General features: G+C 40.3%; 2 protein-coding genes and 1 pseudogene across 2 annotated transcripts in view; 2 read left to right on the forward strand and 1 right to left on the reverse strand.

The window, feature by feature from the left end:
- Positions 1-11,054: 11,054 nt before the first annotated feature.
- Positions 11,055-98,517, forward strand: NVL (nuclear VCP like). Its single transcript, XM_070385451.1, has 24 exons — positions 11,055-11,210; positions 17,658-17,731; positions 20,235-20,287; positions 20,370-20,469; positions 23,837-23,891; positions 24,450-24,722; positions 27,609-27,741; positions 27,962-28,038; positions 28,598-28,732; positions 30,187-30,288; positions 32,416-32,533; positions 39,093-39,235; positions 39,745-39,746; positions 43,684-43,948; positions 45,199-45,417; positions 48,226-48,330; positions 53,427-53,489; positions 56,125-56,244; positions 57,842-57,941; positions 69,390-69,496; positions 77,265-77,341; positions 80,342-80,430; positions 89,274-89,344; positions 98,198-98,517. Exons 1-24 carry the CDS (start codon positions 11,154-11,156, stop codon positions 98,240-98,242), a joined length of 2,583 nt encoding a protein of 860 aa, XP_070241552.1. The 5' UTR covers positions 11,055-11,153; the 3' UTR covers positions 98,243-98,517.
- A 26,491-nt stretch (positions 98,518-125,008) lies between these two features.
- Positions 125,009-128,575, forward strand: LOC138991147 (large ribosomal subunit protein P1 pseudogene; annotated as a pseudogene).
- Positions 128,576-134,950: 6,375 nt separating this feature from the next.
- Positions 134,951-144,179, reverse strand: part of DEGS1 (delta 4-desaturase, sphingolipid 1) — a 10,262-nt gene continuing 1,033 nt past the window's right edge. Inside the window, exons 2-3 of the mRNA XM_070385452.1 lie at positions 138,291-139,033; positions 134,951-135,438 (exon numbers count right to left, since the gene is read on the reverse strand). Of these exons, the coding sequence (XP_070241553.1) occupies positions 135,292-135,438; positions 138,291-139,033 (890 nt within the window). The 3' untranslated portion in view covers positions 134,951-135,291. The remainder of the gene's footprint in view (positions 135,439-138,290; positions 139,034-144,179) is intronic.

Raw genomic sequence — 144,179 nt, forward strand, 5'->3', positions numbered from 1 at the left:
CCACCAGGCTCCTCTGACCATGGGATTCTCCAGGCAAGAACACTGGAGTGGGTTGCCATGCCCTCCTCCAGGGGATCTTCCCGACCCAGGGATTGAGCCCGTGTCACCTGCAGCTCCTGCATTGCAGGCAGATTCTTTACCTGCAGTGACCACTAGGGAAGCCCCTTCCCATTTTTACAAGAGTATAAGTTTTGACGTACTTCAAATACTTCGCTCTGTGCTTTGCCTTTGTTTCCTCTATTCTTTTCACCATTACTTTGTTTTGATCTGTAATTCACAGTGCAAGCAAGCTTTGATTCTTGACAGTCTTTTCATATGTTAAATTAAAAAAAAATAAACAATAAAAGGTAGTTGGAGAAATTCCCTGGCTCTTCAACGGTTGGAAGTCTACATTTTCACTGCCGATGGCCCAGATTCGATCCCTGGTCAGGGAACTAAGATCCCACAAGCCACACAGTATGGCCAAAAAAACAAAACAAAAGAAAAAAGAAGGTAGTGGGAAGCTCAGTGTGGATGAGCAGGACTGGTTGGTTAATGGTTTCATTGTGTGTTGCTCAGTGGTGACCCAGTTGATCAGTAGTTGACCCTCACCTCCTCAAATATGGATCTTTTCCAGAGGGCCCTTCAGTTACTCCAGAAAAAAGCCCAAGTTCTTACCTACGGGAGTACAAGCCAGGCTGCCAGTGTTCTGAAAAACAAATGGGGAAATGGAACTGTGGTTTCGTATTCAAAGACTTTCTCTTAATCTTGTTTTCAGTGTTGGCCCTTCTGTTCTCTGCTATGACTAGTCAGTACAAGAAGGGAAGAAAAAATACTTATGGGCTAAAAAGGAGGGTATTGATTTTGTCTATATCAATTGTCTTATTAACAAGATTGGAAGACACAAAGTCAATACACAAGAACCAATTGCATTTTTATATACTACTGGGGCTTCCCAGGTGGCACTAGTGGTAAAGAATCTGGCTGCCAATGCAGACGACAAAAAAGACGTTAAGATCCCTGGGTCAAGAAGATCCCCTGGAACATGGAAGCAACCTGGATGTCCATCAGCAGACGAATGGATAAGAAAGCTGTGATATATATACACAATGGAGTATTACTCAGCCATTAAAAAGAATACATTTGAATCAGTTCTAATGAGGTGGATGAAACTGGGGCCTATTATACAGAGTGAAGTAAGCCAGAAAGAAAAACACCAATACAGTATACTAACGCATATATATGGAATTTAGAAAGATGGTAACGATAACCCTGTATGTGAGACAGCAAAAGAGACACTGATGTATAGAACAGTCTTTTGGATTCTGTGGGAGAGGGAGAGAGTGGGGTGATTTGGGAGAATGGCATTGAAGCATATATAATATCATATATGAAATGAATCGCCAGTCTAATTTCGATGCAGGATACAGGATGCTTGGGTCTGGTGCACTGGGATGACCCAGAGGGATGGTATGGGGAGGGAAGTGGACTGGGGGGTTCAGGATGGGGAACACGTGTACACCTGTGGCAGATTCATGTTGTATGGCAAAACCAATACAATATTGTAAAGTAAAGAAAATAAATCCTAAAAAAAGAAAAGAAGATCCCCTGGAATCAGAATTGGCAACCATTTCATTATTCTTGCCTGGAAAACTCCATGGACAGAGGAGTCTAGTGGGCTATAGTCCATGGGACTGGAAAGAATTCGACACAATTAAGCACATACTACCAATTAACAGTTAGAAATGAAAATTTTAAAACAGTACCACTTACACTATCACCAAAAATGTGTGAGATATTAGGGATAAAGCTACTAAGTTATCTTCAGGACCTTTTTTTCAAAAAGATCATGAAATACATCAAACACTTAAATGAATAGAGAGAGAAACAATGTGGATGGATCAGAACATTCAAAATGCTTAAAATGTCAGTTCCTCCAAAAATGATCTATAGGTTCAATGCAATTCTAATCAAAACCATAGTAGGATTTCTTTTATAGAAATATCAAGCTTATTCTAAAATTTATGTAAAAAGGCAAAGGAAATATAATACTTTATATTATAATATAAATATCATTTCAAGATGATTTTGAAAAACAGAAACAAAGTTGAAGGATTCACATCAGCTGATTTCAAGATATACTAAATCTACAGCCATCAAGACATTGTGATATTAATGAGAGTTGAGACACAGTCAGCTTCCCAGGGGGCACAGTGGTAAAGAATCCACCTGTCAATGCAGGAGACTTGGGTTCGATCCTTGGGTTGGGATGATTCCCTGGAAGAGGAAATGGCAGCCCACTTCAGTGTTCTTGCCTGAAAAATTCCATGGACCAAGGGGCATGACAGGCTATACTCTACGGGGTTGCAAAGAGTCAATCATGACTGAGCTACTGAGTGTGCGCGCGCGCACACACACACACACACACACACACAGGTAAGTGGAACAAAATAGAACATTCATAAGAAGACACATATTTATATGGTCAATATATGAGGCTATGGAGAAACTGGAACCATTTTGTACTGATAATGAGAATGTAAAATTGTGCAACCACTATAAAAAAGTAGGATGGAAGTGTCTTTAAAATTTCAGAATAGAATTACCATATGATCCAGCAATCTCATTTCTGGGTATATATATACAAAAGAATTGAAAGCAAAATCTTAAAGAGAGATTTGCACACCCATGTTTATTGCAGTATTATTGAAAATAGCAAAGAGGTCCAAACAACCCAAATGTTCCTTGACAGATCAATGGATAAAGAAAATGTGATATATAAATGCAACAGAATATTATTCAGCCTTTCATGAATAATATTCATGTGACATGCTATGATGTGGATAAACCTTTAGGATATTATGCTACATTGAAATAAGCCAGCCACAAAAAGACAAATATTGAATGATTCCATTTATATAAGATACCCTAGTAGTAAATCTCACAGAAACAAAGCGTAGAATGGTGGTTTCCAGGGGCTGAGTTGAGGAGGAAATGTGGACTTTTTAGTCAATGCATACAGGGTTTCAGTTCTTCAAAATGAAAAAGTTGTGGAGATCTGTTGCCCAACAACGTTAATGTGGTTGACACTACTGAAATATACACTTAGAAATGGTTAAGATGGTGAACTGTTACATATTTTTGAAAATTTGCTTACATATTTTAAAATGTTTTTTTAGCTTTTTTGTGTGTGTTGGGGTATAGCCGTTTAACAATGTTGTGATAGTTTCAGGTGAACAGTGAAGGGACTCGGTCATACATAAACAAATATCCATTCTCCCCCCAACTCCCCTCCCCATCCAACCTGCCACAGAACATTGATCAGAGTTCCATGTGCTATACAGTAGGTCCTTGTTGGTTACCCACTTTAAATATAGCACTGTATCCATGTCCATCCCAAACTCCCTAATTATCCCTTTCCCATACTTTCCCCTCTAAAATGTTTTTAAATGAAGGAGAAATGAAAACATTCTCAGGTAAACAAAGACAGAGACCCACTACTAAAAAGATAAAGAGTATCAGTCCTCATGCGAAGAGTTGACTCATTGGAAAAGACTGATGCTGGGAGGGATTGGGGGCAGGAGGAGAAAGGGACGACAGAGGATGAGATGGCTGGATGGCATCACTGACTCGATGGACATGAGTCTCAGTGAACTCCGGCAGTTGGTGATGGACAGGGAGGCCTGGCGTGCTGCGATTCATGGGGTCACAAAGAGTAGGACACGACTGAGCGACTGATCTGATCTGATCTGATCAGTCCTTTAGGCTGAAATAAAGGACACTAATTTGAAACCATGTGAGGAAATAAAGAATTCTGGTAAAAGTAACAACTTAAGTAAATATAAAAGTTAATGTTAATTTAATTTTGGTTTGTAATTCTTTCTTTCCTATATGATTTAAAATACAATTACATAAAACTATAATTACAAATCTACTGATGGGCACACAATGTATAAATATGTAATGAGAATGACAAAGCTATATATATATATATGTGTGTGTGTGTGTGTGTGTGTGTGTGTGTGTGTGTATGCCAATAGGCCAGCTTTTTCACTCTCCTCTTTCACTTCCATCAAGAGGTTCTTTAACTCCTCTTCACTTTCTGCCATAAGGGTGGTGTCATCTGCATATCTGAGGTCACTGTATTTATCCCAGCAATCTTGATTTCAGCTAGTGCTTTATCCAGCCCGGCATTTCACATGATGTACTCTGCATAGAAGTTAAAAAAGCAGGGTGATAATATACAGCCTTGACCTACTCCTTTCCCAATTTGGAACCAGTCCATTGTTCCATGTCTGGTTCTGTTGCTTCTTGACCTGCATACCAGTTTCTCAGGAGGCAGGCAAATGAGTGAGTGAAAGTTGCTCAGTCATGTCTGACTCTTTGCAACCCCATGTATTATACAGTCCATGAATTCTCCAGGCCAGAATACTGGAGTGAGTAGCCTTTCCCTTCTCCAGGAGACCTTCCCGACCCAGGGATCAAACCCAGGTCTCCTGCACTGCAGGCAGATTCTTTACCAGCTAAGCCACAAGGAAAGCCCGGAGGCAGGTAAAGTGGTCTGGTATTCCCATCTCTGGAAGAATTTTCCAGTTTATTGTGATTCATAAGTCAAAGGCTATGGCGTAGTCAGTAAAGCAGAAGTAGGTGTTTTTCTGGAACTCTGTTGCTTTTTCTATGATCCAACAGATGTTGGCAATTTGATCTCTGGTTCCTCTGCCTTTTCTAAATCCAGCTTGAACATCTGGAAGTTCTTGGCTCACATACTGTTGAAGCCTGGCTTGGAGAATTTTGAGCGTTACTTTGCTATATATATGTGTGTGTATATATATATATATGTATATATATATATAGTAGTAGCAAAGTTTTCATATGCTGTTGAAATATATTAATTCAAAATAGATTGTTATAAATTAAGGTATTTAATTGTACATCCCAGGGCAACCATTAAGAAATAAACTTTAGGGAAATGCAAATCAAAAACAATGGGATATCATTTCACACTTATTAGGATAACTGAAATTAAAAAACAAAATGACAGAAAATAAGTCTTGGAGAGGATATGGAGAAATTGGAACCTTCATACGCTGCTGGTGGGAAGGTAAAATACTGCAGCTGCTGTGGACAGTGGTTTGGTTGTTCTTCAAAAAGATAAATATTGAATTCCCACATGACCTAGCAATCCCAATCTTAGCTGTATACCCAAGAGAACTGAAACCATGTATTCATAGAACAATTTGTATACAAATGTTCAAAGCAGCATTATTCTTATAAGCTGAAAAGATGAAATAATCCTAATGTCAAACAACTATGAACTGATAAGTAAAATGTGACATATCTATACAATGGAACACAACCACAAAATGAATGAAATGCCAATACATGCTACAACCTGGATAAATCTTGGAAACAAACTATGCTCAGTGAAAGAAGCCAGACACAAAAAGTCACATATTGTATGGTTTCATGCATATGAAATGTCCATAATAGGCAAATCCAAAGAGATAGACAGTAGAGAATCCACCTGCAATGCAGGAAACATGGATTCGATCCTTGGGTTGGGAAGATCCCCCTGCAGAAGGGAATGGCTAGCACTCCAGTATTCTTGCCTGGAGAATCCCATGGACAGAGGAGCCTGGAGGGCTATAGTCCACGAGGTTGCAAAGAGTGTGAAATGACTAAGTGACTAACACTTTCAGTTTCACTTTCATAGATCCAAAAAGTGGCTTAGAATGCTTTCCAGGGGCTGAGGAAAGGGAGGAATTGGGAGTGATTGCTTAAAGGGCACGGGCTTTCTTTTGGAACTGATGAAAATATTCTTGAACTACGTATTCATGACACTGGCCCAACACTGTAAATATACTAAAAGTCAAAATATCATCTGTATTATATTTAAAATGGTGAATTTTATGTTAATTTTACCTCAATTAAAAAAGTATTGAATTATACACTTAAGATGAATACATTTTATTATAGATACAAGATACATCAATAAAGTTTTTTAAAAAAGAGTATTGATATTTAAATTCTCATTCAACAATCTTTTGCTCTTCTTGGCCATTTGTTCTTTCACATTAATCTTAGGCTCAACTTTTGAAATTTGTCATTATTGCAATTATATGTTTGTTTATGTATTTATTTTGGCTGCATCAGGTCTTAGTTGCAGCATGCATGGCATGTGGGATCTTAGTTCTCCAATCAGGGATCAAACCCATGTCTCCTGCACTGCAAGGTGGATTCGTAACCACTGGACCACCAGGGAAGTTCCATGTGTTTATTATTTAGCCAGCCCACTGTTTGACCCTCTCACTAGAATATAAGTTCCAAGACCATATCTGTGATCATCACTGTGTCCTCTGACTTTAGCATAGCAACTGCCATATAGTAGACAATAAACATTTGTAGATATAATGAAAAAATGACAGCTCAGAATATTACTTGTATTCTCTTAGGATTAGGGACGTGAATACGGCATTCATTTCAAAGGAGGACAAACTTGATTAGAAATCAGAATTATTGGCCTTCACAAAATAAACCAAATCAAAGGTTTTTTTCCTCATCTCAGAAAACATGGATACAGCCTCAGCCTCAAGCTCACAGCAAGCAGGCAACCTCCCTTTTGAACCTTGGTAAGGAATCTCAGCTATGCACACTCTCACAGTTTTTCTCCATATTCCTATCATACATTGATGACTATATAATTCATTGTCTAAACTGGAACCCTTATGAGACATAAAGGTGAGAAACTGGGTATTCAAATGAACAATGGCCAGACGCTGTAAAACAAAACAGAAAAACTATGCTCTGATTTATAATCTGCAGCAACCAGCCCAGGAAACCAACCTGCTATCTACAAGTTAGACTTATAGGAAGTGAGAACAATATCTCTAGCAAACAGTCCCAGAAGCCAAACCATAAACCCTGTAGCATTGGTCCTGAATGTCTAGGACTCCACTGACAGGACTCACCAGAAAAATCAAATATGCTCCCCTAAGTAGTCACCTGGGCTTCCCAGGTGGCACAGTGGTAAAGAATCCGCCTGCCAATGCAGGAGACACAAGAGATGCAGATTAGATTTCTGGATCAGGAAGATCCCCGGGAGTAGGAAATGGCAACCCTTCTAGTATTATGGTGGGCTGTAGTCTATGGGGTCACAAAGAGTCAAACACAACCGAGGGACTGAGCACACACAACTAGTCACAGAGATGCCCTGCTCTTTAGTTAGCCCTTCCACAGCTTCTCCATGCCAACAGCCTTTAGTCAGCACACATCTGAAACCTTCCCTTCTCTCAGCTATGGCGCTTTCCCAGTCCTTTACCTGCCTTTGAGTCTCTGCCAAAATGCACGTGATTTTTGCAATCTTTGAATAGTCCTTGCCTATTCTCATTTGGGTGACTTTCACTCATTTCCATGAAAGGAATACTCTTAATAACTGTGCCAAGGACTTCCCTGGCAGTCCAGTGGTTAAGATGTCATCTTCCAGTGCAGGGGGTGCAAGTTTGATCCATATTTGGGGAACTAAAATCCCACATGCCACAGAGTGTGGCCAAAAACTAAAATAAAATAACTTGTGCTGGGACTTCCCTGGTGGTCCAGTGTTTAAGACTCCATGCTCCCATTGCAGGGGACAGGGGTCCAATCCCTGGTCAGGGACGATCCCACATGCTGCAAGGCATGGACAAAATAATGATTGTGATGGGTCAAGAGGCAAAAATTGGGACTATTTTGAGTAAATCAGAACACATATCACCTTAATTAAGAAGCACAATTAGACAAGAGGCTATTTACTAGTGAGGTACAAGGTTTGGGAGGGCAAAGATGTGAAAAATAGATAGTAAAATGTGTGACTACCACTAGGTGGGATTGTGCCATCAAAGAATGGAGGACAATTAACTTATAGGAAGTTCTTGAGATGTACATGCACTCAGGTTACTGTTCAGCAATCTTTTTGGTTTATCTGTATGGTACTGTAAAATCTGAATACTGGAATTGATGTAAAATTATCTTCAGGGCAATAATTAATGGAAATAACTCCAAAGGAAAATGTTATAGAATACCATTATTGATGCTGAGCATTAACTTACTTTGAATTATTGCCTACTGCACCTGATGCAATAAATGGGTGAAAAATACTCCTTGCCCTTAACAGGTTTGCATTCTAGAGTACTTAAGGTCCAAATAAGTTATATAATTTTCAGGGCCCTGTACAAAATTAAAATAAGGGGCCTCTTGTTCAAACTGTATTAAGAATTTCAGGATAGCAATTGTGGAGCATTAACCCGGTGTTGAGCCCTTTCTGAGCACAAAGCTCTTTGCAACTGCACAGGTCACACACCCATGAAGCTCACCCCAAATATAGGGTAGTACTCTCAAACAAATTATGGTCTAATCAACTATGCTGCTTGGTATATGTTGTAATGCTGCTGGGCCTGTTTTATTCTATGTAGTACATTTGGTACTCAGTCCCTCAGTTGAGTCCGACTCTTTGTGACCCATAGACTGTAGCCCGACAAGCTCCTCTGTCCATGGGATTTCCCAGGCAAGAATAATGAAGTGGGTTGCCATTTCCCCAGTTCATGGGTCTCAAAGAGTCTGACTTGACTGAGTGACTAACACTTAGTGGGCTTCCCAAGTGGCGATAGTGGTAAGAATCTGCCTGCTGATGCAGGAGACATAAAAGACATGGGTTCAATTCCTGGATCAAGTGGAGGATCTCCTCAAGCAGGAAATTGCAGCCTGCTCTAGTAGTCCTCTCAGGGTGCACCATTAGGGGCAGGATATGGCTGATGGCATTATGGCCACAACATTCTTTGTTTACTAAAATGGCAGGCAACATTCTTTATCCACACTGTCAACATTTCACCACCTTCTCTTAATTCCATCTCCTCTCCACACCTCAATGCACTACTTCAGTTCAGTTCAGTTCACTTGCTCCGTCTTTTCTGACGCTTTGCGACCCCATGAACTGCAGCACTCCAGGCCTCCCTGTCCATCACCAACCCCCTGAGCCTACCCAAATTCATGTCCATTGAGTCGGTGATGCCATCCAACCGTCTCATCCTCTGTCGTCCCCTTCTCCACCTGCCTTCAATCTTTCCCAGAATCAGGGTCTTTTCAAATAAGTCAGTTCTTTGCATCTGGTGGCCAAAGTATTGGAGTTTCAGCTTCAACATCAGTCCTTCCAATGAATACCCAGGACTCATCTCCTTTAGGATGGATTGGTTGGATCTCCTTGCAGTCCAAGGGACTCTCAAGAGTCTTCTCCAACACCACAATTCAAAAGCATCAATTCTTCAGTGCTCAGCTTTCTTTATAGTCCAACTCTCACATCCATACATGACTATTGGAAAAACCATAGCCTTGACTAGATGGACCTTTGTTGGCAAAGTAATGTCTCTGCTTTTTAATGTGCTGTCTAGGCTGGTCATAACTTTCCTTCCAAGGAGTAAGTGTCTTTTAATTTCACGGCTGCAGTCACCATCTGCAGTGATTTTGGAGCCCCCCAAAATAAAGTCAGCCACTGTTGCCACTGTTTCCCCATCTATTTGCCATGAAGTGATGGGACCAGATGCCATGATCTTAGTTTTTCTGAATGTTGAGCTTTAAGCCAATTTTTTCACTCTCCTTTTCCATTTTCATCAAGAGGCTCTTTAGTTCTTCTTCACTTTCTGCCATAAGGGTGGTGTCATCTGCATATCTGAGGTTATTGATATTTCTCCCAGAAAACTTGATTACAGCCTGTGCTTCATCCAGCCCACCGTTTCTCATGATGTACTCATGATGTTTCTCATATAAATTAAATAAGCAGGATGACAATATACAGCCTTGAGGTACTCCTTTTCCTATTTGGAACCAGTCTGTTGTTCCATGTCCAGTTCTAACTGTTGCTTCCTGACCTGCAGACAGGTTTCTCCAGAGGCAGGTCAGGTGGTCTGGTATTCCCATCTCTTTCAGAATTTTCCAGTTTATTGTGATCCACACAGTCAAAGGCTTTGGCATAGTCAGTAAAGCAGAAGTAGATGTTTTTCTGGAACTCTCTTGCTTTTTTGATGATCCAGTGGATGTTGGCAATTTGATCTCTGGTTCCTCTGCCTTTTCTAAAACCAGCTTGAACATCTGGAAGTTTACAGTTCATGTATTGCTGAAGCCTGGCTTGGAGAATTTTGAGCATTACTTTACTAGCATGTGAGATGAGTGCAATTGTGCGGTAGTTTGAGCATTTTTTGGCATTGCCTTTCTTTGGGATTGGAACGAAAACTGACCTTTTCCAGTCCTGTGGCCACTGCTGAGATTTCCAAATTTTCTGACATATAGGCTGCACTTAATAGTCTCATAAGCCAAGTAAGACCTCAAATAAGAATATTGAGAACACAATTGAAACAAACAAACAGGTAGAAACTAAAGACAGTAAATTTTTTGAAAATTGATTCTTTATTTGTATCTTCTGAGATGCAAGATAAACTTCTTTGCGGGCAAATACATAGTTAAGAAAATCCCGGGCAGTTTCTAGCCCAAGATGGAGTCTGCCAGTGGATGTGCTCAAGGAATTATCTGCCGAAAATACCGTAAGACCAAGCGATTCCCAAATGTAACAGATGGTTTAGTTTTCTGGTTAAGCTAATTTTTTTTTTTTTTGGACACCAAGCCCCTTTGTCGGGACTCACTAACGTGGGTCACTGTGTGCGAAAATAAGCAGGAGGGTGGCGGTGTGTTTTTACCCTGATCTAATCATCACAATTACCCAGCTTCGGTTTTAAGATTCCGGGTCAAGATTAACTAAATTCGCAAACTGTGCGCCTCGACAGGCTAGAAACCTGTTACAGAGGTGGGTGGCCACGCCCCCGCAGGAACCTCCCAGCTCCCGCCGCTGCGCGTGTCCGCAGAGTCGGGAACAATAAAGTTGAGCGTGTTCAAATGGGTCCTTGTATTCCAGGGCCTCTTGGACAAGCCTGTAAAATAAGACTCTGAAAAACTCCCTTCTCTCAAATCTTCATCTTGTTCTTGGTGATTTTTTCCCCGTTTACTCGCGGTACAAAAGTCTTGAAGGGAACGGCGTGGGCTAGGGCGGGTGGGGCGCATTTCCTTGGGCAGCTGGCTCGGCAATCGCCGTGGACAGCCTCGGGGAGGCCCCCGGTTCACGTGAAGTCCGTGCAGCAACAGTAGAGGCAGCTGCGATGAAGCCCAGGCCCGCGAGGTTCGTGGATAATAAACTGAAGCAGCGCGTTATCCAGGTGTGTATCCTGCACGGCCAGCTCTCAGAGTGGTCCGCGTTCGCTGCTCAGGAGCCCCAGAGGCCCTTTCTCGCCGCAGCTGGGAGAAGGGGGGAGGTTTCTAGATCGGACTGACTTGCCGCCAGCGCCAGTCTGGATTCCAGCGTGGGGCTGTTGACGACTCCACTTCTTCGCGGGTGGTTCAAGCCCCTTCCTCCTCATTTTGCGGCCGAGTTTCAAGGCGCAGCCCGAGACCCTGAGAGGCAGCAGCTTGATGAGGGCCTGCCCGGATCTGCCTGACCTCTGTGCAGATCCGTAAGGAGAGTGGAGATGGCGTTTGAGTTTAAAACTTCCTGTCTTGTGTAGTTGGGAAGGAAATGTTCCTCGAAACCTTGTAGGGAAGAATTGCTTTCGGGGTCATAAAGAATACGTTAACTTCCTTTCTTAGGAAACTTGGAGTCAGGTTCGGACACCAGTAAAGACAAGTACTCTGAATCTTACTTCATAACGGGCACTTTACCTGCCTTTTTTTTTTTTTTGTATTCATAATCGTCAGTGGAATGCATTGTGTGGTAAATGCCTTGGACATTTAGATTACTAAGCACTCAGTTAGAAGGAGGGAGGGACACTTTAAGAGCTATATTCTCACCTTGTTTTTCTTTTACCCTTCCAGCTCCTGTATCGTCAGTTTTTTGAATCTGTTTCTTCCTTTCACCTTTAAATGTTGGAAGTGCCTTGAGCACCTGTGCTCTTACCTTCTCTTTATATTCTATCTATCTGTGCATACTTCTAGGTGATCTCATCCAGTCTAGTACCTTTAAATATTATACATCCATTCATGACTTCAAAATTTATATTATAATCCAGTGCTGATTTTATCTTGAGTTCCAGATTGATATATCCAGCTGCATACTCAACATCTTCTCATGAGTATCTTATAGGATTTCAGCTTAGAGTATTGATCTCCAAACTGTTCTTTTCTTTGTGTTGTTTTATTTCAGTAAATGACATCGCACCATCTATCCATTTGTTAAGGCCCAGAACCTTAAGAATCATTCTGACTCTTGACTTCCTGTAACCAATTAATCAGTGACCTATTTGGCTTTACCTTCGAAATATACTTCAAACCTAATCACTTGGGCTTCCCTGATAACTCAGTTGGTAAAGAATCCAACTGCAATGCAGGAGACCCCGGTTTGATTCCTGGGTCGGGGAGATCCCCTGGAGAAGGGAGAGGCTACCCACTTCAGTATTCTGGCCTGGAGAATTCCGTGGACTACAGTCCATGGGATCGCAAAGAGTTGGACAGGACTTAGAGACTGTCACTTTCTTTCTAACATCCTAGTTCAAACCACACTCCCTTTAGACCGTTGAAATACCTCCTAACTGATCTCACTGTTACTGGTTTTACTTAGTCTGTTCTACACTAAGAGCACCCAGGGAGATCATTTTAAAGGGAAGATTGGAGTGTGCCAGGGTCCTACTCAAAACCCTTCTGTGGACTTTCAGACATCAAGAGTAATCCATCCTAAATAGCCCTTTGTATTTTGGCCCCATCTACCTTTTTGTCCATTGCTTTTTTCCCCTTTTGTAATCTCCCTTGATTGCACGGTCCTATCCACATGGACCTTCTTAAACTTCCTGGGCACAGGACTTCTGTTTTTGCAGTTTACTCACTTTATTGCTCTTTCTCTGAATGTTCGCACAATTTGCTGCTTCAGTTTATTCAGATCTCTGAGCAGTAACTCCTAATGGCTAAATCCAGTGGCCTCTTCTCAGTTTTTGCCACACTTGACTGCTCTGCAGCGTTTGACATTAGCAGTTTTCCTCTCTTTTTACTTTGGTTCATTATAAAAGTAATAGGGGGACTTCCCTGGTGGTCTGGTGGTTGAGACTCCATGCTCCCAATGCAGAAAACCTGGGTTTGAACACTGGTCAGGGAGCTGGAACCCACATGCCGCATCGAAAACCAGGAATACTGTATGTCACAACTAAGACCTGGCACAGTCAAATAAATAGTAATTTAAAAAATAAGAGTAATAGGTTCTTATGGTTTAAAATAAAGGGAAAGAAAGTGAAGTTGCTCAGTCATGTCCGACTCTTTGCGACCCCGTGGACTGTAGCCCTCCAGGCTCCTCTGTCCCTGGGATTCTCCAGGCAAGAATACTGGCATGGGTTGCCATTTTCTTCTCCAAAAAAAGGGAACTGGAGGGTATAAAATGAGAAGAAAGAATTCTTTTCATCTCCACTCCACTTCTGCATGAGTAATCATGGAGAGTTTCTGTTGTACTTGTCTTAAAATTTTGTATGCATATATGCACTTAGAGATTTTTTTTTTTAAATCACACAGGCTCATCTGCATTTCTTCTGCTGCTTGTTTGTTTCATGTAGCAATACGTTTTAGACATCTTTCAAGCAGTACACTTGCCTCCTTTTAACTAGCACATTAATCTATTGCTATATAACAGATTACTCTAAAACTTAGCAGGTTAAAGTGGTTGTAGTCCTGTTGTTTTTTGATTTGAAGTGGGTTTGAGATATATATGTGCAATTCAAGATTGACTGTGGTAAATGACAGCAATCTATAGGAGTCCAGAAAAGGGGACAATTAACTGAAACTGCAGCTTTGGACACCTAGTCTCTTGCCATTGGGGGCATTTATGCAGAGGCAGTTCTCATGTATTAGGGATCCTTGAGAAGAAATTGCTGTATAAAGTGGGGAACCTAAACTAGATAATTAGCAAACATTGAAACTTGTGAGTTGATCACTAAACATTCTAGGTTTGAAATCTGGCCCTGTAACCTACGGGCTGGTAAGCAAGTAAGTGATGCTTTCTAAGGCCCACTTGACTTCACATTCCAGAATGTCTGGCTCTAGGTCAGTGATCACACCATCGTGATTATCTGGGTCGTGAAGATCTTTTTTGTACAGTTCTTCTGTGTATTCTTGCCATCTCTTCTTAATATCTTCTGCTTCTGTTAAGTCCATACCATTTCTGTCCTTTATCGAGCCCATCTTTGCATGAAATGTTCCTTTGGTATCTCTGATTTTTTTGAAGAGATCTCTAGTCTTTCCCATTCTGTTGTTTTCCTCTATCTCTTTGCACTGATGGCTAAAGAAGGCTTTCTTATCTCTTCTTGCTATTCTTTGGAACTCTGCATTCAGATGTTTATATCTTTCCTTTTCTCCTTTGCTTTTCGCTTCTCTTCTTTTCACAGCTGTTTGTAAGGCCTCCCCAGACAGCCATTTTGCTTTTTTGCATTTCTTTTTCATGGGGATGGTCTTGATCCCTGTCTCCTGTACAATGTCACGAACCTCATTCCATAGTTCATCAGGCACTCTATCAGATCTAGGCCCTTAAATCTATTTCTCACTTCCACTGTATAATCGTAAAGCATCACTGTGAACAAAGCTAGTGGAGGTGATAGAATTCCAGTTGAGCTATTCCAAATCCTGAAAGATAATGCTGTGAAAGTGCTGCACTCAATATGCCAGAAAATTTGGAAAACTCAGCAGTGGCCACCGGACTGGGAAAGGTCAGTTTTCATTCCAATCCCAAAGAAAGGCAGTGCCAAAGAATGTTCAAACTACCGCACAATTGCACTCATCTCACACGCTAGTAAAGTAATGCTCAAAATTCTCCAAGCCAGGCTTCAGCAATATGTGAACCGTGAACTGCCTGATGTTCAAGCTGGTTTTAGAAAAGGCAGAGGAACCAGAGATCAAATTGCCAACATCCGCTGGATCATGGAAAAAAGCAAGAGAGTTCCAGAAAAACATCTATTTCTGCTTTATTGACTATAAAAAAATATTTGCTCTATTGACCAAAGCCTTGGACTTTGGTCAGTGTCACAGTCACAATCACAATCACAATCAACTGTGGAAAAATCTGAAAGAGATGGGAATACCAGACCACCTGATCTGCCTCTGGAGAAACCTGTCTGCAGGTCAGGAAGCAACAGTTAGAACTGGACATGGAACAACAGACTGGTTCCAAATAGGAAAAGGAGTATGTCAAGGCTGTATATTGTCACCCTGTTTATTTAACTTGTATGCAGAGTACATCATGAGAAACGCTGGGCTGGAAGAAGCACAAGCTGGAATCAAGATTGCCGGGAGAAATATCAATAACCTCAGATATGCAGATGACACCACCCTTATGGCAGAAAGTGAAGAGGAACTCAAAAGCCTCTTGATGAAAGTGAAAGTGGAGAGTGAAAAAGTTGGCTTAAAGCTCAGCATTCAGAAAACGAAGATCATGGCATCCGGTCCCATCACTTCATGGGAAATAGATGGGGAAACAGTGTCAGACTTTATTTTGGGGGGCTCCAAAATCACTGCAGATGGTGACTGCAGCCATGAAATTAAAAGACGCTTACTCCTTGGAAGGAAAGTTATGACCAACCTAGAAAAGGTTGAAAAATTGAAATATTGAAATATCAATATTGAAAAGCAGAGACATTACTTTGCCAACAAAGGTTTTTCTCGTCAAGGCTATGGTTTTTCCTGTGGTCATGTATGGATATGAGAGTTGGACTGTGGAGAAGGCTGAGCACCGAAGAATTGATGCTTTTGAACTGTGGTATTGGAGAAGACTCTTGAGAGTCCCTTGGACTGCAAGGGGATCTAACCAGTCCATTCTAAAGGAGATCAGCCCTGGGATTTCTTTGGAAGGATGATGCTAAAGCTGAAACTCCAGTACTTTGGCCACCTCATGCGAAGAGGTGGCTCATTGGAAAAGTCTCTGATGCTGGGAGGGATTGGGGGCAGGAGGAGAAGGGGACGACAGAGGATGAGATGGCTGGATGGCATCACTGACTCAATGGACGTGAGTCTGGGTGAACTCCGGGAGTTGGTGATGGACAGGGAGGCCTGGCGTGCTGTGATTCATGGGGTTGCAAAGAGTCGGACACGACTGAGCGAATGATCTGATCTGATCTGTTCTGAAGCAAGTAAGTAAGCTTTTAAAGCTTCAAATCAGAGCAGAGTGCTTCCCTTGTTACTCACTGGTAAAGAATCTGCCTGCCAATACAGGAGACATGGTTCCATCCCTGATCCTGGAAGAGCCTACATGCCCCAGAATAACTAAGCCCACGTACCACAACTACTGAGGCTGTGCTCTAGAGCCTGGAGCTGCGCATACTGAAGATTTTGCATCCTATAGCCCCTGTTCTGCAGCAAGAGAAGCCACTGCAGTGAGAAGCCTGTGCAGCAACGAAGACCTAGCACAGCCAATAAATAAATAATTTTTAAAAAATAAATAAAATAGGGGGAGAGTAACATCTACCTCATAGCATTGTGAGCACTAAAAGAGAATGTGTAAAAGGCCCCTAGAACAGCTTTACCAGGCAGCTTTACCAGGCTCTTGTTTCTAGGTCCCAAAGTCAGTCAGTGAAAGTCACTCAGTCGTGTCCGACTCTTTATGACCCTGTGGACTATACAGTCCATGAAATTCTCCAGGCCAGAATACTGGAGTGGGTAGCCTTTTCCTTCTCCAGGGGGTCTTCTCAACCCAGGGATCAAACCCAGGTCTCCCACATTGCAGGTGAATTCTTTTACCAGCTGAACCACCGGGGAAGCCCAGGCCCCAGTATGTTTGTATTGGGTTGGCCAAAAAGTCCATTCAGGTTTTTTACTTTGGCTGACCCAATATTTCATTCTTAAATAACCACAGTTATTTACTGGTGAAATTTGTATGCCTTTTGGGCACTGCACAACTTCTCATACTTTGAGATCAGATTGACACTGCTATTCATTTCCTGTTCCACCTTGATTTTTATTACAAGAAACGCTGGAAACCCAGTTTTGCAAAGATGTGACATCGTCAGAAGGTGCTTTAATATTGAAACCATGAATTGTCTCAGGCTAGTACAATTGACCCTTGAACAATATGAGGGTTGGGATGCCAACATCCCCTTCTCCCCCCAGCCCCATTCATTTGAAAATCTGTGTATAGCTACAGTTGGCTTTTTATATTTGTGGTTCTATATTGGCATATTCAACCAGCCCTGGATCATGTAGTACTGTAAAATGTATTTATCGAAAAAATCTGCTGTAAGTGGACTAGTGCAGTTCAAACCCATGTTGTTTGAGGGTCATATGTAGTTCCTGCAGATGGACAGATCAAATACTGTGTTCCTTCAAATTTAAAATATCCCTTAGTGCTCTTCCGAGTTCAGTGCTTTGTTGTGGTATGTCTGGGAATCTGGGATATAATAAGCTCTCACCTACTGCCTTATAGCCATTCTGGTTATTTTTATTGCATTTCATAGTGATTAATAATGTTAATTAAATTCTTTTATTCTGACTTGGCAATTGTCTGGTGATTTTTGTTTATGTTTCTAGCATGCTTTATTAATGAGTTTGCATTAAAGTATAACATGTTCGAATAGCTCAGTTGCTTAGTCGTTGATTACAGTCACTGAGTGTGAACTACTGTGCTGTATTTGTCATGTTTTCTGTTTCAGTACCTCACCAGTAACAGATGTGGCAAATATGTGGACACTGGAATCTTAGCATGTGATTTACAAAGAATGTACAGGTAAAGAAATGTAGTCTCCAAATTTTTGCTTTTCTTTCCTACCTTTCTTTAAAAACAGATTTATTTGTTTATTTATTTGTGTGACTGTGCTGGGTCTTCGTGCTGCGAGGGCTTTCCTCTAGTGGCCATCAGGAACTACTCTCCAGTTATGGTACTTGGGCTTCTCGTTGTGGAGGCTCCTCTTGTTGCAGAGCATATGCTGAAGAGCATTTGGGCTCAGTATTTGTGGCTCCTGGGCTCTAGAGCACAGGCTCAGCAGTTGAGGCGCATGGGCTTAGTTGTCCTGCAGCGTGTGGGATCTTCCTGGGCCAGGGTTCAAACCCATGTCACCTGCATTGGCAGGGGATTCTTTACCACTGCGCCACCATGGAAGTCCCTTTCCAACCATTTTTTAAATCTCCATCCTACCTAAATTTCCAGTTGGTATTTATAGCTGCATTTCCAGTTGATATTTATAGCTGCTAGCTTTAGTTCACCAATCCACAGGTTTAGAACTCAGTTCATTTATATAAGCATTTATCAAGCACCAGTTATATGGAAGGAGCTGCCCTTGTTATTAATGAAAATGGCTACTTCTTAGATTTCAGCATCTTACTCACTCGTCAGTAGTAGTATTCTCTTCACTAAAAAATGAAAACCATCAGGCATGATCTCCTTCAGCTTCCTGACTATCTAAAAATGTGTCATTCCTGCAGTCTTTGCACTACAAATTAAATCCTTCTTTTGTGCCTCGGTTCCAGGTCTTCTGATATCTTTCCTCATTAATTATCCCTGCTTTGTGTATTGGTGTCTCTGTTTTTTTCTCTCCCTTTGTCTGTATATTAATTTGCTAAGGCTGCCATCAAAAAGCATCATAGACTAGGTGGCTTAAACAACAGAAATTGTATTCCTTAATGTGGAGGCTACAGCTTCACGATCTAGGAGTTGTCAGGATTGCTTTCTTTTTGAGGTTTCTTCCTGACTTGCAGATGGCTACCTTCTCCCTGTGTCTCTACTTGCTCTTCCTTCTGTGTGCATCTGTATCCTGATCTCTTATTCTTAAGAAGACACTGGTCATATTAGATTAGGGCCCACCCATATGACTTCATTTTACCTTAGTTACCTCTTTTTATATTTTGGCCAATACTGCGTGCCATGTGGCATCTTATTCCCTGACCAGGGATCGAACCTATGCCCCCGGCATTGGCAGTGCAGGGTCTTAACCACTGGACCTCCAGGGAAGTCCCTTTAGTTACATCTTTTTTTTTTTAATGTGTCTATTTATTTAAATTAATTTTAATTGGAGGATAATTAGTTTACAATATTGTGATGGTTTTTTGCCATACATCAGCATGAATCCACCACAGGTATGCATGTATCCCTCCCATCCTGAACGCCTCTCCTCCCTCCCTCCCTTTAGTTGCCTCTTTAAAGCCATATCTCCAAAAACAGGTATATCCTGAGATACTGAGGATTAGGACTTAAACATTATGAATTTTAGAGGGACACAGTTAAGCTCCTAACACTGCCCTTTTGCCCCCCCAATTCATGCCTTCATTGTTTGCAAATATACTCTGTCCATCCCAGCCACCCCAGAAGTTCTTAACCAATTTCAGCATCAACTCTGAATCCAAAATCTCATCTGAATATCATTTAACTCAAGTACAAGTGTGACTTGGAGAAGGAGATGGCAACTCACTCCAGTATTCTTGCCTGGAGAATTCCATGGACAGAGGAACCTGGTGGGTTACAGTCCATGGGGTCACAAAGAGTTGGACATGACTGAGTGACTAACATGCATGCATGAGTGTGACCAGAGGTATAGTTCCTCCTGAGGTAGAATTCCTGTCCGGCTGTGAACTTGTGAAGTCAGACAACAACTTAACCTGTTTCCTAAATATGATGGGATAGGCATAGGATAAACATTCTCATTCCAAAAGGAGAAATTGGGAAGAGGAAAGGTGTCCTGGTCTTAAGCAAGTCCAAAACCTGGCAAGGCAGATTCACTAGACTTTAAGAGTAATTGTTTTTGGCTCAGTGCTCTGTCCTCTGGACTCAATAGAATGACTGCCCTGCTCTTTGGGACCAAGCGAGAGACAGTGCCTCTGTCTGGGCCTGTGCGCCCTGGGTGCATGGTGTGAGTGGCAGCCCTGCCAACTTGGAGCTTCCCTTGGAGCTGCCTTTCCTTTTTTTGAAAGGTAACATATGTTCACAGCTGCATTGTTCTTTTGGCTTGTCTTGTGGGATCCAAGAAATCCAGTAGCCTGCCTTCATTTCATCCCTCCTCTGTCTTCTTCAGTACAAGGTGGCAACTTTGCTGCGGCTATAACCCTATTTCTAGTCAAGGAAAATTAGAGTAGTAAAAATATAAACATAGAATTTGTTTGAAAATGGGCTTATGGTTAATGTAAGTATAGTGACATAATTATATATACATGTAAGGTTAAGTTCTCAATTTAGATTGAGCTTAATGGGAAAATATTGGTGGAGACCCTGGTACTAAACTTCTTGTTATGTTTTTCAGTATAGACTATGGTCGAAGGAAAAGAAATGCCTTTAGGATTCAGGTGGAAAAAGGTAAGTCTTTTAGTGTTAGAGCCGAATTATTAATGAAGTCATAGAATTGTTTCAGCTCATGGCATTTTTCTTTCTGTTTCAGTTTTTAGCATAATTAGTAGTGAGAAAGAACATAAGGATCTAGCAGAATTAGAAGATGAACATCTGGCCAAAAGAGCAAGACACGGTGAAGAGGATAATGAGTAAGGATTATGGAGTGGAGGGTTTTTCTAAAACATTAACCTGATCATGTTACATTCCTACTTGTAAAACTTCCAAACAGGATAACTTGGCTCTTCATTGCCGATAAGTTCCTGCAGAATACTTACCTAACCTCTCCAGACTTACTTCAGACATGCGGAATACTCGCTGTTTCTCAGAGAGGTTAGATTCTTTCTTTGTGCCTTTGTGTGGGTGGTTTTCTGTAGCTGGAGTGTTCATTTCCCCTTCATGAACTTTCACTCAGCCTTCAAGAGTCAGCCTTCAAAAGGTTATTTTCTTGCCTTTCAAGCCTTTTTGGACTCCTTTCTCAGCTTTTCCTTAACTCAAAGGTAATTTAGTATAGTGTTTCTGTCATCTGGTATATGAGATTATTTGTGTTACTTACAGAACTTTCTCGTTAGCTTTGTTTTTCTCTGTCCTAATACAATGCCAGGTATGTAAAAAGGTGTCAATTAATTTTTTGTTTAAGAAGTAATATTGTTGACACTTTTATGACTGTATTGCAGTATAATTGACGTACAATTAGTAGTACATTTTTTTAAATGTACAGTGTATTGATTTTTGACATATCTATATACTCATTAAACCATTACCCTAAGCAAGATACGAAGCATATCCATCAACTTCACAAATTTTCCTGCACCCATTTGCAGTTTATTTTTCCTTCCATTCCTATTCTGAGGTAGCCTTTGATTTACTTTCTGTCACTATATATTTATATTTTCTAGAATTTTGTATATATGGAATTGCAGAGTATGCATTAATACTTTAAAAATTTAGATTCTTTCATTCAGGATAATAAGTTTGAGATTTATCAGTGTTGTGTGTATCAAAATTCCATTGCTTTTTATTGCCCTGTATGTATGTATGTATGTATGTATATACCACTATTTTTTTTAATCTGCTTACATATTAGTTTTGGATTGTTTTCGTTTTTTGGTTTTTACAAATAAAGCTACTATGATCACTTATGTACTGGCATTTTTGTGGAGAGTGTTTTCATTTCTTAATACTGGAACCGGAATAGCTGAGTCATATGGTAACTGCATATTTAACTTTATAAGAGACTGCCAGACTCTTTTTCAGAATGTTTGTATCATTTTACCTTTGCATCAGCAGTATGTGAGACTTCCTCTGTTACCATGTGAGAGTTCTACATATTACCAACATTTGGTATGATCAGGCTTTAACTTTAGATAGCCTGTAAAGGAAATGGCAACCCACTCCAGTATTGTTGCCTGGGGAATCCCAAGGACAGAGGAGCCTGGTGGGCTACTGTCCACCGAGTCGCAAAGAGTTGAACACGACTTTGTGACTAAGTAACAAAATGTATGTTAGCTGTAGGTTTTTTTAAAAGGTGTTCTTTATCAGATTGAGAAAGCTTCCTAATATTCCTAGTTTGCTGAAAGTTTTCATCGTGAATAGGTATAACATTCGTCAAATGCTTTTTATGTGGATATTTAAGGGTTTTATTATTGGCTTTTTCCCTTTATTCTATGAATCTGGTGAATTTTATTGATTTTTGAGTGGTAAACCAATCTTGCATTCCTGCCACAAACCCTACTTGGTCCTAAAACATTATCTTTGTAATATATTTTAAAACTCTATTTGCTAATCTTTTTCTGGAGATGTTTACATCTGTTTTCACACTGATCTGAATTTTTTCTTTCTTTTTTTCCTCTTTGTCAGGTTTTGGTATGAGTTCTAGCAGAATACTTATCTAACCTCTTCAGACTTTTGTTATAGTGGTCTTATAATATTAGTTGGAAAGCGTGTGGGTTTTTTGGTCTCTAGTTTATGTTTGTATAATGTTACTGTTATTTTGTTCTGGAAAATTTCGTAGAATTCATCCAGGATTCATCTGGGCCTGGAGTCTTTTTTGTGGCTAGGAGTTTGATAACATTTAATTTTGGTAGACATAGGTCTCGTCCCCCTTTTTTTCCCTTACATCAACATTGGTAAATTGTACTTTTAAAAAAATTTGTTCATTTCACCTATTTTGGCATTTTGGCATTGAAAATTTGTGGCATTTATTGGCATAAAACTTTTCCAGATACTCTTTTGTTTTCCTTTTAATAACTGTAGGATCTATGGATGATAACTCCTTTTTGTTCTTTATAGCTGCTCTTTTTTTATTTGGCTTTACCATAGTTCTTATAATTAGTTTCACATTTGGGGGCTTATAATTGTTACCATTTTTGCACTATTGTATATGTAATAAATAATCCTTTAGTATATATATCTTTGTACAGATTTCTTTTTTATGTTGAAGTCCTGAAGCGGTATTTCTAGGATCAAAAAGATTTATATTTTTGAAATTTCTGGTACATATGCAGTTGCCATCCAAAAAAGTTGCCTTTGGTTTATATTCCCAACAGTTTTGTATAAAGAGTGCATTTCTCAACATGCTTGCAGTTCTAGTTATATTTGTTATTTAATCTTTGCCAGTTTTATAGGCAAAAAGTTGATTGTGTTATTTTCACTCGTAATATTTTGATAACTAATTTTGTGTTTCCTTTGTGAATTGCTTATTTATGGATTTTGTTTTTCATTTGAGATCTATTTGGACTTTCCTTATTGTCAGAGCTCTTTGTGTAAAATAATATCTCTTTTTATATGTGTTACAAATGCTTGTCACAGTTTGCCGTTTGCATTTTATTTTTGTTTATAGTGACTTTTAATTGAAAAATTATACGTCTTTACCTAGTCATATCTTTCAATCTGTTCTTTTATGATTTATGCTAATACACTTAGACCTCTGTCACAAGAGTATGTAGAATAATTACCTATACTTTTTTCTTATATCTGTGGTATTTCATTTAACTCTTGATAATTTTGTAGAGCATGAATTGTAGGGCAAAACAATTTTTTTAAAGCTTTTATTTAATCCTCTGATAAGCCAGTGTGTGCGTGCTCAGTCATGTCTGACTCTTTGCAACCCCATGGACTGTAGCCCGCCAGGCTCCTCTGTCCATGGGATTTCTCAGGCAAGAATACTGGAATGGGTTGCCATGCCCTCCTCCAGGGGATCTTCCCAAGCCAGGAGTCAAACCTGTGTCTCTTGTACGTCCTGCATTGGCAGGCAGATTCTTTACCACTGTGCCATCTGGAAATACGATAAGCCAGTGAGATAGATAAGGAAGCTGAGGCTCAGGTTACAAAGCTAGTATCTGGTGAAGATGAATTTTTTTTTTAAGCTGTATTTTGAATCCACACTTCTCTGATTCCAAAGCCTGGATTCTTTACCACCATAGTATTTTGCCTCAGTTTATTTTCTTGTTTTGAGTAGTATTTTTTTTTAGGATGTGGGAGAAAATCATTTACATTTCTTTTCTTCTTTTTACTGAGGTATACTGAAAGCTATTCTGATGATTCAAGTATGGAAGATTACCCAGACCCACAGGTAAGCCAGATATTTAATGAACCAACTTTGATTTTTAGAAAATCATTTTGAATCCTCCTCAGAAAAGACCAGTAAGGAATAGAGTTAGAGACTTTGAACATCTTCATTAGTAAATAATTGAATATTTCTGTGTGGAGCATTGAACTCATGGATTGGCCATCCTTCCAGTATTTGTGTGTATAGCCTGTTACACAGGGAAAAAGAAGGGAAGAGAATGGCCAGAAAAGTCATGATGATATTGTTATATTTGATCTAGTTGAATTGATAGGATAATAATTGCCTACCAGCTCATTTTCATACTTCGATGTTTTAGAAACAACCTTTCTTATTTGGTTTTATTTGCCAAGTATAAATTTGTACATTAACCTGGAATGGAGGGGGTACATCTTTTTGAATAGTAAATGTTTGTGAAGTATTGTGTTGTGAGCACATGTATTTTCTGACTGTAATTGTTTTGGGAAAAGGTATTGAGAAGAAAATATAGAAAACTTAATACATGTAATCAAATTTTCATGAGTGCCTATTGAGTAATTTATGCTAAAATCATGTTTCCACCAGTCAGCAAATCATATGAACAGTTCGCTGCTCTCCTTGTATCGGAAAGGAAATCCGGATTCTGTTTCAAGTACTCCTGAGATGGAACAAAAAGAATCCATTACTTCACCACCACGGATAACTTCCAGAACAGGCTCCATTCCTTCAAAGGCCCCTGCTGAAGGTTCTGAAGGAGGATGGTTTATTGACAAAACCCCGGGTAGAAAGAAGGACAGTTTTTTCTCGGATCTATCAGATGAGAAGTGTAATGATAAGAAGCCGATCTCTGAGACAGAGGTATTTTTTATGCTGGCATTTTAGCCTCTTGTAGTTGGAATACATTACACCCTTTTCATTGAATGTAACACCATGTAGATTCTTGTGTTTTATAAAAGGCTTACAAACTTGAGATAGAATTTGCTCACTTCCCACTATGGTCATCATTTTCATCTTGGTCCAAGCTTCTACTCTTTCTTCCCTTAACTTTTGAAATAACCTTCAATTGCTTCTGTGTTTGATCCCCTAGTTTATTCTACGCACAGAGATCATTTTTTTACGAGTTAAGTCTGATGATTGTCCTTTTATTAAAAACCCTCCAGTGGCTTCATTCAGTCTTCAGTCAGAGATCTTGCAGTTGGCAGCCCTGCCTGACTTGGCTCCATGCTGTCTGTTTAATCTTATCTCCTGCTCCCCTCCTCTCCCACCTCCCAAGTTTGGCCTCAGCCACAACTGGGCTTCTTGCTGTTTCTGAATATGCTGACCCTTCTCTCATTTGGGACAGTCACACTTGTACTTTCTGTTTGGAACATCTTTCCCGAGATTCCTGTGGCTTACTCTCTCATTTCTTCTTTTAATTTTTATATTGATTCTTATTCTTGGCTGCACCGTGCAGCATGTGGGATCTTAGTTCCCCCACCAGGGATCAATCAAACTGTGCCCCTTTGTTGGGAGTTCGGACTCTTCACTACTGGACCACCAGGGAAGTCCCACCATCATTTCTTCACATCTTGTTTCACTTGTGATCTTCCCGGAGGCCTTCCCAGACATGTAAAATAGCGCATCGTTGGATATTCTGTTTCCTAACCCTACTTTTTTCAAGTAATTAAAAAAATCACTATATTTTAAGTATTTAAAATGACTGTTTGTATAATTGTTTTGGGGTTGTTGTATAAGAATGGCAACTCCAAGAGAGGAGGGGCTTTGTTTAATAATGTGTCCCTGGCTAAAATATGTCTAGCGTGAAGTTGTTAGTTTGTGAATTAGTGCCTGATAAACTTCCCGAGTTGTTTTTATTAGTGAAAGTTAAGGAGTAACTACCTCTGGTGTGCATCACAGAAAATTGATGATTGTAGACAGAAGGGAGGGTAGCTGCTAAAATATCTGTGTGGTTTATTTTCAGTTTAGGATGATACTTTGAGGGATCCAACATAAATAGATATACTATGAAAATGGATAAAATAAATAGATACTTAAAATAATTTTCTTTTAATTAATTAAAAAAATATTTATTTAGCTGCTCTGGGTCTTAGTTGCAGCATGCAAATTCTTAGTTGTGGCATGTGGGATCTAGTTTTCTGATCAGGGATCAAACCCAAGCCTCCTTTGTTGGGAGCAAGGAGTCTCAGCCACTGAATGACCACGGAAGTCCCTTTTTTTAATCTTTTTAAATTGGAATATACCATATATAAAAAAAGTAAAGCTTGATGGACTGTTACAGAGTGAGCACATCGGACATCATTCTTACTTGATTCTTTTAATGCCTGGCAGAGAGGGGGTTTCAGGTAATCTGTCTCCCAGTAGAGTGGCTGCTTGGGCTCTGGGTCTTGCTGTCTGGTATGGGAAATGTTAGCTGCCTGTGTCTGTTGAGCTGTTGAAATGGAGCTAGTGCTAATGAGGAATTGAATTTTTAATTTAAATGTAAAAACTATCAGTCAGTTTAGTTATTAGGAAACTTCTGCGTATATTTTAAATAACTTGGGTATGTGAATATACTTTTTCAGCTGTAGATTTTATAAAATATAAACACATCAAGTATTTCTCGTGAAAATTTTTTGTCTGAATTAAGATGTGCAGTAGATATAAAGTATCCACTGGACTTTGACAGCTTATTGTAAAAACAATGTAAAACATTTTATTAATAATTCTTAAACTGACTATATGTTGATACTGTTTTGAATATATTTGGTTAAATAAAATAGATTATTATTTTCTTAAAAAATACTTCCACTTATTTTTTCCCTTTTTAAATGTGGCTGCTAGAATATTTGGGCTTCCCTGGTGGTGCAGTGGTTAAGAATATGTCTTCCAGTTCAGGGGACATGTGTTCAGTCCCTTGGTCGGGAAGATCCCCTGGAGTAGGAAATTACAACACACTCCAGTATTCTTGCCTAGGAAATCCCATGGACAGAGGAGCCTGGTGGGCTATAGCCCACAGGGTCGTAAAAGAGTCAGACATGACTTAGCAACTAAACAATGACAACTAGAATATTTAAAATCTCATGTGTAGGTGGTATTATGTTCTCTCGGGTGATGCCATTCTAAGTGGTTTTCAAGCACCAAGCTCTTTGATTTGGCGAAGCCTCTCCCCTCTGCTTTTGAATTATTAATAGGCCTTTTCCACATCTATTTACTTTGTCTTTAAAGAACATTATTATTGTTGGCAAGGTCAAGGACAAAGCTCGACTTTTATGTTAAATTATATGGCTGTCAGAGCAGCTTTCTCGTCATATTTAATTTAGTGATTGATTAGACATCAGGTGAGTACCAACTACGTAAAAGGCTCAGTGAGGAATAAAAGATGAATGCTGTTATCTGAACTCCAGAAGCACACAACTCAGTGAGGAAGAAATAACATAGACAGGTGAGCCACTCATTTACAAGCAGATTGTATAGGCTCTGCCACAGTTGCAAATTCAGTGTTCTGAGAGTGTGAAGAAGAGATTAATTCTATCTAGAAGATTCTGGAAAGGTTTTTCAGGTTTTAGGAAGTAAACTGAGCATTAAGGTTGTGGAAAAGGACATCCCCAGCAGAGGTCACCCTTAAGCTAAAATGTTGGGAATAGCTAATGGGTGAAAGTACCAGGGTTGAAATGTATTTTTATTTATTTATTTTTTAGTAATTGCCCCCCCCCCCTTTTAAATGGCCTAGTTCCAAGCATGACACGTTTAATTTTTTTTCCGCAGAATTCAAAAAATTCTTCTCTTCTGGAGAGTAACAAAAAAAGAAAAGGCAAGCTAAACAGCAAAGGAGGCAAAAAGAAGAAAGAAGATCTTCAGGAAGTAGATGGGGAAATAGAAGCTGTCCTGCAGAAGAGAGGTGAGATGGAAGTCTTGTGGGTGGCGGCGGCTGTGTTTGCTTTGAGCGAGACATTGTGATTCCAAGCTCTTTGGCCTGGGGAACCTCCTACGTGTGGAGACATTTACTAGAAAATATTTCAGTGTCTAATGGACCTTTGTTTATGTAAAGATTATTCAGTATAGTTCTGAGTCGCTACTGAATCACTAATCTTTTCACCTCCTCCTTTTTTGTTTACCAGCTAAAGCCAAGGGGCTAGAATTACAGATCTCCAGTGTGAAGTTCGAAGACGTCGGTGGCAATGATACAACATTAAAAGTTAGTTCAGATTCAGAATTTCTACCTCAAATGGGTATATTGCCAATCAAATAAGGCCTTCAAATAAGGTATTCAATAAGGTATTCAAATAACGCCTTCCTCTTTGTATCTAATAGGAACTGAGTCTAGAAAAGGAGGCCAGGAAAGTGAGAAGGGCAAGCCTGACTTGTCCCCTTCAGGGTCATGCGGGATACAAGAAACATATCTTCGGTTTTTTCACCATTTTAGCTACAGTGTGCATAAGATACTTGCTTTATCAGGAGTAGCACTTTAACAGTTGTAATGGTTAGTGTTTTTTTGTGTTTACTCTGTTTCAGTTACTATGCTAGTTACTATTCATTCTTTCTGCAAGGTAGGTATTATTACCCTTTGGAAATGGAAGCTCACAGAGGGGTTATTGCTAATGCCTCATGACAGTTACCAGAACAGGATTCAAACTCAGGTGTAAGTCTAAAACCTGTCTACTGCATGTTGCTGCTCCAAAGAACAGGTCCTTTCATTCCACATTGGTTCATTCCCTTTGGGGCTGTGAAGGACATGGTTCTGTTTATTCCTACAGGAGGTCTGCAAGATGCTCATACACATGCGTCACCCAGAGGTGTACCACCACCTGGGCGTCATACCCCCACGTGGAGTTCTTCTTCATGGACCACCAGGCTGTGGGAAGACATTACTTGCACACGCGATTGCTGGGGTGAGGTTTACTGACGTTTGTTTGCTTTTGTTCTTTTGTTGTTATTTGTTTCTATTTTTTCTCATTGGTCAACTTGAGCCAGACTTGGCGTATTTTCAGGAGGACTGATCCCTTCATTCTTTTCATGCTGCTCTTTGTGAGATGTTTGTTTTTTTTTTTTTTTTGTTAATGTATCCAATTATATGGCAAGGGTCGGGTGGGAAGCCAAATAATATACTTATAAACAACCCATTTTTTTAACCCATAGTTCTTGTTTTAGTTTTAGTTCTTACCCGTTGTTTTAGTTCTTGTTTTTAGTCACTGTTCTTTCCATTTAAGCTAGTGGTTTTCAAGAGCAATAAAATTAAACTGGAGGATCATATTTTACATAGAACCAAATTTATTCAGAATTTGCATCCAGAGTCATGTTTTTATCCTTTTTAGTGTAAAAATGTCCTTTCTTAAATGGTGATAATAGATACTCAGTTGGCAAAATAAAAAGTTAGCAATTTTCATTTTAGCCCCATCAGGTTTCTTGGAAACTGTAAAATGCAAAATGTCCAAGTAAGTTTAGTTTGAAGAGGAGCACACTGTCAGTCGTTAATAGATAGTGTGCTTTGAAAGAAAATTGTTTTTCTAGGAGAAATTGATAGATTTGCCTCATTTATTCATTTGTTAAATAAATCTTTTGTGTGACTATTGCGTGCCAGACATTGAGATATAGTGATAAGTACAAGAAACTCAGTTTTTATCCAAAAGGGGTTTTTTGATCTAATACACGAGACGCGTTAAACTGTCTTTCACACAAATAAATGTTGCTTCATGGTTACAATTACACTGAGTGGGAGACAGAAGCAGTGCAGAATGCCATGTGGTGTGTTGTTGGTATGCTGCCTTTACCCACGTTAAGAATTAGGGTTAAAGAGAGTATCATTGAGGAAGTGAAATTTAAAGATAGTCAGAAGAATAGTAGGGTTTAGGATGGGTTGTTGCCAGTTATATTGGTGGGACAGTGGTAGTTTCTCTTCCTTTAAGAATCTGCCTCCTCAGACTTGTTACTGGCTATTTCTCTGGGTTTCTTTGGTGGAGAAATGCCAGTAGGGTGTGTGGGAAATGACTGTGTCACAACTCCCTGCTGTTTCATATCCAGCAGATAAATAACAGATTTGTTTTGGCTCAGCTCTAAGTAAGGCAAATATATTTCTTAAGATTCAAGACCCTTTATTCAGAAGAGATAATAACAGTTTTATGATATCTGTAAAGTAAAAATAAGTCGAAAGTATCCAGTCAATGTGTTTGGATAAAATTTCAGATTTTTAAGTAATGTTTTTCATTGGAACAGTACAAAAAGATACGACGTTCCTCAGAAAATTGGTCATTTAAAAAATGTAATTTTGAGAGAGGGACTGAGTAAAGAAAAAGTAGGTAAGTGAAACTTTGAAAATTTAGTCATTTTTTAATATGTTTGTGCATAGGAACTTGATCTTCCAATTCTCAAAGTAGCTGCTACAGAGATTGTATCTGGAGTGTCTGGAGAATCCGAACAGAAGCTAAGAGAACTATTTGAACAAGCTGTGGTGAGTCAGCTAATGACTGTAATGTCAGGTTGTCAGATTGTATAAGGCTATATGGAAGTTCTTGTTTTCTTTAAGGTTGGTATTTGTTAACATGTTCACTGGCTATTCTTTTCTAAACGTAGTAATTTGTTCCTCATGATGGCTAAATGTTTAAAGTAGATTAATTGATAGATTGTTGGGTAAAATAATCTGTTGAATCTGAAAATAACATAATTGGTGAGAAGTTCTGACTGTCATACCTGATAGCGATATGCTAAAAATAGATTATCCTTGTGATATTTTTTTTTTATTCTGATTATAACTCATTAAAATTTGGCTGCTTAAGAACTTCTGAGGAAGATGACATTTGTATTCCATTGAAGTTTTATTTTCAGTATAGTGTTATGGTTAAATGTACTTTCAAGTTAGAAACAGAGGTTCAAGTCCTTAGGCCACTGCATACTAATTGTGTAATCTTGGGCAAGAGAAACCCTGAGTTTCCTTACTAGCAAATAATACTGATCAAATCTCATGGGTTGTTGATTGTATTAAAGGGTTTATGTAAATTTTTAATGTAGTGTCTAACACATAGCAAAAGCCATGTAAATACTGGCTATGACATCATGCTCCTTTGACCAGTCACTAGTCATCACTGTGGTTAAGAAGTTAAAAATACTGATAAGTTTAATTTTACATTGTCATCATATGCGTCCCAAATACATTGGGACTGGTGAATATGGCCAGTGCGTCTGAAATGCAAAGCTGAGAAGATAAAGTATATTTTACCAGTACTTGAAAATGTTTTTTTAAATAGTAAGAAAGTAGCAAAATTTGTTACCTAGTCCAAGCTCTGTATTGCTTGCTGTGGCAGGTCAATAAATTAACAAGTAGTTGGGGCTGCTGCTGCTGCTGCTGCTAAGTCGCTTCAGTCGGTCCGACTCTGTGCGACCCCATAGACAGCAGCCTACCAGGCTCCCCGTTCCTGGGATTCTCCAGACAAGAACACTGGAGTGGGTTGCCATTTCCTTCTCCAATGCATGAAAGTGAAAAGTGAGAGTGAAGTCACTCAGTCGTGTCTGACTCTTTATCGACCCCATGGACTTCAGCCCACCAGGCTCCTCTGTCCATGGGATTTTCCAGGCAAGAGTACTGGAGTGGGGTGCCATTGCCTTCTCCAGAAGATAGACTGCTGCTGCTGCTGCTAAGTCGCTTCAGTCATGTCCGACTCTGTGTGACCCCATAGACAGCAACCCACCAGGCTCCCCCGTCCCTGAGATTCTCCAGGCAAGAACACTGGAGTGGGTTACCATTTCCTTCTCCAGTGCATGAAAGTGAAAAGTTAAAGTGAAGTCGCTCAGTTGTGTCCGACTCCTAGCGACCCCATGGACTACAGCCCACCAGGCTCCTCCGTCCATGGGATTTTCCAGGCAAGAGTACTAGAGTGAGGTGCCATTGCCTTCTCCGGAAAATAGACTAGTGTCCCCCACACCATCCTCCCTGGGTTAGAATATAGGTTTTTTTAATTCCAAAAAGGAGAAGGGCTAAAGTCCTTGTTCCAGTCAGACTCCAGAGGGAATGTGTTCATTTCTTCCTTCCTGTAGTCATTCACAGGTGGGCCTGGTCAGGATGTTTCCTGTGAGCCAAACATAGACTGGCATTAGAAAAGCTGTGGGCATGTACAGAAGGTGCAGTGGAGGGTGGGAAGGATACTATGCAGAGCACAGCTACATTCTTTAAGGCGTTACCTGTTTTCCAAAATGAGCTTGATTTGTTTGTTAACTGGCGTACAACAGAAAGACAGGTAACCACATATGTGTTTATGGTGAAGACAATGATGAATGAGGATACAAGTGACAAAGGGAAAAATTAGTTATTAGTTCTGTGCTTATCTAGCTCTGAACCAGTGCTATGCTGGTACGATGCCTAACAGCCGGTACTTAATAAACATATGGTCTAGTACCCCTCTTTTCCAGTCTCCCCATTTCCTGGTGAAAGTCGGTACAGTAAGACATGTGTAAACTGCTTTCTTTAGGGTAGTTCTTTTGGTGAATGGTCTCTGAACTTTAAGATTGAAAAAAACATATATACTTAACCACACCAGTATAGGGGATACATTTACATTTATGATTTTTTTTCTTATTTCTCTAGTCAAGTGCACCATGTATCCTCTTTATTGATGAAATTGATGCTATTACCCCCAAAAGAGAAATTGCTTCAAAAGATATGGAGCGAAGAATTGTAGCCCAGCTCCTAACCTGCATGGACGGTGAGTTTGAAACAGTGAATTCACTTTAAGATAATGTTTTTTTTTTTTAAATATTGTAAGATGTGAAGATATGAAATATTTAAGTAGCATAAAACTTAGAGTACAAAGCAGAAATCTTTTTCTTTTCATAAAAAATTATATCATTAATTTTTGGAGTATGTCTTATTATTTATTTTTAACACATTTACACACATATATAAATACACTAAAATCTTGTGTTGCTTTTTCCAATACTGTGTACCACACACACTGTTCTATACTCTTTGTATCTTAATAATATCTTGGAAATGTTGCCATTTAAAAAAAAAATTCATTTTTAATTGATGATTGGTTTACAACATTGGTTTGATTTCTGTCATACATCATCATGAATTAACCATAGGTGTACATATGTCCCCTCCTTCCTACCTTCTGCCCAAATGTTGCCATTTTAATCCATTTATATCTAACCTCTTTTTAATTGCTGCTTGGTATCCTTTAGAATAAATTCATTATATTGTACTTAAATATTTCCATTTTGATGGATATTCAAGTTGTTTTGATTTTTGCTTTACAGTGAACTGTAAGGGATATCCTTAAATGGGCCTTTTTGGTACACATAAATTTTTCTAAGATGAAGTAATGGTTAAAGATTACACATTTAAAATTGTTATAAGAAATGGCAAATTGCTTTCCAAAAAGATTTTTCCATTTACGTCTTTACCAGTACTATTCGAGAGTCACCCTTCCTCCAGATTTTTCCCAACACTAAATTGTTTTAGTTTATGACACTCTGAGGGATGAAAAGTGGCATGTTTGTTGTTATTTGCATTTCCGTGATTACTGTTGATGTAGATCATCTTGCCATAGTTTTTGGCTTTTCATATTCTTTCCAAAATCCCTTTTTTTATCTTTTTCCCATTGATTGAATTTTTAAAAATTTGAGTGAATACTATATTTTAATATATTATAGAAACAAATCCTTTGTTAAATGTAGTACAATTCCTTCCTATCTGTAGCTTGTTTTTCAGTTTTGTTTAATGGTTTTTGGATACAAATTTGGAAGAAAGAAATCAGCACAAGTAGAACTTCTGGAACTAGATCTTACCTGCTGGAAAATAGCATATGTTTTGTGTACATAAGAAAATTTGAAATAATATGTAATTTGCATTTCTTGTGATAGTAGGTTGTAGGTTGTTTATTCTGCTGTTTTATTCTTATGTAAAATTTTCTTGGAATGTCTTAAGGCCTATGTTCTGAATTACCATCTATTTAAATTTATTTTTTAATTGAAGGATAATTGCTTTACGGAATTTTGTTGTTTTCTGTCAGACCTCAATGAATTACCATAGTTTATTGAAGCTAATATGTTATCATAAGATGCACCATCATTTTATGTACATCTGAGAAGGAAAAAGACATAACACCAATCAGAATATGACATAAAGCTTATTACATTGATAGCATAAGCATTCTGATTTCAGAGATATTAAAATGTGGAAAAATGACTAAGTATAGGGATTAAGCAGACTGCTTATTACTAGAACATTACTGAAAGCTCTGTTAGTTGAGGTTTTTGGTGTGTCTCTGTGTGTGTGTTAAGGTTTCCTTTTTTAAAACAGAATAGGGAAAACAGTAAACAATTCCATTTACATAGTCAGCCTGTTACTGAACTGAACTTGGATCCAGTTGCATGATGCCCAGCAAAGCCAATTTACTGATGCTGGGTTGTGGTGAAAGAAAGTACGGTGTTTATTGCACGGTACCAGGCAAGAGGAGTAGGTAGCGAATGCTTGAAAGACCCAAATGCCTGATGCTATCAGGCAAGGGTTTTTAAAGGCAGCGTTAGAGGTGAGGGTTTCAGGGTGCGTGAAATCAGCTCTTGGGACATTTTTCTGATTGGTTGGTGGCATGGTGATGTTTCGGGAATCTTAATCATCAGCCAGTCTGGGGTCTCTCTGCTTGTGGTCGGCATGTAGTCACTGTGCTCCACTGGGTAGAGGGTCTTACTTTCTATAGAACAACTCAAAGATCCCTACAGATTGTTATCTATATATCCCTTCCTGTGACTCCCTTGTTCTAATTATTAGCTGCTTGAGTTCACTTTTTAGAACTCTGGGAGGACCAGACAAGAAGCAGAGGACATGGAGGGGCTTGTACCCAGGAAAGCCCAGCAGGATCTTGCTTGGTTTCAGCCCTGCCTTTTCTTTGATACTTCTCAGTGCTGAGGGGGAACAAGAGTGAGACAAAACAGGAAATAAAGTGTTGGATAGAGGTGTCAATCATAAATTCTGCAGAGGAACTTGATTTTGGGGGGCTTGTTTCTTTCTCCCCAAATAACGTGTGACTTGTAGTCATTTTTCTTCCTACAGTTTGAGAATTTTGTAAAAACATTATTAATTCAGAGTTTATAAATCTGAAATTGTAGTAAGTTAAAACTCTTAAGTAAGTTAATATGTAACAAGATAATTAAGACCACTTTAAAAAAAATTCTAATTTTAATAACGAAACTCAGATGTAATTCTAATTACTAAGACATGTGAAGGATGTTAAAAATACCATTTGTTTATGAGAAAACTGATACACAGCTGAAGGCCAGATGCAAACTGAGTCATTGGCAAAGTATCAGCTAGAATCCGGATATTTATTTACACATACAATTAATGACCTACTCACGAATGCTTTATTTATGAGAGCTGTTACCCAAGAAACGTGTTAACTAGTTTTTTTTATTAACTCTGTAAAAAGAACTGAAGCTTCATTTTTTTAAATACTCAGAAATTCATTCTTTTGGCTAATGTAACTTCAGTTTAAAAGATCAAGTCCTCTAGAAGAGGGAGAAAAGGAATGAAGTTTGTCTTATAGTGGATGGCCAATCCTAGCTGAGGTCTGATTTTTATCTTTCTAGAAGCTTTTGAAGCAACCTTTATGTTGCTAAGTATTGATTTCCTGGGGAAGGATTTTTTTCATTACTGAAGATTTAACAGATTTCCATGATTGTTCTTTTTGAATTCTGTTACTAACCCTTGCTGTGTTCAGAACTCATCACCAAGACTATATTGTCTGAGCAACATGAACTAGGAAAAGGAAGCTGACTGCTACCCTTGGTCATTGTTTCTAGCTCTGAGAATGAAAGCACCCCTGAATTAGCAGGGGAATAGCTTTGGCTCTGTGCCAGCATTAGTGCAGGAAGGGTTCAGTTATGAGAACATCTTGCTGTGACTGCAAGTTTGTAACTCATGGTGCTACCTCAATTACGGGGTGTCACCTTGTTACCTTTGAAATATAGGTCTCTTTGTTCACGGATCTCCTTTTGTAGCATATGAGTCTCTTTTTTTTAGCTGATTCCCTTTCTTCAGTTTTCAAAAAGTGTTAAAGAGCTTTCCTGTCTCACTTAAAGACACACCTTATGCATATTTTCTTTATTCAAAGAGTAATTACTTCTTTATTCAAAGAGTAATTACTGCCAACTAAATGCTTCTAATTTGGTTCTGTTTTGTAACCCCACCCATGTAATTGTCTCTCTGCCTCTGCCATTCACTGAAACTAATCCCAGAAAGGTCATTGACAATTACCACTGGCCACATCTTTGGGCGTGCTTTTAGCCCTCACCCCTCTGAACCCACCTCTTAAAGTTAACTGGTGGAAGGGACTCTACCGAGTAGTGCTGGCCCAGGGCAAGCACCCAGCGAGTGTTAGCAGTGGGTCTGGGAGCATCTGATACTGTTGTTACCTTGTCCTTACAGGTGTCAGCACACTTGACTTGAGTAACACACTGTCCTTCTCCTGTTCTCTGATAGCTCTCTAACACTTTCTCTTACTTGCCTCCTTTTCCCCATCCTTTAAAGAAAGATATTCCATACGGTTTCACACTTGATATTCTTTTCTTCTTGCCCTCTCCCTACTTCCAGCTATCTCCTGTTCAGCTCATCTTTGGAAAACTTTGAAATTACATCTCTAACCTTCATTTCTGATAAACTTCCAACCCATGTTCACCGCTGCCTGCTAGATACTTGCAGGTAAGTGTCCCACGTCCCCTCATACTCAGTGGGTCCACTGGCTTCGCCTGTGGCCCTTCCTGCTGTCTGACCCGCCTTCTGTATTCCATATTTAAGGTAACAGCTTCCAGACTGAGTTGTCTTTGTCTCTTCCTTCTCCTCCTCCTCCACATTGAATCATTTGTGTAGTGCTTTTGATGTCATCTACAACTTGGACCTTGAATTGGGGTTTTCTTTTTTATTTCCTTTGTGCCTGCCTTCACTCATCTGTTACCTGATTATTGTATTCAAATCACAGCAAACTCTTGTATTTATTCCTTTTTATTCCATTCAAAATTATTATCAGAGTTATCTTTCCAAAACACACATCTTAACAGAAAAACATTTCGTGGCTTCTGTTGGCAAAAGAATGTTCTATAAACTTCCCATGACTTGACTGTTAGAGGACTTCGTTAGCCATTACCTGTGTGTGGGGCAGGGGGCGGCGTGGTTGGTGTGTAAACCTCAGTCTCTCCGCTAGTCCACTCTGGTTCAGTTGTGAGAAATAATGCTTGTGGAAGGCACACTTTAGACCCTGTATTCTGTCCATGAATAAAAATCTGTGACTAGATTAGTTGCCAGAGCAACTGGAGGCTATGTTGTATTCCCCCGTCTCAGTGCCACGAGTGTGTTTGAGATACTTACTACTGTGTCTTGCCCAGACTTCCTGATGGTGGACCACTCTCCCTGTCTAAACATGGTACAGCTGTTTGTACCTCTGTGCTTTCACTCATTCTCTTTCTTCCATGTACGATTTCATTAGCCTATGTCTCCTTGTTAATAGCCTATCCACCCTTTAAGCCTTTTTGGAATGTTACCTGCTCCCTAAGTTCTTCCTGATTCCTCAGTCTGAATTCATAATATCTTCCATTGTATCACTGCAGTGCTTTGTTTATACTTCAGTTCAGTTCAGTCGCTCAGTTGTGTCCAACTCTTTGCAACCCCGTGAATCACAGCACGCCAGGCCTGCCTGTCCATCACCAACTCCCGGAGTTCACTCAAACTCAGGTCCATCGAGTCAGTGATGCCATGCAGCCATGTCATCCTCTGTCATCCCCTTCATCTCCTGCCCCCAGTCCCTCCCAGCATCAGGGTCTTTTCCAATGAGTCAACTCTGCACATGAGGTGGCCAAAGTATTAGAGTTTCAGCTTCAGCATCAGTCCTTCCAATGAACACCCAGGACTGATCTCCTTTAGGATGGACTGGTTTGATCTCCTTGCAGTCCAAGGGACTCTCAAGAGTCTTCTCCAACACCACAGTTCAAAAGCATCAATTCTTCAGCACTCAGCTTTCTTTATAGTCCAACTCTCACATCCATACATGACCACTGGAAAAACCATTAAGTGAAGTGAAGTCACTTAGTCGTGTCCGACTCTTTGCGACCTCATGGACTGTAGCCTATCAGGCTCTTCCGTCCGTGGGATTTTCCAGGCAAGAGTACTGGAGTGGATTGCCATTTCCTTCTTCAAGAAAAACCATAGCCTTGACTAAGTGGACCTTGGTTGGCAAAGTAATATCTCTGCTTTTCAATATACTATCTAGGTTGGTCATAACTTTCCTTCCAAGGTGTAAGCGTCTTTTAATTTCATTGCTGCAATCACCATCTGCAGTGATTTTGGAGCCTCAAAAAATAGTCTGACACTGTTTCCACCGTTTCCCCATCTATTTCCCAGGAAGTGATGGGACCGGATGCCATGATCTTCGTTTTCTGAACATTGAGCTTTAAGCCCACTTTTTCACTCTCCTCTTTCACTTTCATCAAGAGGCTTTTTAGTTCCTCTTCACTTTCTGCCATAAGGGTGGTGTCATCTGCATATCTGAGGTTATTGATGTTTCTCCCAGCAGTCTTGATTCCAGCTTGTGCTTCTTCCAGCCCAGCGTTTCTTATGATGTACTCTGCATAGAAGTTAAACAAGCAGGGTGACAATATACAGCCTTGACGTACTCCTTTTCCTATTTGGAACCAGTCTGTTGTTCCATGTCCAGTTCTAACTGTTGATTCCTGACCTGCATGTATACTTACTGTGCTTCAAATAGATTGAGTTGCTTGAGGACAAAGTTTGTATTTTCCTCACATCTTTCACGTATTGCTGCTGCTGCTGCTAAGTTGCTTCAGTCGTGTCCGACTCTGTGGAACCCCATAGACGGCAGCCCACCAGGCTCCCCCGTCCCTGGGATTCTCCAGGCAAGAACACTGGAGTGGGTTGCCATTTCCTTCTCCAATGCATGAAAGTGAAAAGTGAAAGTGAAGTTGCTCAGTCGTGTCCAACTCTTAGTGACCCCATGGACTGCAGCCCACCAGGCTCCTCCATGCATGGGATTTTCCAGGCAAGAGTACTGGAGTGGGGTGCTATTGCCTTCTCCGTTTCACATATTAGGCATTTAATAAATGGTAAATGTTAAATGTTATGTTTTATATTTGTATATATAATATATAATTGTCATTGTGTAATACTTTAACCACTTAATAACTTGGATAACATTAGTACCCTTAGTGTCAAGTGTCTTGTTCACCACTCATCCTCTGTCTGGTTCTTACTAGATCTGAATAATGTGGCTGCTACAGCTCGGGTCCTAGTCATTGGAGCTACCAACCGACCAGACTCCTTAGACCCTGCTTTGAGACGTGCAGGAAGGTTCGACCGAGAAATATGCCTAGGTATCCCAGATGAAGTCCAGAGAAAGGTATACTCTTAGAGAATGAAATTTGTATGCCACTATGTCATCTGAACTGCGTGTTTTGAAAATGAGGGGTGAGAAATGCCATGAAGCCTTCTTTCTCTCTTATCTCTTTCTTTATGTGCCAATGAAATTGATTTGGAAAGGAAGAAGCCCACATTAAATTAATGCTTAAGAAAACAATTTACTCACTAATACGGCAGTGGTTTCAGGCTGCTTTTCCAGTAGTGATAATGGACTTCTGTCCACACTCATTTGTCTGATCTTATTAACAATGTCTTTTGTTTTTTAGGTGGCTGTCAGCCTAGGGAGAGTGTTTAGAGCTATGGAGTAGTGCTCATTGGTTCACATGTGGGTTAAATCTGAGTACCGTATTTTAACCTGTTGCACTAATCTGCCTAAAACTATAAGCTCCCTGACAGATAATTAAGGGGCAGCCAGAGAGTTGGGAACTGTCTGTCTGCTGTAAGACCACCCTTTCCTAGTGATTGGGTTTGAATGTCCACAGAGCAGAGAGGTGTCCACCAGCATCTCAATAACAAAAATATCTGGGGAGGCACTGTTCAGGCAGTGGAGTAAAGGAAATCTAGTAAAGAAGTGTTCTGAAATACTGTATTTATAATGACTTTCAGCTTAAGTTCATGACACTAAATTGCTGCACACGCTTACTAGCAGCTTTTAGGGAAAGTGGTATATAGTGAAAGGATAGGCATGGGGACAGGGAAGACGGGTAGAGATGAACAGGAGACTTCATGAGTGCTGAACACAAAACTGACCAGAAGACACTGGGCAGGAGAAAGCATTAGGAAGAAGAGGTCATCCTTCCCTTCTTGCTAATACTTAATGTGGCTTCAGCTTTTGACTGATTGGCAGTTGCTTCCTCAGCTGTTGTATTCAGCGTCATCTATAGGTATGCTCATTGTGTTCTCACGTGTATTAATATAATCTTTAAACGGTTACTCAACTATTCAAGTTAAGTTGTTTGTATTTACTTAGGAAACGTGTATTAAGCATATAGTATATGTATACTAGTGGGATAGGTAATGTAAGGAATATAAAGAATTCTAAACCCTTGCTTTTAGGATGTTTACGGTACTGAAAGAAAAATAAGTCCTGTATCCTTTATCAAATCTTTTTTTTGGTTAAGTGTCAAACTTCATCATAATAGAGACATAGACACAGTAAAGCCCACCATCCCTACTAGATAAAATTGTTCCTTGATCCACTCACTATTCCATCATCAGTCGAGTCCTTAAAGGGCTTTCCTAGGTAGTCATATTTTGAAAATATTTAAGCCTACAGAAAAGTTGAAAGAATAATACAATAAATATATGTATGTTTAGCTGAATTTACCACTTGTTAACATTTTGCTATGTTTGATTTCCCTCTTTATGTAAAAACATCATGTGTGTATGGGTGTGCGCATGTGTATATATCTTTATTTTTTGCCAGCCCACATGAAGGATAGTTGAAGAAATTATGATACTTTAGCTGTAAATACTTCTGTGTAACTATACCATTTTCCACAGTAAATAAACTTAACACTGATAATAATATTACTCAGTACAATCTATTCTGATTTTCCCAGTTGCCCCCAAATGTCCATTGTTCTTTTAATCTTTCATTTTTTTTAAAACCTAGAATAAAGGAACAAACCTGCCATGTAGTTGGCATGTCCCTTTAATCTCCTTTAAAAAGTCTTTAGTCATTAGATACGGACATATTTATAGTTGACATGACATAATGCCTGGGATTTGCATTAAAACACTCCAGAGGGAAAAAAAAGTAGGGGATAAATAAGACTGTGAAAATGTTGATAATTATTGAAACTGAGTGATTAAAAACATGAGGGTTCATTATTGTGACAGTTTTAAAGCATATATTTGTAAATTCTCGGTCCTCCTCTTAGTGGGAGGTGGGTCTGTGTCTCCTCTTCTTGAATCTGGGCTGAGTGACCCATCAGTCAATACAGAATAGGGGAACTGATGCTACGGGACTTTTCTTCCAGGGCTAGCTGATATGCTGTAGACAGTGTAGAGCTCAGTTTCTGAGTCCAGGCCACCTGCTCCAGCCTCTTTACTCAATTGTCTTAAAACTGGAAATCTCTTAATGGTAGTTTTCTCCTCCTTTGGAGTTTCCATGTCAGTGTTAGTCTCTCAGTTGTGTCTGACTCTTTGCGACGCCATGGACTATAGCCCACGAAGCTCCTCTGTCAGTGGGGATTCTCCAGGCAAGAATACTGGTGTGGATTGCCATTCCCATCTCCAGGGGATCTTCCCAACCCAGGGATTGAACCCTGGTCTCCTGCAAGCAGATTCTTTACCATCTGAGGAGTTTCCATAGTATGATGACCAAAGTTAACATTTTTTTAGGAGTAGACTGTTAATGAAAAAAGGATGATATTTATTTTATGTTAGCTATTTTTTCTTTAACATTCTAAATTTCTTAGTATTCTTATGCATAGTAGCAAATCAGATCTGTGTTTTGAGGAAGTAGTTCTTTTTTTTAAAATTTATTTATTTTTGGCTGTGCTGGGCTTCGTTGCTGCTCAGGCTTTTCTCTACTTGTGGTGTGCAGGCTTCTCGTTGCTGTGGACTTTTTTGTTGTGGAGCAGGGGCTCTAGGTTGTGGGCTTCAGTAGTTGCAGCCCATGTGCTGAGTAATTGCAGCTCCTGGGCTCTAGAGCACAGGCTCAGTGTTTTTGGCACATGAGCTTAGTTGCTCCACAGCATGTGGAATCTTCCCAGATCAGGGATCCAACCTGTGTCTCCTGCATTGGCAAGCAGATTCTTTACCACCAAGCCACCAGGGAACCCCAGGAAGTAGTAGTTTTTTTTTTTTTTTTTTTTTAGGAAGTAGTTCTATAATGAACTTTTTCTTCACTCCTACTATTTACAGTATCTAAGTGAAAATTTTCATTTATAAGTAATGTTCATCTGCTTCTCTTCTGTTCACTTACATGATCCCAAAGGGTGTTTCTATAACTTATTGTCCAGTAGCTTGACATATTAAACTATTTGTTTCTCTTACACATTTGGAAATTTCACAACATGTTATTTTGTCCAGGTTAATGTATAATATCACAATATCTAAATAATAATAATCAACATTTATTGGGAACTTACTATGCATCAGCCAGTGTTCTGGCACCTTTGCATATATTCACCTAACATCCCATGATTAAGTGCTATTATAATTATACTTAACAGATGAGAAAACTAAAGCACAGAAATGAAGTAACACAGAGTGGCAGAGCTGACTTCAAACTGAGGTGGTCTGGTATCAGACCTTTTGTCCAGAATATCTTTGCTATTTTTAAATTTTATTCAGTATTGCCAGAAATTATTTTAAGTATTCCTTTAGTGGTAATAGACTTCCCTGGTGGCTTAGACGGTAAAGCATCTATGTGCAATGTGGGAGACCCAGGTTTGATCCCTGGGTCTGGAAGATCCCCTGGAGAAGGAAATGGCACCCCACTCCAGTACTCTTGCCTGGAAAATTCCATGGACTGAGGAGCCTGGTAGACTACAGTCCATGGGGTCACAAAGAGTCGGACACGACTGAGTGACTTCACTTTTTCACTTTTAGTGATAATAATTATCCAGAAGTCCACATTTCATTGACACATACCATGTTGCCAGTTGAGTTCAGCAAAGTTTCTCACACATGAAATACAGGGGATCAGCAGTAAATAAAGATGAAATTGGAGAAATAACTGTCCTAATATAGGATTGGGTATTAAAGTTTGTATCAGCATAACTTTTCGTGATGAATAAAGCTAATGGTTTGAGTTTAGAGGCTTTTTTTATTTTTGGCAGATGTCTGTTTAATTTACTCTAAAAGAATTTACCTTACATTCTTATAAATCATTTATCTTATTTCTTCTGTAATACTGTCAAACTCTTATAGGCAGAATATTTTTTAAAAACCTATTTTTTTATTCTATTGTCTAATACAGCAGAAATTTATAACTTAATCCCTAATAGAATAAGGTGGGATATATATTAGAGAGTTAGCATTTGTTAAATAAGTGAACTATTTGATCTTACATTATGTCTGTTAAGTGAACTGTTTGATCTTAAGTTGTGTCCGTTATAATACCATTGACAGAGAAGAAAGACTTCCATAAACATATATAGTTTTTAATATTTGGCTGTGTCGAGTCCTAGTTGCAGCACTCAGTATCTTCGTTGTGTCACATGAGATCTTTATTGTTTTGGTGCGTGGACTCTCTCTAGTTGTGGCCAGGGGCTCAGTAGTCACGGCGTGGGGACTTAGTTGCTCCGTGGCATGTGGGATGTTCGTTCCCCGACCAGGGATCAAATCCATGTCCCTTGCATTGCAAGGCAGATTTTACCGTCTGAACCACCAGGGGAGTCCCCATAAATATATTTGGTGACTTATTTTTACTAGTAGGTTAGGAATCTCAATTTCTTTTCCTTGTCTTTTCCACAGAATACTTCAAACTTTGTGCAGAAAACTAAGACTTCCTGAAACTTTTCATTTTCGTCACTTAGCACACCTCACGCCGGGCTTCGTTGGTGCTGACCTGATGGCACTCTGCCGAGAGGCAGCCATGTGTGCAGTCAACAGGGTCTTAATGGAGCTGCAGGGGCAGTACAAGAAAAATCCTGAGATTGAAGCTTCGCCCTCTGAAGGAGACCAGGAAGAAAGGACTGGGGCTGAACCCACTTCTAAAACACAGGTGCTTCCTATCCAGGTACCTTAAATGACCTTAAACTTTCCATTTGAATGTTTCTAATTTGTGTTAACCTTAAAAGCAGGCAGGTGTCAGTGTAGTTGAAGTTTGCGATTTTCTGTTTCCCTGGAACTGTGTCTTTAAAATAATTGTTATACCCAGTATATGTAAAATTTCCGAAGTACAAGTTTTACTTTTTTCAGTTGATTCCAAATAAATTCCCTTTGTAATAATGATTATGAGGTCTAGAGCAGGAGTTGATACACTGTGGCACGCTGTGGCCCACCTGCTTACCTCCTGTTTTTGTAAATTAAAATTCTGTTGAAGCATAGGCGTGCTCATTTATTGATGTAGACTCTTGTTCTGTTTTCGTACATGACAGCAGGATTCTCATAGGTGTCTGTACAGCAGAGAGTGCACGACTCACAAAGTCTCTGGTGTTTACTCTCTCTTTCCAGAAAATTTGTCAACTCCTGTGATAACATTGACATTTGGTTATAATTCCAGGTTATCTTTTGTTAGGCAGACTAAAATAGTCTGCTGACATAACCATATCCTTGGCCCTACTTCAACTAGGGGACAGTGCTGGGAATGTGAGGGGGATGTTTATCATCTAAGATCTGTTAAAATTTTGAGTCTTGTGAGTCATGAAAACTCAATATAACATTTATATAGCATTTTATAGCTTGAACAGGGGGATTTTATATAATTTGATCCATATAACTTTATCAAATAAATACCATTCCTGTCCCCATTTTATAGTCAAAGAAATGAAGCTTAAGAGATGGTGACTTGCCTGAGGCCACGTGGCCTCTAATTTCCAGAGCAGGGGCTTAGATCCAGGTCTTTGGTTTTCAAATCATTTGTTTCTTTCTTACTCGTTTGGAACCAAAAGGATATCTGTCAATAATAATAATAGACTTATTCCTTTTATAATAGTGCATGTAAGCTAGGATTTTTATCAAAATTCACCTGTTTCTTGAATATGTAAAAAGTGAAAATTGGAAATATGTGGTTGTTGAAATGAATATTTACCAATTGCTCATGCCTTAGTATAGTATATAAAGATTATTTTTCTTATCTTTGTTAATAGTTGATATATCTTTTCTTGACTAAATCAGAGCAAAAGAAATGACCTATATCAATGAGGAAAATTATTAAAATGTATAGAGGTTTATATACCTTACAGAAATGTTACACTAAGTGTAAACAGTAACTTTTTCAACAAGCTTTGTGGTTTTTCAGTTTTTCCCTCATTTGTTTCCTTTAAGGAAGAATTACAAAGGCTGCTGGGGTTGCTAAGGAACCAAGATCCCCTCTCAGAGGAGCAGCTTAAAGGACTGTGCATTGAGTTGAATGATTTCATTGTTGCTCTGTCGTCTGTCCAACCCTCTGCCAAAAGGGAGGGCTTTGCCACTGTCCCTAATGTGACATGGGCAGATATTGGTGCCCTGGAAGACATTAGAGAAGAGCTCACCATGGCGATATTGGTAGGTGTTTCTGCCACTAAATGTTGTTGGTGTGTGTGATGCCTAAACAGCCATGCATGTGTACTGGGTTATATATCTAAATTGGCATGATGATATACTTTCTGTGATAGGTTCTCTTGTAATATTATTATTACATAATAATATATCAATTATAATAATATAATTATTATTGTATGATAATACGATAATAATCATTATTGTATAACAACACAATGGTATTATTGTGACACCCCAATGATGGCTTTTCATTCTTCTGAGATTTGTTTTATATTTACTCTTTTGGTTGTGTTTGAATTCTATGGCACTGAGGTTTAAAGAGAAAAAGATTTAGGATTCAATGAAGAATAAATTGTTTGAGAAATACTTTCTGAGCTCAGTCACACTCATTGGGATCAACAGTTTTAGTGCCCATGAAACTTTCGGTTAATTTTCATTTACTCTTTTCCACTTTCATGCTCCTTCATGGTTCCTTAATGATTTCCAATCCATTTCAGTTCAGTTCAGTCGCTCAGTCGTGTCCGACACTTTGCAACCCCATGGACTGCAGCATGCCAGGGCTCCCTGTCTATCACCAACTCCCAGTTTGCTCAAACTCATGTGCATTGAGCCAGTGATGCTATCCAACCATCTCATCCTCTGTCATCCCCTTCTCCTTTTGCCTTCAGTCTTTCCCAGCTCAGGTGGCCAAAGTATTGGAGTTTCAGCTTCAGCAACAGTCCTTCCAATGAATATTCAGAACTGATTTCCTTTAGGATGAACTGGTTGGATCTCCTTGCAGTCCACGGGACGCTCAAGAGTTTTCTCCAACACCACAGGGCAAAAGCATAAATTTTTCAGTGCTCATCTTTCTTTATAGTCCAAGCTCACATCCATGCATGACTACTGGAAAAACCATAGCTTTGACTAGACGGACCTTTGTTGGCAAAGTAATGTCTCTGCTTTTTAATATGCTGTCTAACTTTTCTTCCAGAGAGCAAGCATCTTTTAATTTCATGGCTGCACTCACCATCTGCAGTGATTTTGGAGCCCCCAAAATAAAATCTGTCACTGTTTCCATTGTTTCCCCATCTATTTGCCATGAAGTGATGGGACTAGATGCCATGATCTTCGTTTTCTGAATTTTGAGTTTCATGCCAGCTTTTTCACTCTCCTCTTTCACTTTCATCAAGAGGCTCTTTAGTTCTTCTTCACTTTCTGCCGTAACGGTGGTGTCATCTGTATATCTGAGGTTATTGATATTTTTCCTGACAATCTTGGTTCCAGCTTGTGTTTCATCCAGTCCAGCGTTTCTCATGATGTACTCTGCATTTAAGTTAAATAAGCAGGGTGACAATATATAGCCTTGACATACTCCTTTCCCAATTTGGACCAGTCTGTTTTTCCATGTCCAGTTCTAACTGTTGCTTCTTTACCTGCATACAGATTTCTCAGGAGGCAGGTCAGGTGGTCTGGTATGCCCATCTCTTTCAGAATTCTCCACAGTTTGTTGTGATCCACACAGTCAAAGGCTTTGGCATAGTCAATAAAGCAGACGTTTTTCTGGAACCTCTTGCTTTTTTGATGATCCACCAGATGTTGGCAATATGATCTCTGGTTCCTCTGCCTTTTCTGAATACAGTTTGAACATTTGGAAGTTCATGGTTCACGTACTTTTGAAGCCTGGCTTGGAGAATTTTGAGTATTACTTTGCTAGTGTGTGAGATGAGTGCAATTGGGCGGTAGTTTGAGCATTCTTTGGCATTTCCTTTCTTTGGGATTGGAATGAAAACTGACCTTTCCCAGTCCTGTGGCCACTGCTGAGTTTTCCAAATTGGTGGCATATTGAGTGCAGCATTTCCACAGCATCATCTTTTAGGATTTGAAATAGCTCCACTGGAATTCTATCACCTCTGCTTTGGAGAAGACAATGGCACTCCACTCCAGTACTCTTGCGGGGAAAATCCCATGGACGGAGGAGCCTGGTAGGCTGCAGTCCATGGGGTCGCTAAGAGTCGGACACAACTGAGCAACTACCCTTTCACTTTTCACTTTCACTCATTGGAGAAGGAAATGGCACCCACTCCAGCGTTCTTGTCTGGAGAATCCCAGGGACGGGGGAGCCTGGTGGCCTTCCATCTGTGGGGTCGCACAGAGTCGGACACGACTGAAGTGACTTAGCAGCAGCAGCAGCTTTGTTTGTAGTGATGATTCTTAAGGCCCACTTGACTTTGCATTCAGGATGTCTTGCTCTAGGTGAGTAATCATACCACCGTGATTATCTGGGTTGTGAAGATCTTTTTTGTATATTTCTTCTGTGTATTCTTGCCGCCTCCTCTTAATCGCTTCTGCTTCTGTTAGGTCCGTACCATTTCTGTCCTTTATTGTGCCCGTCTTTGCATGAACTTTTCCCTTAGAGGTGTGTAAATATTAAAAGAAAATACATGGAGATGATAGTGAACAGGTATCTCCTGCTGTTGACTACATGGAGTACTTCTGCTTCTGATTTCTTAAAGGGGAGCAGTGCCTAAAATTTTTATAGCCTAGAAATCTAGAGACATTTTCTAAAAATTTCCGAGTTTAAAATGTTGAAATATTGTATCTAAAATGTTCCCAGAACTTACATTTAAGTATAAATTTTTTAAGAGCAAAGATTTTAAATTTATCACCCTTTACCTCATGCTGGGAACAGAGGGAAGCACTCTATGCTAAGCCCTGTTCTTATCTTCAGGCCTCACAATCAGTGTTGAAAATAGGCATCTAGAGATAATTTGAATATGCAGTATAGAGTGGACATTTGTAACAGGTCGATGTTGGGATTGTGTTTTCCAGGCACCAGTACGTAACCCAGATCAGTTCAGAGCTCTTGGCTTGGTGACTCCAGCTGGAGTCCTCCTGGCTGGTCCTCCTGGCTGTGGGAAAACTCTGCTCGCAAAGGTATGGCATAAATCAGTGGCATGTGTTTTGTTTCTTACTATCAGGGTAATATGAATTCAACTTTAAATGTTACAGTGGGATAATTTTGCATAGTTTCTATTAGAAGTTCATTTTGGAAAGACTAGCAAATTTTCTTCATGAAAGTTTCCCACTTTTATTTGAATTACAAAAGATAATATCATTGAAAATTTAGAAAAGAAAAATTTTAATACATCAAAACCCCATCGATTTTAACAGAAATTGTATATTCTATGTATTATATTGATTTTAATGAGCATTATCACATAGTTGTAGTTTGTAGCTAAGATTGTTTCCTGCCTTGGTATAGTTATTTATAAGTGAAGTATTTTTTTCTGCATTCCTTATTGCAGTTGTTATTTTGAAAACTTCGTTTTTTACCGTATTAACAGAAAAAATAGATAAGCAAAAGGGGAAAGCATTACTTATAATCCCCTCTTTCTTCCCTGCTAATAATTTCATTTTGTTGTTAGTCCTTCCAGATGTTATTCTCCACTTACATATCAAGATAACATACATAACTTTTACACATATATGTACAACTCTAAGATTTTTAAACATGGATTTCTCACTCAGCGATACTTCTTGAACATCTTCCCATGTCAGTATACATAGATAAACATTAGTGTTCTTAATACCTGCAGAGTATTCTGCTATAAAGATGCTCTATAGTTCATGAAATGATCCCCTGTTTAAACAACACTGCATGAAACAGTCCTGTGCTGACATTTTTGTACTTTGATGGGTAATTTTAGTAGAGTGCACTCCTGAATATTTCTTTAGTGAAAAGAATGCATGCATTCAAAGGTTTTGATCCATTACCACTCCATCAAAATACTTTGTTACCCAGGTGCATTGGATCCGTTACCAAAGTGTCTCCTAAGAAGTTTGTGCCAGTTTCTCCCCTTTCAGTAGAATATGAGTATCTGTTTCCCCAGCACCCTGAATTAGCAGTAGCCGTTGACACTGTTTTTAATATTTGACAGTCTTATAGGTAAACATGGTTATCTTCCAGGTTTTAAGTTATGTTTTAAAAATATGGCACCCCACTCCAGTACTCTTGCCTGGAAAATCCCATGGACGGAGGAACCTGGTGGGCTGCAGTCCATGGGGTTGCTGAGAGTCGGACACGACCGAGCGACTTCACTTTCACTTATCACTTTCATGCACTGGAAAAGGAAATGGCAACCCACTCCAGTGTTCTTGCCTGGAGAATCCCAGGGACGGCGGAGCCTGGTGGGCTGCTGTCTATGGGGTCGAATAGAGTCGGACAGGACTGAAGCGACTTAGCAGCAGCAGCAGCAGTGTGTTTTTAAAAATAATGTGTTTTATTGGCTTTTTTCTTGATGAATTGTTTGTTCATATCCTTTGTTTTCCTACTGACATGCATGTGATTTTCTTTTAATCACTCTTCATATAGTAAGATCTGTTATATTTGTAGTTTATCAGTATTTTGGGCCTTCTTATTTTGTTAATCATATTTTTGACACTTTTTAAGTTTTGTGGCTTTCCCTCCTGCCCCCAGTAATCATCTGGGCAGTTTTCTCAGTCTTTTGTGATTCCTACCTTCCCTTTGGAATCAAGCTTACTAGAGTCATTTTTGTTATTTGTAACTTACATTAGTCATGGTTTTTAGTGTCTGTATAATATTCCATCTATAATGTACTTAATCCTTATCACCTTTTAAAGACATTTGGATTACTTGTAAACAAATTAAAATTGATGCCAAAAATAAATTAATTGATTAAAAATAAAATTATAGAATCAAAAAGTAAAACCAATGGCATTTTTAGTAAGTTTCACAGCAGCCAAATAATTTGTGGCTCCTCAGTAAATACCAAATATCCACAGTGCCATTTGCTCATGTGTGTGTGTATACATGTAAAATTTTTTAAACTTATTTTTACTTATGTCATTAAATTTTCTTGCTTAATGCTTCTAGTACTCTTATACAGCATTGCTGTAAAGGAGTTTGGGAGCGGATGAGAATAAAGGAGGGGGTTGTTGGTCTGCATTTTTTCACAACAGTTTTAGAAAACTTTAGCCAGAAGGAAGGTCCTGCAAGCTAATATGTGGATTCACTGGGTTGATGCAGTTCCCTGGCCTGGGTGCCTTGTCATGTTTGTTTGTTTTTGAATTGGTTATATTTGCACCTCAGGTTCTTATTAGTTACCCATTTTATGTATGATACTGTGTGCATGTCAGTTGCAATCTCCCAGTTTATCCCTCCCCTCTTATTTACATTTTTAAGAATTCTTGACAGTTAAGTGGAAAATGGACTGGAGGAAGACAAGAGGGAAAGGAAGGTAGTCAGGGTTTTGGGGGTTTGATTTGATCTGGGTTTTTTGCCTGTTCAGACAATAGGACATGATATGGATGAAGGTGATGGTATAGTGGACAAATAGGAAGTGACAGACTCACCTACGTTTTAGCATTAGAGCCAGTAGAACTTCCATATGGGCTCACTGATCTAACAGGAGATCAAGCGGAGACACTGTGGCTTTGGCTTAGAAAATATATTTACTGGGATGAGGAGGAAAAGAGTTTGGGGTGTGGGGTTTGGAGTGTTAGGGGAGATTCAGGAGTCCTGCTTTGGAAATGACAGACTTGAAATTCCTATAAGATCCAAATGGAAAAGTTCCAAGTGGAGATGCTGAGGAGTGTGTTGAACACAGATCTTGAACTCAGATATCAAGTTTTAAACATAGAAAGGAGCTTTATTCCTTGATCGTTTTGAAGTTTTGAGTGATTTTATTTAGATTTCATCTCTGCATTCACAGTATAGTTTTTGGATTCTTCTAAATGTATCACCATATATTTCTCCTTATTTGCTGTCAGTGGCTTTAAACCATACAGCTTAATCTTTATTAAAAAAATAATCTGTAAGTACCATAAAGGACAGAAAAGGTATGGACCTAACAGAAGCAGAAGAGATTAAGAAGAGGTGGCAAGAATACACAGAAGAACTATACAAAAAAGATCATGATCTAGATAATCACGATGGTGTGATCACTCACCTAGAGCAAGACATCCTGGAATGTAAAGTCAAGTGGACCTTAGGAAGCATCACCATGAACAAAGCTAGTGGAGGTGATGGAATTCCAGTGGAGCTATTTCAAATCCTAAAAGATGATGTTGTGAAAGTGCTACACTCAATATGCCAGCAAATTTGGAAGACTCAGCAGTGGCCACAGGACTGGAAAAGGTCAGTTTGCATTCCAGTCCCAAAGAAAGGCAATGCCAAAGAATGCTCAAAGTACCACACAATTGCACTCATCTCACACACTAGCAAAGTAATGCTTTAAATTCTCCAAACCAGGCTTCAACAGTACGTGAACCATGAACTTCCAGATGTTCAAGCTGGATTTAGAAAAGGCAGAGGAACCAGAGATCATATTGCCAACATCCGTTGGATCATCGAAAAAGCAAGAGAGTTCCAGAAAAACATCTGCTTTATTGACTGTGTCAAAGCTTTTGCAGAGAAGGCAATGGCACCCCACTCCAGTACTCTTGGCTGGAAAATCCCGTGGACGGAGGAGCCTGGAAGGCTGTGGTCCATGGGGTCACTGAGGGTTGGACACGACTGAAGTGACTTGGCAGCAGCAGTAGCAAAGCCTTTGACTGTGTGGATCACAACAAACTATGGAAAATTCTTCAAGAGATGGGAATACAGGCCACCTGACCTGCCTCCTGAGAAATCTGTATGCAGGTCAAGAAGCAACAGATAGAACTGGACATGGAACAACAGACTGGTTCCAAATTGGGAAAGGAGTATATCAAGGCTGTATATTGTCACCCTGCTTATTTAACTTATATGCAGAGTACATCATGAGAAATGCTGGGCTGGATGAAGCACAAGCTGGAATCAAGATTGCCAGGAGAAATATCAGTAACCTCAGATATGCAGATGACACCACCCTTATGGCAGAAGGCAAAGAAGAACTAAAGATCCTCTTGATGAGAGTGAAAGAGGAGAGTGAAAAAGTTGGCTTAAAAGTCAGAATTCAGAAAACAAAGATCATGGCATCTGGTCCCATCACTTCATGGCAAATAGATGGGGAAACAGTGAGAGACTTTGTTTTCTTGGGCTCCAAAATCACTGCAGGTGGTGAGTGCAGCCATGAAATTAAAAGACGCTTGCTCCTTGGAAGAAAAGTTATGACTAACCTAGACAGCATATTAAAAAGCAGGGACATTAATTTGCCAACAAAGGTCCATCTGGTTAAAGCTATGGTTTTTCCAGTAGTCATGTATGGATGTGAGAGTTGGACTATAAAGAAAGCTGAGCGCCAAAGAATTGATGCTTTTGAATTGTGTTGGAGAAGGCTCTTGAGCATCCCATGGACTGCAAGGAAATGCAACCAGTCCATCCTAAACGAAATCAGTCCTGAGTATTCATTGGAGGGACTAATTTGAACTCCAATACTTGGGCCACCTGTTGCAAAGAACTGAGTCATTGGAAAAGAGCCTGATGCTGGGAAAGATTGATGGTAGGAGGAGAAGTGGGCGACAAAGGATGAGATGGTTGGATGGCATCACCGACTCAATGGACATGAGTTTGAGTAAACTCCGGGAGTTGGTGATGGACAGGGATGCCTGGCGTGCTGCAGTCCATGGGGTCGCAAAGAGTAGGACACAACTGAGCAACTGAACTGACTAAAGTACCATAAAGACTAATATTGATGCTTTTGAATTTTGGATTATAGATGAATGAATGACTGATTGCTTTCATTGGGCAGGGCATTTGTGCCCAGTGAGATTATGATTTTACTAGGATTCTAAACTCAGGCTTCAAATATGCTTACATATACCACATTTATGCAAACAAAAGATTTACATAAATGTTTCTGGTCATTTTCATCTAAGTTTTGTCTGAGTAATTTGTGAAAAGTATTGAGTTTCTTTTTATTCCCATTTGTCTATTGTCCTTCTAATGAGAAAGAGGCAGCTATGAAAAGGGGGAAATAGAGATAAACAGCAAAAATTCCTTGTATTAAAAAAAAAATTCCTTGTATTATCACACATTTTTAGTATTTTATTGTATCCTTGTCTTATTTATGTCTTTTTTCTCTTACTAGGCTGTTGCAAATGAGTCGGGGTTAAATTTTATATCTGTCAAGGGCCCTGAATTACTAAACATGGTAAGTTGCTGTGGCATTAGCTATTATTTTTTATTAGGAAAAGTAATGGTCAGAGTACAGGGTCCTCAGATTGTTGAAATAGTCATGGTATTTTGGTAAAATCACTGCATTAGGAGTGAAGAGATTGAGCTTTGCTTTGCTATACTGTTCACTGTGTATAAATGCTTTCTTAATTAAGTCTGTTAACATCTGAGCCTAAATTTTTTCACCAGCAAAATGGAAATAATCAAAATAGTCAACATTTTAAAGTGTTAACTCTGAATTTGTCAAGCACTTTACATGTATTATTCTTCAACAACCCTGTGAGGTACATATTATTGTTGCCCTGATTCACAGATGAGGAAACTTAAGTTTTGAGGAGTTGTATAACTTGGCCAGTGCCCAATAGCTTGGAGTTAGTGGAGCTGACATTTGAATCTTTGTCGTCAGACTCCTAACCTGCTTTCCTTCAGATGAGCTAAGGATTAATAAATAAAAATACTTAGAGGGAAAGAAATCAAAGTATTTACTATATAATAACTTCTTTCTGCATTTAAGCAATTTGTATCTCAAGTTTGAGACTTTGAATTTCTTATTTCCTGTTTATGCCTATGAAAAGTAAAAATGCCATTCTATAATATTCAAAGAAAGAAGAAATGAAAATGGTATCATTTGTTTAAAAAGCCTTTTTCAATTCATTCAGTGCACTTTTTACATTTACTATATATTTTATATTTATCCCTATATTAAGAAAATAACTTTTAAGTGTGGTAGTCATGTAGTTAATGTTAAAACTACTATCTTTTAGGGGTAGTAAAATATTTATAAATAAAGTTATGATGTCTGGGCTTTCCATCAAAATAACAAGAAGAAAGAAAGTGGACAGGGTTTAGATGAAATAAAACTGATCATGAATTGTGTTGATAATTATGAAGCTGGGTGATGGAGGTATTTGGGATTCATTACATTATTATGTCTACTTTCATTATATGTTTGTAACTATAAAAACAAAGCCACTTTTTATAAATGTTATGTGTTCTTTTATAACTTGATTTTGTTATTTTTGTTAAACATTATAATATTTTCCTTGTTGATATATTGCCTCTAGTTATTAGTTTTATGTGTAGTAGTCTATTGAATGACTTATAACCACAGTTTTAAAAACTTTGTTACAACCTAGAGGGATGCATGGATTGGGAGATAGGAGGAAGGTTCAAGAGGGAGGGGAAATATGTATACCTATGGCTGATTCATGTTGATGTATGGCAGAAACCAACATAGTATTGTAAAGCAATTATTATCCTTCAATTAGAAATTTGAAAAAAATAAAAACTCAGTTTTTTTTCTGGATAGATGTTTAAGTTGAGCATTATATACAAGTCAAAGTGCAGCAACAAAGACCCAGTGCAGCCAAAATCAATTAGTTTAAAATGATAATAATTTTAAAATACCTACTGAATGTTTCAGTTCAGCATTCCAAATTTAATTTTTGTTAATTTAGATTTTTTCAGGAAACTAAATTGGTCTGCTGTATTTGTACACTGTGCAGGATGTTATGGTCACAGAAAAATTAGAAATGGTCATGGCTTCTGCTTTCCAAGGACTTATGTTGTAATATGGTGAAGGTATTGTAGAATAGCTCAGAAATTACAACAGTAGGAGGTGCTATAAGAGATGAGAGAGCGATGGGAAGAAAGATCAATGATCGTTTAGACTGCAAGAACTGTGTTGAGGTAGGTTGGAAAAGCAGGTCCTGTGAGAGAAGCAGAGTAAGGCAAAGTACAATGAAAGCTATAGGACAGATCTGAAGAAAAGGAGATCTCCTCAGATAGAAAACAGAAGTGCTTTAATCGCTGTCATCTCTGATGTCTTCTGTGCCTTACTTTCATATGGCCATGTAGTCATACAGTAATATAAAAGATACTTTAGATATAATTGGTGTTGTAAAGATGTTTTCAGATTCTGTCTTATTTAGCAATATTAGAAAAAAAGCTTTTCTTAGTTAACTAGGTTGAAATTTTACACAAATAATTTTTTGTGCCTAGCTAAAAGTGAAACTATTTTACATATAACTTTTTATTTTAGTTAGTTCTAATGTTATAGCTGCCTGTGAATTGCTTTGTATTTTGATTTTACCATACAGTATGCATTTATGAAACCTGGTAGATATCTAGCTGGCTTGATTTGCCTCCTCTGATGCTATATTATGATCATGAGTTCTTCCTTTAGCAAGATGACCTATATAGAAACAACAGTAGGACAGTAAGTTGTCCTCTTTGCATTTAAAATACTGTTGAATTAATGAAAATATATGCTGGGTGTTTTATATGCATAAAGCTTTGATCAGTTCTAAAATGCCATAGAATTGTGGAATTTTTCTTGACCTAGAAGAGACCTTATATTCTATTTAGTCTTCGTTTTATAAATGAGGAAATTTATAATAAGTTTAAATAAGACTTAATTTTATGAAGTCGAACCAAATAAAACTATTTTTGTAGGTCAAAATGGTTAAATGTCAGCTGTTGTCTGTGGTTTGACCTAATGCTTTTTGAACTCTGATATATACATGTCATTTAAAACTAGTATTACTATAATTTGGCCCAAACTCCAAAGTTGAATTGTTTCTACATTTTATTTCCATTCTGTGTATGGTCAGTATGTTGGTGAGAGTGAGCGTGCTGTGCGACAGGTTTTTCAACGAGCCAAGAACTCAGCACCCTGTGTGATATTCTTTGATGAAGTGGATGCCTTATGCCCTCGAAGATCAGCCCGGGAGGTAGGTATCATAGTTTAGTGATTACAGATTTTTTTGAAGCACCAAACCTTTTTTAACTTCTTGTAAAGTTATGTAGAGTTCAAATAGTTGTTTTATAAAGTCATTCCTTGAGAACGCTGAGACTGTTTAAGTGAAGAAAGCTAGTAATTTGAAAACGGCCTAAGGATAACAGTTTTATTTTTATTAGTCTCTGTATTCATTTTGTTTTCCTGTGTATTATTTTGGTTTGTCATACCTGTTTGACACAAGTGTGTTGTTGGGAATGGAATGTTAGTTCTGGATAGCTTACCTTGTAATCTGATTATTCTTTTCAAGGTTCCTGAAACAGTAGAAAATATAATTTCAGACATCATGTGCTCTAAGTAGGGTCAGATAATACGCTTTAAGATTCAGCACCATTTCTATCTGGGGAAGATATGAATTGATCTGCATTAAATACCACTTGCATTACTACTGTGAGTCACGGTTCTTAGAAATTTCAGTACAATGAGTGCTCAGAAATAGGTCTCAGGAATACTGTTATAAAGAGCTGGAAGAGTAGTGAAGCATAGTATAAAAAAACACATAACCTTTCTCTTGGATGTCGCCCTGAGCTTTGTATTACATGCTTCACGGAAAAGAGAAAAGGCCTCAGCGTCCCAGCTGATAGCTCTGGATATCCAGTGTCCTGGGGAGTCTGATCTGGCATCCAAACACTGAATCTTGGGACTTCCCTGGCAGTCCAGTGGTTAAAACTTCACATACCAATACAAGGGGTGCACGCTTCATCCTTGGTCAGGGATCTAAGCTCCCACATGCCTTGTAGCCAAGAAACCAAACCTAAAACAAAAAATATTGTAATAAATTCAATAAAAACTTTAAAGATGGTCCACATCAAAAAAATCTTTAAATACCTTAAAAACGAGAGCTGAGTCTAGATTTGCCTAAAGGGAAATTCACTGTAGCTGTTAGATCTTTTTAAAAAATTTATTTTATTGATGTATAATTGATTTACAGTGTTGTATTAATTTGTATTAAAGCTAACTGATGGTATTAATTATACTAATATTGATATTTAGTGCATTAATATTTATGTTATTTGTTATATTAATATTTAATATTAATGCAATTAATATATATATAATATTAATTGTATTAAAGCAAATTGATTCAGTTATACACATGTACATTTCTTTTCATATTCTTTTCCATTATGGTTTATCACAGGATTTTGAATTCTCAGCTGTTCACAGGATTTTGAATTCTCAGCTGTTGCTTCTTCAACTGACTCAGAAGCATAAAACTTTGGGACTAGCTGAGCCTGAGACTGAATTTCATTTCTATCTTTATCTAGCTTTGAGACCTTGGACGAAGAGCCTCTCTCAGCCTTGGTTTCCTCATCTGAATTGTGGATAGTAGCAGGATTGCGGGGGAAGCACTCTGACAAGAACATGTTTTGCACAGTGATCAGATACAGTGACTTCTGGAAATGATATTATATCTTTTGACAGAAACTTTCATTCAAGTTAGCAATTACAATGTTTTGTATGAAAAAAAAAAAGCAGTGTGTTGTTCTTTTTATTAGGAACTGATGGAGCTATATTTATTAATGTTTTAGACAGGGGCAAGTGTCCGAGTGGTGAATCAGCTGCTTACAGAGATGGATGGTCTGGAAACACGTCAGCAAGTTTTTATTATGGCAGCCACTAACAGACCAGGTAAGAAAGAAGATTATAAAACAGCTTAGTTGTAAAACGGACAACTGAGCGTAGTCGTCTACTGAGCTTAGCCAGTGAATGGAGGCTGAATCATCACGTGGCCCCTGTGTTTTGTTCTTTCCAGCATCCTTGAGTATTGTCTTCCTCTCTACTGTACCTCACCCATCACTTCCTCCCGATTACATTGAGGAGCCACATAAACTTAAAAACAGATGTTCTGGGTCTCTCTGCTTGTATTGATGCTTGTTTAGCAGTTCTGTCCCATTGTATTCTATCCTGTGACATTCTGTGTGGTTGTTTATAACTTCTTTCCTGGTTAGCTTTAAGAAATCCGCTCTTGCCTAATGTACTGGTCAGCTATTGCTGCGTGACAAACTGCTACCATACTTAGTGTCTTAAAATCACCATTTTTGCATTGTTCCTCATTTTGTAGGTCAGGAATTCAGGGAGGGCTTGTCCAGGGGGTTCATCTGTGATCCACATGCCACCAGCAGGCATGGCTGGGCCAGAGAATCCCTTCCGAGGTGACTTCTCTACTCGTGTCTGGTGCCTTGGTGCTCCTTGGCATTATGCCTCCCCTTTCCCTCAGCAGTTGTCCTCTTCCAAGGCCTCGCCATGTGGCTTGACTTCTGTTAGCATGGCTCTCTGAGTACTCCCCTTCTTAGACAACAGCTGGATTCCAAAGAGATAAAGGCAGAAGTTGCCATTCCTCTTTAAGGTAAGGCCCAGGTTAGACAAATTCTCTTTGTCAGGACAGTGACAGGAAGAGCCAGATTCAAAGGGGGAGAATTCGGAATGTAAAAACATGTAGTTATCTTTAATCCTTGTTATGTAAATTTTTCTCTCATCATATTCTTTGTGTTATGGTGCAAGTTATACATTCAGCCTTACGGTTTGGTGTTGTATATGGATCAGTTATATCAGTATAGTTTTCTTTAATCTCAGAAGATTTACTTTTTCACTCATTTCTACAGAATTTTTATTATATGCCTGGTCCTACTGAGCTTTGGGAATTCAAAGGTTAACAATTCAGAAAAACTTATTTGCCTGCATATGTTCTGATTTGGGGCTGAACAGGGAATAAGTAATAGGCAGTCCAATAAAACAGGGTAAGAGGATGGAGAATGTCTATTTTGGGGAAAGGAATGCTAACTTAGATATGATGGTCCAGGAAGCCTTCTTCAGAAGAAGTGACATATGAGCAGGAAACCAAATAATGTGAAGAATTGAGCCATACAATAATGTGAGAGAAGGCGTTCCAGGTAGGAAACAGTAAGTGTAAAGGCCCTGAGGTGAGAACAAGTTTGGAGAACCAGCTCGGCTAGTGTGTCTCAAGTGAGAAGACCTGCGGGGGGCGGGGGAGTCAGTAATGGAGAGGAGCAAGGGGCCTTTCAGGCCACAGTATGGGGTCTGGGTTTTATTCTGCCGTGAAGATTTTTTGAATGGGAATGATGTGATCTAGTTTTCTTTTTATAAAATACATGACTTTTTTTATTAATAACTTTGTATTTTGAAACATTTATAAACTCACAGGAAATCATAAAAAATAATGCATAGACATTCCATTTACCCAGTTGTTACATTTTACATAACTATGGTACAAAATCAAAACCAGGAAATAGACATTTGTGTAATTTTGTCTATTTCTGTGCTGTTTTAGCACATGTGTAGATTCATGTAATCCAATTGCAGTCAACACAAGAACTGTTCCATCACCACACAGACCTCCTTCCTGCTGTCCCTTTATGGAAATAACCACCTCTCTCCCCCCATCTCTAACTCAGGGCAACTGCTAGTCTGGTCTCCATTTCTATAACTGTATCACTTTAAGAATTTTGTATGAAAGTAATCATACAAATTGTGACCTGTAGGTTGACTTTATTCACCTATTCTAATGCCCATGTTGTTCAGTTGCTAAGTCGTGTCTGACTCTTTGCAGCCCAGTGGACTGCAGCACACCAGGCTTCCCTGTCCTTCACCATCTCCCAGAATTTGCTCAAACTCATGTCCATTGAGTCGGTGATGCCATCCAACCATCTCATCTTCTGTGTTCCTCTTTTCTTCCTGCCTTCGATCTTTCCCAGCATTAGAATTCTTTTCCAATGAGTCAACTCTTCACATCAGGTGGCAAAATATGAGACTGATTGAAATTCTTGTATGTATCAATAGGCTGTTCCTTTTCAGTACTGAGTAATATTCTATGGTGTGGAGGTAGGTCCTGGTTTGCTTAACCATTCTCTTCTTGGGGGCATTATGTTCATTTCCAATTTTTGAGTGCTTCATGTAAAGCTGCCCTGAACACCTACATACAGGTTCTTGTGTGGACATAATTTGTTTCTTTGAAATAGATGCCTGGGAGCATGGTTGCTGGGTCATATGATAAATATATGTTCATTTTTAAAGAGGTTGTCAGACTTTGCTTGAGTAACTGTGATTTCTATCAATAAGGCTAAGAGAGATTCAGTTTTTCTTGCATCTTTGTCCCAGTCTATAGCTTGTCTTTTCATCATCTTATTTCCTTTTATACATTACTTTCTGAGGACCATGTCTAAAATCTGTTTTTCAAAACTATGTTGCAAAGATTGTCTCCAGTGTTTTCTTTCAAAGTGTTGTGGTTATGTTTCACACTTAAACTGTGATCTGTTGTTAGGTCACTTATGTGAGGCACAAAGTTTAGGTCAAAGGTTTTTTTTTTTTCCCCCTGTGGTATCTAGTTGTTCTACCATCATTCATTGAAAAGACTCCTTCCTCCACTGAGTCACTTTTACACCTTTTTCAAAAATAAGTTGGTCAGTGCTGGCAATGAATAATTGGAGTTTGAAATTGAAAATACAATACCATTTACATCAGCACCAAAAAGAAAGAAAAACAGGGACTTAGGTATAAGTTAATAAAATATGTACAAGATCTGTATGAAGCAAACTATGAAACTCTGATGGAAAAAAGTCAAAGATCTGAATAAATAGATATCTCTTGTGTCTGATAGGAAGACTCAGTGCTGTCAAGATGTTGGTCTTCCCAGTTTGGTCTATAGATTCAAAACAATCCTAGCAAGTTTTTTTTAAAGAACATTTGTTTCTAAAGTTGATATTGAAGGGCAAAGTTTATATTCTAAAGTTTATATGGAAGTGCAAGTTTATTCTAAAGTTTATATGGAAAGGCTAAAGTTTATTTGGAAACGCAAAAGACTCAGAAGAGCAAGCACAGTATTAAAGGAGAGAACAGGGACTTCCCTGATGGTCCACTGGTTAAGAATTCACTTGCCAGGGCAGGGGATTCGGGTTCAATCCCTGGTCCAGGAAGATTCCACAGGCCTCTGGCATTGAGGCCCGTGAACCACAACTGCTGAAACCTGCATGCTATAGAGCCTGTGCTCTGAAACAGGAGAGGTCATGGCAGTTGAGAAGCCTGTGCACCACCATTGGAGGGTAGCCCCTGCTTACCACAACTAAAAGCCTGTGTTCAGCAACAAAGACCCAGCGCAGCCAAAATATAAAAAGTAAATAAAAATTTAAATAAACAAAAAAGAATAAAATTGGAGGACTGGCACTACCCAGCTTCAATATTTATTATAAAGCTGTGATAATCAAGACAGTGTAGTACTGACGAAAGGATAAGATAAATCAATGGAACCGAACAGAAGCCAGAAATAGACCCACACAGATATAGGCGACTGATCTTTGACAAAGGAACAAAGACAGTATCCTAACAGAAAGGATAGTCTTTTCAACAAATGGTGCTGTAACAGGTGTACACTCACATGCAAAAAAAAAAAAAAAAACTAGACGTAGATCTTACGCCTTTCACAAAAATTAACTTAAAATGATATTCTTAACCTTGGGGATCTGTAGCTAGAATTTAAGGGATCTAGACTTCACTTTCACTTCTCACTTTCATGCATTGGAGAAGGAAGTGGCAACCCACTCCATTGTTTTTGCCTGGAGAATCCCAGGGACTGGGGAGCCTGGTGGGCTGCCGTCTGTGGGGTCGCACAGAGTCGGACACGACTGAAGCTACTTAGCAGCAGCAGGACCCTACATGGGGCTTCCCAGGTGGTGCTAGTGGTAAAGAACCCATCTGCCAGGAGATGCAGGTTCAGTCCCTGGGTGGAAAGATCCCTGGAGGAGGGCATGGCAGCCCACTCCAGTATTCTTACTTGGAGAATCCCATGGACAGAGGAGCCTGGCTAGCCACAGTCCATAGAGTCACAAAGAGTCAGACACGACTGCGTGACTTAGCACGCATGCACACGCATGCAGACATGAGCCTAAATGTGACAAACTTTTAATTTCACCAACGTCTAACTGAATTTTAGCATTTCCCTAAATTATGAACGTTGGTGACAAGACAGAGTATACCTGGAACTGTGAACTTGTAGCTATTTCTCTGTCACCTTACAGTCTTTGCAGATATCACACAATACTGTTAATATCTATACTACTCCACAATTAGTTTAATCAGACTTGCTGTTTAAGATATTATTAAGGAAGTACATGTATTATTAGAAACTTCCCTGGTGGCTCAGACGGTAAAGCGTCTGCCTACAATGTGGGAGACCCAGGTTCGATCCCTGGATTGGGAAGATCCCTTGGAGAAGGAAATGGCAACCCACTCCAATACTCTTGCCTAGAAAATCCTATGGACGGAGGAGCTTGTTAGGCTACCGTCCACAGGGTCGCAAAGAGTCAGACACGACTGAGCGACTTCACTTCATATGTGTTATTCAAAATTTTGTTTTCCTAACAGTTTGATAACTTTTAATACCATTGATTTCTTTGTAATCCTGTGCATTTTGCATTATGCATTAAAGCAAGTTTTTGACAAGGAGTCCATACATTTCACTGTAGTCCCAAAGGAGTTCTTAACATAGAGGAGCATCTGAGTTAGAAGATCCATGGTCCAGGGCAGAATTGGTGTGAGTGTGGTGGGAGAATTAAGAAGTGATCAGTGGGAGCTGATCCCACTTTGGGATATATTTTGAAGGTTAAACCAATAGAAAGTACTGTAATTAGATGTGGATGTGAGACAGAGAATAAACAAAGGTTACTATTAGATTTTTTTACCTAAAAGCTAGGTAAAAAGTTTGCTACTTGTTGAAATGGAGAGCACTTGGAGAGAAGTAAGTAGGTTTCTATTTTATATCAGTTTCTTTTGCTATTATCATACCTAAGCAATCATTGCCTATCCTGAGGTCACAGAGATTAACTCCTACGTTTTCTCTTAAGAGTTTTATACTTTTAGTGCTCATATTTAGGTCTTTGATCCATTTTGAGTTAATTTTTCCTGTTGTGAGAAAGGTGTTCATCCTTTTTCAGGCTATTCATGTGTCTCAGGATCCTTTGTTGCAAAGACTAATCTTTTCCCCATAGAATTGTCTTGGCAGCATTGTTGAAAATTGAAGGTCCATCGGTAACAAGTTATTTTCTGTAAGTTGAAAGTTGCTACTGTTAGCTCTTAAATTTTAGCTTTTTTTGAGTACTTAATAGGATAGCTAAAAAGCCTCTTGATGAAAGTGAAAGTGGAGAGTAAAAAAGTTGGCTTAAAGCTCAACATTCAGAAAATGAAGATCATGGCATGTGGTCCCATCACTTCATGGGAAGTAGATGGGGAATCAGTGGAAACAATGTCAGACTTTGTTTTGGGGGACTCCAAAATCACTGCAGATGGTGACTGCAGCCATGAAATTAAAAGACGCTTACTCCTTGGAAGAAAAGTTATGACTAACCTAGATAGCACATTGAGAAGCAGAGACATTACTTTGCCAACAAAGGTCCGTCTAGTCAAGGCTATGTTTTTCCTGTGGTCATGTATGGATGTGAGAGTTGGACTGTGAAGAAAGCTGAGCGCCACAGAATTGATGCTTTTGAACTGTGGTGTTGGAGAAGACTCTTGAGAGGCCCTTGGACTGCAAGGAGATCCAACCAGTCCATTCTGAAGGAGATCAGCCCTGGGATTTCTTTGGAAGGAATGATGCTAAAGCTGAAACTCCAGTACTTTGGCAAGACTCTGATGCTGGGAGGGATCAGGGGCAGGAGGAGAAGGGGACGACAGAGGATGAGATGGCTGGATGGCATCACTGACTCGATGGACGTGAGTCTCAGTGAACTCCGGGAGTTGGTGATGGACAGGGAGGCCTGGCGTGCTGTGATTCATGGGGTCGCAAAGAGTCAGACACGCCTGAGTGACTGAACTGAACTGAACTGTATAGGATAGCAGTTGCTTTTTGATCAATAGCTGAGGAAGAGTTTCTCCTGTTCTGCATCTGTCTGATTTGTAAGCGAATGGATTTTGTCCTTAAATCTTTAGAATTGTTGATGACTTCTTCATTGCAAAGATAAGAATTGTTCTGTTAGAAACCGAAGAGGGTAAGAATTATTATCTTGAGTCTTCAACTTAAAGTTCTGACACAATTAGGTAAGGAACCATTTAGGAAACTGTAAAAATAATCCAAGTAGAAGATGATAGTTTGAATCAGGTAATATCTGGGGGTAGAAAGAATCTGAATATGTTGTATCATAGAGTTGACAGGATTTGCTAATGGCTTGAATATAGATGTGGAAGAATGGAATCCAGTATGACTCCCAAATTTCAGGCCTGAAAAACTGGAAGGATCTGTTGGCCTTAACCAGGGTGGGAACTGATGGAGAAAGATCGGAATCTCAGTCATCATTAAGATGCCTGTAGTGAAACAGAATTGTTGAGTATGAACCAGCTTTTCTTTGAGAAATGATGTAATACATGAAAATTTATAAGAGCTTTTGTTGGAGCATTGTTCAAGTCATCTAACCCCCCCCCCCACCCACCCTAGCATGCACACTTTATGGCATGTAAGGTTCTCAGGATGCTTTTTACTGTAAATAAAGTAAGTAAATAATTTCTTAAAATAATAAACTCTAAAATACTAAATGTGATGTTTGTCAGTAAGAGAGTTTAAATTATTATTAAAGTCCTAAACTAAGAATCCTTTCTAAATACAATAGGGATTGTTTATATCAAGCTTTATTTTGAGACATGCCGATCTGGCTTTAAGACCTACATTTGTGGACTTCCCTGGTGGTCCAGAGCTGTGCTCCCAGTGCATGAGGCGCAGGTTCAGGCCCTGGTCAGGGAACTAGAACCCACCTGCCTCAACTGAGAGTTTACATGCCATAACAGACCTGGTGCAGCCAGATAAATAAAACTAAATAAATAAAAATTTTAAAAAAAAATCTGCATTTTTATGTTTAAAATAAAAGATGTTTTCACAGCATGGTATTGGCATAGACATAGACATATAGATCATTGGATTATAGAATCAAAACAATGTTTCTACAAATATGTGGACAGTTGACTTTTTTTTTTTAATAAAGCACAAAGGCACTGGTGGGAAAAGGATGACCTTTTCAGTAGTGATGGGACAATTGAATATCCATATGCAAGAAGAGTAAACTTTGATCCATACCTTTTATGATGTGTAAAAATGAACTCAAATGATCAAAGACCAATGAAAATCCAAAGCTACAAGACTGCTAGAAGAAAACATAGGGTAAAATTTTTTCTACCTTGGATCAAGCAAAAGATCTCATAGATGTGATATCAAAAGTGCAGTCTTTCAAGCAAGTGGTTTAATTGAAATGGTCTTCAGAGGATGCCACTAAGAGAATAAAAAGACCACAGACTGAGAGAAAATTTGCAAAGCATGTTATTTGATAAAGGATATTTCATCAACTCAACAACATAACTAAAAACTCAACAGCAACAAAAGGTATTAAAAATAGGCAAAAGATTTGTCTATAATCCAATAATCCAATGATTATTATATCCATCTATATAATCCATCTATAATCCAATGATCTATATGTCTATGTCTATGCCAATACCATGCTGTGAAAACATCTTTTATTTTAAACATAAAAATGTACAGACACCTCATCACAGAAAGTATACAGGTGACAGATGAAAAGGTGCTCAGTGTCATTAGTCATCAAGGAAACGCAGATTAAAGCTGCAGTGAGATATCACTGCCAACCTTAGGATGACTAAAATGAAAGAGACTAATTATAGGGCCTTTCATGGATGCCGAGTCTGTGAGAGTATACGTGAGTGCCAGGCGGGAGGGCACCAGGAAGACCCAGCTGAAGGTGTACGGATTTGAGCCTCGATATTTCTAAGCCAGGATTTAGAAATGCATTGTGATTCCTGTCCATTAGACTGTGAAGTTATGTAGGTAATCTTGGAAACTATGATGACGGCTGAATTGGAATGACCTTTAGGCTATTTTGGACCACTCCAAAGAATGTGGGTTGCCAGAAACCCTCCCAGCTTTGCTTTTGTTGAATTGGAAGATCCCTGAGATGCAGGGCTAGATGGGAGAACACTATGTGGGCATCTAGATGAGAGGTTTGAGAGTTCCACCGTTGGTGTTCGCACTGGACAAGAGGTTTTCCAGTTGGTGTGGAATCCTAGAAATTTCAAAAAAGTTAGTTTGCCTTTGCTTTGGGTCAGAAGTTCTGTATGTGATTTCCTGGTGGTGGGCTTCCCTATTGGCTCAGAGGGTTAAAGCATTTGCCTGCAATGCGGGAGACCTGGGCTTAATCCCTGAGTCAGGAAGATCCCCTGGAGAAGGAAGTGGCACCCCACTCCAGTATTCTTGCCTGGAAAATGCCATGGACGGAGGAGCCTGGTAAGTTACAGTCCATGGGGTTGCAAAGAGTTGGACGTGACTGAGCAACTTCACTTCATCAGTATCTCATGACTTCCTACTTTTGCATTCCAGTCCCCTATAATGCAAAGGACATCTTTTAGGGTGTTAGTTCTAGAAGATCTTGTAGGTCTTCATGGAACCGTTCAGTTTTAGCTTCTTAAGCATTACTGGTTGGGGCATAGACTTGGATTACTGTGATATTGAATGGTTTGCCTTGGAAATGAGCAGAGATGATTCTGTTGTTTTTGAAATTTCGCCCAAGTACTGCATTTTGGACTCTTGTTGACTCTGATGGCTACTCCATTTCTTCTAAGGGATTCTTGCCCACAGTAGTAGATATAATGGTCATCTGAGTTAAATTCCCCCGTTCCCATCCATTTTAGTTCCTGATTCCTAAAATGTTGATATTCACTCTTTGCATCTCCTGTTTGAATCAGTTTGTCCTGATTCATGGACCTAACCCAACAGTCCAGGTTCCTGTGCAATGTTAATGTTGTTCTTTACAGCACGGGACCTCACTCCCATCACCAGTCACATCCACAGTTGGGTGTTCTTTTCACTTTGGCTCCGTCTCTTCATTCTTTCTGGTGGTATTTCTCCACTCTTTCCAAGTAGCATATTGAGCACCTACCGATCTGGGGAGTTCATCTTTCAGTGTCATGTCTTTTGCCTTTTCATACTGTTCATGGGGTTCTAAAGGCGAGAATACTGGAGTGGTTTGCCATGCCTCCTCCAGTGGACCATGTTTTGTCAGAATTTTTCACCATGATGCATCTGTCTCGGGTGGCCTTACACAGCATGGTTCATAGTTTCACTGAGTTAAGGTAAGTTGGTTCGTAGTTTCACTGAGTTATGTATATGAATACATAGCTCTTTGTAACATTCTTTATTTGGAAATTTGAGACTATTCAAGATAACTGTGGCCTCCAGTTTAAGGGTACATTATAGAGCTGAACTTTGAGATACTGTGTAAGAATTTTTTTCCATACTGTCATTTGTCATATATTTTGTGAGAATTCTTGGGATTAAAGTTTTGGTTACAAATTGTTGTTTTAACCTGAAAGCCTGTTTTTTCCTTAAAGAACTAAAATATTGTGTAATAGTTTAATCCACTATTACCATAGTACTTGTCCCATAGAAGGCAGTTGATTACACAAATCTTATTTTGTAAAGAAACACAATTGAGGGTTTTGAATTGAAGGAAGACTTTGGTTGTCTTACCTTAGTGATGGTACACTTTTAGGAGTAGAAACCAGTTCAAAGTTCATGATACTCAGTGACCAACATTTTAAAATACAGTTACATGATACATTAAAATTCAGTTTCCCTAAAAAAAGAAAAACTTTTATCATTAGTACGAAAACTTCCCACAAAGCTTTAAAAATTGCTTCCATTTTATGTAATTTGAGATATTACGTGGTAATTCTACATTGATCCATCATGATGTAAAACGCACTTTATGACTCAGAGGTAACTGCAGAATTGAATATGGAGGCACACATATCCTTCCACTTAGAAATGGAGAGGAGTTGTAATTTCAAGGTTTTGTACAATTAGATTAAATCATAATGCAACAACAACAAAAGATTAACTGTACTAAGAACTGACAAGGATACAGAGTATATGAATGTATTACTGTTGGCAGTGTAAGATGGTACAGCTTGTATGGAAAGCAGCTTGTTGATTTTTAAAAGTTAAATGTACACCTGCAGTGTGTTATTGCCATACTGCTTTGCATCCCATACACAGGTATTTACTGAAGAGAAACAAAAGCATATACAAAGACTAGTACTTGAGTGGTCACAGCATCTCTGTTTATAGTAGTCCAAAACTGGAAATGAACCAAATGTTTGTCAACAGAAGAATTAAAAAACAAATGTGATATAGCCACACAATGGAATGCCGCTCAGCAATAAAAAACAGTTAAGTACTGATACATATGACAACTTAGGTGAATCTCGAAATAATTATGTTGAGTAAAAGAAAGCAGACAGTATATGCTGTATGATTCCACTTACATAAAATTCAAGAAAATGCAAACTAATCCATCGTGATAAAACGGATCAGTGGCTGCCTAGGATAAGGGAATTTAGGGAAGGACAAGAGAGAGAGGAAATCATCAGTAAAGTGGAATCATCAGTAGAAAGGAATCATCAGTAAAAAGGAATCATCAGTAAAGTGTACTCCATTTTTAAAGTGCAGTGGTTTCCTAAGACCACAATGTTTACGAACCTTTGCCCTGTAGAGTCAGGTAACCCCTAGGCTTGTCAGACACGTGGTGGTGAAAGTGTCAGGCTTCATTCTGCAGGGTGGAGCTGGATTTGAGAGAACTGAATATGTATTTTAGGAAGATAACTCTGGCAGCATTGTAAGGGGTCCCAGGGAGGGGAAATTTAGAAAAGAACCAGTTAAGGGGACATTACATTTGGCCTTGACTGAGGTTCGAGGTAATTGGAAGCAGACTTGATAAAATTGATAGAATGTGTCACCAATTAGAAGGAAGGGAGAAACCTGCCTGGTATTTGGGGGACAGGCAGGGGTCATCATATAAGTTTGAGAATCCTGAAGGAAAACAGGTTTGGGGCAGGAGGTGGATAGATAGACTTCACTTTTTTAAGGACAAGGAGAATCTTTTATTTCTAAAACTACTGTAATTTATCAGTTTTTTTCTCTTAAAAATGTACTCTTCCTGTCTCTCATGTTAATTATATTTTGTAAAAGATTTTATTTTATTTATTTAAGGCTTTTCCTCCCTTTGTCTCTAGATATCATTGACCCTGCAATCCTGCGCCCAGGCCGCCTGGACAAAACACTCTTTGTGGGTTTACCACCCCCAGCAGATCGTCTCGCCATCTTAAAAACTATCACAAAAGTGAGTAAAGGAAATGGTATATTTTTGTATATGTTTCTGACATTTTAAATATAGATAGGTTTAAATATTGCCCAACCTATATCTCCCAAGGGAGAAGGTGAACTATTATTTATAATTTTTTAATTAATTTTTATTGGATTGTAGTTGCTTTACAGTGTTGTGTTTCTACTGTACAGAAAAGTGAATCAGCTATATGTATACATATATCCCCTCTTTTGGGGATTTCCTTCCCATTTAGGTCGACACAGCACTGGAGTTCCCTGTGCTATATAATAGGTTCTCCTTAGTTACCTATTTTATACATATATGTTACCTAGTGTATACATACATGTCAGTCCCAGTCTCCCATTTCCTCCCACCACCCCTCTTTCCTCCTTGGCACCCATACATGTGTTCTCTACTACTTTTGCTTTGCAAATAAGATCATCTTTACCATTTTTCTAGATTCCACATATATGCATTAATATACAATATTTGTTTTTCTCTGACTTACTTCACTCTGTATGGCAGTTTTTAGGTTCATCCATTTCTCTACAAATGACCCAATTTCATTCCTTTTTATGGCTGAGGAATATCCCATTGTATGTATGTATGTCCACATCTTCTTTATCCGTTTCTCTATTGATGGACATTTAGGTCATTTCCGTGTCCTGGCTTGTGTAAATAGTGCTGCAGTGAATACGGGGGTGCTTGTGTGTTCTTGAATTATGGTTTTCTCCAGATATATGCGCAGTAATAAGGTTGCTGGGTCATTTGGTAGCTTTGAGAAACCTCATACTGTTCTGCATAGTGGCTATTATCAGTTTACATTCCCACCAGTGGTACACGAGGGTCACATGTCTTCATACCCTCTCCAGCATTGATTGTAGACTTTGATGATGGCCATTCTGACTGGTATGAGGTGATACCTCATAGTTTTGATTTGCATTTCTCTTGTAAAAGTGGCAAGAATACACAGAACTATATTTAAAAAGTCTTAATGACCCAGATAACCACAATGGTGTGGTCACTCACCTAGAGCCAGACATCCAGGAGTGTAAAGTCAGGTGGGCCTGAGGAAGCATTACTATGAACAAAGCTAGTGGAGGTAATGGAATTCCAGCTGAGCTATTTCAGATCGTGAAAGACGTGCTGTTAAAATGCTACACTCAATATGTCTGCAGTTTTTGAAAACTCAGCAGTGGCCACAGGACTGGAAAAGGTCAGTTTTCATTCCAATCCCAAAGAAGGGCGATGCCAAAGAATGTTCAAACTACATACAGTTGCACTTGTTTCACAAGCTAATAAGGTTATGCTCAAAATCCTTCAAGCTAAGCTTCAGCAGTATGTGAACTGAGAAATTCCAGATGTATGAGCTGGTTTTAAAAAAGGCAGAGGAACCAGAGATCAAATTGCCAACATCCGTTGGATCATAAAGAAGGCAAGAGAATTCCAGAAAAATATCTACTCTGCTTCATTGACTATGCTAAAGCCTTTTACTGTGTGGATCACAACAAACTGTGGAAAATTCTTAAAGAGATGGGAATACCAGACCACCTTACCTGTTGTCTCCTGAGAAACCTGTATGTACGTCAAGAAGCAGCACTTAGAACTGGACATGGAACAACAGACTGGTTCAGAATTGGAAAAGGAGTACGACAAAGCTATATATTGTCACCTGGCTTATTTAACTTATGTGCAGAATGCGAAATGCTGGACTGGATGAAGCATAAGCTGGAATCAAGATTACCAGATGAAATATCAGCAACCTTAGAAATGAAGATGATATCACTAAGGGCAGAAAATGAAGAGGAACTAAAGAGTTTCTTGATGAAGGTAAAAGAAGAGAGTAAAAAAGCTGACTTGAAACTCAACATTCAAAAAACTAAGATCATGGCTTCTGGTCCCATTACTTCATGGCAAATAGAAGGGGAAGAAGTAGAACCTGTGACAGATTTCATTTTCTTGGGCTCTAAAATCACTGCAGATGGTGGCTGCAGCTATGAAATTAAAAGACACTTGCTCCTTGGAAGAAAAGCTATGACCAGCCTAGACAGCATATTAAAAAGCAGAGACCTCACTTTGCTGACAAAGGTCTGTGTAGTCAAAGCTATGATTTTCCAGGAATCATGTATGATGTGAGAGTTTGACCACAAAGAAGACTGAGCACCGAAGAGTTGATGCTTTTGAACTGTGGTGCTGAAGAAGACTCTTGAGAGTCCCTTGGACTCCAAAGAGATAAAACTAGTCAATCCTAAAAGAAATCAACCCTGAATATTCATTGGAAGGACTGATGCTGAATCTGAAGCTCCAGTACTTCGGCCACTTGATACAGAGAACTGACTCACTAGAATAGACCATGATGCTGGGAAAGATTGAAGGCAAAAGGAAAAGATGGAAGCAGAGGATGAGATGGTTGGATAGCATCACTAGACTCAGTGGACGTGAATGAGCAAACTCCAGGGGATAGTGAAAGACGAGAGCCTGCTGAAGAGTTGGACACGACTTAGTGACTGAACAGCACCACAGTGAGGCCCCAGAAGGCTCCCTCCCTGCTTTCATCGTTTGATATTATAGCAAAAGGAAAGTCTGTGAACCAGAAAGTGGCCTTCACCAGACACCAAACCTACTGGCATGGCTTAGAGTCGGACAAAGAGTCGGACATGACTTAGTGACTGAAAAACAACAGACGTGATTATCCAGGAATCTTGTTTTTCTGTCGATCCATCCTGGTCAGGAATGGGCTTGTTTGATGTTGATGTTCTATAAAAAAAAAAGTGTTTATGTTCAACAGAAGAGCACCACTGCCTAGCTGTGAGCCCAGTCAACTCATAGCAATGCCATGGGCCACTTGCTGGATGTCAGGGCCTGCTTTTCTCTGTCTTGGTGGCTTTATATTTCCAGATTTTTCTATCATGAACATATAGCTGTATATTAGGGGGAGGGGTATGGAGAATTTTTTCCCAAACAAAAACATAAATGTTGAGGTTAAAAGGGAAGGGCCTAGAATTAGCTAGAAAGGCTTTTTGGGCAGCTTCCCTGCACAAAGTTGTGACTGTTGAAAGAAAAGAAAAAGCAAAAGACTGATAAAAATCTGTACAGCTTCGAAAGGAACTTTTGTGGGCTTGTGGTTTAGACCGTTAAATTGTCAGTTCTCAACATCTGTCTATGCTAAAGGCTAAGGAGGGCTCTGGGCCACTTTTTCTTTGACTTTGTTTTTGTAGCAGTTTCGAGTGTGTCGTGTTCTCAGACCCATTCCACAGGAAGGGACCCGCTCGGGCCTGGGCAGCCAGGCACATTTTGTTGCCCTCTGAGGAGAGCTCCTTGCACTGCATTTCACGTCCTTACCTCACTTTTCCCCTCCAGAGGCCTGAAATGTTTAAACATCTTTGTCGATGGCTAAAGCTGAAGCAGGGTAGAGGGAGGGGAAGCAGAATCTCTAACTTCAGGGCAGAGTCCACAAGGCAGACCTCCTGCCCACAGGTTGTCTTTGTAAAGACTCAGCCAAAAGTGAGGAAAATTGGCATTTTTAATGTTTAGTAAGCCCTTGTATTTCAAAGTTTGCTAGCTTTTTACTTAATGTCCCCAGATGGTTTTTATACTCTTTCCTCTTTTTCCAATTAATACTTGGAATATTATGGGGAGATTAGAATAAAATTCTTTAGTCTTGGTCTGAAAAGTATAGGTCAGAGCAACTTTTCAGTATCTCTTGGAGCCTAAGTTTCTTAAGAGAACAGTGAGCAATGACATACTGTTTATACTTTGTATTTGGTGATTCTGGTAATCATGTGATAATGAGAGGCTTATCACTAAAAACCCCCTTGGACAAGTGGAATTTTTTTCTTTCGTAATTTCCATTTCTTTCCTATAAGTGTTATTAAAACTTACCCTTTTCTCAGAAAGCCAGAAAGGTTGTTTGATGTCTGCCAATGCTTTGAGATAATAATATGCAATCTTTAAAATGGTGATAAAAATCCTACTGAAAGACCCAAGATTCTCAGTGTTTATAAAATGTGCTCCAGAAGACTAAAATGTATAAAACATCTCACCTAGAAGTATAACTGTTAAGTTTTCATGAGCTAAGATAAAAACATCTGATAGAATGATAAGTGATACTTATTAAACACTCTGTTCTAGGTACTTTGCATATATGAATATGCTTAATCCTTGCAACTGCTTTTTGAACTCTAATATTTAAATATTCACATGAATATTATTTCCATTTTACTGATGAACTAACTCTCTCAACAACAAGATACAGAGATGTGTGTTTCTTTTTATTTTTTATTTTATTGAAGCATAGTTGAAGAGTCCATCTCCAAAACTCTTCATTTTGCAGCCTAAAAATCTATCCCCATTAAACTCCCCATTCCACCCTCCTCCCACCCCTTGGCAACCACCTACTTTCTGTCTCTATGAATTTGAATACTCTTTCAGCTTCTCTGGTGGCTCAGGTCACCTGCAATGCAGGAGACCAAAGTTCATTCCCTGGGTTGGGAAGATCCCCTGGAGAAGGAGATGGCAACCCACTCCAGTATGCTTGGAGAACCCCATGGACAGAGGAGCCTAGGGGTACAGTCCATGGGGTCGCAAAAGTCAGATTCTTAAGAGACTATTTTTCTCTAACAGTTCCTTTGACTCAGCTTTCTCTAGTCATGAAATTATTGAGACTTCCATTAGAGTTTTATTAAGAGGGGCTTCCCTGGTAGCTCATATGGTAAAGGAATTTGCCTGCAATGCAGGAGACCTGGATTTGACCCTTGGGTTGGGAGGAGAAGGGAATGGCAACCCACTCAAGAGTACTTGGGAAATCCCATGGACAGAGGAGCCTGGTAGACTTTAGAGTCCATGAGGTTGCAGAGTCGGACACGACTGAGCATCTAGCACTTTGGCACTTTCAAGAGGTGATAAATCAGTAGTGAAGAAGACCAGTATAAAAAGTTTTAAATATTTTCAAACACATGTAAGTATCATTTTAATAAATGAGTCTCTATAGTATTTACATATTTGGTTTTATAAGCTTACTAATATTCCACTTAAACTTGTTCTAATTGCTCCCACTTGACAGTAAATAGAATTGACCTTTCATTTTACTTCTTACTGAAGGTCAGAAACATTTCCACATTTCAGTTAGGAATAATTAGATTTTAATGATCCCAAGATTCCTTAGCCCACATTTCTACACATTGGAAAGTAATGTTGTTACTGAAACTTTTGTAAGTATCTTATGTTGACCACACCACTGCTGCTACTGCTGCTAAGTCGCTTCAGTCGTGTCTGACTCTGTGCAACCCCATAGACAGCAGCCCACCATGCTCCCCCGTCCCTGGGATTCTCCAGGCAAGAACACTGAAGTGGGTTGCCATTTCCTTCTCCAGTGCATGAAAGTGAAAAGTCAAAGTGAAGTCGCTCAGTGGTGTCCGACTCTTAGCGACCCCATGGACTGCAGCCTACCGGGCTCCTCCATCCATGGGATTTTTCCAGTGCCTTCTCCATGACCACACCACACACACCCCCAAAAAAGGACAATTTGTTACTTTTTTCCAATTGATAATATATTGGGAGTTAATTTTTCTAAAATATTGCTCTTAGATAAGCATTTGTTTATTGTGTTCCTTTATATATTGAGCTTTCTCAAAATATTTAAAAGAGTGCCCTGAATATAGGAAGTTGGCGATTGCTCCCAGTATGTAGTTGTGAGAAAAGTTTCTCCTCTAGGGTGTCATAAAGAAAGCACTCAGATGTGATAGATGTTTTTGATAATATTCCTGTCAAATAATAGCACAATAATAACACAATAAACACAATATAAGCTTTTCAGTACTGAAGCTGGTGGTTGTCCTGGTGTAAGTTGAGGACATAACTAAAAACCGGCTCATTAAAAACAACTTGATGAAAGGTCAAAGACATGCATTCGGAGATGTGTGGGCCTCTGTGAAAGTCCAGCTTGACCCAAGAATAGAATTTAGATATTGAGAAATATAAAAGAAGTATCCTCAGGTATTCCTCCATGAATTGATTTCTTATGATTGAGTTTTTGATCAAAACAGACAATAGATAGTTTGAAGTAAAATTCTCTAGCAGCGCAGGGAACGTCCATATACTGGGTGACAGTCAGGGTAAGGTTGATAGTTTCTCAGGAACATTAAAGAGACTCATAAGGGCTCAGGCCTAATGAGGAAGCCTCTCGTCCCACCCCGTGCCTCCTCCTACAGTGGACTGGGACTCAACAAGGCAGTATTCTCAGCCTTTCCCACTGCAGACGTAGCTTGGAAAGTCCAAACATTTTTCTCCATCATAATAAGTCCTTATTACATGTTCATCATCACTATTTAAACAAGACTTCCCCTCCCTCTCTTAAATATAGCACCAAATTATCTCTATTTATCTGGTAATAAGATCTTGGGTTTTTGGAGGGGATTCCCTGGTGACCCAGTGGTAAGAACTTGGTAAGAACTTGGTGCTACCATGGACTTGGGGCCAGTCCCTCATCTGGGAACCTAGATCCTGCCTCCTTGAATCCCTGCCCACCTCTGCCCCCTGACAAAATTGAAAACATTGATATTAAAAGGAACCATAGGGGTCACTTAGTCTGTCTAGTTTTATATACAACCGGAGAGAGAAAGGAAAAAAGCACCAAAATTGTCTGCTGAGGTCACCCAGAGAGTTTACTTTCCCATGTTTATTTCACAGGTCAGAGTGGATTGAATGGGAAACATAACTTTCTTGAATTTGTGATAGATGAACATTTGCATTTTATCATATAATAGCAGCTAGCATATGTACAGTTTGTGAAATTGTTAAACATGCCCAGCTGCAGGGACACCTGCTGAGCATGTGCTAGAGGAAGGTGATGGCTCAAGTGCCAGGTCGTCTGACCCTCTGCTGAGAGCACCTGCTGAGCTAATATTTACACTTGAGGCTTAATGACATATGTTTATTTGCTGTTTTCCTATATATATATTTCTTCTTAAACTGTGTCCATGTAATATCTGCTACAAAGGAAAGACAGTATGCAGTGTAGATATAAGTTATGAATCAGAATAATAAAGCACATATAAGCCTACCATCTAACATCGTAAACTTTGTCACTAAAATCTGTTTTATTTGCCTCTGCAGTGTAAGTCGCTAAAAATGTTATTAAATATGTACTGTATGCATGCAAAGTACCATGTTAAGTGTTGTTGAAATTTTGAGACTGTTCTGATACTTGTCCTTTCTAGCATCTCTTGGTATGAGCTGGAGGGGAGTTGGCATCAGAGTGAGGGTTAAGTTTTAGATAAAGGGTTGGAAAAGAAGACATTGAGCACAGAGGGCTTTAGGCTTTTGTTGTAGAGCTGTTTGCTGATTGTTCTTTCCTGGCCACGGTCAGTGTTATTTCTCCCTTCCGAGCCAACCTCACACTAAAACTAAGCTAACATATACACATCAAAACTAATTACTGCTTGTGTATTTGCCATATTGAATCAGGCAAAGGAAATGTGAGTCTTCACCTTGGAAAGATGGAGGGTGTGGGTTTCGTTCTCGGTGTTTTGTTTTTGGCTGTGGTGCTTGCACGTTTGTCATACTTCACCAGCATGAACTGTTTGCCTTTGGCTTTCCCAAGTTTGGGATCTGCTTCTTAACCTTGTTTCTCAAAACTGAAATTTGTAAAAATCTGTAACACTAGTCTGGGAGTCAGTTACATTCATTCAGTCAAGCAGCCGTTACTGTCTGTTTAGAACCTATTATGTGGGGAAATACTGGTCTTTAAAGTCTCGACTAAAGTGGATGTTTCTCTCTCACTTAGAATGGTACAAAACCCCCACTGGACGCAGATGTAAACTTGGAAGCAATTGCTGGTGACCTTCGCTGTGATTGTTACACGTAAGTATGTCGGTCTCAGATCACTTAACTCTCTGAGGTCCCATTTCCTCATGTGTAAAATAAAGGAGAGTGATAGCAAAAGGATTAAGTTAGGAGTCCTGTAAAGCACTAGGGTCTGGCTCTTCCTCCTTCTTAGAGACAGGACCACCCATTTTGAGGCCCTGAGGAGTTCTCAGGAATAGGCGAGTCCTCTCGTGTGTCAGCTGCTGGTGTTCAGCCATCCTGACCGCCATCACTGCCCTTCACAGCTTGTCTCTCTGTCCTTCCAGAATATTGCAGGAGACATCTCATTACCAGCTGCCAAATTATCTAGGTGCTTCAGCATTTAAAAGAAAATAATCTACAAGCTTTTCAAGCCTCAGAATGCATTTTTCATAGCACACCTATTAATATCCACACAATCTATGAAAACAGGAGGTCAGATATTTCTACTTCATAGTTTATGGTTGTTACGAGTTTTTGTTGTTTTCTTCATTATCATAAAACTTCATTATAGTAACTTTCCCAATTTTGGGTCACAGGGAAGAAAATGAAATTCACATTTAACAGGGCACATCTCTCCCTCCGTTTGGGGTTTTTTTTTTTTTTTTAATGAGGTGGTGAATCTCAAAGCATGTGGGATCTTACTTCCCCAAGCAGGGATTGAACCCATGCTCCCTGCCATCGAAACATGGAGTTTTAACCACTAGACCACCAGGGAGTTCTCCTCTGGCTTATCCCTGTTGATTGTCCACAATATACTTGGTGTTCATGATATTCCTATAGCTGAAAGCCAAATAAATGTGCTTTCTGAAGCTAAGTCAGTCAAGGAAGGTAGTGTTTTAATCTTCGAGGTCTTCTAGAGTCTGTTGTTCACAGTGTAAATTTATATCCGAAGAACATAACTACCGGTACTGATACAGGCACCCAGTTCTTTCCAGTTCTGGTTGAAGATTTTCACAAAACTGTCTCATGAGATGATTACACTTGAAACCATGCTACTCACTTTTAGGGAGTGTGGCCAGGATCCAGGGTCTAATTTCCAGTTTTTTCATACATAAACATCTTAGGGATCTGAGTCTTGATCTTTGTTCTGCTACCGCTCCCCTAGTGCTCCTGAGAGATTTGCTGCACTCCAGTTGGGACTCTTGTCTCACTTAAAAAAGCGGTGACTGTCTCAGTGGAGGGGAAATGGTCAGTCCCAGGCCATGGTGTTGAAGGGCCTGTGTAAAAGCCCTGCATTACCTTTAAGGAGAATGTACCTTTTTCCCTCGTTGGGAATCAAATGCGTGCCAGTCTGTAGTTAACGAACTTACTGCTAAAGAAAATAGGACTTAAGTGAGTAGTTTATGTATTTGAGTGCTAAAATCTGAAAAGATTTTCAGTTGATAATAGAGGCAGTTTTGATGCAGAACTGACCCTGGGCCAATCTTTTGGATTATACCACATAGGAGGTCATTTATTAAATGGGTCAGGGTTAAACTTGAATGGTATATGTTTTGGGTTTTAATACCACTGTCATCACAGGGACTGTATAAGACTGCAGCCTTCAGCTACTTGTTACATTAGTTAATGGTGTCTCTGCACCAGTGTTGATTTAACATTTGGGGTTTCCCCCATGTCTCAGACAGTAAAGAATCTCTGTGAATGCAAGAGACCTGGGTTTGAGCCCTGGATCGGAAAGATGCCCTGGAGAAGGGAATGGCAACCCACTCTGGTATTCTTGTCTGAAGAATTTTATGGGCAGAGGAGCCTGGTGGGCTACAATCCATGGTGTCACATAGAGTTGGACATGACTGAGTGACTAACACTTTCACGCTTTTCACAAAGAAATGAATACCCTGGCATGTATGTACCCACTCCAGTGTTCTTGCCTGGAGGATCCCAGGGACGGGGGAGCCTGGTGGGCTGCCGTCTATGGGGTCGCACAGAGTCAGACACGACTGAAGCGGCTTAGCAGCAGCAGCAGCAAGAGCATATGTATGATTGTTAAATAATATTACAAACCTAACACCTAACCAGCAGAAACATTGAGTTCAGTTAATAATTTAAACTAAATTTAATAATCTTAGGTATGTGGATTATCAGCATTATATATTAAATTAGTTTGTCTAGAGATGAGGATTTTAATTTTAAAGATGAGGTTTTTATCTCCCAGTTGAAACTCTTTCTCAAAGAATCCTGTTAAAGATGTAATGTATTGAAACACCAGTCAACCCCAACATCTTTCATTGAACGCAAGAACCATGCTGATTCAGCATGTTATTACACAGACCAATTAAATGAAGGCTTGTTAGTTCTTGTCATATTTTAAGTAATTTATGATGTGTCAATTCAGCTTGAGCTTGAATCAAATGCATCAAACTCTTTAGCCTTTGTATTTTCCTTTTTTGAACTAGGGGTCCTAAATGACTTTTTATATAAGCTTAGTTTAGACTTTAGGTAATATATTAATGGTATATACTTGTAATGGGCCAGTTTGTACTTTAGCATGAGCCTTGTGAATAAAATTTTACAGTAAATAATGTGTAGGTTGCTTTCTTCTGACTGTTTGAGACTTTTTATATTAACATTACTATCTATAGTGATTAGCGTGAGAATATTTGACTCACTGCATGTTTCCTTCATAATTTCCTTTCTTCTAAAACTTAGAAGTATTTTGAGTAAAAACTAAAAGCTCTTTCCTAGTGACCATGATTGGTTTATCCCACCTTTATTGGTCAGTTTCTTTCCTAAACGTTTAATATGTGACTTAAAAGAAAATTACAGGACTTCCCTGGTGATCCAGTCCAGACTTTGCCTTCCAATGCAGGGCACACAGATTCGATCCCTGATCGAGCAGCCAAGATCCCACATGCTTCTTGGCCAAAAAACCAAAACATAAAACAAGCAATATTATCACAAATTCACTGCTTTCAAAAAATACATTTAAAGAAAAAAGGAAATTGCTTTCAGACTTTTTTCTGGGCTTTTGCACAGTGTCTAAGAATAAATGAGTTAAGAGCTCTTCTCTTATTTCAGGGGTGCAGATCTCTCTGCTTTGGTACGGGAGGCTTCTATCTGTGCCTTGAAGCAGGAAATGGCAAGACAGAAGAGTGGAAGTGAAAAAGGTACAGTTCTCGCCAGAATCTCTCAGTCCTAGTTAATTATCACTCTGGGTACATAATGCCACTGTTAACCTGGAAAATGACCATTTCCTAGCATTTATCATCTGTGATATTAAAACTGACACTTTTCTGATGAGACCTTTAGCAGCTGTTCTGGAATATTATATAACCTCTGTAGCTGACAACTATAATAATAGCAGTTACTTGGTGCCTTATACAATGTATTCTGTCTTTGCTTATCATCATACATATACTGTTTGCATCATGAGTTTGGTCTGTTTATCAGTCCTGGAAAACCTCCTCATTCTTTTTGTTAGGGCAGTGCTGCTGCTGCTAAGTCACTTCAGTGGTGTCCGACTCTGTGTGACCCCAAAGATGGCAGCCCACCAGGCTCCGCCACCCCTGGGATTCTCCAGGCAAGAACACTGGAGTGGGTTGCCATTTCCTCCTCCAATGCATGAAAGTGAAAAGTGAAAGTGAAGTCGCTCAGTCGTGTCTGACTCTCAGCGACCCCATGGACTGCAGCCTACCAGGCTCCTCCGTCCATGGGATTTTCCAGGCAAGAGTACTGGAGTGGGGTGCCATTGCCTTCTCCGTGTTAGGGCAATACCTATGGTTAAAATGTAACCTAACCTGTAGAACTTAGAAAACACATAAGAAATGAAAATTGAAATGACTTTCCATATACCTACACTTTCTTTTGGGACATCTCAACAGCTTTACCCTGTTCTTCATATTTGACAGTGTGTTTGAGAATACCATTTGGGTGTGTAGTACTCTTGCCTGGAAAATTCCATGGACGGAGGAGCCTAGTGGGCTGCAGTCTATGGGGTCGCAAAGAGTCAGACACTACTGAAGCGACCTAGCAGCAGTGTGTAGATGAAAATGCTTTATTTGTGACCTGCAGTCTGACTGTCAAGTAGAGAAATAGCCTCTGCTTTGCTTGGTTTCTGGGAGGATTGTTTGATCGGTTGCAGTATGTGGCCGTCTTTGAACATATACATTTAGTACTGTCGAATACTTTCTTCAGAAAGACCTACCTTTTCCTCAAAACCTGTACTTTGATCTCAAGTTCAAACCTGTATTGATCTCCTTTTATTCATTAGATTTCCCAGAAGATGTTTCTTTATTTGTGTTTATTTCATTTATTCTTTTCCCTTTTTTCTTTGGCTACCAGGAATCTTGGAGCTAACTTTTGTTTACAGTTACAGCAGCATATGCTTAGCTTAGATTTATCAACACACATATCTCCTTTTTTTTTTTTAATTATTTAGGCTTTACTTTTTAAAAATTGATTTATTTTTAATTGAAGGATAATTGCTTTATAATATTGTGTTGATTTCTAGCATACATCATCATGAATCAGCCATCAGTATACATATATCCCTTCTCTCTTGAACCTTCTTCTTACCTCCTAACTCATCCCACCCCTCCAGGTTGTCACAGAGCCTTGGTTTGAGTTCCCTCAGTCATACAGCAAATTCCCACTGGCTACCTATTTTACATATGGTAGTATATATGTTTCTATGTTACTCTTTCCATTTGTCCCATCCTCTCCTTCCCCCACCCCCTTTTTTTATGTTTAACAAACATTTATAAGGGGGGAAAATGCTCCAGACTAAGAAGTGAACCACTGTTATGTATACAAACATTTATTAAGGCAAAATGTACCCTATAGGACCAGGAAAATCTAACCTGCCATAGAAATCAGACAGATGAAATACAGTATAATAGAAACAAAGATGTTATCTTTTCTATAAAACCAAGTTGAGGGATGCTGCTGCTGCTGCTGCTAAGTCGCTTCAGTCGTGTACGACTCTGCGCGACCCCATAGACAGCAGCCCACCAGGCTCCACCGTCCTTGGGATTCTCCAGGCAAGAACACTGGAGTGGGTTGCCATTTCCTTCTCCAATGCATGAAAGTGAAAAGTGAAAGTGAAGTCTCTCAGTCATGTCTGACTCTTCGTGACCCCATGGACTGCAGCATACCAGGCTCCTCTGTCCATGGAATTTTCCAGGCAAAGAGTACTGGAGTGGGTTGCCAGTAAACTTACATGCATATATAGAGGCTCCCAAACCAATCTGCTGTCTAAATGCCTTCCAAAGTACCATTTCAGAGACAAGAAGGAGGGATTTAGAGGGGACAGTCTTTGAATCACCATTTTGCCTTCAATTCTTTGCTCCACTGACATCTGAGAGTTTGGCATATTGGGGGTCTTCAAATTTAAAAGAAATGCCAAAGCTTGACTAATGCAATCTAAGAAAAATGGTATAAACTCCAAATGCCTGTGCAGTTTTCTATAATTTCCAACATTATGCCTTGAAAATTTATCAGATTTAAAACTTAAGCCACTTCCCGTAGATGGTATAATTTTAGGAAAAAGCATTATCCAAAAATTAAGGTAACACTAAAATTGTATACCCCAAATTCAAGTCTAATGCCATTTTGTTGTTCTGGGTTACTTAGTGTATAGGAGGATGTATGCAGATATTAACTTTGTTTTTGAAAAAACTTGAAAATTTTGCAGTGATTCTGTCTTACAGTTTCCTCAGTATATGTTCAGGAATCTCCCTCTTTGAGGTTGAATTCTACTGACCACCAACATGGTCCTCTTAAAAATAGGTCTCCGTCCATCATCCCCCTCCACCATGGTCTAAAACATGTTCCATCTTCCATAGTTTGGGGCCTGATACAGCCAGAGCTGAAAATAAGTATACTTCACCTTTGCTGATTTCCATATTTCAGCTTAATACAAATAGGAGTCATGGCATTGACTGACCTCTTCTCTGTACAGCACTACTTTTGCAGTTATTCTGCTGTATTACTTTTGTAGTTATTCCACTACTATTCTTTTTTCCTCAGAAATAATAAGATTTATGTGCTTAAATATCTGAATGCTATGCATAAGAGCAAGACTTTCAGTAAGAAGTATTAAGTTGGAAAAAAAAATAAACCTGAAAAACAAGATGTTATCTTGTTTTTAAAGAAAGAGGGCTGAATTCCCTGGTTTCAGAATTAAAATTTGACTCTAGTTTAAAAGGTAAAAAGAAGGACCATTGATGTACTTCTTTGTGTCAAATTTCACTTAAACTTTAAAGTATCAGTGCAGAATAGAAAGAACTGGAAAGAAAGGATAGAAACATAAGCCGCCAGTTATTATTTAAGAGTAGATATGACTTCAACCAAAATCAAAAGTATATCAGGAATTGGCCTCTTTTAGGGAGTCTTTTAAAAAAAAAAATCTGTCATTTGGTATAGCCACTGCACATCAACTTTGAGATTTCTTTAAATAAGTTAGTATTCTTGTCTAGCTATGTGAAATTTTTCAGAGTAATTTTACTAGGAGGTAATTGGATGTCATTTGGTACCTTCACATATGACACTGACATGGAATAAAAAGTTGACAGGTGGGAAAGGGGAGGAAGGAAGATCCACAAAGTATAAAGTGAATTATAATGTGTAAAAACTTTTTAAAAAGTAGGGCTGAAGAATTTGAAACCATAAGAACAAGCTATGTGTATACATACATATCTAAAAAACAGTTTTATATCTTTAAAATTAGAATGTTATTTTACTTTAAATGTACGGCATGCAAAATGCTTTGTAGGAGTAGAATGTGTACAACAATATAAAGTTAAGTTTCTAGACACTGACCTAGGTCCTTAAGCACTCACTTACCCAGCAAAGAGATTATTCACCCAGCCATCACTCTTGCTTGGACAATGCTTACTTGTACCTGGACAATTTAAAGTGTATATGAATTGTTTTCATCAGTGAAGACACAGCTGTTCAGTTCAGTTCAGTCACTCAGTCGTGTCCAACTCTTTGCGACCCCATGAATCCCAGCACGCCAGGCCTCCCTGTCCATCACCAACTCCCGGAGTTCACTCAGACTCAAACGTCCATCGAGTCAGTGATGCCATCCAGCCATCTCATCCTCTGTCGTCCCCTTCTCCTCCTGCCCCCAATCCCTCCCAGCATCAGAGTCTTCTCCAGTGAGTCAACTTTTCTCATGAGGTGGCCAAAGTATTGGAATTTCAGCTTTAGCATCGCACTTTCAATTGCTGAATTACATGTTTTTTCACTTTGATACCTTATGATCATTAGAAAGCTGCTTATATAATGTTATAATCACACAGTATGCTAACTGCCTATTTGTAACTACAAGAAACTTGTTAAAGACACACTGTTGACTATGATACTTTACAGAATCATGGCCACAAGTTTCTGCAAATGAGGTTTACTTCTCTCAAATCAAAAAATATCCCACAGTTCAGATTTTCATAAGTAGTGCTTCTTTTAAAATAAAAGCAAACATGTTGTCCTGTCTGTAAAATTATATTTCTAGTCCACTTTACAGAATATTAAAATGCTTATAAATGCATTGTATGCTGTGTGCTCAGTCACTCAGTTGTGCCAGATTCTTTGTAACCCCGTGGATCTGTCCATGGAATTTTCCAGTCAAGAATACAGGAGTGGGTTGCCATTTCCTCTTCCAAGGGCTCTTTCCAACCCAGAGATTGAACCTGCATCCCTTGCATCCCCTGCATTGGCAGGCGGATTCTTTTTATCTCCTAGTGAAAAACAAAACCAGTCATCACACTGGCCCATGGAGCCATCTAGGGCTATTTTATATTTCCTACCATTAGAAAAATTGAACTAAATAAGGAAAAAAAGCAAAGGAGAGAAAAGAAATTTTACAAAATGGCAACTAGCATGACCTAAAAAAAGAGTGTACTGAAATATCTTCCTTCAGTTCAGTAACCAGGCCCTTTCTGTAATGAACATTTATGGGTAACTAGGTTAGCAGAGTGTTCCTCTTAGTGCTCAGGACAAAAATACAAGGTATGTTGAAATAACTTCTATCTTTGTGTAAGGAAAGACAGACTTTGAAACAGAGTGACTTTTAAAAACCACAAACCTATATTTAGCCAGAATGTTCAAGATTGACAGGTTTGATGGAAGGAAATCTTCATTGGCAACAAAATTAAAAATCATAATCTTATGGATGCCAATTGTTTTTACCAATGTGAAGATTGTTTGAACTTGTAACATGTGTCTTAGAAGTAAAAAGGTTGCTTTAGTTCTGTGGACTGTTGAATTGCCCTTTAAATAAATATTGCCTCCATCTTAAAAAAAAAAAAAAGAAACAGCTTCTGAATAGCATGGACTTCTTCACTGTGGGAAAATAGCCTTGGCAAACTTGTTTCAGAGACTCCCTCCAAGGAGATTGATTCATCCATCAAGTCTATAGTTATCTTAAGATCTGCACAAGACTGATTTCATCCCATCAAGTCTATAGTATCTCCAGATCTGCACCTCAGACTTCAGAAGTCTGTCTACTTCAGCTCCTAACATTTTCTCCATGCTTAAGCATAAAAGTCTAGTTCTGTCGGAGTCTTCATGTTTTGAATTTCTCATAGCATTTATTCAAAATCTGGTTTTTCCAAATATCTTGTTAACAGCTCATCCATTGAGCTCTACTCCTTCCTTAAAGCTTACTTTCCCTAATCCCGTCCTTTACTGATGAGTTGTTCTCCAGGAGGTCAGTAAGCTGCTGCACTTGCCCTGGCTGGCTGCATTGCCCTGAGAGTGCTTCTGTGTTAGTGTAGATGAGGAATGCTGCTGCTGCTTAGTCGCTGTTGTATCCAACTCTTTGCGAGCCTGTGGACTGTAGCCCGCCAGGATCCTTTCTCCATGGGGATTCTCCAGGCAAGAATACTGGAGTGGGTTGCCTTGCCCTCCTCCAGGGGATCTTCCCAGCTCAGGTATTGAACCTAGGTCTCCCACATTTCAGGAGGATTCTTCACTGTCTGAGCCACCTGGGAAGCCCAAGGAATGCTGAGACCATGTCTGATAAGATGCCGTCACACAAGAACGTAGGTTGTCATACAGTGGATAGCCTGCTGTAGAAGTAAGGCCATACAAGTGGCTGCTCTTGTCACTCCTGACGCTGCTGCAGTATCCTCCAGTAGTTTTTGTTACATAGATTGTATACTGTCCAATATTGAGGCCTGCGCCGCTGCAGACAGCCTCAGCAAACCCAGAAAATCAACACTCGTATCTTAATCATGAAGTCCCTGAGCTTTTGGTTGTTTAATTTGAAGATTCAGTTATCTGAACTTCTTTTATGTAAGCTGTTTTAAGTTTGTTTTGAAAGTGGGTGGGATATAATTCACAAAATCAGAATGTCATGTAAAAAATCCTTATGTGGTACTATGCTGCCTGAGAGCTGATTATGATAACTATATTTGGATTTGTTTGTCACTAAAAATTAGCAGGCCTCTGTATGTGTATTGACTGCTCCTAATAACTCTAATGGGATGTCTTCTTATAAATATGTGTAACAGATTCTGACATCCCTGCTTTGCTGCAGTTTTCATTTCCAGCTGCCTGTCCTTGAGGGACTTTGCATTGATATCTTACTGAACCTGAAATCAGTAATGCCATTCAACTTCCATTTGACATGTTCAGCTACACATTGTATTTTACTTTTAGGTAAATACACTTTCTTAATTTATATATTAGTACTATTTTAAGTATGAATTGTCATCTCGTAAGTTGTCATATGATTGTAAGCGAAGCCTTTCTTAAGTAACATTTAGGTACTGGATTTCTCTTACGTGTGTTGGCATAACCTTACAAGGAATCAAAGCGCCCTTCCAGTCCAGTGTTGCCATATGACCTGTATGTATTATGTGTTATGATGTAACTCCATTCATCTCATTATGTGTATGTACCCTTAAGTAATATGGAATTCTGTTTTCCATTCTTAGTTAAATTAATTTGAATTATCTTGAAAGAGAAGAATTCTGATGCTTTGTCCTGAACATTGCCATTAAGTTAAACAATACAAAGATAACGGGGTTATCTGTTAATGAGTGATAGTTCTCTTACTACATTAAACTATGATGAGCCAGAGAGTGGGAAAAATGGGGAGGTATTGATCAGAGGGTACAAATTTCCTGCTATATGATGAATAAATTCTGAGGATCCTGTGTACTAATTATCAGTAGTGTGTTATATACAGTTAACCTGGGTTTGAACTGTGCAGTTCCACTTATACATGTGGATTTTCTTCAGTAAATATGTAGTACAGGACTACACGATCCATGCTTGGTTGAATCTACAGAAAAAGAACTACAGATTCAGAGAGTCAGCTATAAAGTTATACATAGATTTTTGACTGAGGGCCACCACTCCTAACCTTCACATTGTTCAAGGGTCAGCTGAACTTGAAAGCTGTTCAGAGGGTAGATCATAATAAGTATCACCACAAAAATAAATAAAAAGGTGATCATGAGGGGCTGGAGGTGTTAACTAACCTTACTGTGGTAACCATTTTGCAGTAGATCATCGTGTCACACTGTACTTCTTAAAGTTAACTTATATTTATTATGTACCAACAGTATCTTAGTAGAGCTGAGGGGAACACAAAGTAACAGAATATATGAACCATTTATCTTTTTTAAGGATAAGAATCTCCTTTCTAATTAAATATGGACAAAATACTTTTTAATATAATTTGTCCCATAATAAACTGTTTTGATTGCTGGGGGGAAAAAAAGACTATGCTTTTAAAATATATGACATAACTTATGGAAAATTAAATATGGTTCAGTTCAGTTCAGTTCAGTTGCTCAGTCGTGTCTGACTCTTTGCGACCCCATGAATCGCAGCGTGCCAGGCTTCCCTGTCCATCACCAACTCCCGGAGTTCACTCAGACTCATGTCCATCGAGTCAGTGATGCCATCCAGCCATCTCATCCTCTGTCGTCCCCTTCTCCTCCTGCCCTCAATCCCTCCCAGCATAGGGAGTTTCCAATGAGTCAACTCTTCACATGAGGTGGCCAAAGTACTGGAGTTTCAGCTTTAGCATCATTCCTTCCAAAGAAATCCCAGGGCTGATCTCCTTCAGAATGGACTGGTTGGATCTCCTTGCAGTCCAAGGGACTCTCAAGAGTCTTCTCCAACACCACAGTTCAAAAGCATCAATTCTTCGGCACTCAGCCTTCTTCACAGTCCACCTCTCACATCCATACATGACCACAGGAAAAACCATAGCCTTGACTAGACAAATCTTTGTTGGCAAAGTAATGTCTCTGCTTTTGAATATGCTATCTAGGTTGGTCATAACTTTCCTTCCAAGGAGTAAGCGTCTTTTAATTTCATGGTTGCAGTCATCATCTGCAGTGATTTTGGAGCCCAAAAAATAGTCTGACACTGTTTCCACTGTTTCCCCATCTATTTCCCATGAAGTGATGGGACCAGGTGCCATGATTAGTTTTCTGAATGTTGAGCTTTAAGCCAACTTTTTCACTCTCCTCTTTCACTTTCATCAAGAGGCTTTTGAGTTCCTCTTCACTTTCTGCCATAAGGGTGGTGTCATCTGCATATCTGAGGTTATTGATATTTCTCTTGGCAATCTTGATTCCAGCTTGTGTTTCTTCCAGTCCAGCATTTCTCATGATGTACTCCACATAAAAGTTAAATAAGCAGGGTGACAATATACAGCCTTGACGTACTCCTTTTCCTATTTGGAACCAGTCTGTTGTTCCATGTCCAGTTCTAACTGTTGCTTCCTGACCTGCATACACATTTCTCAAGAGGCAGGTCAGGTGGTCTGGTATATGTAAATTAAATGAAAATGAAAAACTGTCTATAACTTTGATGAGCAGAATATATCTGGCTTGAATATTGCTCTGAAAAAGAATAGAGCCAGTGTCGTTAATTGCCTCAGTGTTTGCCTTGAATGCTTGTAAGTCTCTCAAGAAAAATTTAGTTATAAATCACAGTTAGCTTACCATACCCAAAAATTATGTATGTTCATGCATTTGCTCCACAGGTGAACTGAAGATTAGTCAGAAGCACTTTGAAGAAGCTTTCAAGAAAGTAAAATCATCTATATCAAAAGAGGTAAGCAATGCTCTTAAAGGTAGAAGAGCAATTAGAATTGAGAGTAGTAAGTATGAATTTATGAGAAAAAGCAAAATGGTTGCCTCTGAGAGAGTGTTCTTGAGAGACTATAATTTTTAATGTTTCTGGAGACTAAACACAGAGAGAAAATGACCTCGTGTATGTTTTCATAATCTCAGAATTTTTAATCATTCAAGTGTTACTTGACCTGTATCACCCTTTACACTTACCCATAGTTTCAGGAAAGTAAAAATACCTTCACTGTAAGGTCAGAGAAGAGTTAAAAATCACTCAGACTTGTCCTTACAAAAAATGCTGAATTTTACTGTATTTCTTACTGTGTTGAGGTATTCTGTCTGTAATAAGTTAAAATGTTTGCTGTTAAGTGAAGTGAGGTTACTGTGACACAAAAGAGTTGAACCCAACCCAAAGTAATGTCTGAATTGAACACTGGATATCTTAGGGCTTCCTCATAGCTCAGTTGGTAAATCATCTACCTGCAATGCAGGAGACCCAAGTTCTATTCCTGAGTCAGAAAGATCCCCTGGAGAAGGAGATGGCAACCCATTCCAGTATTTTTGCCTGGAGAATCCCATGGACAGAGGAGCGTGGCAGGCTATAGTCCATGGGATCATAAGAGTTGGACATGACTTAGCGACTAAACCACCTATATTGGATGGATATCTTTGTTTCTGGACTTCCAGAAGTCTAATTTGCCTTAGCCAAGTGATTCTGTTTATTGACTATACTTAAAATTCCTCTAAGTCATTATCCATTTATTACCCCTGGCTCAGTATTTCTTAAGATTATTGATGGAAAACACTCAAGTCCAAGTTCAAACAGTTACATGAGATGGGTTGCTGTGTTCCAGTACCTCCAGTCCTGGTGTAAATACTCTTATTTGACCATCTTACCACTTTTAACTAAAGTAATCAGTTAAGGAGTTTGGGCTGGTGATGGTGTCTTTTAAGTATATAGTTTACTTCTTTTTCAACTAAAGTCTGGTCTGCTGAACCTGGCCTGGGTCTTTTACTATATGTGGAGAAATGAAAGTCTGTTTTGACCTCCCAGGCATTTTGTACACTAGAGGAAATGTTTTTATTTCATTGTCTGTCTTTGAATGAGATAGTCTTATTAATTAAAATCAAACAGTTTTACAGTTAATCTTACTAGCACTTTTCATTCTGATCAACAGGAAAGTAGTGATATAAGTGTCCCCCCTCCCCAAAGATTTAGTCATTAAAAAACAAATCTTCCTTATGTTTATTACCTGTAATCAGAGTTCTGATTTGAGGCTTTTCAAGAATCAGGACATACTGGCATAGCTCCACATTTGTCACTCTCATCCTGTAACCTTACTTTTTTAAAATTGAAATTTTATTTACGTTTGTAGTGCACAAATACAGTTCTGTGCGTGTGCGTGTTAACTTGCTTCAGTCGTATCCGACTCTGTACAACCCCATGGACTGTAGCCCACCAGGCTCCTCTGTCCATGGGGATTCTGCAGGCAAGAATAGTGGAGTGGGTTGCCATGCCCTCCTCCAGGGAATCTTCCCGACCCAGGGATTGAACCCATGTCTCTTATGTCTCCTGCATTGGCAGATAGGTTCTTTACCACTAGCGCCGTTTGGGAAGTCCTACAGTTCTGTAAGTTTTGGCACGCTTAACTGGTACTTCAGTCAATATAGAGAACATTTTCATCACTTCAGAAAGTTCCTGTGTTCCTTTGTAGTTGTCAGTCCCTTTACAAATGCTGTACCAGGTAACCCCTAATCTGACTTCTGTCATCATGCTCTAACTTCACCTGTTTGGGAACTTTATGTAAATAGAATCATATCGATATACTCATTTGTCTGGCTTCTTTTGCTCAATGTAATGTTGCAGAGACTCATCCACATTGCTAGTTTTCACTAGTTTGATCCATTCTCTTGCTAAGTAGTTTTCCATTAAATGAATATACTGCAGTTTGTGTATCCTTTCCCCTGCTGGTGGGCACTTGGGTTTTCTCCAGTTTTTGGCTTCCTCAGATAATAGTGTGTCAGAGAGAGAGAACGAGAACATGTGTTTTTATTTCTCTTGAGTAAATAACTAGGAGAGGAATTGCTGGAACTGCGGCAAGTGTATGTTTAACTTTATAGGAAACCGCCAACCTTCTTTCCAAGTGACTGTAATACCGTTTTGCATTTTGTGAGCTTTCCAGTTGGCCCACACTCTTAACAACACTTGAGTATTTTCAGTCTTTTAATTTTAGCCGTTCTACTGGGTGTGAAATAGTATCCTGTTGTGATCTAAATTTGTTTTCCTAATGACTAAAATGTTGAGCATTTTTTCATATGCTTATTGATCATTTGGATATCTTATTTTGTATCCTCACCTTTTGCTCTTAAAACATTGAGTTGTTTTCTTATTATTAAGTTATGCAGATTCTTAGTTTATCTTGGCTTGAAGCCTTTTATGAGATACACATTTTTTTCTGAAATATCTGTAGGATTTATTTTGGAGTATAGTTAAAATGTGTTTCAAGATTTATACAACAAAGTGAATCAGTTATGTATATATATCTCCACTCTTTTTTTTTTTTAATTTTTTTTTCCTCATATAAGTCATTACAGAACACTGAGTATAGAGTTCTCTGTGCTGTGCAGTAGGTCCTTATTAGTGATCTATTTTGTATATAGTAGCATGTGTTATGTCAGTCCCAATCTCCAAATTTATCCATCCCAGCCTCTTCCCCCCCTTGGTAGCCATAAGTTTGTTTTCTATATCTGTGACTGTGTTTCTGTTTTATAAATAGAAGTTCATTCGTACCTTTTTTTTTATTTTTAGGTTCCACATATAAGCAGTATCATATTTGTCCTTCTTTTTCTAACCTACTTTACCTACTATAATAATCTCTAGGTTCATCCATGTTGCTGCAAATGATGTTATTTTGTTCTTTTTTATGGCTGAGTAATACAGATGTGTATATTGAGGATATTTTGTCCTAATTTGGTTTTTGGTTTTTGGTTTTGTTTTTTCAATTTTCTAAAGGCATCTTTTGAAGAACAGGAGTTTTTAATTTGTATGAAATCCATTTTTTTTTAAATGATTTGTGTTTTTCTGTCATAAGAAATCTTGATTATCCTAAGTTTATGAAAATTTTCTCCTTTGCTTTTCTCTAGTAGTTTTATAATTTTATGTTTTACATTTAGAACTATGATCCATTACAAACTAATTTTTTTAAATTTAAAGTTAGATAGAAAAGTCATGATTATTTTTTTCCATGCATCTGTCTAGTTACTGTGGTCTTGTTGGTTGAAAATACTTTACTTTCATTGAATTATTGTGCACTCTTTTTGAAAACCAATTGATCATATATGCATGAATTTATTTATTCACTCTTTTTTCTGTTCCACTGATCTTTATATCCATTTTGTGTCATGTATATGTTTTGCCACTCTGTTGATTGTTTTACATCAATTTTTAATTTTTATTTATTTTCTGGCCACAGAATGTGGGATCTTAGCTCCCCAACCAGGGATCAAACCTGTGCTCCCTGCAGTGGAAATTTAGGTTCTTAATCACTTTTGGGGAAGTCCCCTTGATTATTACAGATTAGATATGTTAATCTTGAAGACAGCTAGTGTAAGTCATTCAGATTTGTTCTTTTTTCCCCCAAAAATTGTTTTATCTATCTTAGTCTCTTTGCTTTCCCATATAAAATTTGCAGTCAGTGTATCAATTTCTGCAAAACAAACTTTCTGGGATTTTGAATGGATTTGCATTGAATCTGTAGATCAGTTGGGAGAGTATTAAAAATACTGAGTTTTTCAATCAGTGAACTTAGTATATCTGTTCATTAATTTAGGTCATTTTATTTCTTTTATATAAATTTATTCATTTTTTAAAAATTCACTTATTAGAGCCATTTGATCTCTCCCAGTAACGTTGTGCATTTTCAGGATGCAGATTTTTCAGGATGTACATTTTTCATCAAATTGATTAATTTATGGTTTTTTATTTTTATAATGTTTTTTAAAATATTGTTCTCTAATTGCTACTAGTATATAGAGGTTCATTTGATCTTTATATATTGACCTGGGATTGCTCCTAATATATGGAGGTTCACTTGGTCTTTGTGTATTGACCTGGGGTTGCTCCTAGTATATGGAGGTTCACTTGGTCTTTGTGTATTGACCTGGGATAGCTCTTCATTTGTCACTCTTTTACCTTCTTTACCTCTAAAAAAATTACTTCGGTTTTCTAGACTAAAAAAATGAAACCATCTTGTTTGTATTTGCCTGCTCTAATTTTGAAAAGCTTCCATGTTTAATGTTTTTACATTTAAGAGTTACATTTATATTTTGCAGTTACAATTAAGTAATTGTATTAGAGTTGGCTATAAAAATGTCATGCAGGGTTTGAAAATTGCTTGCTTGACCTATCCTTAAATTGGGCCACATTTTCATCCTTGCATTTGTGATAATTAAGGAGTAAATCTTTATTTTGTTACCTGTTCTGAAACTCTGCTGGTAGATTTGAAACCAGTGGATGTTACGTTTGGTGGGGGGCGGGCACTCAGTCTCTGCTTTCTGATTCTCATCCTTCACAGTCCACAGCTGTGCCAGAGAACATCTTCCTTCCTTAAATTGTTCTTAGTTGAAGTATAGTTGATTTACAATGTTGTGTTAGTTTCTGGTGTACAGCAAAGTTGAATCAGATATATATTTATGTATATTGTATATGTGTGTGTACATATATACTTTTCATATTTTCATTATTATTTTAAGATATTAAATATACTTACCTGTTGCTATTTAGTAGGGTCTTCTTTATCTACTTTGCTTATTTATTCTGGCCGAGCTATGACGCTTGCAGGATCTTAGTTCCCCAGCCAGGAATTGAACCCCAGGCCCCTGGCAGTGAAAGCATGGAGCCCTATCTATTGGACCTCTGTGGAATTTGCTATCTCTTTTATATATAGTAGTTTGTATCTGCTAATCATGAACTCCTAATTTGTCTCTTCCCCAGCCCCTTTCCCCTTTGGTAGCCATAAGTTTGTTTTATTTGTCTGTGAGTCTGTTTTGTAAATAAATTCGTTTGTGTCCTGTTTAGATTCTACGTATAAGTAATTTCATGTGGTATTTTTCTCTTTGTCTGACTTAATTCACTTAGTATGATAATCTCAGTCTGTGCATGTTGCTGCAAATGGACGTTATCTCATTCTTCCAGAAGGGTGCCCAGGAGTGGGATTGCTGGATCGTATGACCACTCTATTTTTGAGAAGCCTTCTTCTGATTTAGGAGAATTCAGTTGAAATTAGAGGAGTTGGATAGTCAAACAGAATCCATTTGAAAAATCAAACCAAAAGACAGGTGTGGCATTTGTTGATACAATTCTGAACGTAGGATTGAGTGGCTCATTTGTAACCCACCTCTTTCTACTTTTAATATTAGGGTTCCTTTAGTTGTAAATGACAGAAACCCAACTCTCTAAGTGGGAATAAAGAGGAATCCATTCCACATATAAGGAAGTTGAGAGTACTGCTGGCTTCAGGCATGCTGGATCCAAAAACTTCATTGCTTTGTTTCTTGGGGGAAAAGGCTGCCTGCAGGCCCAGACATACAGGCTACTTGTTTATTAACCCCCATAGCAAGAGAATTTCCTGATAGCTCCAACAGGAGAGTTTCAGGGAACCTGTGATTGGTCCAGCTCAGGTTAGAGCCCATGGCAAAACTAATCACTATGATTAGCTCAAAAGTTAGATACTCTGGCAAGGTGGAATGTAAGCGGTAGCATAGTTTTCTAAAGATCATGACTTCAGGCCCTAGGATAAAAAGCTATAGATAAGGCGAACTTACGTCTTTCACACTAAAAGAAAATCTACTAGGCTTGTTAAACACAAAAGGAACATTTAATTACATTTTACATTTTAACCTTTCAGACATACTTACAGAGATAGCAGTTGCTTTGAAGTGAGTTAACATTAAATAAATGATTGGGAGATGTCGAAAAAGGAAAAATAAAAATGAAAGAACGGTGTGCACATTCTGTGCCAAGGTCCACAGAGCTGGTCCGTATAGTTCAGAAATGTCCAGCCTGTTCTCAGGCTAGGTAAATCTGCCCTGCTAGCTGGTGCCTTCTCTTTCCTTGAGGCAGTCGGCTCCCTGGTGCCACATGGTTTTTAGTTTGAGGTTGGAAAACAACAGCGTGTGAAGTGGATTTGGTGTCCAGCAATTGGCAACATGATAGTAGGGTCTGGTTTAGAGGCCAGATGCAGAAACTTGTCATCTGACCGAATGAATCCTCATAACCAGCTGAGGGTGAGAGGGGAACACAGTTTGCAAACATTCCTTCTGAGACTCCGCCTGTATTCCTCATTCATTCCTACTTCATTGCTACCAAACTTTCAGGCTCCATCTGAAGATCCCTGCCCAGTCCTAGTTTCTCATGAGAGGCCACGTCCTATTGTGATCCTAAGAAGACTGAATAGATGGGCAATTCATTACGCCAGATACCCCAACTTAGACGATTGTACTCTTTTTGCCAGTTTCTTCTTAGTCATCTGTTACTTTCTTCCCTGAATGAAACTATTGTCCAATATGTGTCACTTCACAGACTTATAAAGCATAACTTACTTTGTTGGTTTGGTTTTTTTCAGAAATAACTGCTCACCAGAAACCTGAGCCTGGGTTAACATCAGTAAATGTTGAGACCTTGAAATTGTTTTCCCATCTATGTATTATCTCAAATGTAGGCTTTTCCCTCTGCCTACAATGACATTGTTCAACTGTCAGGAAGGAAACCTCACTCAAACATAAATTAGGTATTTTTTTCCTTCCTCCTCTATTAAAACCATACCATAGAAACCCTCCTGTTTTATTAATTCATTGGTGTAGTGTTTTTCACACCCACTGGCTGTCACACTTGATTCTCTTCTTCACACTCAGGATTATATCATTCATCCATTTGCTTGATCAAGTCTGTCACATTGAGAGAGAAAAACTTCCCAAGTAGAGTTGCTCTTGCCTCTAGCTGTGTATTGAGTTGCCTAGGAGCCCATCCTTTCATCCATCCAGAAACATACATGTATCATGTACCTGCCATACACATGCCAGGCTTTGTGCTAGACTCACAAGGTATAAAATTGCATAAGACCTGAGTTAGGAACCATTTTGAGCAATTAAAGAGTTGTAAACACTACCATAGATGTGTACATAGAATACGTATTAACCTGATCACTCAAATTCCTTCAGTGTTAGAAAATAGTTTGCAAGTAACTTTTGCTTAGAAGGTATCAGCACAGTGTGACAATGGCAATGTGACTGATTTTATTACTCACATATCTGAACCAGTGGTTCCACACACTGTATAATTTTCTTTATCCTCTGAAGAACATCCGCAGGAAGGCTAGGTGTGTGTCCCAGTGATACTACTTGATTCCAGTATATTCTCTTTAATACTTGTGATGGTCATAAACCTTAAAACTTTGAAATATTTAATTTCTGAAAACTACCCTAGTGAATCATAAGCTATCACTTCTCTTTTGGAGATAGGCATAGTATGAATTTTGAATAAATAATAAATAAATGACCAAGCTGATTATTACTTTGTGAGATCTTTTAAAAAATTAAGGCACAACAGTTAAGGTAGAGAGACAGCTTTCCTTGTTTGGCATCATAACTGGCCCTTATGAAACTAATGATGGTTGTGGGGAGAGAAACTGGGTGACTGGAGGACAGAAGTTTGAAAATGAACCTTTCATCTTATTTGAATTTTGAACCATGTAAATGTATTACCTAATTTAAAAACTTAAATACTAAAAAAATAATAATTTAAAAGACCTTGAGGACCAAAGTAGTAGTGATAGTTATTTCTGAAAATTAAGGATTACTTTTTAATTTTTTCTGCTGATCTGTACTTTCTAATATTTCTACAATGAATGTTTTATAATTTAAAACATTATTATTAAAAAGGGAATCACTTTAATCTGGCTATAAACACAGCATGCTTAAAATGTTTGTTGTTGTTGTTCAGCCCTGTTTGACTCTTTGTGACCCCATAGACTGTAGCACGCCAGGCCTCCCTGACCCTCACCACCTTCCAAAGTTTGCCCAAGTTCATGTTCATTGCATTGGTGATGCTGTCTAGCCATCTCATCCTCTGATGCCCTCTACTCCTTCTGCCCTCAATCTTACCCAACATCAGGGACTTTTCCAGCGAGTTGTTTGGAATTCCAGCATCAGTCCTTCCAGTGAATATTCAGGGTTGATCTCCCTTAAGATTGAATGTCTTTACTACACCTTTATTATTTAGCAGTGAATTGAAATACCAAGGCCCTCTTATCCTACTTCAGAGTTAATTCAGCATTTCACTAATATCTGTTTTACATTCACTGTTGACACTGTTTGAGAGCTACTTGCCAGGAGTTGGTCCAAGGGTTACAAAATGATGTTTTCACTGCCATGGGCCCAGGTTCAGTCCCCGGACAGGAAACTTAAGATCCGGCAAGTTGCATAATGCGACCAAAAAAAAAGAAGAGAGAGGTACTTGAAAAAAATCACTGAAATAAATATATAGAATTTTTAAAATTAATCTTTACGTGGTCTTCTGTGCCTTAGTCTTCACATAGTCTTCCCTCTGTGCATGTCTGTGTCTTACTCCTCCTCTTACGAGGACACCAGATCATAGTGGGTAACTAAAGCCCACCCTAATGACTTCATTTTAACTTAAATCGCTTTAAGACCCTCATTTCCAAATCCAGTCACACTCTGAGGTACTGGAGGTGAGGACTTCAACATCTGAATTTTGGGGAACACAGTTCAGCTCATTTCAGTGTCTAGCTCCATACTCTGTCCTCTCCTCTCCTCTCAGGATCGAGCAATGTACGAGGCTCTCCAGTGGTCCCTCAGCCGGTGACTTCTCCAGCAGCGAGCCTTCCGAGAGTCCAGTGTCTCGAGATGCCGGAGATGCCCACGTGCTCTGAGCTGCCCACTTTCAACCTGACACATGTGGTCTCACATAAGCGTTTTATCCTCAAATTAATGAGGCCAAGTCAAAGCTGAAGATTCTTCCCATCTGGACAACCTCATATGGAAACACCCTACCTCCTATTTAAGGGGAAAAAAAAATTAATTGTCAAAGTAAAGTAACAGATAACCTTTTTAAAATAAAAATGTTTATTTTGAAACAACCTCGACTGTACTACAGAAAAGTTGTAATTACAGTAAAAAGAACTTCCCCCCCAAAACCATCTGGGGGTGCTTCCCAACCTGATGCCTGATTACCCGTAAATACTTTATATTTCCTGCACAGCAGGATAGTCCCCTACATAACCAGCCATCCACATCAGATCAGCCATGTCAGCTGTGATACTTCCCTGCCAAATCCTCAGGCTGCATTCAGGTTTCTCCAGTTGTCCCAATAAAGTCCTTTATAACAAAGGAATCTAGTTTGGAATTAGCTGTTGCAACTCCTTGCTTTTCTTTTGGGGGCGGGGGGTGCGCTGGGTCTTCGTTGCTGCACGCAGGCTTTCTCCAGCTGTGGCAAGTAGGGGCTACTCTTCCCTGTTGTGTGGGCTTCTCGTGGCAGCCGCTTCTCTTGTTGCAGAGCACAGGCTCTAGTTGCCCTGCCGCGTGTGGGATCTTCCCCGAATCATGTGGGATCTTCCCCAAACCAGGGATCAAACCTGTGTCTCCCACATTGGCAGGCAGATTCTTAACCACTGAACCACCAGAGAAATCCTGCTATTTTCCTTAAAGTCCAGAACAGCTTCTGTCTTAACTTTTGATACTTTTGAAGGTTATTAGCCAGTTACTTTGTAAAATGCCTTCAATGTGGGTTTGTCTGATGTTTCCCCATAATTAAATGCAGCTTGTACATCTTTGGCAGGAATAAATATCATGAAGTGATGGTCTTCCCACTGCATCCTGTCAGGTAGGTGCAGTCTTGGTTTGTTCCATTACTAGTGATGTTCACTTTGATCACTTAAGAGGGTTCTGCCAAGCTTCTTACACTATAAAGTTACTCTCATCACACTGAGGTATTGCTATTGTTTTAGTGTGTTCTCTTTTATGTTGTTGGAATCGTCCCAGATTCAGTCAGTCGGGAGCCCCTTCACATTTGCCTCTGTGCACTCTTGGCAAGTCTCTAGCTGATAATTTCAGAAGGGTTTGTGTCCTCTTGTATCTCATTGCTGATTTACAGCGCTGCTCACAGTGTCTTCTGAGACTGTGTAGATGGCTTTGGTTACCCACTTTCTCCCCTTCCAAATTTTCTATTCCACCTGACTCTACAAAAGTGTTTATGCTACTTTTAAAAATGTGATTGATAAAATGAAGAAAATAGTAATAGATCAAAGCAAGTCAGGTAAGTAAGGCACAGTCCTTTTTTTTCGAGTTCATAACTGAATATAGGCTTCTAACCAGAGTATCACAATACCCAAGGGAGGGGCATGAAAAGGAGGGTGCTGTAGGACCCCAGAGGAAGAACACCAAAAGAAAAAGCAAATCAGGGTCATGTCTTCAGCATAGATGATTAAGAATGAAAGCTAAAAAGTGTAGGCCACAAGGTCTTAAAGAGTTATGTAATTTGAGTAACAGATTTGATTGGGCTTGGTATCAGCCAAATCAAGAGAGAAACGCAGTCTGGTATGTCGTATATATAATATAAGAGATAGTGAAGATTGTCTTGACAATTGAATTTTCTTGACAATTTCTAGACAAGTCTAAAGTACCAAACTTTCTGGTTGTTTAGCTTATCCTAAATGCCAAGTGTTGACTGCATCACAGGTTAGGCTGCGTTTGTCTGTCAGCTTTGCAAATCAGCTGTGATGTACGTTGGACAGCAGGGAGTTATTGGGCAGGAGGTTAACCAACTAATGTCACAGAGAATATTGCCAACACTCTCCATAAGGAAGGAAAGATAACATGTTCTAAGCACCATCTGTGTGCTGGACAGTGTTGTATTGTTTTAATTCTCCCAACTCTTACTCCCCATACCATAGGGATCGAATAGCATCTTCATTTTACTAAAAAGAAGAGCTTCTTCACAGTCACCTGCTGTATATACATGCGTGTATATGGAACAGCTGAATTCTGGTCCACAGCTGTCCATCTGGCTTTTCTTTCTCTTGAGAAAAAGTTTCAGCCCTGTGTTAGGAAACATCTGGAGTTGTATCCTCTGTTCTAGCATTGTGAAAGATTCAGCAACCTCATTAAATGCTTTGTGCTGCGCACTGATAACATACTGGTAAACTCGGAACTTACTGCCTAATTTGATATGTATAGCGGAAATAGCCAATTGTCCCATAATAACATTCTTCCCTTCTTCCTTTTAGTAGGAAGAGTTCTTGCTGCCAGGAGAGTGACTGTGTTCTGTCTAGTGTAATATTAACACTGGTGATAACCTCAGTTCTGGTCACACCCTTAAAAAGAAGACACTTGAACTGCAAACCTATCATTAAATGGGGGCAATCTGCCTTGAACTCAATGCATCTTAGCCCATAAGCAGACTCTGGAAAATGTCCTCAGAAACCACACCTGGTTTAAAAAAGAAAACACTGTTTGCCCATTTAATTCTAGTTCTCCCTTCCCTAGGCTGGAATGATGAAGTGAAGACTGGCTTTGACCATATAAATAGTGACATTCTAGGAGGTGACAGAACCATAAGACATAAGAAACTTAAGGTCCCTAAGCACTTGTTGGGCAGTTTTCTCACCACTCAAGGCTCATTTAGCCTGAACTTTTATGTATGACCTTTATCTTGCTTAAGCCAGTTAAATTTTTGTCTCTTAGAGCAGCCAGTCTAATATCCTAGTTAATGGCGTGTTGAGACAAGGAGGAAGTTGGAAAACCGTGCACAAATGGCTGTGAAGGGATGAGAGTAGATGCTGTTAGGAGGAGCCCAGAGGAAAGGCAGCTGGTTCATCACGGGGTCAGGGAGAGTTCTCCAAAGAAAATGATGCCTCACCTCAGCTGAGTCCTGAAGGCTGGAGAGGGAAATGCAGGAAGAGAATAAATGATCTGACAGATGGTAGAAACCTCAAGATGTGAGAGGGACTGATGTCTGGGAAACTAATTCTCCTGTTCATCCATCAAAGTTGTGTTTACAAGAGGGTCTTACTTCCAAAAGCTGAAATAGTGAGAAAGCAAATTAGTTATGTGTTAGGCACAATCTTCAGTCATTGTTTATCTCTCACTGTTGAACTCAGAACTGAATGGATTTGGATATATTTTTGCACCACTCAGTTCCAAAGCCTAGGGGCCAGGTACATTTGGGATAAAACGGAATCCCACATCATTCAGATGCTATCCTTAACTCCATTGCTTTAGTTCCATGAGACCTATGCTTGTGCTGGCATCAGCATTTTTAATTTTCAACTTATTTTTTATAAAATAAGGACAACAAATTCAATTAAATATGCAGGTGTTATAGTTGACTGACTGACTTTGGGTCTCCTGCTAAGTTTCATGAGGGGAGGGATCCTGTCAGGCTTGTTTCCTTAGCATCCAGCCCAGTGCCTGGATCACAGGAAGCATTTAATAATAAATATTAAATGTTCTTAGGCAACAGGACTGCCAAAATTAGACACTGTGCCCAGCGTCTCCCTCTGTGGGAGAACTGTAAGTGTTGATTCATTGGGTAATAGAAACCTCACTGTGTCATATGAAAAAAGATAAAGGAACAAGTGAATAACCTATAACCAACAGTTTCACTCTAACACATATATCCAAAATAGAAAAGCATACACAAAGGCAGCAAAATTCATAATTGACCAGAAATGGAAACCAAAGTATCCATCAATAGTAGAGCAGGTAAACGTGGTATCTTCATGCACTAGAATACTACACAGTGATGATGAACTATACGCAACACACGGATGATTCTCACAGATACTGAGTGGAAGAAGCCTGTCCTGAAATCATCTTGGGCAATTCTACGTATTAATATATAAAATTCAAAAAGGCAGCTGGTCAATGCCATTAGAAGTCAGATCAGATCAGATCAGTTGCTCAGTCGTGTCCGACTCTTTGCGACCCCATGAATCGCAGCACACCAGGCCTCCCTGTCCATCACCAACTCCCAGAGTTCACTGAGACTCACGTCCATCGAGTCAGTGATGCCATCCAGCCATCTCATCCTCCGTTGTCCCCTTCTCCTCCTGCCCCCAATCCCTCCCAGCATCAGTGTTTTCCAGTGAGTCAACTCTTCACATGAGGTGGCCAAAGTACTGGAGTTTCAGCTTTAGCATCATTCCTTCCAAAGAAATCCCAGGGCTGATCTCCTTCAGAATGGACTGGTTGGATCTCCTTGCAGTCCAAGGGACTCTCAAGAGTCTTCTCCAACACCACAGTTCAAAAGCATCAATTCTTCGGCGCTCAGCCTTCTTCACAGTCCACCTCTCGCATCCATACATGGCCACAGGAAAAACCATAGCCTTGACTAGACAAATCTTTGTTGGCAAAGTAATGTCTCTGCTTTTGAATATGCTATCTAGGTTGGTCATAACTTTCCTTCCAAGGAGTAAGTGTCTTGTAATTTCATGGCTGCAGTCACCATCTGCAGTGATTTTGGAGCCCAGAAAAATAAAGCCTGACACTGTTTCCACTGTTTCCCCATCTATTTGCCATGAAGTGATGGGACCAGATGCCATGATCTTCGTTTTCTGAATGTTGAGCTTTAAGCCAACTTTTTCACTCTCCACTCTCACTTTCATCAAGAGGCTTTTGAGTTTCTCTTCACTTTCTGCCATAAGGGTGGTGTCATCTGCATATCTGAGGTTATTGATATTTCTCCCGGCAATCTTGATTCCACCTTGTGTTTCTTCCAGTCCAGCATTTCTCATGATGTACTCTGAATATAAGTTAGAAGTCAGGCTTACGGTTAATATTAGAGGGCAGTGCCTGGAAGAAGCACCAAGTGGCGTGGCCTCTAGGTTGCTGGCCATACCCTCCTGGATCTGATAACAGTTTCCTGTGTGTGTTAGTGATGACTCATTGCTCCATATGCTTATCATAGCTCTTTTCTGTAAGTATGTTCACATCAGTTAAAAAGGCTTTTTTTTTAAACTTATGAAGATTTATCTATAATTTATGATTTCATCTGATTTTATTTATAATAAACATTTCAAAAATTTAAAAGGATAGGAGTAGCAGTATTAAAAATGTAGGTCATTTAAAGGTAAAGAACCACACAGAACCCAGTATACTTGAAGAAAAGCCAGCCACATGTTTCTTTTCCCCCTAAAACACCAGGCATGTTGCTCATACTGTCCTTTCAGCTGGTTAGAGTTAAGAAAGGTTAAAAAGGTGAGTGGGGTGGAATTTGGTTGTTTAAATTACCCCAGTTCTAATGTCTCTCTCTCCACTTGGGAGAATGTGAGCTTCAAGGATGTCTGTAGCCATCAAGGTTGTCTGGAATGTTTCTTTAGAGGGCATGTTGGCCATGCAGTCTGGTCCCACTTCCAGGCAAGCTTTGCCCCTAAGAGGAGAGCAGGAGGAACTTGGCAAAGTTTGTTCCAAAGACCTCTTTCCTAGGTGTGCAGGTGAACAGTCCACATTACATCATAGACAAGGATGTTCTATTTTCCAAGACTGCAGTAAGCCTCAAGATGGAGAAACTCAACAGTTCCTTCCTTTGCTTTTGTGCCCTACCTCTGCACTGAAACACTTTCTCTGCCTCCCACAGTCCTCACCACCCAAGCCAGAAGGGTGAAAGTCATCTTAAGTACTACTTATCAGTGATCAGTCATTCATTATTTATTCTCACAGACACTGACCTAGTTCAAGCTGTAATCAGCCTTCATATGTTTACTTTGACCTAATTAATGTCCTATTCCAAACTCTTACTAAAACCAGGATTGCCGTCAGAAGATACTTATTCATTATGTCACTTTTCAGGCCTCCTGTGGCCTAAACTCATTGGTCTAGTTATGCATGGACCTTTGCAGGCAGTACACCTCTGACACCCATCCAACCTCCTCTCCCCTGACTGGATTCATTGCCATTCCAGTAGAACACCGTATTGTTTCACATCTCAGCCTTGGCTCACGAGGTTCCCATTACCTGGCAAATCCACCTAAACACAGGACCCTCTTCCAGGCTTGAAACACTCCTATTGAGAAGTCTTGCCCAATCCCTCACTCTGCTTTTTGCTCACTGTTCTGACCTAGACTATATGCTTTAAGTACTAGATTCTCAGTGGCAGAGTCCTTAGTTTATTTTTGCATTACAGCACTTGACACATAATAAGAACAAAGTAGCTTTTTAACAACACAATTCAATCACTTGCTCAGTGGCACAAAGCACTGTCAACAGTGGGGGGATTTGGTGCAGATTTTATGTTGTTTTCACCTGAGGAGTCTACCAGACTGGAACTTCATGGCTCATGGCTCTCTGAAGAGAAATCAGCAAAGTTCTGGAGGTGTGGCCTCTGCTGCTGCTGCTGCTAAGTCGCTTCAGTCGTGTCCGACTCTGTGCGACCCCATAGACGGCAGCCCATCAGGCTCCCCTGTCCCTGGGATTCTCCAGGCAAGAACACTGGAGTGGGTTGCCATTTCCTTCTCCAACGCATGAAAGTGAAAAGTGAAAGTGAAGTCGCTCAGTTCTGTCCGACTCTTTGCGACCCCATGGACTGCAGCCTACCAGGCTCCTCCGTCCATGGGAGTTTCCAGGCAAGAACACTGGAGTGGGTTGCATTTCCTTCTCCAGTGGCCTCCTCTAGCACTTACTTATTGCTTGTCAGAAGTCCTTTTAGTAATACTCCTCCATGGCTAAGAAACCCCTCTAGGTGTGCTCAAGGCATTCAAAAGAAACTATTTCTAAGAGCTTGCTCTACATAAGTATTCTCTCTCTAAAGCAGAAAGCTTTAAAAAGAGATTATATATATTTATTACAACTGCTGTTTATTACAAATGCTAATTACCTTCTTTACACAGACAGGAAAATCTGCTCTCCTACTCTGTGACTGAGTGAGCCTGATAAATGAACAATGGGTCTTCTTTACAGACTCCAGGAAGTTTTTCTAGCTTGAACTTTCTCAAAACTAATATTACAGAAAGCTAAATGAGTTTCACAGAAACTGAGGCTGTTAAAAGTGGAAATACCAGGTGGCAGAAGTAGCTTAATTCAGGGACCTGGAGAATCGCTGTTTTGCAGTATATGTATAAGAAAGTCTGGGTTCTCTGGGTGGGTCAGTGGTAAAAAATCCACCTGCCAAGCAGGAGATGTGAGTTTGATCCCTAGCTTGGGAAGATCCCCTGGAGAAGGAGATGCAACCCACTCCGGTCATTTTGCCTGGGAAATGCTATGGATGGGTGAGCCTGGTGGGTTACAGTCCATGGGGTCACAAAAGAGTCAGACTTGGCAACTAAACAACAAGCAAATTAATTAATTCAACACTTGTGGAACATCTATTTCATATCTGCTTTTGCTTTTTTATTCATTTGCCTCCATTATTCTCAGCTCACTTAGAACTTGGATGTTGGAGCAACAGATTCTCTGACACTTTATTGTCAAACTCAGTTTGTAGTCCAACGTAGAGTCACTTATTAAAAATGAAATTATTTGTGCCACTTTAATTTTGTACCTTGCATGGCAGAGGTTTGGAGCATTTGTGCTTTGATAAACAAAATATCATGGGCTTTGTTGTTATTGCCAGCGGCATGGGATGAGGAAAGAAGAGGAAGGTGGACTTACAGACTGTTTCTTTACTGACACATTAAAACTGAGACAAATAGTATCTTCATTTTATATTTGAGAAAACTGAGGCTCAGAGAGGCTTCCCAGGCGACACTAGTGATAACCCTCCTGCCAATGCAGGAGACATAAGAGACATGGATTTGATCCCTGGGTTGGGAAGATCCCTGGAGAAGGGCACAGCAACTCACTCCAGTATTCTTGCCTGGAGAATCCCATGGACAGAGGAGCCTGGCGGGCTACGGTCCATAGGGTCACAAAAAATCAAACACAACTGCAGCAAATTAGCACGAGGCTCAGAGAGGTTGAACAACTTATCTTGGTTCTCAGCTAATAAATTATTATCTGGAAAAATCAAACTCGAGAGTGTCTTACCTTTAAAGTCTTTGCCCTTCTCCTACATCTTACTGGCTTTGGGGGGCAGAAAATGGACTTCTGTGTCATTAACTAGTGTGAGTTGTAATAATAATATTCTTTATTAAATAGTGAATAACTTTTTTTTTCCTTTGAACTCAAGCAACTAATATCAGAAACTGTACACTTTTGCCACCCAGAAAACTCATAAGATTGTAGCAGACAAGCTTTGAAGTGACCATTTGTTGTTCAGTTGCTATGTCATGTCTGACTCTTTGTGACTCCATGAACTGCAGCATGCCATTCTTCCTTGTCCTCTGCAATCTCCCTGAGTGTGCTCATATTCATGTCCACTGCATCAGTGATGCCATCCAACCATCTCATCCTCTGTCACCCCCTTCTCCTCTTGCCCTCAGTCTTTCCCAGCATCAGGGTCTTTTCTAGTGAGTCAGCTCTTCACATGAAGTGGCCAAAGCATTGGAGCTGCAGCTTCAGCCTCAGTCCTTCCAATGAATACTCAGGGTAGAATTTCTTTAGGATTGACTGGGTTGATCTCTGCAGTCCAAGTGACTTTCAAGCGTCTTCTCCACCATCACAGTTCAAAGGCATCAGTTCTTTGGTGCTCAACCATCCTTATGATCCAATTCTCACATCCATACATGACTACTGGAAAAACCATAGCTGTGACTATATGGACCTTTGTTGGCAAAGTAATGGCTCTGCTTTTTAATACGCTGTCTAGGTTGGTCATAGCTTTTCTTCCAAGGAGCAAACGTCTTTCAATTTCATGGCTCTAGTCACAATCTGCAGTGACTTTGAAACCCCAAAAAATGAAACCTGTCACTGTTCCACTTTTTCCCCATCTATTTGCCATGAAGTGATGGGACTGGATGCCATGATCTTAGTTTTCTGAATGTTGAGTTTTATGCCAGCTTTTTCACTTTTCTCTTTCACCTTCATCAAGAGGCTCTTTAGTTCCTTTTCACCTTCTGCCATTAAAGTGGCATCATCTGCATATTTGAGGTTGTTGATATTTCTCGCAGTAATCTTGATTCTAGCTTGTGATTCATGCAGCCCAGCATTGGCATTTTGCATGATGGACTCTGCATAGAAGTTGAATAAGCAGAGTGACAATATACAGCCTTGACGTACTGCTTTCCCAATTTGGAACCAGTCGGTTGTTCTATGTCTTGTTTTAACTGTTGCTTTTTGTCCTGCATACAGGTTTCTCAGGAGACAGGTAAGGTGATCTGGTATTCCCATCTTTTAAAGAATTTTCCATAGTTTGTTGTGATCCACAGAGTTAAAGGCTTTAGCATAGTCAGTGAAACAGAAGTAGATGTTTTTTGGAATTCCCTTGCTTTTTCTATGATCCAACAGATGTTGGCAATTTGATCTCTGGTTCCTCTGCCTTTTCTAAAACCAGCTTGGACATCTGGAACTTCTCAGTTCACATACTGCTGAAACCTAGCTTGAAGGATTTTGAGCATAATCTCGCTAGCATGTGAAATGAGTGCAGTCATACGGTAATTTGGACATTCTTTGGCATTGCCTTTCTTTGGGACTGGAATGAAAACACCTTTTCCAGTCCTGTGGCCACTGTTGAGTTTTCCAAATTTGCTGGCATATTGAGTGCAGCACTTTCACAGCATCATCTTGTAGATTTGAATTAGCTCAGCTGGAATTCCATCACCTCCACTAGCTTTGTTCGTAGTGATGCTTCCTAAGGCTCACTTGACTTCTCACTCAAGAATATTTGGTTCTAGGTGAGTGACCACACCATCATGGTTATCTGGGTCATTAAAGGACTTTTTGTACAGTTCTTCTGTGTGTTCTTGCCACCTTTCTTAATCTCTTCTGCTTCTGTTAGGTCCTTGCTGTTTCTGTCCTTTATTGTGCCGATCTTTGCGTGAAATATACCCTTGGTATCTCTGAGTTTCTTGAAGAGATCTCTAGTCTTTCCCAGTTTGTTGTTTTCCTCTGTTTCTTTGCATTGTTCAGTTAAGAGGATCTCTTCTTGCTATTCTCTGGAACTCTGCATTCAGATGGGTATATCTTTCCCTTCCTCCTTTGCCTCTCTTCTCTTCTTTTCTCAGCTATTTTTAGGGCCTCCTCAGGCAACCACTTTGCCTTCTTGCATTTCTTTTTCTTGGGGATGGTTTTAGTCACCACCTCCTGTACAGTGGTACGAACCTCCATCCATAGTTCTTCAGATACTCTGTCTGTATAGTGACTGTATAGGGTCCTTTTTGGAGAAGGCAATGGCACCCCACTCCAGTACTCTGGCCTGGAAAACCCCATGGATGGAGGAGCCTGGTAGGCTGCAGTCCATGGGGTCGCTAGGAGTCAGACACGACTGAGTGACTTCACTTTCACTTTTCACTTTCATGCATTGGAGAGGGAAATGGCAACCCACTCCAGTGTTCTTGCCTGGAGAATCCTAGAGACAGGGGAGCCTGGTGGGCTGCTGTGTATGGGGTCGCACAGAGTCAAACACAACTGAAGTGACTTAGCAGCAGCAGCAGGGTCCTTTTCAGGAGTTAACTATTGGTCAAGCTCTAAACTGCAAAATGTAAGCACAAAGGTAAAAACGAGAGGAATGAGGATATAGCTGAGTGTGTGATTTCACTGTTCACCATGGAAATATTCAAATACATGTATAAAAAAATCATTAAGTTATACCAAATGAAATGGTCATTTTTATAAGTTAAAAGGATCAAATTTACCAATGCCACATGGTTCAACTAAATAGAATGATTCCCATGTGCCTCATCACCCAGCTTCACCAGTGATCACCTCACGCTTAATCTTTTCATCTGTTCTTTCCCTTGCTACTCCCCACCCTGAATAATTGTGACGGAAGTCTGAGACAACCTATCATTTAATTCATATATATACATAAATGCCACATGTTAGTTTTATATAATGCATACATACATTTATTTTTGGCTGTGCCACGTGCCATGCAGGATCTTAATTCCCCAATCAGAGCTGGAACCTGTGGACCAGGAGTTGGTCCCACACTGCCTGCAGTAGAAGCTTTGTAGACTTAACCACTGGACCACCAGGGAGATACTGCCTGTGTGTATTTTAAATAGTGATTTTTAAATGGGTAGGCTGGAGGCAGAAAAGTCATTGGAAAAGTCCCTGATGCTGGGAAAGATTGAGGGCAGAAGGAGAAGAGGGCATCAGAGGATGAGATGGCTGGGTGGCATCATTGACGCAATGTACATGAACGTGGGCAAACTTTGGGAGATGGTGAGGGACAGGGAGGCCTGGCGTGCTGCAGTCCATGGGGTCGCAAAGAGTCGGACAGGACTGGGTGACAACAACAACAGGCTGTAGGCAGAGAAATAGCTATCTTACTCTCCAGCCTTGGGAGTGAAAGGTGTAAGAAAATGGACAAATGTTTAAGTCTGGGGACATTAGACAATGCTCAAGTCCCTCCTTAGGCATCATCGGAAACCATTGTTTGCATTGTGCTTTTCAAATCCCATTGAATTCTGGAGAACAATGGTCATTTCTCCACATCCAGGGATCTCAGGTCATCTAGCAGCATTACCATTTGAGTTTTATCTTGCAGATCATTACCTCCAGTTTACTTACAGCCTCCTTCTCAAGACTATTGAATTGTCATGCTACAAGAGGCCTTTGAATCCTCTGTCGGTGTTTCTCAATTCTGGATGACAGAAAAATCAACTGAGGCTTTTAAAAAATACCTTATCTGCCTGCCTCCCAAGTCAATACAAATAAAAGCAAAAATAAACAAATGGGACCTATCAAACTTATAAGCTGTTGCACAGCAAAGGAAACCACTAAAATAAAAGCCTACAGATTGGGAGAAAATATTTGCAAATGATGCCACGGATAAGGAACTTAATTTCCAAAATATACAAGCAACTCATACAATTCAAAACAACAACAAAAAAACCCCCAAACGATCTAACCAAAAAATGGGCGGAAGACCTAAACAGACACTTCTCCAAAGAAGACATACAGCTGGCCAATAGGCACATGAAAAGATGCTCATCGGTAATTATTAGGTGCAAATCAAACTACAATGATGTAACACCTCACACCAGACACGGTGGCCATCATTAAAAAATCTACAGGGCCCTGGCCGTCCAGTGGTTAAGACTTCAGCTTGCATTGGAGGATTTGATCCCTGGTCAGGGAGTTAGGATCACAGGTGCATCTTGGCCAGAAAGAATACAAAGCGGGAACAATATGGTAACAAATAAAATACAATTCTCTTTAAAAATAGTCTACATCAGAAAAAAAATCTACAAATAATAAATGCTGCAGAGAATGTGAAGAAAGGGGACCCCTCTTATGTTGCTGGAAATATAAAGGGTACAACCACTATGGCAAACAGAATGGAGGTTCCTCAAGAAACTAACAATGGAGTTGCCGTATGATCTTGCAGTCCCACTCCTAGGCGTATATCGAGACAAAACTGTGATTTGAAAAGATACATGCACCCTAATGTTCATAGCAACCCTATTTACAATGGCCCAGCCATGGAAGCAACCTAAATGTGCATTGACAGATGAATGGACAAAGAAGATGTGGTACATGTACACAGTGGAATAGTACTCAGCGATCAGAAAGGATGAAATGCCACTCGCAGCCACACAGATGGGCCTAGAAATTATCATACTAAGTGAAGTAAGTCAGAAAGAGAGAGACAAACATGCTGTCACTTACATGTGGTATCCAACATACAACATAGATGGACATATCTACGAAACAGAAATCAGCTCACACACGTAGAGCACAGAGTTGTGGTTGCCAAGGTGGAGGGGAGGGAAGGACTGAAAGTTTGGGACCAGCAGATACAAACTATTATATGTAGGATGGATACCCAACAAGGTCCGACTGTATTGCACAGGCAACCACATTCAGTATCCTGTGACAGACCACAATGGAGAAGAATACAAAAAAGAATATATATAACTGAATCACTTTGTAATACAACAGACATTAACACAACTTTGTGAGTCAACTTTACTTCAATAAATGTTTTTTAAAAAATGCAACCTGGGCCTCACTGCAGTCCTACTGAGTCAGAGTCCCTGGGTGGGGCTTGGGGAGCTGCAACTTGGATCTCCCTAGGTGATTTTTTTTTTCACTTGGAATATAGTTGACATACAATAATATATTAGTTTCAGGTATAGAATATAGTACATTAACATTTATATTCATTATGAATTAGTCACCACAATGTCTAGCCAGCATCTATCACCATACAAAATTTTTGTAATATTATTGACTGCTTCTATATTGTATGCTTCCCTGGTGGTTCAGAGGTAAAGAACTCGCCTACCAATGCAGGAGACACAGGTTCAATCCCTGGGTCAGGAAGATCCCCTCGAGAAGGAGATGGCAACCCACTCCAGTATTATTGCTTGGAAAGTCCTATGGACAGAGGAGCCTGGCGGGCCACAGTCCATAAGGTTACAAAAGTTAGACATGACTGAGCAACTAAACAACATCAACACATGACCAGGTAAAGCCTCAGTCATGTTGAAAACAAAAGAGAAAGCGAAAGTGGGTTCTGCCAACCTTGGCTTTCTGCTGACCTTGACCAAGCAAACAAGCCAGCCTTGGTGAGCAAATAAGTGCCATCCAGACGTGCTCGCCACCCTCCTTCTCAAGGTGAAGTCTGGAGAGTTACCAACCCAGGGATGGCTTTGGTGCCACAGTTTCCACCTCCTGTTTCTTTCTTTCACCTTTAGCCTAATCCTTGCAGCTAGCTGTGGGGTGAGCTGACACATGACAAAATTTGCCCCAATGGAAGTTCACGTGTTCCTCTCTTACAGTGCAAGAGAGCAGGAGAGGCGTTTCAGATCAAGAGGGTGTGCTGGGCAGGGAGTAGCGTGATTGGCAGCAAAGGAGCTGAGGGACAGATTAGGAGCCCTCTTTCCTGCTGCTCAGCATGTGGCAAAGCTGGAAAAGGGGGAAGACTTTCAGATTTACATGAGGTCTCAAATCTTGAAGAATCCTAAATTTGTTTGCATTCGGGAACCCGTAACAGTTTCTGTTGCTAGATGAAACTCAAGTTCATTTAAGGTGAATCTAATGATTGAATTTTCATTGGCATCAGGGCACAGTAGCTATAGTAGTTTGCAGTCCATAGTCCACTCGTAACTTGAAATCAGAAACTGAAAGGCAGTCACGTAAGTGGGAGGAGAGATTTCATTAATTTGTTCAACAAATATTTCTTGACTGACGACCGAGAGCAGGTTTGCTGCTAGTTGTGAACAGTACAGCTCAACCTGGAGCAAAACCCAAGTCATTCCTCTGAGAGGTGTGGGGAGGTAAAAAGGCAGTTGATAAGTCCAGGTGTTGTTCAGTCACTCAGTCGTGTCTGACTCTGCGATCCCTTGGACTGCAGTACCCCAGGCTTCCCTGTCCATCACCATCTCCCGGAGCTTGCTCAGACTCATGTCCGTTGAGTCAGTGATGTCATCCAACCATCCCATCCTCCGTCGACCCCTTCTCCTCCTGCCTTCAATCTTTCCCAGCAGCAGGGTCTTTTGCAATGAGTCAGCTCTTTACATCAGGTGGCCAAAGTATTGGAGTTTCAGCTTCAACATTAGTCCTTCCAATGAATATTCAGGACTGATTTCCTTTAGGATGGACTGGTTTGATCTCCTCGCAGTCCAAGGGACTCTCAAGAGTCTTCTCCAACACCACAGTTCAAAAGCATCAATTCTTCAGTGCTCAGCCTTCTGTATAGTCTCACATCCATAGATGACTACTGGAAAAAACTCACATCCCTAGATGACTACTGGAAAAACAGTAGCTTTGACTATATGGACCTTTGTTGGTAAAGTAATGTCTCTGCTTTTTAATATGCTATCGGTCATAGCTTATCTTCCAAGAAGCAAGCGTCTTTTAATTTCATAGCCGCAGTCACTGTCCACAGTGATTTTGGGCCCCAAGAAAATGAAATCTGTCACTCTTGTTTCCCATCTGTTCACCATGAAGTGACGGGACGGCATGCCATGCTCTTAGTTTTTTGAATGTTGAGTTTAAGCCAACTTTTTCACTCTTCTCTTTCACCTTCATCAAGAGGCTCTTTAACTCCTCTTCACTTAGTGCCATAAGGGTGGTGCCATCTGCATATCTGAGGTTATTGGTATTTCTCCCAGCAATCTTGATTCTGGCTTGTGGTTCATCCACCCTGGCATTTCGCATGATGTACCCTGCATAGAAGTTAAACAAGCAGGGTGACAATATACAGCCTTGACATACTCCTTTCCCAATTTGGAACCAGTCCTTTGTTCTATGTCCAATTCTAACTGTTGCTTCTTGACCTGGATAGATGTTTCTCAGGAGGCAGGTTAAGTGATCTGGTATTTCCATCTCTTTAAGAATTTTCCACAGTTTGTTGTGATCCACCCACACAGTCAAAGGCTTTATAGCATAGTCAATGAAGAGAAGTAGATGTTTTATGGAATTCTCTTGCTTTTTCTATGATCCAACCAACAGATGTTGGCAATTTGATCTCTGGTTCCTCTGCCTTTTCTAAATCCAGCTTGAACATCTGGAAGTTCTTGGTCACATACTGTTGAAGACTAGCTTGAAGGATTTTGAGCATTACTTTGCTAGTGTGTGAAATGAGTGCAGTTGTGCAGTAGTTTGAGCATTCTTTGGCATTGCCTTTCTTTGGGATTGGAATGAAAACTGACCTTTTCCAGTCCTGTGGCCACTGCTGAGTTTTCCAAATTTGCTGGCATGTTGAGTGCAGCACTTTCACAGCATCATCTTTTAGGATTTGAAATAGCTCAACTGGAATTCCATCACCTCCACTAGCTTTGCTCATAGTGATGCTTCCTAAGCGCACTTGACTTCGCACTCCAGGATGTCCAGCTCTAGGTGAGTGACCACACCATCGTGGTTATCTGGGTCATAAAGATCATTTTTGTATAGTTCTTTTGTGTATTCTTGCCACCTCTTCTTAATATCTTCTGCTTCTGTTAGGTCCATACTGTTTCTGTCCTTTATTATGCCCATCTTTGCATGAAATGTTCCCTTGGTATCCTTAATTTTCTTGAAGAGATCTCTAGTCTCTCCCATTCTATTGTTTTCATCTTTCTTTGCATTGATCACAGAGGAAGGCTTTCTTATCTCTCCTTGCTATTCTTTGGAACTCTGCATTGAAATGGTTTATCTTTCCTTTGCTCCTTTGCCTTACCCTTCTTTTCTTTTCTCAGCTATGGCCTCCTCAAGCAACCATTTTGCCTTTTTGCATTTCTTTTCCTTGGGGATGGTTTTGATCACCACCTCCTGTATAGTATTATGAACTTCTGTTCATAATTCTTCAGGTACGCTATCTATCAGATCTAATCCCTTGACTCTATTTGTTACTTTCACTATATAATCATAAGGGATTTTATTTAGGTCATACCTGAATGGCCTAGTGATTTTCTGTACTTTTTCAATTTAAGTCTGAATTTTACAATAGGAGTTTGTGATCTGAGCCACAGTCAGCTCCTGGTCTTGATTTTGCTGACTGTATAGAGCTTCTCCATCTTTGGCTGCAAAGAATATACTCAGTCTGATTTTGGTGTTGATCATCTGGTGATGTCCATGTGTAGAGTACCAAGTACATGTATGCTTATGCACAGGCACATCAAATAGAACGAGAGGTAAGTGCTGCTAAGAAAAAGGAGGGAAGGGGCAGAGCCAAGTTTGTGGGTCTGTGGGTCAATGGTTGTTTTACGTAGATGAGTGGGAACAGGAAGCAAGAGAGAGGCAGGCAGCCTTTGGGGTTAAGGGTGCTGGACCACACTGCCATTCGTCAGGAGCTCCTTATTCTTCCCCATGAGGCCTCGGAACCTAAACTTCCATCAGTTGAAGGCATTTACTCCCCACTGGGCCATTGTGCCTTCACTTTCTACCTACATCTTCATTAGACCTACACACAACATAGTACCCCTGGGCAGCCTCTTCCTGCTGGATGTGCGGCTCCTCAGATACTTTCTAGCCTCCTAACAGGCCAGGCTGGTGGTCTGGTCTTGTCTCTGTCCTCCTCACTCTCCAGGGTAGGGCACGACTGCATTGCGGCTGTCTCAAGCTCCATCTGTGGCATCAATGACCCCTAACCTCTGCAGGGAAGGAGAAGTGCAGAGCTGTCACACCTGGATTCCTGTGGCCTCAAGGGTCATTACCTTGAGGCTGAGGGGCAGTGAGCTGGCTGCCTTCCCAGATTTTAGCTCTTTCACTTCTCCCTGTAGCCCTGGGAGGATGGTGTGTCTATTATCCTCAGTTTGCAGATGAAGGAAATCACCCACGGCTAGAGGCAGAGTCGGCCAAGTCTTATCCATAAAGAAAATCCCTTTCTTTAGGGAAACAAAGCACAATTATAGAAAGTTCAAAGGTCTAGGGTTTAAATAACGCCAAGTTTAGTCACAAGGCAAAAAATGGTGACTTAGGAAAGGAGAGAGGACTTAAGTAGTCTTAAATAGTGCCTGCGGGTTGGCACAAAAAAAGGTTGTTTGTGAGGAGCCTAGATAGAATGACCAATTTAGGTATGGGAGAGCCATTTAATACACCTGTGGATAGCTTTGTTCATATATCTTTTTGTTGCTAAAGGAATTTGTAAAAAAAATTACAGAGAGTTATAAAAAGTCATCCAGAATCAGAAGAATATCCACAAACTGACCACACATCCCACAACTCCCCTCCCTCACCCTCTTTATAAACCTTTCTCTTAAAAAAAAAAACCTTTCCCTGAAAGCCTTCGAGGAGTTCATTCCCTTTGAGCACTCGCCACCTGGACTTCTTGCTTGCCACCTGCAATAAATGCTGCACTTTTCCTTCCCCACAGCCTGGTGTCCGTAAATCGGCTTTTTTGGGTGAGTGGTCCTGAATTTGGTTCGGTAACAGTGCCATGCTCCATGTATCCCAAATGTCCTTGAAAGCCAGTTAAAAATAAGAGAGAATAGGTCCAACCAGTCAATTTACATACTTATTGTTCAAGGAAAGTTTAGTGAGCCCTGCCAGGCTCTGTTAGAGAGTTGGGGACGTGGTGGCAAATACGGCCCTTTCTCTCCCAGAGCCCACGTGATGGTTCATAACTGAAGCAAGTACATATCTGGATGGGACACCTGTGGTAGCAATGCATACCTGGAAGGAAATAAGTTGGGAATGGGCAGGGGCAGATCCCAATTGTGGATTGTTCTGGATTTTTTTTTAAAGATATATTTATTTACGGGCTGTGGTGGGTCTCCATTGCTGAACGAGGGCTTTGTCTAGTTATGGTGAGGGGGCTACTCTTTGCTGTGGTCCACGGGCTTCTCAATGCAGCGGCTTCTCTTGTTGCAGAGCATGGCTTCTAGGATGTCTGGAGTTGAGGAGTTGAGGCACATGGGTTCAGTCGTTGTGGCTCCCGGGCTTGGTTGGTCCTCGGCATGTGGGATCTTCCGGGACCAGGGATCGACCCGGTGTCCCTTGCATTGCAAGGCAGATTCTTAACTACTGGGCCACCAGGGAAGCCCCAGATCCCAGTTTTGTGGAGGCGGAAGCTTATCTGAGGGCCATCTTTTAGAAAAAGAATACATGAGCTGTTAATTTTCCAGGGCTGTCATGATGAAGTATCACAAACTGGAGGCTTCAACAATAATTATCTCAGTTCTGGAGGCTAGAAATCCAAGGTAGGGTTGGTTCCTTCTGAGGACTCTGAGGGCAGGTCTGTTCTAGCCCTCCGTGGCCCATCCTTGGCTTGTAGATGACACACCACTCCATCCTCCACCTTCCCATGGCGTTGTTCCTGCACTGACATCTTCCTCTAAGTCTTGTTGGATTAGGAGCATGACTTTGCCTTTTGTTTTTAATTTTATATTGGAGTATAGTTAATTAATGTTGTGTTAGTTTCAATTGTACAGCAAAGTGATTCTGTTATACATATGCATGTATCTATTCTTTTTCAAATTCTTTTCCCATTTAGGGTATTATAGAATATTGAGCACATTTCCCTGAACTATACAGTAGGTCCTTGTTGGCTATCTATTTTATACATAGTAGGGTGTACAGGAAAGCCCAAACTCCCTTTTTAATTGTGCATACCCACCCCACCTCCACCAGCATCAACTCATTTTAACTAATCACGTCCAGTGACCCTACATCCCATAAGATCCTGTTCTGAAATAGGCAGCCTTCAGCATGTCTTCTGTGGGGGACAAAATTCAACCCCAACACAAGGCTAGGGCTCTTCCCAGGGCTTATAGGGCCTTGTGCCAGCGAGGGGCTCTGAGGCATAGCTTCTTCAGCGTGGCAGCAGCTGTCCCCGTGGGATGCAGGTGAGCAATGGTGTGACGGGAGGGGACGCACCATCCCTGGGGTGGAGGGGACACGGCAGACCCATCACTGCCCCTCCTGTCTTCTCCACCCTCCTTGGAGGTCCCAGTCCCTCTTTTGCAGAAACCCTCCCTGGGTTTCTCAAGGGCTTCCTCTGTCTCCACCCTCAGCAGCCTAGAAGTGGCCCCAAGAGAAACCATCAAGCAAAGAGGGTCAGGAGTTGGTGAACATACCCCTCAGCCTCCTCCTCCCTCAGAGGGACTTTTTAAAGAATCTTTTATTGTGAGTGCAGATGCAGAAGTCGAGGGCTTCATGGCTTACTCTAAGGCAGACACCCCATGACCACTGGGGACTGTTCTCAGGTGCAACCCGTCCAGTCTCAGGAGGCACCGCGGCGAGACTTTTCTGACTTACTTCTCCATTGCCTCATTGTGTTCCTGGCACCACGTTCCAAAGAAGTGGCTTGCACCAGATTCTTGTCTCTGGATCAGTTTTTGGTGAAACGCAAAGCAGGCTGTTGGTAAGGAAAGGCTTCTTTAGAGAAATGGCATCTGTGGTGGGACCTGAGTGTTGAAAGGACATTGGCCATGCAGGAATGTGGCCAGGTGTTTCAGATAGCGGGGGGGGGGGGTGTCCATGGAGGCCCCAGGAGAATGGGCCCAGGTGCCCAGGCAACAGAAAGAAGCCTGCTATGTGGCTGCGACACAGGCACAGGAGAGGCAGCAGAAGCCTGGAGATCCTGTGTGTGTGTCTGTGTGCGTATGTATGTATTTGAGTTGTGTGGGTGGTGGGGCAAGGGCCCTGTGGGGAGAGGCCCTGCCTCCTTCCCTACCCACCTCCCCCCCAATCCAACCTGACCGTCCACAAGTGCACACACTCACCAGAAGCAGAGCTTTGAAAACCCAATTCCATGTGCCCATTTGCAAGTATTTATGCAAATCAGGTCATTTGAAACCAAATCATCTCCCCATGAGCCACACTAAGTGTGGAGATACCTGAATCACCAGGATGCCACCTCAACTGTGATGTTCTGGCTAATGATGGAGATACGACTGTGCTTGCCCAACTGCAGCCCTGGAGCTGAGATGCCCCTTCCTGGGGGCAAGTCTCTCCAGCAAAGGGGAGTGAGTCAGTGTATGGAGAGCTGCCTCGACCTGAGGCTGGGGTGGGTGTGGCTCCCCCTCTAATGAATACCTGTCTTTGTTACTCTACTGTGAAACAGGCCTGCCATGGAGTGCTTGTCGTGTGGATTGACATGCACAGTGAAAGGTTTTGCTGGAAAAAAAAACAAACCACTCAAGTCAAACTCAGAGACAGAAAGTAGAATGACAGATGCTAGTGGCTGAGGGAGGGAGACTTGTTCTGTGGGTACAGACTTTCAGTTTTGTAAGGTGAAACAGTTGTGGAGACTGGTTATACAGCGTTGTGAATGTTGTTGTTTTTCTTCAGTCTTCAAGTCACGTCTGACTCTTTCTGACCTCATAGACCGCACCTTGCCAGGTCTCCCTATTCCTTACCATCTCTCAGAGTTTGCCCAAGTTCATGTCCACTGAATCCGTGATGCCATCCAACCATCTAATCTGTCACCCTCTTCTCCTTGTGCCTTCAATCTTTCCCAGCATCAGAGTCTTTCCCAATGAGTGGGCTGTTCGCATCAGGTGGCCAAAATATTGGAGCTTCAGCTTCAGCATCAGTCCTTCCAATGAATATTCAGGGTTGATTTCCTTTAGGATTAGCTGATTTGATCGCCTTGCTGTCCAAGGGACTCTCAAGAGTCTCCAACACCACAGTTCAAAAGCATCAGTTTTTCAGCACTCTGCCTTCTTTATGGTCCAGCTTTCACATCGATACATGACTACTGAAAAGACCGTAGCCTTGACTACACGGGCCTTCATCTGCAAAGTCCTGTTTAGGTTTGTCATACCTTTTGTTCCAAGAAGCGATCATCTTCTAATTTCATGGCTGCAGTCACCATCGTGGTGATTTTAGAGACCAAGAAGAGGAAGTCTGTACAGCTTCCACCTTTTCTCTTTCTATTTGCCATGAAGTAATGGGGCTGGATGTCATGATCTTAGGTTTTATAATACTGAATTTTAAGCCACTCTTTCCACTCTCTTCTTTCACCCTCATTAAGAGGCTCACAGTGATGTGAATGTACTTAATAATATTTAAGGATGGTTAATTTGGGGGCCTCTCGCCTTCTGAGATGGCTCACACTCTGTGGAGTGTATGTCTCTCTAAGTAAATCCACCTCTTACCTATCAAAAAAAAAGACTGATTAATATGGGTAAATTTTGTTATGTGTATTTTACCACAATTAAAAAAAAAAATCCTAGGACTTCCCTGGTGGTACAGTGGATAGGAATCCACCTGCCAATGCAGGGCACAAGTTCAATCCCTGGTCCGGGAAGATCCCACGGAGATGCCACGGAGCAACTTAGCCTGTGTGCCACGACTACTGAGGCTGTGCTCTGGAGCTTGGAAGCCATGCCTACTGAGCCCACGTGCCCCAAGTACTGAAGCCAGCACACCCTAGAGCCCGTGCTCCGCAACAAGAGAAGCCGCCGCAGTGAGAAACCCACACACTACAACTGTGAGTGGCCCCTGCTCGCCACAACTAGAGAAAGCCTGCCCATAGCAACAAGGACCCGGTGCAACCAAAAGATAAACAAATAAAAAATATTTTTCTAAAAATTCTCGGGACCTCCCTGGTGATTGAGTGGCTAAGACTCCACGCTCCCCATTCAGGGGGCCCAGGTTCCATCCCTGGTCAGAGAACTAGATCCTACGTACCCCAACTAAAAGATTCCATGTGCTGCAACTAAGACCCAGCACGGCCAAATAAATAAAAATAAATATATTTTTTTTAATTCCTGAAAAAGCCCAGATATCAGACCATAGTTTAGGCAGCGGTTCTTAATTGCTCTGGGTTGGAACTTTTTTGGTTTCTGGCACTGTTCCAGGTGGCCCATTCCAGCACCTTGATGTTCCAGTAGTCATCATTCCTAGTGACAGTGCCTTACATATTTAATCTCCACAATCCAGCCCAACAGCCCAAGAGGTAGATAGAAAGATAAAGAAACCAGCTCTGAGAGGTTAGTGAACTGACTCCAGGCACATGAAGGTCCTGTTTTCTTCCTCACTGCTGTGACTTTCCTCCAAAAGCCACAGAACATTGGTGACCCAGTCAAGATCCCTTTCCAGATTTCCCCCTCACAGGCCCGTGCTCTGTCCTGGGCCCTGGCAACTAGGGTTTACAGCTGAGGCTTATTAAGTAGCTGACAATTGTCCTCCTGTCAGGAAAAGGAGTCACCATTTTAAGGAGCTCACAGCGCCCAGCTGTCCACCTTCCTTTCTTGTTGGCAAATCAGGCCCAGGTTTTGCCTGCTTTTGCTGGAGCATCTAATCTGGGCTTTGTAGGACTGATTATTTAGAAAATCATAACTGCTGAGAAAGCTCTTAAAAATGTGTGGTTATGTGTGAGCTCCAGGCCACAGGCTCCTGTTCTGACTTTTGCTTAAGTACCCTGTGACCTAGGACATGTTGAAATAGCTTGAGCAGTTTACAGGCCAAGCCTTCCCCGCCTTCCTCATGGCACCCTGTCACTGAGCCTGCTGCCCAAATTCCTGGGAGGGTCGAAATTGATAATATCTTTAAAAAAAAAAAAAAAACTTCACATGTTACACTAATTAGGACAGGGCTCTGAATTCACCAGTAATGTTCACTGTAAAGTCCAAATGCAAAAGTCATGAACTTTGATTTTTAATTTTCATTTTTTGGCCATGCTGATTGGCATGTGGGAACTTCCTTGATCAGGGATCAAATTCCCACTTTCTGGGCCTTAACCACTGAACCATCAGGGAAGTCCCAGAAGTCATGGACTTTCAATTTAGACACTGGATTCAGGCTGACTGTGGCTTTAGACAAGTTACTTATTCTTTCCTATTCATTCATTTCTTGACTGAGAAATGAGACTGATGCCAGCGTAAAGCAGAAAATATTAAGAAGCGGTGGCAAGAATACACAGAAGAACTATACAAAAGAGATCTTAATGACCCAGATAACCACGATGGTGTGATCACTCACCTAGAGGCAGACATCCTGGACTGCGATGTCAAGTGGGCCTTAGGAAATATCACTAAAGCTAGTGGAGGTGATGTAATTTCAGCTGAGCTATTTCAAATCTTAAAAGATGATGCTGTTAAAGTACTGCACTCAATATGCCAGCAAATTTGGAAAATTCAGCAGTGGCCACAAGACTGGAAAAGGTCAATATTCATTCCAGTCCCAAAGAAAGGCAATGCCAAAGAATGCTCAAACTACCGCACAATTGCACTCATCTCACACACTAGCAAAGTAATGCTCAAAATCCTTCAAGCTAGTCTTCAACAATATGTGAACCAAGAACTTCCGGATGTACAAACTGGATTTAGAAAAGGCAGAGGAACCAGAGATCAAATTGCCAACATCTGTTGGAGCATAGAAAAAGCAAGAGAATTCCAGAAAAACATCTACTTCTGCTTTATTGACCATGCCAAAGCCTTTGACTGTGTGGATCACAACAAACTGTGGAAAATTCTTCAAGAGATGGGAATACCAGACCACCTTACCTGCCTCCTGAGAAACCAGTATGCAAGTCAAGAAGCAACAGTTAGAACCAGACAAGGAAAAACAGACTGGTTCCAAATTGGTAAAGGAGTATGTCAAGGCTGTATATTGTCACCCTGCTTATTTAACTTCTATGCAGAGTACATCATGTAAAATGCTGGGCTGAATGAAGCACAAGCTTGAATCAAGAATGCCAGGAGAAATATCAGTAACCTCAGATATGCAGATATGCAGCACCACCCTTATGGCACAAAATGAAGTAGAATTAAAGAGCCTCTTAATGAAGGTGAAAGGGGAGAGTGAAAAAGTTGGCTTAAAACTCAGCATTCAAAAACTAAGATGATGGCATCCAATCCCATAAGTTCATGGCAAATAAATGGGGAAACAATGTAAACAGTGAGAGACTTTATTTTCTTGGGCTCCAAAATCACTGCAGATAGTGACTGCAGCCATGAAATTAAAAGCCGCTTACTCCTTGGAAGAAAAGCTATGACCAATCTAGACAGGATATTAAAAAGCAGAGACATTACTTTGCCAACAAAGGTTCACCTAGTCAAAGCTATGGATTTTCTAGTAGTCATATGTGGATGTGAGAGCTGGACCATAAAGAAGGCTGAGCACCAAAGAACTGATGCTTTTGAACTGTGGTGTTGGACAAGACTCTTGAGAGTCCTTTGAACAGCAAATAAATCAAACCAGTCCATCCTAAAGGAAATCAGTCCCGAGTATTCATTGGAAGGACTGAGGCTGAGGCTGAAGCTCCAAGCTTTGACCACCTGATGTGAAGAGCTGACTCATTGGAAAAGACCCTGATGCTGGGAAAAATTGAGGGCAGGAGGAGAAGGGGACGACAGAAGATGAGATGGTTGGATGGCATCACCTACTCAATGGACATGAGTTTGAGCAAGCTCTGGAAGATGGTGAAGGACAGGGAAGCCTGACATGCTACAGTACATGGGGTCACAAAGAGTTGGATACAACTAAGCAACTGATCAACACAGCAACAACCAACATAAAGATTAATAGTGCATGAACAGACTGGTCCAGTGCCTGGCACGTGGCAGGAGCCCCATCAGTACTGTCAGCCCCCGAGTTAGGATTCTCTGGGAGCATGTATGCTTATGGCCCTTATATCCTTAGAAACAGTTTGGCTTCTTACCATGTAATTCTGTGAAGAGGATTAAGGTTCTTCCTACACGCTTGCTTACATAGTTAGTTTTCTCAGCAAACTTTTACGGGCCGGCCAGATCCAAATGCGTCTGGAGCAATGTCACTTTTCCCCTAGAAGGGCAACCATGGGCCTGAGTTGGTAGCAGAGACAGCTGGTGATATTGTTAGCTGTTTCTCCCTGGAATTTGGGGAGGGGATTGGGGCATGGGTGGGTTTCAGCCCTCTGTGGTGGAACATTCAGAAACTCTAGGATTCCAAACTGGATGGCACTATACCCCAACACCTTTGCTTCAAGTGGGAACAAACAGAGATTCTTCAGAGAGAAGTTAGTAACTGAAGGGAGGTGTCCACCTGTGCTGGCAAGGGCTTGGACTGGGAGTAAGCTCAATAACATCCGGATTGTGGGAGATCAAGCTGGCCAACCCAACCTGAAGCAAGTTACTTAACTTCTTTGATTCTCAGTTTCCTTCTCCTGTAAATGCAAATAAGATTAGGGACTGTAATCAAGTGATTTAAAAAGAGATAATGATGCTAAATGGAAATAAGACAGTGACTATCCTAATCCGACAAAGGTCTGTCTAGTCAACGCTATGATTTTTCCAGTATCTTGTATGGGTGTGAGAGTTGAACCATAAAGAAAGCTGAGCACTAAAGAATGGATGCTTTTGAACTGTGGTGTTGAAGAAGACTCTTGAGAGTCCCTTGGACTGCAAGGAGATCCAACCAGTCCATCCTAAAGGAAATCAGTCCTGAATATTCATTGAAAGGATTGATGCTGAAGCTGGAGCTCCAATACTTTGGCCACCTGATGTGAAGAACAGACTCACTGGAAAAGACCCTGATGCTGGGAAAGATTAAAGGCAGGAGGTGAAGGGGACCACAGAGGATGAGATGGTTGGAGGGCATCACCGACTCAATGGACATGAGTTTGAGCAGGCTCCAGGAGTTGGTGATGGACAGGGAAGCCTGGTGTGCTGCAGTCCATGGGGTCGCAAAGAGTTGGACACAACTGAGCGACTGAACTGAACTATCCTAATACATGATTACTCTTGTCTCTGATCCTTTAAGAAAGGAAATAACAAAGCTATCAAACAGATGAGTGAGACCATCAGAGCGCACTTGGGGTGGTGCCCCCACTACTTCCCAGGGAGCCTGGCCTGTGAGCTCAGGGGTGGCAGAATCCCACATGTACTTGGAGAAATCTCCTGACTCTACAGAGGAAGAGACTCTAGATCAGTCAGCTAAATGCCAACTCAGTTCCCAAAGGACTATGGAGATTTTCAAAATCTGTCTTTTCCTCTGGTCAAGCCCCTCCTTCTGATGGAAACAAACAGCTCTGGTCAAACTACTTTAAGATCCAGCTAGTTTGATGGCCCCAGGGACTCAGGCCCCAGAGGGAGTCAGGTACTCAGAAAGGAAAGAAAGAAATTTTCAGAAATTTGACGACGCTGTCATTCAGACTTGATTTTTGGTGAATTCTCATGCTTTCACTTACCTGTTTTTGAGAAGGTAGCAGGAGATGAAAAGATTGCTTTCATGAAATTTAGGGATGGCAGAATTTCAACTGGAAACTGCAATTGTTTTCAATTCTAAAAGTCCTCAGAGTGGGGGCATAGTGGGTGAGCTACCAGGCTTATTTATGCATCTGTGGAGAGAAAGCAGCCACACCAGCCAGGGAGCACTTAGAGGATGGGGTCTGTGCCAAACAATGGGACACACAGGGTTTAGAAGCCCGGCTTGCTAGGCTAGCACTTTTTTGGTCAACGCTAAACCAAAAAGCAAGGAAAAGTGACATGAAAGTACTTTCACTCAAGGCTACAACAGAAAAGAATTACTTTCTCACACGTTTAAGGCCCAGCCTGGAGGGGAAACCAACTGTCATGATGTGTGTTTACTAAGTCAACTATACTCCAATAAAAATTTTAAAAATAAAATTTGCTTGCAAAATTGTGATGAAAAAAAGCTGTGTGATTATTATGGCTTATGGCTTAGATCAGACTGCCATTCGGGGGGGTTGGAACCCCAACCTAACCCCCACAAACTTCCAAAAAAAAAAACTCAACTACTAATTGGAAGGGAAATTTGAGGCTTAAACCACAACCAAACCAATGAATGCACCCCCCAACCCCGGCCTTTTTTTTGAATAATAAAGGGTTACTCTTGTTCTGAGGGTCTGTTCCTGCAGTCCTGGATCATAACCTCACAGGGAAGGGATATTAGTGGCCCTCCTTGGATTAGCAACTTGCTGACCTATGAGGATTTAGAACCCAACATCGAGCGCAGCTCCATTCCTCAATGCAACTATTCTGTGCCTTTGCTGAGGATTGCAAATACAGGAATGTGTGCCTAGTAACACGGAATCCACTCTTAATTCTACAAATGCTGCTTGGGTTTCTTCGGGTTCTGCTTTTCAAAGAAAGTTCTAGGTGTGTGCCCTGGATCACAGAAGGGGTCCATTACAAAGAACCCCCTCAAACCCACTCTTTTTGATCTGTGTGTGCCAATTCACACACACTTGTTACAGCAGTCACCTTCTGAGCGGCAGGGATACATTCTTTGTCCACATCTGAAAGCTTCCCTCTTGCTGGGTCCAGTTATTGGCCTCAGGAGCCATATGCCAATCTGGATTAAATTTAACAAAAACAAAACTCCAGTTTCAGATGACGCTCCGCATTCTTCTTCTTCATCTAACATGTCATTCATTTTCCAACCAAAAAGTAGCTGCATGTCCCTCTGTTGTCAAATCTTACTCCTTTCCCCACTCTTTGGGTTGTCACCACACCCCTTTCTGCTAATCCCCACTGCAGACCTCACCCACAGCCCAGTGGGGATCTCTTACTTTGATGTCTTTAGGCCTCAGTTGCCCCTTCTCCTCCACTCTGAGACCCCCCTTGCAGGTGCTACCCCTGTCCTTATCCTGTTTCAGAATCAGATACACGAAGAGGGTCTCAGGGTTTTTGTGCTTTTGGGTTTTTGCGGGTACAATTTTTTTAGGACCTTCCCAGCCCAAGGATCAAACTATCCTTGCTTCATTCCAAATGACTAAGGCTTCTGGAAGGTTTCCCTAAGAAAACACTTTTTTTTTTTTTTCCTTATCCAAACAGATCTTCCAAGTCAGCTGGCGAGTGGAACAGCAGCAACAGCCCTGGCTTGGACAGCTCACAGTGCTGACCTCAGGCTAATCTCTTGGAACCTCCCTGTCTTCATGGGAATTTACAAGGGATGATATTTGCCTCCCCAGGCCAATATGGATGAAAACAATAGCCTGCAGGGATGGTCTGGCAGAGTTTAGACACCTGATACTGTTGTGCACACCAGCCACATCGTGACTGTCCTATTTTTTTTTTAATATTTATTTTTATTTATTTATGGATTTGGCTGTGCCCGGACTTCACTGTGGCACGGGGCCCTCTCATCTTCATTGCAGCATTTGGGATCTTTGATCTTCCATGTGGCGTTCGAGATCATTAGTTATGGTGTGCAGGATCAGGTTCCCCAACCAGGGACTGAACTCGTGCCCCCTGCATTGGGAGCACAGAGTCTTAGCCACAGCACCACCACAGAAGTCCCATGACTCTCCTAGTTAAGGCATTGAGTTCTTTATTACTGAATTCTTTTCTTTTTTCAACTTTGATTGGAGTATAGTTGATTCACAATTTTGTTAGTTTCAGGTGTGTATAGCAAGGTGAATCAGTCATGTATATATGGATATGGATATATATATACTCATTCTCTTTCAGATTCTTTTCCTGTATAGATTATTACAGAATACTGAATAAAGTTCCCTGTGCTATACAGTAGGTCCTTGTTAGCAACCTATTGTACATATGTTTATGTGTGTGCTCAGTCATGTCCGAGTCTTTGTGGCCCCATGGACTGTAGCCCACCAGGCTCCTCTCTGTCCATAGAATTTTCCAAGTGAGAATACTGGAGTGGGTTGCCATTTCCTACTCCAGGGAATCTTCCTGTCACAGGGATTGAACCCAAATCTCTTGTGTCTCCTGCTTTGGCAGGCAGATTCTTTACCACTGTTCCATCTGGGAAGCCCCTATTTTATAATGTGTAATAGTGTGTATGTATTAATCCCAATCTAATTTATTATTTCCTCCTACATTTCCCCTTTGGTAACCATAGGTTTGATTTTGACATCTGTGAGTTTGTTTCTGTTTTGTAATAAAGTTCATTTGTATTTTTTTATTAGCTTTCACATATAAGTGATATCATATGATGCTGGTCTTTCTCAGACTTACGTAAGTATGATAGTTTCTAGATCTATCCCTGTTGCTGCAGATGCCTCTATTACTGAATTCTGATTCATTTGCATATCCCAGCACTAGGGCATCAGCTCCTTAACTTCGGATATTTTGTCTTTGCGTCCTCTCTGCCTAATGTAGTGCCTAGCCAAGTACCCATAGAATGAATGTGCTTAGTCAATCAGTTGTGTCCGACTCTTGGCGACCCACCAGGCTCCTCTGTCTATGGGATTCTCGAATACTGGAGTGGGTTGCCATGCCCTCCTCCAGGGGATCTTTCCAACCCAGGGATCAAACCCAGGTCTCTGGCACTTCAGGTAGGTTCTTTACCATCTGAGCCACTAGGGAAGCCCCTAGAATGAATAAGTAAGTTCATTTTTACTTAGGATTTAAACCAGTGTTTCATATAAGAATTTAGTTGGGTTCTTTGCTCAGCTTCTGTGAAAATGCTCAGTCCTACCAAGGAAGCTAAGGCAGTGTTAGAGTGAGGCCCTCGTTTCTGGTGCTCAATGCACCTGGCAGTCGTCCACTTGGCACTCGCCCCTCCACGGTCTCCACCTCTGAGCTCACCTGCATCTACCCAACCCTCATCCTGTGCAAGGATGAGGTGCCACTCACGTAGAGTATGGTCAACACCCTCATTAGCAGCAGCCAATGTGAATGTCAAGCCTTTCTGGCCAGGTTTGTTTGCAAAGGCCCTGGCCAATGTCAACATCTAGACTCTTATCTACAACACAGGGCTGGTGGCCCTGCCCCAACAGGAGGTTCTGCCCCTACAGAGGACAAAGTGGGAGCAGAGAAAGAAGACTGAGGAGTCTGAAGATGACATAGGGTTTGGTCTTTTGATTAAATCTCTGGTGTAATATTTCTATTTTGTAATGTTCAATCCAAAGCTGACCTCTTAGAAAAAAATAAAAAAGAATTTTTGATTGTCAAAAGTCAAACCCCCTCCCAGAAATATAGCCCAAACTGCTGGCACACAGGAAGGGGTCCACCAGGCAGTGGAATGAACACACATTTGATAACACATGGGAACATGTGTTCCTTCATGCTCCCGCTGCAGGACTAGGCTCATTAGATAAGCCCCGTGAAGCTCGGTAGAGTCTGGGTTCTCCAGTCACTGTCTCAATCTCACATCCTGTCTCCAAGTGTGACCTTGTGCCAGTTACTTAATCTCTCTGAGGCTCAGTCTTCTCATCTATAAAATGAAGATACTAATAATGCTAACTGCTTCCCTGGTGGCTCAGATGGTAAAGAGTCTGCCTGCAATGCAGGAGACCAGGTTCGATCCCTTGGTCGGGAAGATCTCCTGGAGAAGGGAATGCCAACCTACTCCAGTATTCTTGCCTGGAGAATTTCATGGACAGAGGAGCCTGGTGGGCTACAGTCCATGAGGTTGCAAAGAGTCAGACCCAGCTAACATTTTCAACTTTTTTTCTTTCCTACATCACAGCCATGTTGAGAATAGAATAAGATAATTAATTAAAAACCTTAGTTCAGGGCTAGTGAATAATAGAATTCTCAATAAATGTCCACTGTGTTCAGTATACCACATTCAAAGGTTATCCATATGCCCTCTATCTTGAACTTTGCCTCTGTTTTCAATGAAAAGCTTCTGAAGTTTTAATAACCTCTATTGGTCTCCATTCATCAAGCACTTCAAGCCAAGCACTGACCCTGCTAGGCTTGGGCAACAGAGAAATAAAAGATCATCCCAGCCCTTAAGTTACAGCATCAGGGGGAAAACAAACTGTGTATTTAAATAGTACATGGTAAGCACAAATGTTGGAAGAGGGTGTTTGCTATGAGCAGTGCATTCTCTTGGCAGAACTCTATTAAGCCTTTGCCCTGCTTCATTCTATACTCCAAGGAGAAATTTGCCTGTTACTGTTATTCCAGGTGTTTCTTGGAGAAGGCAATGGCACCCCACTCTAGTACTCTTGCCTGGAAAATTCCCATGGGTGGAGGAGCCTAGTAGGCTGCAGTCCGTGGGGTTGCGAAGAGTCGGACACAACTGAGCAACTTCACTTTCACTTTTCACTTTCCTGCATTGGAGAAGGAAATGGCAACCCATTCCAGTGTTCTTGCCTGGAGAATCCCAGGGACGGGGGAGCCTGGTGGGCTGCTGCCTATGGGGTCGCACAGAGTCGGACACCACTGAAGTGACTTAGCAGCAGCCAGGTGTTTCTTGACTTCCTACTTTTGCATTCCAGTCCCCTATAATGAAAAGGACATCTCTTTTGGGTGTTAATTCTAGAAGGCCTTATAGGTCTTCATAGAACTGTTCAATGTCAGCTTCTTCAGCGTCACTGGTCGGGGCATAGACTTGGATTATTGTGATACTGAATGGTGTGCCTTCGAAACGAACAGAGATCATTCTGTCATTTTTGAGACTGCATCCAAGTACTGCATTTTGGACTCTTGTTGACTGTGATGGCTACTCCATTTCTTCTAAGGGATTCTTGCCCACAGTAGTAGATATAATGGTCATCTGAGTTAAATTCACCCATTCCAGTCCATTTTAGTTTGCTGATTCCTAGAATGTTGACGTTCACTCTTGCCATCTCCTGTTTGACCACTTCCAATTTGCCTTGATTCATGGACCTAACATTCCAGGTTCCTATGCAATATTGCTCTTTACAGCATTGAACCTTGCTTCCATCACCAGTTACATCCACAACTGGGTGTTGTTTTTGCTTTGGCTCCGTCTCTTCATTCTCTCCGGAGTTATTTCTCCACTGATCTCTAGTAGCATATTTGGCACCTACCGACCTGGGGACTTCTTTCAGTGTCCTATCTTTTTGCCTGTTCATGTGGTTCTCAAGGCAGGAATACTGAAGTGGTCTGCCATTCCCTTCTCCAGTGGACCACGTTTTGTCAGAACTCTCCACCATGACCCGTCCGTCTTGGGTGGCCCTACATGGCATAGCTCATAGTTTCATTGAGTTAGACAAGGCTGTGGTCCATGTGATCAGATTGGTTAGTTTTTGTGATTGTGGTTTTCAGTCTGTCTGCCCTCTGATGGAGAAGGACAAGAGGCTTAAGGAAGCTTCCTGATGGGAGATACTGACTGAGGGGGATCCTGGGTCTTGTTCTGATGGGCAGGGCCATGCTCAGTAAATCTTTAATCCAATTTTCTGTTGATGGGTGGAGCTATTCCCTCTCTGCTATTTACCTGGGGCCAAACTATGGTGGAGGTAATGAATGGTGACCTCCCTCAAAAGATCCCATGCATATACTGCTACAATCCATGCCCCCAACCCTGCAGCGGGCCACCTCTGACCCACGCCTTCACTGGAGGCTCCTGGACACCCACAGGCAAGTCCGGGACAGTCTCCTGTGGGGTCACTGTTCCTTTCTCCTGGGTCCTGGTGAACAAGGTTCTGTTGTGCCCTCCAAGAGTCTATTTCCCAGTCCTGTGTAAGTTCTGGCAGCTCTATGGTGGGGTTAATGGTGACTTCCTCCAAGAGGACTTATGCCATACCCACACCCAGAGCCCCTGTCCCTGCAGCAGACCACTGCCGACCCGTAGCTCCACAGGAGATGCTCAAACACAGTTCAGTCTCAGCCTTTGTGGCGTCTCTGGGTCCTGGTGTGTGCAAGGTTTGTTTGAGCCCTCTGAGCATCTATGGCGGGAAAGGGGTTTGATTCTAAACACGAATTCACCCCTCCTACCATCTTGCTGGGGCTTCTCCTTTGGCCTTGGATGTAGGGTATCTCCTCACAGCCACACCAGTGCCTACCATCTGTCATAGCAAACACCCTCTTAAGGGAAGACTCTACACATGGACATCACCAGATGGTAAACACTGAAATTGGATTGATTATATTCTTTGCAGCCAAAGATGGAGAAGCTCTATACAGTCAGCAAAAACAAGACCAGGAGCTGACTGTGGCTCAGATCATGAACTCTTTATTGCCAAATTCAGACTTGAATTGAAAAAAGTATGGAAAACCACTAGACCATTCAGGTATGACCTAAATCAAATCCCTAAATGTTATACAGTGGAAGTGAGAAATAGATTCAAGGGATTAGATCTGATAGACAAAGTGCCTGATGTACTATGGACAGAGATTCATGACATTGTACAGGAGACAGGAATCAAGACCATCCCCAAGAAAAAGAAATGCAAAAAAGCAAAATGGCTGTCTGAGGAGGCCTTACACATAGCTGTGAAAAGAAGAGAAGCAAAATGCAAAGGAGAAAAGGAAAGATATACCCATTTGAATGCAGAGTTCCAAAGAATAGCAAGGAGAGATAAGAAAGCCTTCCTAAGTGAACAAAGCAAAGAAATCAAGGAAACCAATAGAATGGGAAAGACTAGAGATCTCTTCAAGAGAATTAGAGATATCAAGGGAACATTTCATGCAAAGATGGGCTCAATAAAGGACAGAAATGGTATGGACCAAACAGAAGCAGAAGATATTAAGAAGAGGTGGCAAGAATACACAGAAAAACTGTACAAAAAAAAATCTTCACGACCCAGATAGTCATGATGGTGTGATCATTCACCTAGAGCCAGACATCCTGGAATGTGAAGTTAAGGGGGTCTTAGGAAGCATCACTACGAACAAAGCTAGTGGAGGTGATGGAATTCCAGTGGAGCTATGTCAAATCCTCTAAGATGATGCTGTGAAAGTGATGCACTCAATATGCCAGCAAATGTGGAAAACTCAGCAGTGGCCACAGGACTGGAAAAAGTCAGTTTTCATTCCAATCCCTAAGAAAGGCAATGCCAAAGAATGCTCAAACTACCACACAATTGCACTCATCTCACACGCTAGCAAAGTAATGCTCAAAATTCTCCAAGCCAGGCTTCAATAATACATGAATCGTGAACTTCCAGATATTCAAGCTGCTTTTAGAAAAGGCAGGGGAACCAGAGATCAAATTGCCAACATCCGCTGGATCATCGAAAAGCATGAGAGTTCCAGAAAAACATCTATTTCTGCTTTACTGTGCCAAAGCCTTTGACTGTGTGGATCACAATAAACTGTGGAAAATTCTTCAAGAGATGGGAATACCAGACCACCTGACCTGACTCTTGAGAAACCTGTATGCAGGTCAGGAAGCAAGAATTAGAACTGGTCATGGAACAACAGACTGGTTCCAAATAGGAAAAGGAGTACGTCAAGGCTGTATATTGTCACCGTGCTTATTTAACTTCTATGCAGAATACATTGTGAGAAATGCTGGGCTGGATGAAGCACAAGCTGGAATCAAGATTGCTGGGAGAAATATCAATAACCTCAGATATGCAGATGACACCACCCTTATGGCAGAAAATGAAGAAAAACTACAGAGCCTCTTGATGAAAGTGAAATTGGAGAGTGAAAAAGTTGGCTTAAAGCTCAACATTCAGAAAACTAAGATCATGGCATCTGGTCCTATCACTTCATGGCAAATGGAGAAACAGTGGAAACCGTGGCAGACTTTATTTTGGGGGGCTCCAAAATCACTGCAGATGGTGACTGCAGCCATGAAATAAAAAGACGCTTACTCCCTGGAAGAAAAGTTATGAGCAACCTGCTAAGTCACTTTAGTCATGTTAGACTCTGCATGACCCCGTAGACGGCAGCCCACTAGGCTCCCCCATCCCTGGGATTCTCCAGGCAAGAACACTGGAGTGGGTTGCCACTTCCTTCTCCAATATGACCAACCTAGACAGCATATTAAAAAGCAAAGATATTACTTTGCCAACAAAGGTCCATCTAGTCAAGGCTATGGTTTTTCCAGTAGTCATATATGAATGTGAGAGCTGGACTATAAAGAAAGCTGAGTGCTGAAGAACTGATGCTTTTGAACTGTGGTGTTGGATAAGACTCTTGACAGTCCCCTGGACTGCAAGGAGATCCAAGCAGTCCATCCTAAAGGAAATCAGTCTTGAATGTTCATTGGAAGGACTAATGTTGAAGCTGAAACTCCAATACTTTGGGCACCTGATGTGAAGAGCTGACTCATTTGAAAAGTCCCTGATGCCGGGAAAGACTGAAGGTGAGAGAAGGGGACGACAGAGGATGAGATGGTTGGATGGCATCATCAATTCAATGGACATGAGTTTGGGTGAACTCCAGGAGTTGGTGATGGACAGGGAGGCCTGGCGTGCTGTGGTTCACGGGGTCGCAAAGAGTCAGACAAGCCTGAGTGACTGAAGCACAAATGATTAGGTAAGCATTGGTTGGAGAGTCCAAAAGTGACACCTGACCTGATGGGATCCTTGTCTCAGGACCTGTCCTTGTGCCTTCAAGGCTCTGCAGCCCAGCCTTCCTATGCCCTCTCCCTACCCCCGACTCCTCCTTCTCCCTTTGGAAAAGTCACTGCCAGTGACACAAAGAATGGCCATAGTTTGCAGATGGGAGCCAGACAGGCCCAGAGATGCTAGGAGGCCAAAACCTCCACCAAGCAAGAGGTACAAGCAGAACCAACAGGTTTGGGGAAGGACAACGAGGCACCCCCTCTCCAGACCCAGCAGAAAATGGAACCGAGAGAGGGCTGACCCGGCAGGAGATCTAGGGGCTTTCAGCATTGGTCTGGCAGCTGCAGCCAGAGTTGTACAGGCGAGGGGAGTGGAGGGTTCAGTGAGAACGTAGGGCCCACTTAGCATCAAACCTGTCGGTAGGTTTTACCAGATACTTTTACTTGACTCAGCGTGTACATCTGAATCGTAAAGTTGCTTCTGTTATGACTCTAAACGTGTACTTTGTCCCCCAAAATTAGATCTGTGAGAAACCAATACTTTTGAGCGTGAGTATTGTGCTATTCACCACCAGTAGGCAAAAGTGTAATACAGCTGAGAATTACACAAGTAGGAATTTTATAGTATCTCATCTTCAGTACACCGGAGGGTTGGTGTTGTGTACAAATCGTAGACTATTTGACTTCTTTGATACTGAAGATTACTTTTAAAATAGTTCACTGTATTACAATAAATATACCTGAGTGACATGTTTCAGGTCACCAGGAATACCAGCCTAACAACCCCCAATACTGGCTACTTGACACCAGCCATCTACCATCAGACCCAACCAGTTTCTGCTGAAATGAAATGACATAAAATTATCAGTAAAGCTACTTCTAATCTGAGAGTCCACGCAGAAAAGGAAGTTGAGTTGTTGGACATGACTGAATTCAATAATGTCCTTATTTATGAGTAAGCTTGTGCTGGACTCGGTAAGCTCACCCCAGTCTGTGATTATAAAGATAGTCAATTAAAAAAAAAAGTGATAAACACTATGTATTGTGATTAATAGCTCAGTTTATTAGCGATTTTAATAAAGTAAATCCTTATAGTGAAAACAACATACTAGAAATAGCTTTTTAAAAGCTTTTTTTATGATATGCTTACAAAGGGTCAGACCTAAGTGAAAACATCCACCACAGTGGTAATATAATGAGTAAAGCTGAACACTGCGCAGATGGACTCTTTAAAGCCAGATTAGCTTCTTGACACTATGAAGATCACACTCTGAATTTGTATGAGGGCAGCTTCTAAACATAGTTGGTCTTAATAATTCAAAAATTCCACTTTGTCAGTTATGATCAAGTTTCAGAGAGGAGTTCCTTTGGTCTTAATGACATTTACTCCTGAACCTCGTTGCCTTTCAGATGCCTCTTCATTCTCGAATAGGGACTTATTGTATCATCCGTCACAAAATCATATAGCACTTTTATCCAGGAATTGTAGTGGGGGAGGTTGTCATAGTACTCAGCAGCTATTTTCCTCACCTAGAAGGGAAAAAATACAGCAAGATGAATAATGAGTGTTAACAGAGTCCTATTAAAGATGACAGATGGATGTCTGACATGCACACTCAGAAAAGAAACCATGAAACTTTCTCCTACCTCCCTCTTAAATAAATAAGTAACAGCAGCAGCTTTGGGAATTCTAAACAGAAAGCAGTTTACATTTTTGGAATAAACCATCTTTGACCCTCTAGGATTACTGACTCTTTTCAACAAGCTCTGAGGGATTAGTTTACTTGTAAATTTACTTGTAGTTTATTAGCTTACTTGTAAATGTGGCACTTGCCATCTTTTAATAACAAATACTTGCAATCCAATCAACTTGATGTTTCTTAAATGTCATACTGAATGACTGGCATTGCAGGGTTTAAAGGCACCACTTGACGCTGCCATTAAGGAACCTGCCTGCAAATACCTATGAATTATTGTGGCATGCCAGTTAGAAATTAATCACTTATCAAACGTACAATTCAGCCACCTCACGTTAAGGATGTCTTTTTTAAAAAAATGACTATGGCCAGTGTGATTAGCAAGCAAGACTAGTTAGTGCGGAGTAAAACACTGATTTCAACAAAATGTGATTGCAGTGATGTTTGTAAGGCTCTGAACAATCTAAAAACCACTGAATTTGCACATTGTAAGTGTATGAATTGTATCTATGAGTTACCTTTCAATAGAGATGTTGAAAGAAACCTTGTTATGCATATCTATTAACTAACCATGTGATCGTTACATGCAACATAATTACTGCAACACAACTATTGCAGAACAAGGTACTTCTTGGCATACACAATAGAACAGGCAGGAAAGGAAGACCAGAGAACTTTGAGAATGTCTATTAGTTCAGCTATGTGTGGAATGGAGTGGGAAATAAATTCTCACTGATGAACCATGAGCAGGTAATGTTTAAGCTGACCTAAGTTTTCAGCTTACAGACTGCTCAAGAAAATTACAAGTCAAAATATGTGGCTTATGTTGGAAAAGGTGAATTATTTTGTTCAAAGGTGACCAGCTTTCTCCTTAAACCATGTCATGTCCAACTCTTTTTGCGAGCCCATGGACTGTAGCCCACCAGGCTTCTCCATCCATGGGGTTTTCCAGGCAAGAATACTAGAGTGGGTTGACATTTCCTTCTCCAGGGGATCTTCCTGACCCAGGGATCGAAACTGTGTCTCCTGCATTGCAGGCAGATTCTTTACCAGTGAGCCGCCTAAGAAGCCCTAATCTCTTAAAAATACAAAAATGTACTTTCCTAGGCAGGGAAGAGGTGAGCAAAGGTGGGCACACTCTCCAACCAAAATGACACTAAGTAGCCACACGGGCACATCACACCACGTTCAAAACTGTTTTCAGCCAGCTGTGTGGTGATTTCCCCCATTTTATTTTGAAAACACAAAACCGACAGAAAAGTTGAAAGAACAACAAAACCATCAGCCATATGCTCTTCATTTAGGTCCACCAATTAACACTATGCCACAGCTACTTTCTCTCTCTCTCTCCATATATGATATAAATCACATACTTTGCTCTTTGCTGGAAGAGAAGTTGCAGATGTTATGTGCAAACTTACTCTGAATATTTCACCCTAAATATTCAATACATATCTCCTAAGAAAAAGTTATGTCATCAGTCGTGTCTGAGTCTTTGCAACCCCATGGACTGGTGCCTGCCAGGCTCCTCTGTCCATAGGATTTTCCCAGCAAGAATACTGGGATGGGTTGCCATTTTCTCCTCCAGGGGATCTTCCCAACCCAGGGATCGAACCTGCATCTCCTGCACTTGCAAGCGGATTCTTTGCCACTTAGCCACCTGGGAAGCCCAAGAACAAGGACATTTCCCGACAAAACCATAATAGCATTCCACACCCAAGAAACTTAACACTGACACAGTATTACTATTATGTGGTTCATATTCAAAACTTCCCACTAACTCAATGTCCTTTCTAGATTTTTCTTTCCTCAACTAGTAATCCAATCAATAATCAAATGTTATATTTAGTTGTCATGCTGTATGCAAGTTTGTAAACAGTCAACAGTTAAAAACTTAAGATGAAATCTATAAAATTTGGGTGAGTAGATATGCTAGCATAAAATATCTGGTTATGGTTTCCTTAATATCACAGCTAAAAAAATAAAAAATCATGAAAAATTGATACTACATCTCCTACAACTTCCCCTTTTTAGAATTACAGAAACATTTTTTGGTAATGGAACTGTAAAAGCTATCCATTCTGAGGATGGAAAGTCTAATAAGTGAATTCATCAGAAATATAACTGAAGTTTGGAGAGGATTATCCTTTGAGGAAGGATGAAAGTCAATATGCTGCCTTTCATTTACTCCACAAGCAGTAAGATAAAAGTCTACTGTGACGGGAAACGGATGGTCCCTGCCTGTGGGATGTCTGCACCACTGGAAACTGACATTCACTTATTCTGCAGAGCAATTATGCAGAGTATTTGTATTTCACAATAAACCAACACAAACTTTAGCTAAGTGTATTTAGTTTAACAGTGATAAAGGTTATGTAAATTTTTGCTGCCTCCACAGAGGGAATTTCATTTTCCATTTCTGAATTACTTTACATGTCAGTTGATTATACAGACCCCCCGAACACTCTAAACTTTATGTGTCACCACAAGGCTTAGGGATCCAGGACAGTGAGGTCTGTAAAATTAGGCTGCCCAACTCATGACTTTTAAGACTCTTGCTGTTTTCTTTGATGAACTGCCTAGATGGACAAAATATACTACATTTCATTTTAAATGAGCAAGTCAAGACTAATTGTGATCACAGAACCATCAGAAATTAGAACATGTATAAAATCCTTTACTTACCAGGGGAAGGCTTTTTCCGGGAATGTTGGGAAAGTCGTGGTGTTCATTATGGTAACCCACATTGAAGGTGAGTAAATTCAGAGGCCCATAATATGAATAAGTTTCATGTCCCTTTAAGAACATATAATGTTCAGCTATAAAATGTCCAGAAATCGGGTGCAAACCTAGGCCAAATAAGGAGGCTGCCAACATGTAGACTAAAGATTTAACTCCCAAAACATAGTAAACCACGATGTCAAAAGTGATCTGGATCACAGTATTGATTATTTCCAGATAGGAGATTGGTTTGGGGTTGATGAACAGAGGTCGAAAAGCATAAAAGAGAGGCTGAAGGATGACCCATATAAACTTTCTAAAAGTAGTACAGAAGAACCAGCCTTCAAAGTCGGTTGGAATATCCACATCGATGCCGTCACCTCCGAGGTATCGATGATGATCCATGTGATATCTCTTAAAGGAAACTGAATATGGGACACCGATAGGGAGATTGGCAAATATTCCAAACCAACGATTCCACATAGCTTTGTAATGGCCAAAGGCGCTGTTGTGGGAAACTTCATGAATAGCCAGAGTCATTGAATGATTAACGCAGCTGCCAAAGGCATATGCCCAAAACAGGACCCATTTCCAGTCTAAGTCCTTTACTAAGTAAAATGCAACAAACTGAGTGAGAACCATCATAATTACAATCCATATCAAGTTGGAATCAGGCTTCATTAAGGATTTTATCTCTGGATACTTTGCTGTAAGGAAAAAAAACAAACAAAAAAATCAAAGCCTGAGAAAAGTGCATAACAGTTCTGCAATTAAACTAATATCAATTTACACATCAATTAAATTTTTCCAAATCATATGCTCTCTTTGAGACTATCAAATGTTCATCTACTACAGGGAAGGGGTATATGCTTTTTTAAAAATAGGTATATTTTGATGTGGACTATTTTTAATGTCTATTGAATTTGTTATCATACCACTTCTGTTTCATCTTAGCTCTCTAACTAGGGATGGAACCAACACCCCCTGCATTGGAAGTCTTTTTTTTTCTTTAAATAGAGTATGCATGGGTTCTAAGTCCCTTCTGACTCTTTGCAACTCTGGACTGTAGCCTGCCAGGTTCCTCTGTCCAGGGCCCAGGCAAGGATACTGGAGTGGGTTGCCATGCCCTCCTTCAGGGTGGAAGGCGAAATCTTAACCACTAGACTGCCAGGGAAGTCCTGGGAAGAAGTATATTCTAACAGTAAAGTTACTAAATATCATGTCACAACAAATTTGAGAATTTTTGTAGGAAAAAATGAGCCTCAAAATCTAGACCCTCATACATTAACAGAAAGATAGTCACAACATGAATAAATGTTATCTAGTTCCCTTTTCTGGAGAAGGCGATGGCACCCCACTCCAGTACTCTTACCTAGAAAATCCCATGGATGGAGGAGCCTGGTAGGCTGCAGTCCATGGGGTTGCAAAGAGTCGGACACGACTGAGCAACTTCACTTTCACTTTTCACTTTCATGCATTGGAGAAGGAAATGGCAACCCACTCCAGTGTTCTTGCCTGGAGAATCCCAGGGACTGGGGAGCCTGGTGGGCTGCCGCCTATGGGGTCGCACAGAGTCGGACACGACTGAAATGACTTAGCAGCAGCAGCAGTTCCCTTTTCACTCTTAAAAATTTTTGTATGTTACCCCTTTCCCAGGGGGGGACGCGCGGGGCCGGGGGGGCCGGCGGCGCGCTCGTGTCCCTTCCCTCTGCCCCGGGCGGTGGGGGGAGGGAGGAGGGCACGCGGGCGTCGGTGTGGCCCTTGCACTCAAAAAAAAAAAAAAGAAAGAAAAAAAAAAAATTTTTTGTATGTTAAATTTGTAAGTTTTACAAAGTGGCAATCATAGTCTGATAAACTGATGTATCTGATTTAGGTTTTATAATTTCCTTATACTGACCAAGTCACTTCTACTTGCCAGTTTGTTGTAACTTCTAGCCATTTCTGTATTTTCAAATGTTTAGATGTATAAATTTCTGCCAATGTAGACTTCTAGTTATCTCAAATTAGTGTAGATTCTAAAGAACTTTTATCGATTCACAATGCCTCTTTCTTTCCTTTCCTTCTGCATTAGGACTGAACAATGCTAATTTGTGTTAGATTATTATTTGTTGACTTCACACACAAATATCTAACCAAGTATTATGGAATATGCTAGTAATTCAGGGAAGTATTGCCTAGAGGCAAATGCAGATTCTTCTCCGTATCCTGCCACTCCAGGTAATGGAAGCCCAGATACACACTTTGGTTTTGTGGGTTGGCAAGTATGTTTAACCCAGCACAACAAAAAGAAGAGGAGCAGCTTCACCTTCTTTTCTCTAAAAGTGAAATGAAGAATTCTAGCTTAAAATGCAGGACAGGAAGGTAAGTCCAGTTTCACATATATAAGGGTCGGGTTAATTCAAGGTAATTCTTGTTCCTTTCCTTTCCCCTCTCCTATCCCTAACTTCTCATCTTTCTTGCTGTTAGTCCATTTCATCAGTGTTAACAATTTTGTAGGCAATGGGTCAAAAAAAGTAATCTTATGGGTTTTGAGTCTAAAACTAATTATCCTGGGATAAATTAAGAGCTCAAGTAAGTATTTCATTTAAATATGGGTACGTCCAACAGTTGTTCAAACATAAAATAACAAAGTATTCAGTTCATTGGTGAATAAGTAGTAATTCTTTTGTATTAAAATGTTATTTCTATTTAGAGCTCCAGCATTTTTAGTTTAAATAAAATTTGATTAAATGGACATATCTGACAAAAGATAGAAGATAACACACGTTTTGCAGGTGTGCTGCTGCTGCTGCTGCTAAGTCACGTCAGTTGTGTCCGACTCTAGTATATAAAAAATCAACACTAGGATGCCAATATAATTAAACAGGACAAAGAATAGTCTTTTCAACAAATGGTGCTGGAACAACTGGTCATCCACATGTAAAAGAATAAAACTGGACCTCTCTCTTACACCATACACAAAAATTGAGTGAGTGAGTGAAGTTGCTCAGTCGTGTCTGTGGACACATGGACTCGTGGACTGTAGCCCACCAGGCTCCTCCGTCCATGGGATTCTCCAGGCAGGAATACTGGAGTGGGGTGCCATTTCCTTCTCCAGGGGATCTTCCCAACCCAGGGATCGAACCCAGGTCTCCCACATTGCAGGCAGACACTTTAACCTCTGAGCCACCAGGGAAGTCACAAAAATTACTTGGCTACAAAGAGGAATGGAGTACTGATACATGCTGCAACATGCGTGAACCTTGAAAACATCGTGCTAAGTGAGAGAAGTCAGTCACGAAAGACCAAGTATTATGACCTCATTCATAAGAAATGTCCAGAACAGTAAAATCCACAGAAACAAAGATTAGTGTTTGCCCAGGACTGGGCAGTGTGAGTGAAGGATATATTCAATGCTAATGAATATAGGGTTTCTTCTTGGGGTGACAAGAACTTTCTAAAAATTAGATTGCAGTACCGACTTGATGGATGTGAGTTCGGGTGATCTCCAGGAGTTGGTGATGGACAAGGAGGCCTGGCGTACTGCAATTCATGGGGTTGCAAAGAGTTGGACACGACTGAGCGACTGAACTGAACTGAACTGAATGGTTTAATACTGTGAATATATACATTAAAAAAAAAAAAAAAAAAAAACACCCCACTGAATTGTACACTTTAAATAGGTGAGCTTTTGGGATTTCCCTGGTGATCTAGTGGTTAAGACTCTGTACTTCCAATGAAGGGGGCTCAGCTTCCATTTCTGGTCAGAAAACTAAGATCCCACATGCTGTGCAGCAAGGGCAAAAACAAAAAAGGGGAGGGGGAGGGGGAACTTTACAGTTTGTGAATTATATCTTAATAAGACAGTTAAAAAAAAAAAGTTTCCCAGCAGAAGTACAGCAGTAAAGGGAACATTTCTTGCAATTATATGACCTACTAATAATCATCCTTTCCCTGATAGCTCAGATGGTAAAGAATCTGCCTGCAATGCAGGAGATCCCAGTTCGATTCCTGGGTTTGGGAAGATCTGCTGGAGAAGGGATAAGCTACCCACTCCAGTATTCTTGGGCTTCCCTTGTGGCTCAGCTGGTTAAAAATCCGCCTGCAATGTGGGACATCTGGGTTCGATCCCTGGGTTGGGAAGATCCCCTGGAGAAGGGAAAAGCTACCCACTCCAGTATTCTGGCCTGGAGAATTCCATAGACTGTACAGCCCATGAGGTCGCAAAGAGTCAGACACTACTGAGACTTTTACTTTCACTTCACTTTCACTTTCTGATGGCTCAGTGGTAAAGAATCTGCCTGTCAATGCAGGAAATGCAGGTTCAATCCCTGGGTGGGGAAGATGCCCTGAAGAAGGAAATGGCAAACCACTCCAGTAAGCTTGCCTGGGAAATCCTATGCACAGAGGAGCCTGGTGGGCTACACAGTCCACAGGATTGCAGAGAGTGGGACATGACTGAGCGACTAAACAACAATAGTACTGGTCCAACTAAACAACAATAAATGGCCCAATCAATAGCTTTCATTAGTTTTGTACATAAATTTTGTAAATTTAGTGTATGGATGTTGGCTGTTATCATATCCATGTTCTCTTGTGCCTCTCACCCTGTCAAAACCTGACACATTTCAAAAATATCTCATCATTTAAGTATAATTTAAACAAATCTCCAGATTCTTATCTTTTCTGAGGTTATTCCATCTCCACCGCTGATATGGAACACTGAGCAGTATTTACACCTGCAGAGAAAATGATTAGCATCTTCATCGGGAAATACTGTAGTCCTTTTACTTTCCAAGTGAAATGGTCCAGTGATAATAAGTTTGTGGAAAAAAGGTTCATGTTGAGATAAGCATGGACAAACACCTTTTCACTTCCTTGATTGTCTGAATATTAAACAGATAGCTACATTTTGGTATTCAGGTGTTTGTTTTTACAGAGTTGAGACCAGATTATTCTTATGCATGTATTGATTAGGCATAGATTAAAATGTACTATATGCCATCTCTTACGTGTGATTTGCAAAATACACATTTTGATTAAAAATAGTAAAGAAAGCATCCAAGAACCAAAGTCTCTTAAAGGGGTAGCGTTAATAGCAACTATAAATGTTCACGCTCCCAGCTTATTGATTCGATTTTTAAAAATCCATTTCAATAGGATCTACTAATGCTTTTTTTTTTTTTTACAATTTATAAATTTATTTAACAGAGTCCCTAGTGTCAGAAGGATATGGGTTTAAATCTAGATTCACCCATGTATTAGTTATATGATCACGTATTACCCAACTCAGGTTCCATTGTTTGCTAATACTTGAGAGACAAGTATTGGTTGGAAAGGAACAGTTGCTTTATCCAGGACGCCGGCAATTTGGAGAAGGCGAACTGCTGTTCAATAGCCAACTTTGAAGAGTCTGCTAGACTGTGGAAGTTTTTAAAGGTCTAATTCCTTTCCTTTTGTGAAAATATGACATTTCTACCTTACTCCAGCAAAGAGCAGGGACTTGCCTTTTCTTTTCACTTGGCGAATGGATGCTGACAAGAACAACTAGGCGGATACTCTGTATGAGAAATAATTCCTCCTATTCAACTTGTCACCCATTAGTTTCCAGATTTTCAAAACAAGAGCAAACGTTGTGGTAGAATCTAACCCAAATCAGAATGCCCCTCTAACAGTTATTCACTCCTACCACATCTTTAAAATAGGGGTAACATCGACCTAGTCACTGGGAAGATTAAATTGGTTAATGTTTGTAAAGTACTCAACACAGTACCTAACACAACCCTGGGAGAGATGAGAGAATTCTCTATATAATATAGAAGCTGCAAACAGCTGAGCGCCTGACACCTCCAGAGAGTTGTTAGGGCCTAGTTT

This window comes from Bos mutus, chromosome 16, assembly GCF_027580195.1.
Source record: "Bos mutus isolate GX-2022 chromosome 16, NWIPB_WYAK_1.1, whole genome shotgun sequence".
In the NCBI taxonomy this organism is placed as follows: Eukaryota; Metazoa; Chordata; class Mammalia; order Artiodactyla; family Bovidae; genus Bos; species Bos mutus.

What these genes read in the sequence shown, in the direction of transcription:
- NVL (XM_070385451.1), top strand. Translation starts at nt 11,154, where the DNA reads ATGAAGCCCAGGCCCGCGAGGTTCGTGGATAATAAACTGAAGCAGCGC. An exon ending in GCTCCTAACCTGCATGGACG is followed by an intron (nt 32,534 to 39,092) that starts GTGAGTTTGAAA and finishes GGTTCTTACTAG; the next exon opens with ATCTGAATAATGTGGCTGCT. An exon ending in TCTTAAAAACTATCACAAAA is followed by an intron (nt 69,497 to 77,264) that starts GTGAGTAAAGGA and finishes TCTCTCACTTAG; the next exon opens with AATGGTACAAAACCCCCACT.